Source organism: Myotis daubentonii, chromosome 9, assembly GCF_963259705.1.
Source record: "Myotis daubentonii chromosome 9, mMyoDau2.1, whole genome shotgun sequence".
Taxonomy (NCBI): domain Eukaryota; kingdom Metazoa; phylum Chordata; class Mammalia; order Chiroptera; family Vespertilionidae; genus Myotis; species Myotis daubentonii.
Window position 1 is genome coordinate 44,985,821 of NC_081848.1, and position 144,179 is coordinate 45,129,999.

At 38.6% G+C, this 144,179-nt stretch overlaps 11 protein-coding genes and 1 pseudogene across 11 annotated transcripts; 3 read left to right on the top strand and 9 right to left on the bottom strand.

Moving 5' to 3' along the window:
* Positions 1–9,852: 9,852 nt before the first annotated feature.
* LOC132242140 (olfactory receptor 51V1) lies at positions 9,853–10,815 on the bottom strand. The gene has a single exon (XM_059711057.1). The coding sequence runs from the start codon at positions 10,813–10,815 to the stop codon at positions 9,853–9,855; it is 963 nt and encodes a 320-aa protein (XP_059567040.1).
* A 10,037-nt stretch (positions 10,816–20,852) lies between these two features.
* Positions 20,853–22,485, bottom strand: LOC132240886 (hemoglobin subunit beta). The gene is made up of 3 exons (XM_059708696.1): positions 22,326–22,485; positions 22,006–22,228; positions 20,853–21,107 (listed from the first exon to the last, which is right to left on the bottom strand). The coding sequence occupies exons 1-3, from the start codon at positions 22,415–22,417 to the stop codon at positions 20,979–20,981; spliced, it is 444 nt and encodes a 147-aa protein (XP_059564679.1). The 5' UTR covers positions 22,418–22,485; the 3' UTR covers positions 20,853–20,978.
* Positions 22,486–26,506: 4,021 nt separating this feature from the next.
* On the bottom strand, positions 26,507–28,102 carry LOC132240887 (hemoglobin subunit beta). The gene is made up of 3 exons (XM_059708697.1): positions 27,943–28,102; positions 27,623–27,845; positions 26,507–26,761 (listed from the first exon to the last, which is right to left on the bottom strand). Exons 1-3 carry the CDS (start codon positions 28,032–28,034, stop codon positions 26,633–26,635), a joined length of 444 nt encoding a protein of 147 aa, XP_059564680.1. The 5' UTR covers positions 28,035–28,102; the 3' UTR covers positions 26,507–26,632.
* An 8,355-nt stretch (positions 28,103–36,457) lies between these two features.
* LOC132240888 (hemoglobin subunit epsilon-2) lies at positions 36,458–37,885 on the bottom strand. Its single transcript, XM_059708698.1, has 3 exons — positions 37,794–37,885; positions 37,460–37,682; positions 36,458–36,586 (listed from the first exon to the last, which is right to left on the bottom strand). Exons 1-3 carry the CDS (start codon positions 37,883–37,885, stop codon positions 36,458–36,460), a joined length of 444 nt encoding a protein of 147 aa, XP_059564681.1.
* Positions 37,886–45,925: 8,040 nt separating this feature from the next.
* On the bottom strand, positions 45,926–47,144 carry HBE1 (hemoglobin subunit epsilon 1). The gene is made up of 3 exons (XM_059711058.1): positions 47,053–47,144; positions 46,708–46,930; positions 45,926–46,054 (listed from the first exon to the last, which is right to left on the bottom strand). Exons 1-3 carry the CDS (start codon positions 47,142–47,144, stop codon positions 45,926–45,928), a joined length of 444 nt encoding a protein of 147 aa, XP_059567041.1.
* A 21,945-nt stretch (positions 47,145–69,089) lies between these two features.
* On the bottom strand, positions 69,090–70,025 carry LOC132242142 (olfactory receptor 51B4-like). The gene has a single exon (XM_059711059.1). The coding sequence runs from the start codon at positions 70,023–70,025 to the stop codon at positions 69,090–69,092; it is 936 nt and encodes a 311-aa protein (XP_059567042.1).
* A 12,937-nt stretch (positions 70,026–82,962) lies between these two features.
* LOC132242143 (olfactory receptor 51B2-like) lies at positions 82,963–83,901 on the bottom strand. Its single transcript, XM_059711060.1, has one exon. The coding sequence runs from the start codon at positions 83,899–83,901 to the stop codon at positions 82,963–82,965; it is 939 nt and encodes a 312-aa protein (XP_059567043.1).
* Positions 83,902–89,305: 5,404 nt separating this feature from the next.
* LOC132242144 (olfactory receptor 51B2-like) lies at positions 89,306–90,238 on the bottom strand. Its single transcript, XM_059711061.1, has one exon. It carries the CDS (start codon positions 90,236–90,238, stop codon positions 89,306–89,308), a length of 933 nt encoding a protein of 310 aa, XP_059567044.1.
* Positions 90,239–100,559: 10,321 nt separating this feature from the next.
* LOC132241870 (olfactory receptor 51B5) lies at positions 100,560–101,498 on the bottom strand. The gene has a single exon (XM_059710830.1). The coding sequence runs from the start codon at positions 101,496–101,498 to the stop codon at positions 100,560–100,562; it is 939 nt and encodes a 312-aa protein (XP_059566813.1).
* An 11,797-nt stretch (positions 101,499–113,295) lies between these two features.
* On the top strand, positions 113,296–114,234 carry LOC132242145 (olfactory receptor 51B6). Its single transcript, XM_059711062.1, has one exon. The coding sequence runs from the start codon at positions 113,296–113,298 to the stop codon at positions 114,232–114,234; it is 939 nt and encodes a 312-aa protein (XP_059567045.1).
* Positions 114,235–124,395: 10,161 nt separating this feature from the next.
* On the top strand, positions 124,396–127,090 carry LOC132241871 (olfactory receptor 51M1-like; annotated as a pseudogene).
* A 10,974-nt stretch (positions 127,091–138,064) lies between these two features.
* Positions 138,065–139,000, top strand: LOC132242147 (olfactory receptor 51I1-like). Its single transcript, XM_059711064.1, has one exon. It carries the CDS (start codon positions 138,065–138,067, stop codon positions 138,998–139,000), a length of 936 nt encoding a protein of 311 aa, XP_059567047.1.
* Positions 139,001–144,179: the final 5,179 nt, after the last annotated feature.

Genomic DNA, 144,179 nt, shown 5'->3' on the forward strand with positions numbered 1-144,179 from the left:
GCAATTAGGGCACTAGCAAAATTACCATCATTAAGACTAAAAATTTCATTTTTTGGACTTTAGGCTTATGAGCCAGTATACAGAGACTGAACTGGTTTAGGATATCCACAAAAGCCATGGCTTATTTTCCCATAATGAGCACTTGGTACCAATTGATAATTTTTACCCAAAAACTATAATTTTACTTTTATAAGGTACAGGAAGTTTAACATACTGATAATGGACAGTTGGGCTTAGAAATAGAATATTCTTGCTCTATCACCAATGTAACATCTTTGTTATATAGAAAAGGGAGTTAAATATCTGAATTTCAGCTTTTTCTAGCCCAGTACCTGATGTATAATGAATATTCAGTAAATGAAAAAAAATCATGCATATATGTATGTACATGTATATATGTGTCCCAAAAATGTATATACATTTTAACAGCTGATAGCTGTTAAGTGAAAATGAAGTGTATTTTTAATAAACACTACTTTGTAATTATATTTATAGTGTATGTACATTTTTTAGGACACCTGTATATATCCTTTATCTCTAACTACTAAACTTGTTAAATAACTGAGCCTTGTTTTTAACTACTGGAATATAAGTTCAATGTATGCAAAGACTGCATTCAGATCTGCATGTCAAAGAAAAATGACCATTACATTAACATATTCTAAATGAAAAATACTTGTATTTGTGCTCTTTGCAGAGGTCCCATTTAATAAAAGAGCACAAAGAGATACTACAATTGCAGGTCAAGTTCAGAGTTAAAGTCATGTCCAATACATCTTAGGTCAGGGTTAAAGAAACTGCAAGATGATTCAGATCCAGAAAGAATAAGCAGCTTCTACAGTTTCCTGATTTTTTTCCCCTGGTGTCTTTAACTATATGTCTTCACTAAGCATAACTCAGTTTACTTACCTTTAGTTTCTAGGATCCTGAAAGTTGAGTGGAGAAAAAAATGAAAAGCAAGATTTTCACAACACAAATAGGAATCTGGAACTCTCTATTTATACCTCCGTTTAGGCATCTCTCAGGAGCAGCATCTTCAGTCCTCAGAGGATTGCATTTTTATTTTATTCCTCTTCTAGAAAAGAGATGGCCTCAAGCTGGTTCTGGTACATAGTCCTCAGGGAGAAGCAACCTTGCTTTCTCATCTTCTACAATTTATTCAGTTGCTCCTCTGGAGAGCATCCTCAGACACTCAAATTAACACATGCAACTAAATTCCAAGTTTCCTTTACACGTCAGAGACTAGTGCTACTGCAGTACATGGACACATTGGCAAATGCAAGCTGTCAGTGCCACCTGTGGAAGAATTGTATGCTCTTAGAAGGCTAAAACTGCATTCTGTCATCTTAGGTACTTTGAAATGTTTAAGCTGCTGAGCTTGGTCACATAGTCAGCATCAGAGGGGTTCAGAAATTCTACCAGCTACTATAAAGATCCCTTTCATCCTTTGAAACACATTTTAAAAGTTTTAATGTGGGTTACAGTTGGAGGAAAAAGGAGATAGATACAAGTTCCACTATACTAATGGGATTTAAAAAGATATATATATGTATATAAAACATCTGGTACAACAACATTTTTGTCTCTTCAGTGATTAATGTTGTTGTACTCTTCTGTTTTCTGTAGAGTGAATTAAAAGGAGCAATGATGAGTACAAAAATAAAATAAAATAAAATAAAAAATAAAACTGACTCCATGCAAATAAGATTTGTGGAAAAAGGAATGCTTCTCATTAACTTCTTTCAAATGGAGCCTCCCAAATAACCCTGATGTGCTCGTATTTAACAAAGACTTCCTGAAAGCTGCTTTCACCTATATTAGCATAGATTCCCTATAAATGTAATGACTGCCCATCAGCTGACCTCGATTGGATGATCAATATCAGACAAATGGCCAAATCGACCAGTCAGTTACCTAGACATGTTTGTAATTACTGGCTGAGAGAAGCTATATGTTATTACTCAAGTGTGAATATTGTCTGGAAAGAGAGCCACAAAATGTCCCCTACATTTCAAATGCTTTATATCCAAAGATATTGAAACTAAAAATGATGGTTTATTGAATAGCTTCTCCCAGTGGTTTTGGATGTAAAAAAGGACAAATACTTATTTTCCCATCTATCCTTGGAAAAGAAATTAAGGGAATCAAAGCATAGTAGAGGAAAAGAGACTGAGGAAGAAGAGTGAGAAATTAGGTGACAATAGAAATTGGTCTCTACATCTGATTTCCTGATGGTGACCAGAACGAAGAATGAGAGGCACAGGTTGAGGCTGTCGGCTCTACTCATTCTGATACTTTCCAGTCTGGGGACTCTGCAGCCATGGTTATCTCATCTCTGAAGATTTTTGTTTGTTTGTTTGTTTGTTTTTTATCAAAAGGGTTTGTAGATAATGATTTCAGATACATATTTTCTTCTGGATATAGTTATGCTTCTTGATAAATAAGTTTGGGTAGATAATATTTTAAATACCAGAGGGCTGTAAATTATTACTAGTTTAAAGCCCATTTCCAATAATATCCTATACAGATAGATTAATTATTGCTTAAGACCTTCCATACATTTAGTCTCTCTTATAGAGATGTCTCTGGACCATTAACTGAAATACTTGGGCCACATTTTTAGGAAAGTAATTTTCTAGATTTTAGAAAATGTACATGGTCATATTCTTGATATTAGGTAACAATATCATTGGGGTATTGATGAGTCCCTCATAGACAAATAGATTGATATTATTTCAACAAACATAGGATATTTAACTATGCAAATACCCTCACAACAGTTTATGTACGGTTTTGTCATTGCTTTAGGTCAGCTTGTGCAGCCAAAAGCTTCAGATTTCAAAGTTCCACAGATTTCAAAAGAATGAATAAGGGATTGTAACTCTGTAACTAAAATAATGGTAGAAATTTCATGGGCCTTGGTTTTCTTTTCTGTAAATTGAGGATGATGAAGTGGTTGGGATTTTTCCTTTAAATATACTTTAATATTTAAGTTTCTCTAAGATGACCTTCCATAGCTGTTTTATAGGCAAGAGAGATTCCTGAATGCTAGTACATCAGCCAAAAAGTGAGAGAGAGAAAGTCTAATGAAAGCCTTCACCTCACCATAGGACCTAAATAAGAAGAGACTAGAAAGGGATCCCCTGTGCTCCACCTCTTCATTCCTGCCTGCCTCCCTCCCTCTCCCTGAACCCCTGACCAACAATTGACCTTTACACTCTTATGATTTTGACTTTTCCAAAATGTTACATAGTTAAAATCTTGTAACTATATGTAGCCATCTCAGGATGTCTCCTTTCACTTAGCAATATGCACTCAAGGTTCTTCCACGTCTTTTCACAGCTTGATAGCTCAGTCTATAAACAAAGAATATTATACTGTATGAATGCACCACAATTTGTTTATCCAATCATTTTAGTTGCTTCAAATTTTTGCAATTATACATAAAGCTTCTATAAACATTCAAGTGCATATCTTTGTGTGGACATAAGTTTTCAACTCATTTGGGTAAAATATCTAGAAGTGAAACAGCTGGATCACATAAGGCTAAGTTTAGTTGTGTGTTTTTTAAAATATTTTATTGATTTTTTACAGAGAGGAAGGGAGAGGAATAGAGAGTTAGAAACATCGACGAGAGAGAAAGATCGATCAGCTGCCTCCTGCACACCTCCCAACGGAGAAGTGCCCACAACTAAGGTACATGCCCTTGACCGGAACCGAACCCTTCAGTCGGCAGGCCAATGCTCCATCCACTGAGCCAAACCAGTTAGGGCCTAAGTTTAGTTTTGTAATAAACTGTAAAACTCTTCTCCAAAGTGTCTGTACCATTTTGCATTTCCACCACCAATAAATGAGTGTCCTTATTGTTCTACATCCTCCCCAGGATTTGATGTTGTCAGTGTTTTGAATTTTAGCCATTATAATGGGTGTGTAGTAATATTTCTTGACTGTTTTAGTTTGCATTTTCCTACTAACAAATGATATTGAACATATTTTCATATGATTATTGCCATTTGTATATCCTCTTTGGTGATGTGTCCAGATCTTTTGATCACATTTCAACTTAGTTGTTTATTTTCTTATTGTTGAGTTTTAAGAGCTCTTTGTATATTTTGAATAAAAGTCTTTTATCAGATAAGTATTTTGCAAATATTTTATGCCAGCCTATAACTTGTCTTTTTATTTTCTTAACTTACTGTGAAATAATATATATTTTCTGGATACTTGGTGGATACTGTCAACTTTTACTGTGTCTATTGTTCCAGGAAAACTCTTATATAATTTTCAAATTCCTAATTTTAACCAATTTCTCTTTTATTTTTATTTTCCCTATATTCCTAGAACTTCTATTAATGAGTTTTTGGTGTTTTTGGATTGACCTAATATACTTTATTTCTCCAAGTTCCCACATTTAATATTAAATTATTTTGTTCTGCATTCTTAAATCTATCTCCTGAGACTTCTATTAATTTTTATTTCATCTCTCATATTGCTTAATTTCAAATAACCTTAGTGTTATCTAATTGCTTCTTATTAATAATACTCTATTCCTATATCAAGGATGTAATATGACTATTTCATTAAGAGTATTATTTATGGACTTGCCTTCATTTTTAAGTTTTATTTTCTGCTCTAAATAAAATTTTCTGCACTCAGTTAATTTTTAAAATTTGTTTTGGATATGTTATTTTTGTAATGATGTATTTAATCACAGCCCTGGTAATCCTTTGCTGTCCCTCCCTATTTTGTGGTGAAGGACCAAGAATTTAGTAGGGATTTCTATGAACTTGGTGGGATTTGTTATCTGGTCAGTCACTTTGTAGGTTGCTGAGAAAGGAGCCTCCCCAATACTCAAATGCCAGTATCTGTTTGTCTTTTCTTTTGAGACAGTTTTTACTGAAAATAATCCCAAAACTCTTTAATTGTGGAATATCAGTTTGATTAGTATTTTAGGAGATAAATAGGAAAGTGTTTTACATGAACTTCAGCATTCAATATGTATTATTTTACATAATTCCTCTATTTAATATATATAACACCTTAGTCCTTGTATCCTTTGTACCTAATTCCATAAATATGAATCATATTTATCTCATTTATTATTATTTTTTGCTAGTCTGAAAAAGAAGTGGGTATCTGGATACTTTTGTTAGGAAATCTCACACTGACATTCACCTTTTCTACCATGCTCAGTCCCACACTGAGTTTTCCCAGGGTTGTTCTATGCAGATCATTTTTCTTCTCATTAGCATTCCCTCCTGTAAATGCCTGGAATTCATATTTACCTATCTTGTTTTGTCTTTTGAGAATACTATGTAAGATTTCTATCTCTATAAAATTTGTTTTAATAAACACCACTACCATTTCCTCTCAGTGTATCTGCATGTACAACTACAAGTTTATTGGATTATAGAAAGTAGCAGAAATAAAATTTTTCAATCTTCCAAGTTTACATGTAAATTGACACTTTAATATTCCTTAAATTTGTATTGTATTACTAAATTAAGCAAAGAAATGTGCATAAATAATGATACAGATTGATGAATTGGCACACAATCAACAAAAGCATATGAGCAACACTCTGAACAAGAAAGAGAACACCACCAGCATCCCAAAACTAGCATAGATTCCGATTCAGTAGGGCTGGACTGGAGCTTGAGATTCTGCATTTCTTTTTTTTTTTTTTTAATATATTTTATTAAATTTTTACAGAAAGGAAGGGAGAGGGATAGAGAGTTAGAAACATCGATGAGAGAGAAACATCAATCAGCTGTCTCCTGCACACCCCCTACTGGGGATGTGCCCGCAACCAAGGTACATGCCTTTGACCAGAATCGAACCTGGAACCCTTCAGTCAGCAGGCCAACGCTCTATCCACTGAGCCAACCCGGTTAGGGCAAGAGATGCTGCATTTCTTTAAGCTACTGATGTGCTGAGGGTACAGAACCAGAAATCACACTTTTAGTAGGAGAGCTTTAGGACACCAGTTGCCACTGCAAAGGCGTTCTTGACTGGGTTGTTTTGTTTGTTTGTTTGTTTGTTTTCAATTTCCAATGGAGTTGTTCTAGAAAATGGATGTATTTTGGTCTCTATTTATTACTCTAGCACCGTGGTTGGCAAACTGCGGCTCGCGAGCCACATGCGGCTCTTTGGCCCCTTGAGTGTGGCTCTTCCCAAGCCTTAGGAGTACCCTAATAAGTTAATAACAATGTACCTACCTATATAGTTTAAGTTTAAAAAATTTGGCTCTCAAAAGAAATTTCAATCATTGTACTGTTGATATTTGGCTCTGTTGACTAATGAGTTTGCAGACCACTGGTCTAGCAGATTCTCCCCTTTTCAAATAGTGGTCACAAATATCCTGGGGAACAAACACACGGCCTCAGGTATAAAATCTTCTGAGTCTATTTAACGCTAAAATTTTGATTGACCTAGGAAAATTAGTCAGTATAGTGTACCATGAGCATCTTCTGGTGGATTTATTATGAGCAGATTATTTTTACTATAAGCTTGTTTCCTCACTTCCAAGAATCACTGATCTTTCCCATCCTGGCCCTTAGCTTTTTGATGTGGGGGTAAATCCAATGGAGGCTAGACTTGCTGATTTCCTGCATCCTACTGTCACCTCACCCCAGCCTATATTCTTTTGAAGGAGAATATAGGGGGCAACCTGAGGGGCGGGGGTAGCCATCTGAATCTGTGCCAGTAACCAGTATCCTAATGCACGTGATTGTTAGCCTATAATTAAGTCACTGTCCCTTCCTTAGGCAATAATCTGTTTTCCTAAATACTCCCAGTTTACAAGGGCCACAAACGAAGAATTTAACAGTTTAGCCAGAAGAGAGGGAGGTCACTGGCACCACCCAGGCCAGGACTTAGCTATAATCTTACTTCTCATTCTAACTAACTTAAGTAGGACTGCAAAAGCCCACCACAAAAGCCCAGAAGTTAGGAAACAAAGAATTTTAGGAATATATATATAAAGAGTAATCTCATGTATAAGGAGGTTCAGGCTTTGGATCTTCAAATCCTGAGCCAGCAGCGCTTTGAATAAAGGTTTCTTTTTTTTCCTGAATCTCTGAGCACTCATTGTGTATTTTCTGGTCACCTGGTAAATTCTGCAACACTTTGGCATTCTCCTTATTAGTTCTGACTTTATTTAAAGGAGCAGTGCACAATGGCATGACAGTTTTCCTATAACAAAACCAAAAGGAGGAGAATGTGTATTTCCCTAAACTCACTGTTCCTTTAGTAGTGTTTCCCACTCAAGCTGGACTGTAGCCTTTCAGGTCTCATAATGAAGTCTGGTCAACTCCTACAAGGTTACTGTTTCTCACCGGCTCTCCAGGCCACTACTTTGACAACAGTGTCAGGACTTAATTCATGAATGAAAGGTTTCCTATTTCATAAATTTGGCTTTCTGGAATCTATGGAAGAATGTTTCTGCCTCATTTCTCAAAAGACTGCAAAGTGCTAGATGGTGCTTTTAACACCTGTGATACGTCTATCTATTCTCACGGTCAGGACCTGAGTGGATGACTCTGAAATGGTGTTTCCTCCCTAGGAAGAAGTGTAGTTATTTTACCAGTTAGCTCCCCATGATAGAAGCCTCCAGAAAACAATTAAAAATAAAAACTTTATAAACCTCTTCCTTTCTGTGTAAAACCTAGTAATCATAGGAAATTTACTTTCTTCAGCTTTCTTTACTCATCTTCCTTCCTTTGGTTGACCTTCCATTTTGCCATGAATTTTAAACATTCTGAAGCACTTCATAAATCTCATCATCATACTAAAACTATATAGTTCTAAATTAAACTATGATTTCTGAGAATACACCAGATATCTTCATGCTTATTTTTCACAGCCATTATTTCCAACTATGTTGGTTTTATAAATTGCCATTAATCTAAGGTACAGATACTCATAGTGTAAAATTCTCAGATGAACCCTCATACTCACCATATTAAACATGACTCTCAGACCAACCACTCAGGTGTGTTGGATATATAACTCTATTCCTTTAACTCAGCATAAGTTCATGTTGGTACTTCCATCATGCCTGGCAGGTGGAAAATATATCCTGCTATTGCAGAGGTCCCTGCCTCCCCAAGATTGAGTCAGCTCTGAGGAGAGGTCATTCTATAGTATCAAGGCATTGAAGGGAACTTGTCTGGTTATTGAGCAACATGTGCCCAAAGATTATCTGTGAGACACCTACATGACCTTTACAGCTTCCATAGCTAACTGCTACTTTCATTCTAAAATTGATCCATACAAATCTTATGAAACTGGCCATGTTTCAGTCTGTTGATCTGGCCCATGCAGGTATCCATCATCATTAGGGCACTAGTACAATACCTGACATTCATATTAACCATATTAATTACAGTACAGTTATTTTGGTTCTGTAGCAAGAGGATAAATCCCATTCAATTAGCAATTAGAGTACAGTTATTTTTCATCCCCATGTTAGACACTATTTTAACTCTGGTATCTTTGGCTAACTCCTCGTTGATTTCAGAAAATTTGCTCTCTTCTCCTTCAAATTAACTCCCTGTTCTAACCCCGGAGTCCTAATTTATTACCCTGTGGATAATTTTCCATTTTTATTTCTGGCAAAGATACTTTAGTCTGTTCAGGAAATGTAGTCTGTTCTGGAAATTAAGCCAATATTTTTCTTTTTGAGACAGAGTTAATAAACAGAGATGAATTAATTGAATGAAATACAGAAAGGAGAAAAAGGCATAAACATAGATTATTTTAAATAAAAGTTTCAAATACATATGTTAGATTTATATGTAAAAATATTAAGATATACTTGCTTTCTTGGTGTAAAATTAATGCATTAATCTGTTGAGTGTTAATATTTTCCACCTTATGTATCTAAGAGATTATAGGAAGATAAAACCAATTACTTCTCTTTATCCCTATAGACTATTAACTGATTCCTTTTTTTTTTTTTCCATAAACTCAGGGTCAGTCATAAGCACACAGTTTCATCTGTTTAGGACATTGTTTGGGATTTAAAAGCAAAGGATTCAGAGAAAAACCCACTTCCAGATACATATTACATATAACAAAACATAAGGCTCTCAATTTAGAGTAGATGTGGTAAAAGTTAAATTGCAAGTCGTATTTGATTGTATCTTCTTTTTATATTCTATACCTGCACTGCCTAATACAGTGGTCCTTTAATATTTAAATATAAATTAACTACAGTTAACCAGAATTTGAAAAGGATTTGCACAGTTGTACTATGTATATTCCAAGTGCTCAATAGCCATATGTAGCTATTGATCTACTTATTCTATATTATAGAACATTCCCATCACTTTAGAAAAATTCTGGTTGGACAATTCTGGTCCAGATAGTAACCACAATATTCCTGTGAGTTTGGAACTTTTTTCATTTTGAAGATTAATTAACTATATCTCAGAGAATTAAAGAAGCTGCAGGTTATACACTTTTGAAACTATAAGACCTAGGATTTGAATTTGCTGCAAAGAAAATACTTGAAAATATATTTTGGGACACTTAACTACTTTCATACTTTCTTGAATGTTATTGTACTTGTGGAATAACTTACATATGTTTTGTTTTGCACAAAGCAACGGTTGATAGGGTTTTTGAAATGTTTCAGATGGAGTCACCCACCTCCAATGCCAAGAACAACTCATTTCCAGGTCATAGATAAAAATGGAACCTGTTTGTAGTTCATCCTCTGACTACATGTACAGTATGTTTTAAAATCAAGAACCATGGACTCAGGATGAAAGCTCTAATGCTAATAAAATTTATTTTTGTGTACTTACTATTGTTGTCTCTTTTTATTTCTTAAAAAAACTGAGTATCTCAATGGATTTTCAGAGAAAAAAGTCTGAGCATTCTGCTACGAATCTGTTGCGTCTTGACACTGTAGATGATGGGGTTCATCAAAGGTGGGAAAAGGATGTAGATGTTGCCCATGAGGACATGGACCATGGGGGAGAGATGCTTGCCAAAGCGGTGCACCATTGTTAGGCCAATGATAGGGATGTAGAACACCAGGACAGCACAGATGTGGGAGATGCAGGTCTGAAAGGACTTACGCCGCTCCTCCTGAGAGGCGATTGCCAGGACTGATTTAAGAATCATGACATAGGAGAAAAGGATAAGAACAGCATCCAACAATAGTGTGCAAATGACCAACATCAGGGCATAGTAGCTATTGAATCGGATGTCTGAGCAAGCTAGATGGAGAAGGTCCTGGTGCAGGCAGAAAGAGTGAGAGAGAATGTGGGGATGGCAGTAATTTAAGAACTTTAGGCGAACGATGGCCGGAGGTATGAGTAGTGTACTCCTACATAAGATTGCCACCCCAATTTTTATGATTTTGTCATTAGTTAGGATGGAGGAGTAGTGTAGTGGGTGGCAAATGGCGAGGTAGCGGTCAAAAGCCATAGCGAGGAGGACTGAGGACTCCATGAAGGACAGACCATGGATGAAATAGGACTGGGCAATACAGGCATCCAGGCTGACTTCCTGGCTGAGCCCCCACAGGATCCCCAGCACCGTGTGCACTGTGGACAGCCCCATGCACAGGTCAGTGAGGGCCAGCATGGCTAGGAAGTAGAACATGGGCTGGTGCAGGCTGGGCTCAGTCCGGATCACATGCAGCACCATGCAGTTGCCCAGAAGTACCATGGCATAGATGACAGAGAAGGGGATGGAGATCCATGGATATTGCTGCTCCAGGCCAGAAAATCCAGTGAGATGGAAGGAGGAGAAATTCATAGTAGGGCTTATTGAAGCAATCACTCTGGAACTGAAATACATCTTCCAGGCAGCAAGAATGTTTATTTCAAAGGAAATGATTCAACTTCAGGTGAGTTAGATAGAATTTTGAAGTAAACTGTGCTATGCTAAGTCAACTGACTTGACAAAACATAGCCAAGCGACTCTGTTTTAGAGGCATATTACCTGCTGTGTGGAAGGGAGGGGTCTTTTTTTGGATGTCATTTAAGAGTCATTTTTCATCCACTGGCAGGGCTCAGAGCTGTCCTTAGAAGCCACATGTAAGAACAAATTGTTTACAGTAGAAAACTAATTTTCAGAAAAGATATGGTGCCTGGGACATTTTCCCAAGGATGCTGGTGAGATGCTATAACTGTGAAACTGGAAGCTGAGGTTCTCAAAATAATTCTCCCCCTCCTCCCTCCAGTTCATCAAGCATTTAAGAATAATCCTGGAGCTTTAATATTATAAGTGCATTTAAATAGTCATTTCATACCCATCGTTTCCTTCATTGTGCTGCCTCCAAATGCATTTTTCCTCCATATAGTATTTAATGAAGGTGTTTCTGTTTTATTCCACTTCAGATGACGTAGCCAACAATTACTTTTTCTTCCTTGGTGATAGATAGGGAAGAATATTTATACACAAGACCTTTGGTGAATGATTTCCCACAGGAGCGCTGTCCCTCTGAGATGTTAGACTCATCTGTGCCTTTGGGGCACAGAGACTTAGGTTGTAGATCCACACCCTCTGGCATTAGTCCATTGTATTCTGTGAACTCATTCATTCATTCAATCGGTCCATTGAGTGTTCATTTAATATGCTTTTATGGAAGAGATTGAGCAATTGTTTTTTCTTCCTTAGAATTTGCCATTTTATAGACCAGAAGGTTAATGTCAAGTAGCTGTCTAGAATTTTAAAAGCCTCATTGCAGTAGAATTGGTTGGCTTCTCCTTCACATAATTTTCCTGCCTTAAGTTCTGGCCCTGAAAGTCTTCGCAAAAGATTTAAAGGCTGCTGTAAAGTAGATAGGTGCTTAAAAGTTCATACTGGCTTTCCTGTTTGATTTAGTTATTTCAATGTGTTAAAGTAGCATCAGATTCTGGCTTGCTTTTGTGACCTATTCCTCATCTTTATTATTATAGCTCACCAGGCAGCTCCTCAGGTCAATCTTCTTCTGAATGTACCTTTTGTCCCTGTCAACATTAGATAACTTAGCTCACTATTTTAATACATTTCCTCCATCAAATGAAATTTCTTTGTCCTTTAAAGAAAAATTGGTCAGCTTTTAAAAATTTATTTTTCAAAATTACCATTTCCCTTCTTTTATGAGACTTTTCTACCGATGTTCTCTGCCTAAGATGGTTTTTCACAAGGAGGAGACGGGTTGAGGTGAAGTTCCTCAACCTCTGCTTCCTCTTGTAAAACAGTCTTCCCTCACCCTACGCATCTCCTCTAGTTGGTTGTTCCTGGGTTTTATCTTTTATAATAAATTCATAATAGTAAGCTAAAAAAAAAATCAGTCTTAAATTTAAACCCTCTGCATCTCAACCATCACTTTTCAGGAAGCCCCTTATATGTTCCCATATATTTTATTATTTTGATAACACATATTTATATTTCTAAACATTGCACAATTATAGAGGTACAAAAATAAGATAAGCCCTAGTTGGTTTGGCTCAGTGGAAAGAGCATCGGCCTGTAGACTGAAAGGTCCCAGGTTCGATTCAGGTCAAGGGCACATGCCCAGGTTGTGGGCCCGACCCCCAGTAGGGGGCGTGCAGGAGGCAGCCGATCAATGGTTCTTTCTCATCATTGATGTTTCTACCTCTCTTTCCCTCTCCCTTCTTCTCTGAAATCAATAAGAATATATTTTTTAAAAAATAAGATAAATATAAATACATTGTAAAAATGCCACATGCATCCTATTGTCACATGCAATCAGTCTTGTGTCATTGAATATAAGGTTTAGATGACATATAAAACAGACGCTGCCCTAGGAATCCTTGCTGACCTTGGGTACAACATTCAGAATTCAAATAAGATTCCTACAATTCTGACCCAGTCATATAGACAAATCCCTGGGATTGAGGACAAAGGAATCAAAGGATGTAGGCATACATTTAAAGCACATACGCTCATTCAGGATTCTTCAAACTAACCACAAATTTTTATGGTGCCTCCACAGAGAGTATCAGCCTTTTAGCAATAGAAGATCAATAGATGTTGGAATTTTATTGAAGTTCTATTTTAAGATGTAGATGGGAGTCAGAAGAGGATAGTGTTGATGAGACCAATCAATGAAGATTTCAAGAGGAAAGTGTTCAGATATGTCAGATGCACCATATGCTCCACCTGCACTAAAAAAGAGAGAACAAAAAGACCAACATTTCCCCAAACATCATGCTGTGTTATGCCACCTCAAAGTCATGGTGCATAATAATTCTTTTTAATTTGTAGCAACCAGAACAATGCCTGGCATAAAATAAATAACTAAACAGAATAAGCAGCCATGAATTTGAGTCTGGGGAAGTGATAGGATTCTGGTACTCCCTCTGTGTGCTTTGTCTAGAATTCTGGAATGTTCATTTAGAAAGCACACATGTGATCAAATTAAACACATCATATTTTCAGGGGACTTTTTTCTTATTCTTTTCAATTCAAAGTGACCCAAATGTTCAGGCATCTGTACTTTTATTTCTCTCATTGAAAATAATACCCTATGTTACTACTTTTCAAATTAGATAGGTTAATGACCAATAGTCTTTGCTTACCCTAAAGGCATAGAGCAAGAATGTTGGGTCTAAAAATCACTGTCTTTATAATTATATTGAATAGAAAACACTGTTGTTGTTTTTTAAGACAGTCCAGGTTTTTGTTTATTCTTCAGTATAATTATTTAATGACACCCACACAGGAATTGCTTTGAACAATTAATTATATTGCCACTCTTTGAGAGATAATTTCTCTAATGGTCCCATCTGTCCACCAGCAGGGGGCAGAAGTAATCCATTGACTCTTCTCCTTCCTCCAACCCCCCCCTCCCCCCCTCCCTGCCCCTGCCCCGGTTTCTTCAAAGAAGCATAACGCAGGTTTGTTTTAAACCTGGTTAAGCATAAGTGAGGCCAAGCATCTTAGCTCTTAGCATGGCTAAAGAACTAAGAACCTTCTGTAAGGCAAAGAATGTGTGTTCAGAGGTTCTGATATGCTAACACTGGAGATAATTTATTCACCACAAACCCAGAGTAAACTTGAAATTTCAGTTTACATGAAGTGTTATGATTATTAATTTTTTGAATGAACTCTTTATTATATATTATTTCTTTGCTTATATATTTTTATCATATATTTATACTTTTCTATTTATATTGTGTAAGTTATTTATAAATGTATTATTATCATGATTAAAATATTGAAACATTATTATCCATAATTTAGAAGCATGATAAATATTATATTATATGGTACATATGTTTAACTGTTGCCATCTGTGTATTTAATACATTTTCCTTAGGATTTGTGTGATTTGATTAAAGTATGACATAAATATAGGGAGTTTACCTGTTTTATTTTAATATTTTCCTATATATAAGAAAATGTGAGACAATTTAAATAAAAAACAGATATAATAAAATGACAAACACATCAGCCGAGGGGTCCCAGATTAGAGAGGGTGCAGGCCGGGCTGAGGTACACCCCCTCCCCATGCATGAATTTTATGCACTGGTCCACTAGTAAATATATAAAGTATTATACATATTTAAAATTGTCCCCAGTGAATTGTAGAATAGGTCAATAAAATCTAATTCTGGCCAATAAAATCTAACTATAGAATAGGCCAGTAAAATATAATCTAATGAAATGTTATCTCATTTTCAAGATAAAGAAATTTGTAAAGATTTTCTAAGAAATTAAATACCAAAACCCAGGTAGGGGAAGTTTTCTGTCATTATTTGTTCAAATAGGTTTTCCATTTCTTGCTCTCTCTCTTCTTCTTCTGGCACCCCCATTATACAAAGGTTGGCATGATTAAAGTTGTTCCAAAAACTCCTTACACCATTATCATTTTTTCCCCTTTTTTTGTTGTGCTGATTGGGTGTTTTTTGCTTCTTTATGTTCCAATGATTTGACTATCTGTTTCAGCTACTCTACTGTTGAATTCCTGTAATGTATTCTTCATTTCAGTTAGTGTGTTCTTCATTTCTGTCTGGTTCTTTGTTATGTCTCCTATGTATTTGTTGGAGTATTTACTAAGTTCATCTACTCTTCCCCTAAATTCATTGAGCATCTTTATAACCAGTATTTTCAACTCTGCATCTGGTAGAATACTTGTCTCTATTTTGTTTAGTTCTTTTTCTGGAATTAAACATTTGGGACATTTTGTTTTTGTGTTAGGATTTTGTCTCCTCAGTTTGTCAGCCTTCCTGTGTGTGTTTCTATGTGTTAGGTAAAACTGCTAAGTCTCCCGGGCTTGGTAAAGTAGCTTTTTGTAGTAGAGGTCCTATAGGGCACAGCGGTGCAGCCTCCCCAGTCACCTGAGCTGGGCACTTCAGGTCCACCTCACATGTGAGCTTTGTGAACCCTCTTATTGTAGTTGAGCCTTGATTGCATTTGCCACGTCAATGGCAGGGATTTACTACCATGGTGATAGGCTACTACCATGGAAGATGTGCTGTGCAGGGGCTGACCCCATGGAACAGAATACAATTCAGTGGAGCTCAGGTACTCACCTTGTCCACCCCTTTAGTGTGTTGCTCAGGGAGGTAATTGGGTGGTGCTTCCACATTATCTGAAGCCATTCACCAGGTGTGCTGACTCTGGGGCCTCCCAGGAAGTGCAGGCCAAGATCAGCAGCTGCCTGTGCCCTTCTTGAGGCCACCTTGCATGAGCTACAAAGTGATCTGTAGATGGCTGCTACTTGTGCTGGATTTGGGAAAGGCCAAGCTCTGAACCAAGGCTGGCGGTTGCTAGTGCAGGCAATGGGGTCACTTAGGGAGAGGTATGGGGCACACAGAGGCCAGATTCTGCTTGTTTGAGAGATTTTTAGGAAAGTTGGCTGCATGAGCCAAGACAGGCCTTTGGGCTCACAAGTTGGGTGGGGTTTCAAGGAATCACCAGGGCAGGGTGAACAGTGTTAGCCATGTTGATTTAGACTAAGCCATGTCATCTGCCTCCCTACTTTGTGGTGGGAGGGCTCAGCAAAGGAACAGTGGCTTCTGCCAGCACTTCTACCTGGAAAAAAAGGTGCCCCTCCATACCCCACCCTGATGCCAGAAAATTTATTTCCTCCCCATGTGTCCCTGGTGCCTTTAAAGCTGCTGCCCCAGTGCTGGAGTGAGTGGATCACAATAAATTAGTGCATTGACCCTTTAAGAGGAATGTCTGGGGCTCCAGAAGCCCTCCTTCTCACTCAGCCACAATCCCCATTGGTGTCTACATCCAGAAGTTATCAGGACTTCTCTTCCCAACACTGGAACCCTGGGCTGGGGGTTCTGGTGTGCGGCTGAAGCTTCTCACTCCTAAAGGGAACCTCCAGCCCCAATTTTTAACCAATGCATATGGGAGTAGAACCAGCCAATTTTGTATCTCTGCCCCTCTTACCAGTCTTCGTGTAGTTTCTTCCTCATATTCTTAGTTATAGGATTTCTGTTCAGCTAGATTTCAGGTGGTTCAGAATGATGGCTGTTCTGTAGTTTGGTTGTAATGTTGATGTGGTTGTAGGAAGTTCCCAATACTGCATTTATCTATACTGCCATCTTGACTGGAACTGTACATCATTTTTACTAAGGTGTGATCTGTTAAATTCTTTGGCCGCTGAATAGTTCTTAAGTACAGAAAAAAGGGATAGCAATGTAAGGATGCAGGATAAAATGGGAAAATAGAAGAAAATAAAACTTTTCTGGAGTGGTGTTGAAAATTTGCTATGCAGTGAAAAGTATAATGAACCCAACTGTGTGCTTGAAATTCAGAATTATCATCACCATGGTCTTTATTGAAACAAAACCAAAAAGGGGGTAGTAATCCAAATAATCTTTCTGTTTCTATATGGGAATGCAAACAAGATTTCTCTTCTTTGCCCAGCATCTGAACAAGTTGGATAAAGTCTATCAAATGTATACAGAGGAAAAACAATCCAAACAGTGGTAAGTCTGCCCTACTGCTGTTGTTGATTTCATAAGCCTCTATATATTGCTTTATTGTTTGCTAGTTCCAATATTTTTTTTATCCTTTGCACTTTACCGACAAGCACCTACCGCATGCAAGGGTGTCAGTTATCAATAGATTGCCTCTCAATTATAAATCTACACTTAATGGGCTCTTCTATGATAATGGAGATAGACACTTAAAAATTCCAGTGGACACAATGATAAATTGTGCTGGTGAGGCCCTAGGGCAGGGGTGGGCAAACTTTTTGACTCACCACAATGGGTTCTTAAACTGGACCGGCCGAACAAAAGCATGGATGGAGTGTTTGTGTGAACTAATATAAATTCAAAGTAAACATCATTACATAAAAGGGTATGGTCTTTTTTTTTTTTTTTAGTTTTATTCATTTCAAACGGCTGGATCCTGCCATGGGCCGTAGTTTGCCCATGGATGCCCTAGGGGATTCTCTTCCTAGTTCTATTGTGATCCTTTAGTCAGGATCCTGCAAAAATCTCTGTCTCTGCAGCACCAGACTGTGGCAGGGCATTCAGCCTCTTTGGTGCCAGCCTCTAGCTGTACACATGGCTTTTCAGCAGAACATTTCAGGCTAGCACCTCCTGTGAGTGGCTCCCCTTTTTATACCCCATGGATGGCTTTGCAGTAAAGTGTTATTCTTCTGGAATTTTCCCATGACTCACTTCTTCAACCCTCAGTTTTATAGAAAGATCTGGGGTTCAGTTAATTTACATGGGTGGCTTCCACTGACACCCCAGGGAGCAGGTTCTCAATAAATGCTTCTGGCAGGGCACCTCCCAATGGGTGGCTACTTATGCATCTTCCTTTAGGCAACTTTGCAGCCTCAAAAATTGTTTAACCTGTTGAGCCTCAGGCATGCTCTCTCTCAAGAGCTTTGTTTATCAGTCCCAGGAGAAAAACCTCCCCCAGATTGTTTCTTAATTGATTGCTCTATATAAGAACTAGGAGCAGTGACGGCTCCCTATGTCTTCTCTTATATTTTTAGGATCCTCTTTACTCCTTATTGACTAATCTTTAATTTCTCCAATCTCTGGTTATAGTTAATAATTCCTTATCATTAAATGTCTCTTTTCAAATTTCAATGTGGTTTTTGGCCTCCTAATTGAAGCTGATACACTGGGCTGTTCAATAATGAAAAAATCACACAGATTCCTGAATATAAGAGATTGGGGGATATGAATGGTGCTAGGTAAGCAATAATATTTCTTGCTCTGGTTTTTCTCTTTCATGAGACAGCTTTTTTAGGCATCATAACGAATATTAAGTAATGACACCACTTCTACTCTTATTGTCCACAATAATGTTAATAAAACATTATTAGATTACATTTCCTAAGACATGTATCAGGCACTGTTAAGTGTCAGATGTTGCAATTGTTGCAGAATACCCCAGAAAAACCAAGTGACGCTTTGAAGAAGTGGAAAGACACTGTTTTAATTACACTGGCGGACTCCCGGAAATAATTTCCAGATCAGAGTGAAGTAGCACATGGAAGGCTTCACTTTTTATAACCTTCTGGATCTTTGTTCTGCAGATATGCTCCCCCCCCCTTCATGGCCCTGCAGGAAGACCCCCGGTATTGATGATCTGTCCTGGCGCCAGTGATAATGGCTCCCCCCACCTCCCCCAGGTAAGTTCATTGTTCCTGACACGCCTTACAAGACCAGTTTCCTCCTCACAATAAACTTTTTGTATGCTTTATCTCATTTAATCCTTATAGTCACACCATAAGAAAGACATAGATCATTTTGGATATTTTATAGGAAAGAAAAAAGAGGTTCAGGCAGCATGTGTGAAGTGGTAATGTATTTAATCCAGGCTGCTTGACTTCAAAGCTTATGTTCTAAACTGCTATACCATTTTATCTCACTTGTCAATTCACTGTATAAACATCTCATATGCAGAATGGTTAGATTGCATTCTTTTGTTTATAAATTTCTAATTTTAAATGTGTCCTCTACAGTGTTCACCAAAGTTTATATTCATATTTTATTTTATCCTGCCCTGTCCTTCCTTATCCTATCTACCAGGTGCAGTTTTTCTTCAATTGTCTTTCCTTCTTACTTGAAATTATCAGAATACCAAACATGTTGCTGATAGGGGCAGAAATGGAATGTTGGGGAACCAGCTTGAATTGTTAGAAATACTAAACATGCTTTTTAACTGTTATTGTTTTATTCTGATTAAAGAAGGCACATTCTAACTTGGTGGGCAGCTTCACTCTGGACCTGGGAGCTCACCTGGAAATTCAGCCCATACTCCTCATCTATTATCATGGAAAGATTAACAACTTTGCTGCAGAAACCAGAATTTCCAGCCCTTTGAAGACCTTTGCCCTTTTTGCATATCACTAGGCCCTTTGAAGAGCCCCAGCCCTCTGCTTACCTGTTAACTGCCCATTTGGCATACCCTTGGGATAGTTCCTCATGTAATCTTTGTCCGCCTTTTACCCTATATAAGCAGCTAGCTTATGATGGGGTACAGAGTAGATTTTTGTGGATGACCTGCTATTTTCCCATACTGCTGGCAATATTGGAATAAACATGCATATATGATTCAACCCTATCTCTGTTTAACTGGCTCAAGTAGTGACAGGCAACAGGAACCCATTGATTGTCCTATTACATTACTACTGTATTTGTCAATGGTTTGGTACATACCATTCACCCTTTCCATTTTTTTTCTCCTTCTATTTCTGACCAGCATCTACTCATCCTTATCACTCATTTCACCCCCTGATCTCATTAAACCCTGTACACACTGATTTATAGTCACTTGTTAGATGCCTTACTTTCAATACTTTCCAAATTAGATTACTATTTGGGGTACAGAGGAGACATGAACCATTTCAAATTCTTTATTTCAAGCAGCCAGCACCCATCTAAGGGGCTATTGAATGAGGAAATAACATAGGGTGTGCTGCTGATGATAACACTATGCTAATGACTACACAGGTAGAGCAGCCATCAGCAGTAGGATAAGGAAGAGAAGGGACCTCCAGTCAATTCTTGAATATGAATGCAAAAGCATCCTGAAGAGACTGGGATTCCTTTGGTGTAAGCCTGTGACAGGATTTAGGGAATATCAAGCCACAAAAAGTCCCTCAGTCCTATCTTTTTCGCAGTATTAGCAGGCCCCTCTCCCAAATACAGACTGTGAAAGGCTCCAGGGCAGAGGCAGTGAAATGCCCTCCCCCAGCTTCCTGTCCCGCAAGCAGATCTGTATAAGGTGATGAGGGAACTAGCATAACAGTGATGGGGAGGAAGAGCAATGGGAACAGCAAAACATGTAAAAAAAAATTAGAGGAACAGGAGTATCTCTAGGCAGAAGAATTTAGTGGATTTGGGCTGTGACATTCTGGGCAACTGAAGACATTTATAAGCAAGGCTAAAAAATAATATAAATAAAACAGCAAAATTCTGACCCCCAAATTAATCTTCTACTAGAATGCTTTTCTGAATCAAAATGAAAAAAAAAACACACAAAAAACAAAAAAACAACAGCAGGGTCTGCTTCCCACATATTAACTATTTTATTATTTTTTAATCTTTATTGTTGAAAGTATTACATAGGTCCTCCTTTTCCCCCCATTAACCTCTTCCAGCCCACTTCCATCCCCCATCACCCCCCAGACCTTCACCACCCCATTGTCTTTGTCCTTGGGTTATGCATACATGCATACAAGTTCATTGGTTGATCTCTTCCCACCCATCCTCCCCTGCCTTTCCTCTGAGGACACATATTAACTGTTTACAACCTCTCTTTTCATGGAATCCAGGATATAGACATACTTTCCTGACCTCTGACCTAGCCCTTCATTTCTTTATGTTTTAAATGCCGTGCCCTCCCATGTGCCCATCTGAGTGAGAGAGGCAGACATAATTAAAAAACACCAGTTTAATGAGAATAAATGCTTTTTATTAGGCAGAAGCCAGATGCTCAAAGCCCTTCATAGAATTCCCATGTGCAGCTGTTGGGCTCTGGGGCGAAAGGCACCTTTTCCAGAAAACAGGAAAAGGAGCTCAGTGGTATTTGTGAGCCAGGGCAGTGGCCACACCCAGTGCCAGCTTCTGGAAGGCACCCTGCACCTGGGGGGTGAATTCCTTGCCAAAGTGGCGAGCCAGCACAACCACCAGCACGTTGCCCAGGAGCTGTGAGGAAGACACAAGAGGCATGGTCATGGTTAGCAGACGGACCAGATTGGACTTAGAATATTCCAGCCTCTTTCCAAGCTGTGTTTTTCAAATATAAGCAGAAAGATAGTAGGATCTCTGATGTTACTATTGATGCAAATCCATCCGCATCAGGCTGAATTTTTACTTGATAACATTCTTCCCTTTCTGTCTTACCCCAGAACTTAAGTTATCACTTTTATTCTTTTTAAATATATTTTTATTGATTTCAGAGAGGGAGAGAGAGAGGAGAGAGAGAGAGAGAGAGAGAGAGAGAGAGAGAGAGAGAGAGAGAGAGAGAGAGAGAACAATGATGATAGAGAACCATCCATTGGCTGCCTCCTGCACGCCTCCCACAGGGGGTCAAGCCCACAACCCAGGCATGTGCCCTTGACCAGAATCAAACCCAGGACCCTTCAGTCTGCAGGCCAATGATCTATCACTGAGCCAAACTGGCCAGGACACTATTATTCTTTAGAACCATTCAAAGAAGTAGTAACACATTTGAAAAGAAGACATAAAGGAGAGAGAGTATAGGTTATTTTAAGTGGGCTGAAAAAGACTTTTGTAAAAATTTAACACTCAAAATAAACAGTTTATTTCAAAAATGAAGAGAAGACATTGCAGAAAATGAAAAGAAAAGAAAAAAGAGACAGAATAAATAAGAGAAAACAATGGTTGTGAGCAAAGAAGGCACAAGAAATTAAATGGTTCTGTGTAGCCCTTAGTGACATATATAAAACTATATACATTTTGAAAGGCATTAAATAATGAAATATGGTAAGGTTAAAAGGAACCTGGAAGAACGGGTAGGTGAAGAACCAAAGAGAAAGCCTAGAAAGTGAAAAGCAAAAAGTAGAACATCTCCTAGACTCACCCTGAAGTTCTCAGGATCCACGTGCAGCTTGTCACAATGCAGTTCACTCAGGCTAGCAAAGGTGCCCTTAAGGTTGTCGACATTCTTCAGACCCTCGCCGAAGGAGTTCAGCACTTTCTTGCCATGGGCCTTCACCTTACTATTGCTCATCACAGCAGCGGCATTGGACAGGTCCCCAAAGGAGGTGAAGAACCTCTGAGTCCAGGGGTAGACCACCAGCAGCCTGAGGGGTGAATGCAGCACAGAAGACAGAGGGAGTCAGTGCCTGTCAGAAACTCACACACCCAGCTTCCACTCTCTCCTTATGCCTGGATACCTACCTGCCCAGGGCCTCACCACCAACTTCATCCACATTCACCTTGCCCCACAGGCCAGAGACAGCGGCCTTCTCATCAGCAGTCAGATGCACCATGGTGGCTGTTTGTGTAGTTGCTAGTGAACACGGTTGTGTCAGAAGCAAGTGTAAGCACCAGCTAACCCTGCTCTTCTTTTATGTCCTGCCCTGGCCCCTGCCCTCCCAGCACCTGTGAGCAGATTGGCCCAGGCCAGGGTGTGGTTCTGCAGAGTGAGGACTCAATGATGACAGTTATGCCTGTCCTTGCCAGTTCTGGCACTGGCTTGAGAGTCTGACTTTAGACCCTCAGCCTTCTGTAGGCATCTCAAGGTCCCATCCAGGAGTACAAATTGCTACTTAAAATCACCCTCCTTAAAAAATTTGCTTATATGATTCTTAGAATCACAGCCTGGTAATGTCTTAGAGTTCGCCTCCTCACTTTTCTTATTTGAAAAATGAAGAATCTGAGGTCCAGAAAATTCAACTTAAGGGTATATGGATGGTTCACTCCTGTCTTCAGAGTAAACATATTTATAAGGACAGCATGGATGATACCTTTGCCCTAGTTCTAAGTATATCTTTCTTTACTTGGTTTGGATCATATCCTCCTGGTAAGAAAATATCTACTTCATTCATTTAAAGAAACTCATATAACCAAATAAAAATGATGATTAAAAAGTAGGATAAATATAAATCAGGAATGTTCTGTGAAATAGTTGCCCTATTAGATTTGGGGATCCACAGATAGAAACTTAGAGGTCTCTCAATGTTGTAAGACATACGGATAAGTAAAAAATCAATTACAACCCCAAATTGTCAGTAGCACTGAAGGGAACAATGTGTTAAATACTAACCAGGGACACTTAGATTTTTTCTTCCAGGGCTGATCTGGGAAAGAAAATACCAGAATCTGAGCGAATAGAGAAGTGTTCTGTAACTTAAAAGAAGGGGTGGGAAAGTGGAAAGGCATTCCTGCCTTAGTGCCTGTTATGTTTTCCTTAGGCCACTAAGCATTCCGTGTGTATTATCATTTCTCTGATGCAAATTCATCACCCATGTTCCCATTTTCTCTATATGTTTTATTTGTTTAAACCTTCTTTTACTAAAATTTACTCTTTTATCTCTACAGCTTTTCTAATACCCATGCCCTGCCCCACCCATATAACCCCTGGAGCTCCTTTTTCTCATGTAATAAATTCTGTTAACTTCTCAGGCTAAGAAAGAAAGTGTAAATTTTTTCTACTTGTTATTAAAAGATACAATGAAAAGGCCTAAATTAGCAAGTAGTTCTGAGCTGGGTACAGGACCTTTGGGTTCCCCCGAGGGCCTCATAATTATTTTCCCTAATTTTAATCATCACTACTTCCTATGTCCATGTGTCTCCTACCTTAGATTCTTCTGATTCAGGTGCCCTGAGGTCTAGAATCACCTTTCTCTCTCCTTTGCGATCACTGGCAACAAATATGTAACAGAAGTCTTCTTTCTTAAATATTCTTTGGCCATAAATGATCTAATGATCACTCTTGTACCGGCAGTGGCTGCAGCCACTGTCTTCCTGGTTTCAGGACAGAAGTTGCTGCTTTCTCTCACTGTTTCTACTTCATATGACTGAAGAGTGAAACAGACTTTTCCTTTTATTACCCAAAACCCTGCAAGGACAAGGCTGCAAGTTATAATAAGACATCAAAAGCTCAGGGACATACCAGACAAAATTGAGAATGTATAAATAATAAATGTGGCTATGTTCAAAGCCTCGGGCTCAAATACAGATCAGCATTGAAAGGTTCTGGGAAGCTTCTTAGCCCCATTGTCACTGTTGTGAGCTTCAGTCTATCCTGGGAAGAGTTACCTCAGGCTGTCTGCTTTACTTCGACTCCACACTCACTGAGCACTAACCACACACACACACACACACACACACACACACACACACACACACACACACAAACACACACACACACACACACCTCCAAAACAGAAGCTTTTTTCCTTTACTCCATTCTGTCAAGTTAACCTAATTCCTAATGTTTTGTACCAGAATGGGCCTAGTCTGAGTATGACTAAGAGGGTAAGTATTAACTTCCTTCAAGAGAATCATGACAGCCGAAACCGGTTTGGCTCAGTGGATAGAGCGTCGGCCTGCGGACTGAAAGGTCCCAGGTTCGATTCCGGTCAAGGGCATGTACCTGAGTTGCGGGCACTTCCCCAGTGGGGGATGTGCAGGAGGCAGCTGATCGATGTTTCTAACTCTCTATCTCTCTCCCTTCCTCTCTGTAAAAAATCAATAAAATATATTTAAAAAAAAAAAAAGAGAATCATGACACTCATCCAGAGGTGCATGGGTGTTTTTTCCATTTGTTTAAAAAATTACACTCAACTAGAACATTTTGTGCATGCTCTAGTGTTCAATTCTAAATTCCCCAAGAAGACCATCTCGACAATCTAATCTCTATTTTCCTCAGACAAGCACAGTTATTTTTTGCTTTTTTCTCCCACATGCACAATCTCTTGGTTACTTCTGTTTGGCATCCTCTCAAAAATGAAATGAAGTGAAAATACTGGTACTCGGGAAAGAGCACAATTCATAGAAACAAAGAACATAAACACAGAATAGTTTAGGAATATGGCAGTTTAACTCATTTTTAAGACACATTTTTAATTTCAGTATTGGGACTTTTAGGTCCAATCTCTTGTCTTGATTCATTGGTTAGTTCCAGAGGTGAAGGAACAAAGAGAGTATAGTAAGCCTTTTTGTATTTTTGTTCTTTTCATAATCATTTGGAGGAAAAAAGGATACTTTCTTTACTCCTTTCGAGACTATGACACCCACAATTTCTCTTACTCTTTTTCAATTTCTCTGAAAGTCTCTTTCTCTTGGCATATCTGATTCTTAGAAGAACTTTTCTGTGATGAAGAATGTGGAAATAATCTCCCTAGAACCTTCTGGGTGTCTCTGAGTCCATGGTTGTTAAACATCCCATGCAGATATAAACAGTTCTAAGTGTCTATGTACAATGACCTGAGAAGAAAAATAAAAAATATAAAAACTTTTGCCCTCAGGCAATTCAAAATATAGTGGTAAAACCATAAACTGTAATGTGTTGTCTATATCCTGATAATATACCCAGAGTAATTATGAAAACACTTTCATACAAAAGGAAGCAACAGGGTCTATTTCAGGTAGTCAAGTCTAAAATTAATTAACAAGAAATTATATAGAATTAAGGAAATGTGTACAAGTTAGAAGATTCTAGAAATCCTTCAGAGATATCTTACTAGCTATGATTAGAAAACAAATGTCTGATCAGTGCTTTACTTTCCCAAGTGCTTCCGCATTATATATTGTATCATTAACACCCAAGGAACTCTGCACATTGGTCTATTGTTCTATTGGTCCCAGGAGTTCTAACACAAGGAATAATTACCTACTCATTGATTTATTTCATTTAATAAATATTTCTTCACCGCCTATAGAGGAACTTTCAGCACAGTACTCATGAGGGATAGTAGTAAATAGGCAGAAATATTTATGCAGCATAGAGAATTAGTGTGATGGATAAGAAATGTGAAAAATGTGGAGGGGGTTGAAAAGATTCCCTTAGGCAATTTTATAAAGTTCATTGAAGCCAGTGTCAAAAATGGTCACAAGTGATATCCAAGCATTAAACTGTGTCTGAAGGAGGTGTGGGGACTAGTTTTGGAAGTGTTCTGAGACAAGTGAAAGAAGTCGGTTATTTCTTAGAACAAGAACACCTGATGGAGTCTAGTGTTAGGGGCTACAATGTGCAGGCAAGGAACGTAGAAAAAAAGAAAACTTAAGTGTCTTGAGCAAGCATTATGTCTCTAATTGAGCACATCATATTTTGAGTATTTGTAGGAAATGGATCAGAGCATTAGCCTAAGGCCATGTCTTAGGTTTGAGGTCCCCCCTAGAGCCTCTGTAATGCTGGAATCTTCTCCATATTTCAGAACTCTTTGGAAAGACCTATGCTTTGGAGGTAGAAGTGTCAGCTTTTAATGATTGTGTGTGGTCCCCTTCCTTTTCTCACTTCCCTTGACCTCCTTGTATAAGACACAAGAGCTCCCTATACATAGATCCTCATGGATGTCCCTATACCCCCAGAGGAGAAAATAATAATAATAAAATAAGTGAAATGAATCAAGAAGTTGAGCTGAAAGTTCTTTATTAGGCAGAAGCCAGACCCTTGAGAATGGGCATTACTTCCCCAAGTTAAGAAGTCGGAATCTGGAGAAAGAGGGTTTTCCAAAGGTCACCAGGACACAGGCCAGGACTCAGTGGTACTTGTGAGCCAGGGCAGTGGCCACACCAAGTGCGAGCTTCTGGAAGGCACCCTGCACCTGGGGGGTGAATTCCTTGCCAAAGTGGCGAGCCAGCACAACCACCAGCACGTTGCCCAGGAGCTGTGGGGAAGACATATACAATGATTAGTAGCTTGGCTTTGGGGAAAGTGGGCCTACAATAATTTTTTCCTGCCTACACTTAAGCCCAAGTTGATCCTCAGGCTATCTTCACCTGCGCTAGGCTGCTGATCAACTGAACGCTATCTCCGTGTCATTCCTTCTTCGCCAACTCTGTCCACACCTTTGGGGACCCCTGGACCTGCTGGGGTTGGACCCCAGCATTCACCAACATAAATGAGTAAGTATTTGCATGTCTATTTATAAATAAATGCATATATATTTATTATAAATATTATATACCTTAATAACTGATTAGTGAGATGATGTACTGTCTGCAGCAATTATGCTGCCCTACTTCCTACTTCTGGTCTTTTCATCCTAAAATATTGACTTTCTTTTCCTTTCCATTGAGTATGGATGCTGTAAAGTTCAGACTATTTTTCAATTTTAAAGTTATTTATTTATAGCCTCTAGAATAACAGTAAAAGTCATCTCTCCACTTTGAGGAGAGATAAGTCTTTTCATCCCCCTTATGGAGGAATTTTCTAAATGTAGAGGCAGCAGGTGAAAGTTAATATATATAATTTGAGTACTGGCTAGGGAGAAGGAAATAGGGGTGGGAAAAAAGAAAGAGGTGAAAAAATAAGACATTAGAGAAGCAGCTTGATAAAAAAAAAAGTTTGTGAGACAGAAAACAGTATTATATTGAAAGAAAAAAATATAAAACTATATACATTTTGAAAAGCATTAAATAATGAAATATGGTAAGGTTAAAAGGAACCTGGAAGAATGGGTAGGTGAAGAACCAAAGAGAAAGCCTAGAAAGTGAAAAGCAAAAAGTAGAACATCTCCTAGACTCACCCTGAAGTTCTCAGGATCCACGTGCAGCTTGTCACAATGCAGTTCACTCAGGCTAGCAAAGGTGCCCTTAAGGTTGTCGACATTCTTCAGACCCTCGCCGAAGGAGTTCAGCACTTTCTTGCCATGGGCCTTCACCTTACTATTGCTCATCACAGCAGCGGCATTGGACAGGTCCCCAAAGGAGGTGAAGAACCTCTGAGTCCAGGGGTAGACCACCAGCAGCCTGAGGGGTGAATGCAGCACAGAAGACAGAGGGAGTCAGTGCCTGTCAGAAACTCACACACCCAGCTTCCACTCTCTCCTTATGCCTGGATACCTACCTGCCCAGGGCCTCACCACCAACTTCATCCACATTCACCTTGCCCCACAGGCCAGAGACAGCGGCCTTCTCATCAGCAGTCAGATGCACCATGGTGGCTGTTTGTGTAGTTGCTAGTGAACACGGTTGTGTCAGAAGCAAGTGTAAGCACCAGCTAACCCTGCTCTTCTTTTATGTCCTGCCCTGGCCCCTGCCTTCCCAGCTCCTGTGAGCAGATTGGCCCAGGCCAGGGTGTGGTTCTGCAGAGTGAGGACTCAATGATGACAGTTAGGCCTGTCCTTGCCAGTTCTGGCACTGGCTTGAGAGTCTGACTTTAGACCCTCAGCCCTTTCTCTAGGCATCTCCCAGCTCCTTTGAGCATATTAGTCCAGGATACTCAGACTTTCATTGGTTTGTGAGAATATGTGGGAATATCCATTCTCAATTCCCTTCACCTGGCCTTCTAGGTCTTTTGTATCTTGACTCTTACCCTATACTCATCTCCTGACCTCGTTTCCTTTGGCAGTTAGTTCTACAAATATACTCCTCATTCATGAATAAACGTTTTAATCTGATATGGTGGGGTATATCTTAGTGTTTATTTCATCCAGTTATTTCATTTTGTAGGTAAGAAAATTAAGTCCTAGAAAGCAAAAATTTAATCAAGTAGACTCTTTATGGAGCTTTTCTTTGTCTCTAGAGATAATTTTAATTTGCCTTTTTTCTGTTACTTAGGTAAATACAGTTAAAACACTCTTTTTTCCATTTCTTCCTTAAAATGAATGCCCATTAGAATAATGAAAAAGAATAAACATTGTTTCTTTACCAACTACTAAAATAGATTTGGGAGCATAAATGATAATGGAGGAAATCTGATAAAGAAAAATATCTGATATCTAGAACATAATTGTTTAAACTGATGATCTGCCAGCTGGCTTGGCTAAGTGGTTGAGCATCAACCTATGAACCAGGAGGTCACAGTTTGATTCTCTGTCAGGGCACATGCCTGGGTTGTAGGTTCCATCCCCAGTGAAGGGCATATAGGAGGCATCCAATCAATAATTCTCTCTCATCATTGATGTTTCTATCTCTCTCTCCCTCTCCCTTCTTCTCTGAAATCAATAAAAATATACATTTTAAAAATACTTATGATCTGACTAAAGTAAGAATGCAGATAAATTGAAAAGAAAGGAAAGGAAAGGAAAGGAAAGGAAAGGAAAGGAAAGGAAAGGAAAGGAAAGGAAAGGAAAGGAAAGGAAAGGAAAGGAAAGATTTACCTTATTCAGCCAGATTAAGCCTGAAGCCTGATAGGGGTCAGGGAAAGAAATTCCAGTGGAGAAATTTCTCCAGCTATGCTCTCAAAGAAAAATAAAATGGAAAGAAGGTAGAAAGGAGGAAGGAGGAAACCAAATCAAAGGAAGAGAATGAAATTAATTGTAAAAAGAAGAGAAAATAATATAAAGTCTGGATGGAGTATCTCAATGGTTGAACATTGACCTATGAACCAAGAGGTCACAGTTCAATTCCCAGTCAGGGCACATGCCTGGGTTGTGGGCTCAGTCCCCTGTAGGGGCTGTGGAGGAGGGAGCTGGTCAATGAGTCTCTCTCTTCATTGATATTTCTATCTCTCTCCCCCTTTCCTCTGAAATCAATAAAAAAAATATATTTTTAAAAATGTTTAAAAGTAACCACACAATAATTCAAACTACATGATTTTTATATAAAAATGTGAACAGTGTGACTATAATTCAGATCATAAGGAGAGGGGATTATATGATAGAAGGGTACAGAGGAGCCATAAATGATCTTTAAATTCAGTTACAGAATATTTTTCTTTAACCTTAAGCTGGGAAAAAAAAGTTTGAAAATTTCAAGGAAGGGGGTGTCATGATTTGATTTGTATTTTTTAAGAATAACTCCGGCCATGTGGGTGTGGCTCAGTTGGTTAGAGCATCATCCCATTCATATGAGGGATCAGGTGTTTGATTCCAGTCAGGGCACATGCCCAGGTTGTAGGTTCTGTCCCTGGTCAGAGCAAGTATGGGAGGCAATCAATCTATGTTTCTCTCTCCCTCTCTCTCCATCTTTCTCTCTCTCTCTCTCTCTCTCTCTCTCTCTCTCTCTCTCTCTCTCTCTCATCAATGCAAAACATATCCTCAGGTGAGGATTACAAACAAAACAAAACAAAACAAATGTTCTGGCTTCAGTGTATAAATGGATTTTAGGGGTAGAATAAGTAAGAGACAAAAAGTATGGTATTGTAGTAAAGGAGGGAAGTAAAAAATGCCATCTGTATGTTTAAGCTTAAGCAATGAATGATGTATTAGTTGCTGAAGTGAGGAACGGAAGAAGAAGGCTAAGTTAGCAGGAATAAGTCAGCAGAGATCAGGGGTTCAGCCTTGGGCATACTATAGTTGATGTGCTCCGGAACAATCCAAAATTGGATGTGAAGCGCATAGTTAGATTTATGGGTCTTGAGCTCAGATAAAATACAACCAGGTTAAGAATACACAGTGAAACAGGGCACAGAGGCACACATCATAATGCATGGTATAAATAAGGGGTGGGGAGCTTTTTTTCCTGCCAAGGGCCATTTGGGTAGTTATAACACCATTTGTGGGCCAAACAAAATTACTAACTTAAAAATTAGCCTGCTATATTGGGTCAAACATTTATTTAACTTGCCCCTAATGTTTGGCAGGGCCAGACCAAATGATTTCTGGGGCCTTATATGGCCTGCAGGCCAGATGTTCCCCACTCCTGGTATAAACCATCACCACTACCTTTCAAAAATGACAGACAATGCAGCCTATAAATAGCTCCTTGAGAACTTGGAATGTATTTGTGAAATTAGAATCATGATCACATTTTACAAACCAAGAATTTTTAAATAATACTTTGCAAGTCAATGGGGATGTAATTTGATCTTTATTCATTATACCCAAAAGCCCTGACTCTTCACTTCTAGCCAAGGACCTGGGTACAGGAATTTTTAAATTAAAAAAAAAAATGTTTTTACTCCCCAGTGACCAGACATTATATAACTTAACTAGAGGCCCGGTGCACAAAAATTTGTGCACTGGCGGGGGGGGGGTTGTCCCTCAGCCCCACTTGTGCCCTCTCACAGTCTGGGACCCCAGTGAGATAACAACCTGCTGGCTTAGGCCTGCTTCCGGGTGGCAGAGGGCAGGCCCAATCCCTAGGTGCCTGCCCCGCAGCCCCTGGTCGGGCTCAGAGCAGGGCCGATTGGGGAGTTGGGGCGCCGCCCCCTGTCATGCACAGAGCAGGGCGGATCGGGAGGTTGCGATGCCACCCCCAGTCATGCTCAGGGTAGGTCTGATTGCAGGGTTGGGGCCCCGCCCCCTGTCATACTCAAGGCAGGGCCGATGGGGAGGTTGCAGCACCACCCCCTGTCATGCACAGAGCAGGGCGGATCAGGGGGTTATGGTGCCACCCCTGTCACATACAGAGTCGGCCGATCAGGGGGTTGGGACGCTGCCCCCTGTCACACATAGAGCAGGGCCCATGACAGGGTTGGGGAGCTCCCCGCTGTCATGCACAGAGCAGGGCCAATCAGGGGGTTGGGGAGCTCCCCCTTATCAGTTACAGAACAGAGCCGATCAGGGGGTTGGGGCGCCTTCCCCTGTCACGAACAGAGCAGGGCAGATAGGGAGGTTGTGGCCCCGCTCCCTGTCACACACAGAGCCACAGGGCGATCAGGGGGTTTGGGCGCTGCCCCCTGTCACACCAGGGGACAGGAGGCCTTGCGGCTCCGCTGATCCCAGTGCTGGGAAGCCTTGCAGCTCCACTGATCCCGGTGCTGGGAGGCCTCGCGGCTCTGCTGATCCCAGTGCTGAGAGGCATATTACCCTTTGACTATATAGGATAGAGGCCTGGTGCATGGGTGGGGGCTGGCTGGTTTGCCCTGAAGGGTGTCCCGGATCAGGGTGGGGGTCCTCCTGGGGGGCCTGACCAGCCTGGATGAGGGATGATGGCTGTTTGCAGCTGGTCACACCCCCTTCAGAGTGGGAGTCCAATGGAGTGCCTGGCCAGTCTGGGTGAGGGGTTGAGGGCCTTTTTCAGGCTGGCGGGCGAGTGAAGCTCCCAACCTCTCCTTTTTTTCTGTTTTTTTTTTTTTTTTTTTTATTCTGGGATTTATTTACCTTCTATGGCTGTCACTGGAACTGAGAGCCGGCTTTAGCTCTGAGACCTCTGCTGCTGAAAGCAGGTATCTTGGTTTGTTTGGCTTCTATAATTGCAACATTGTTTCTTACACTGCAGCTCAGAAACCAGCAGCGGCAGGCGGGGAATGTTGGCTTCCTCCTTCACTGGAGCAAGCAAGCCTCCTGTTCACTTCAGCTGCCTGGCTGCTGGCCGCCATCTTGGTTAGCAGTTAATTTGCATATCGCCCTGATTAGCCAATGGGAAGGGTAGTGAAGTTATGGTTAATTACCATGTTTGTCTATTATTAGGTAGGATATGCGATCATCCCAATAAATCCCACACCCATCCAACACCATGCCTAGTTATTAGAATATTATTGACTATATATCCTATGCTATACTTTGCATCCCCATAACTATTCTGTAACAACCAATTTCTTCTTCTTCTTCTTCTTCTTCTTCTTCTTCTTCTTCTTCTTCTTCTTCTTCTTCTTCTTCTTCTTCTTCTTCTTCTTTTCTTTAATCCTTATTGTTGAGATTATTACAGATGTCTCTCTTCCCCCCCCATAGCTCCCATCTACCCAGTTTCCACCCCACCCCAGGCCCTTACCACCCTATTGTTTGTATCCATAGGTAATGCATACATGTATATAAGATCTTTGTCTAATCTCTTCTTGCATCCCCCCCGACACTCCTTCGCTCTGAGATTCATTAGTCTGTTTCATTTCCATACCCCTGATTCTATTCCATTCACCAGTTTATTCTGTTCATCAGATTTTTTATTCATTGGATTTTTAGATTCACTTGTTGATAGATATGTATTTGTCGTCACTTTATTGTTCATAATTTTTTATCTTTTTTTTTTAAAAATATATTTTATTGATTTTTTTACAGAGAGGAAGGGAGAGAGATAGAGAGTTAGAAACATCGATGAGAGAGAAACATCGATCAGCTGCCTCCTGCACATATCCCACTGGGGATATGCCCGCAACCCAGGTACATGCCCTTGACCGGGATCGAACCTGGGACCTTTCAGTCCGCAGGCCGACGCTCTATCCACTGAGCCAAACCGGTTTAGGCTAATTTTTTATCTTTACCTTTTTCTTCTTCTTCCTCTTCTTAAAGAATACCCTTCAGCTTTTTATATAATACCGGTTTGGTGGTGATGAACTCCTTTAGCTTTTTCTTCTCTGTGAAGCTCTTTATCTTACCTTCAATTCTAAATGATAGCTTTTCTGCATAGAGTAATCTTGGTTGTAGGTTCTTGCTATTCATCACTTTGACATGTTTCTTTGTCTCCAAATTTTGGCTGCTTCCCTGTGTTTGTTTCTATGTATTGGGTAGCTGCTAAGTCTCCTTGAGTTGATAGAGACTGTGTAGTAGGTGTCCTTTAGGGCCCAGTGGTTCAGCCTCCCCAGTCACCAGAGGTGAACACTCTTGGTGCACCCCTTTGTGAGCTGTGTGCACAGTTTTGTTGTAGTTGAGCCTTGATTGCTGTTGGTGTCACTGGGAGGAATTGACCTCCAGGCCAATTGGCTGTGGAGACCAGCTCCACTGCAGTGGGAGAGCTGCTGTGCAGGAGACACCCTTACAGAGCAGAACTGCTTCAGTGGGGCTTTGGTGCTCACTGAGTCTGCCCCTTGAGTGTGTCACTTATGGATCTGAGGAGTTGAAATCTGGCATGGTCTCACACTGACCACTGGGTACACTGGCTCTTGGGTTTCCAGGGAGGTGCAAAGTCAGCCACTGCCTGGGGCCACCCAGCAGGAGCTACAGAGAGATCTGCAGATCCCTCCTCTTTGTATCAGGTTTGGAAGTGCCCAGAAGAGGCCCATCTGTGAAGCAAGGCAGGCTGGTGCTGGTGCTGGCCTTGGGCCTTTTATTCATAGGTTTGGTGATCCCTGACCCAGCTGCAACTTGTTTGACAGGTTTTAAACTGAGAAAGGATAGGTCATTCATATGCAAAAGCCACCGTGCACAGCTTGGGTGGGGGTGTAACTTGGGTGGGGCAGGGTCTCAGGGAATCACCAGAGCAGAGCAAACAGAAATGGCTACCAGTCAGCCCAGCACCAGGAAGGTCCCAGCATGGGAACAATGACCTCTGGGAGCACCTCTGTCTGGAAGGAAGCTGCCCCTGAGTTCCTGCCCCAATGCCAGACAGTCCAGTTTCTCCTGTATGTGTCTGGGTCCCCCAGAGCCTTGTCTGGCACTAGAGCTGAGAGCAAGCAGAAGCTTATAAATTCAGTTCATGGTGCTAGCCTTTTAAGAGGAACAGCTGGGTCTCCAGCAGCCTGTGTGTCACTGAGCCCCAATCGGAACTGGTTTTTACAGTCTGTATTTCTTGTTGCCTGTAGGGCCTTCTTTCCCCAGCTCTAGGACCCTGGGCTGGGCATTTGGTGTAGGGCAGGTACCCCTCACTCCTCCTGGCAGCCTCCACAGAGGTGATCTCCCTTGAGATTAAAAAAGCAGCACACCTGGGTGCCAGACCAGCCCGTTCTGCGCCTCTGCACCTCCTACCAGTCTCAGTGTGCTTTCTTCTTTACCTCTCTAGTTGTAGTACTTCCACTCAGCCACATTTCCCGTGGTTCTGGATGATAGTTGTTCTATATTTTAGTTGTAATTTTGATGTGGTTGTGGGAGGCAGAAAGTACAGGCGCTCACCTATGCAGCCATCTTGGTTCTTCTCTCCAATTTGTACTTCTTAATCCCTTCACCTTTTATAGGCCCCCAATCTCCCTTCTATTTAGCAGCCAACAAAAATTTCTCTGTATCTATTTTGCTTGCTCATTTTGTTTGATTCAATCGTTGATAGATATGTATTGATTGCCATTTTATTGTTCATGTTTTTGATTTCTTCTTCTTCTTCTTCTTCTTCTTCTTCTTCTTCTTCTTCTTCTTCTTCTTCTTCTTCTTCTTCTTCTTCTTCTTCTTCTTCTGTTCAATAAGACCCTTTAGCATTTCATGTACTTTTTGTTTGATGGAGATGAACTCCTTTAGGGTACAGGAATTTGAAGTGATTTCGACAAAAGTTGTTGTGCTCAGAGCCATATCCAACCAAGAGACTTCTAGGCATTTTCTGTTTTGTCAATAGATTTTCTTCTTTTCATTCACCAGACAGGAAACCTGGCTTTCATTTGTGACTTCTCCATTCTCTATTTTACTGTGTATTAAGTTCTATGGAATATTTGCTACAATGTTCCTTACTTATTTTTTCTTAGTTTCATTGTGTCTGCAAGTTCAGTCCTTTACCTATCACATTACTATAATCACAGCAAACCCCGATGGCTATGCTCAAGATAGGTGCTATGTTTTAAATTATATAACCACATGTGGATCAGTTTCCCACAAATTCCCTATTTTTATGTCCCTCTCCTTTATAACATGGCCCTTGACTGGGTCTGTGGGAAGCTCCAACTTCACTGCATTACAACTGATAAAAATATTTCTTATGTTAAATGGAAATGAACTATAGCTTAAAACGAGTTTATTATAAATTTAGACAAATAACTAGAGGTCTGGTGCATGAAATTTGCCCCTAACTGCCCCCCTCCCCCCAGGTCCGGTTGCCCCTTACTGCCCCACCTGCCAGCCTGGTCATCCCTAACTGCCCCCCTTTGTCAGCCTGTTTCCCCCAACTGCCCCCCTCTGCCAGCCTTGTCACCCCTAATTTCCTCCTGTTACTGACCTGGTTGGCCCTCATTGCCCCCCCCCCCCCCCCTGCAGACCTGGTCACTCCCAACTGCCCTCTGCCAGCCTGGTTGCCCCCAACTGGCCCCCCTGACAGCCTGGTGGCCCCACTCAGCCTGCTGTTCAGTTGTTTGGTCGTCCCTTACTAAACCCCCTGCCGGCCTGGTTGCCCCACACAGTCTGCTGTTGGGTCGTCCATCTGGTTGTTTTAGTCATGACAGCCCCTGGCTTTTTATATATTAGGATAACATACATGGGACTCATACTAAGTCCTAGCATGCCCTACTCACAATCAACTATTGCATTGTATGTCTTAAGAGTACCTTTATTACCTCCCTTTTTCTAAAGACATTGTCCAGTTCAAGAACCTACTTTCACTCCTAGAAGTAATTGCTCCATTGGAGCCACTCTTATCTTATAGAGTCTCACAAGAGTTTCTTCTCTATCATCCCCAAACTACCAATCTAATACTCTCATTATCATAAGAGTGCTTTATTTTAGCTGAATCAACATAAAAGACAAACAGAAAGAGAAGACAAGGATATTCTTTATAAGGCATAATTTTTATTTTATTTTTATCATGTAGGAGTTAAGTCTAGAGGCAAAGGCATTGGTCCCATTGTTCAGGAAGTGGACTCTTGGAATATAGGACCTTCTGGTAGGCACTCACAGAGTTGGACAGGTGACTCAGTGGTACTTGTAGGCCAGAGCATTAGCCACAGCAGTTGTCAGCTTCTGCCAGGCAGCCTGCATCTGGGGGGTAAACTCCCTGCCGAACTGTGTTGCCAAGACAATCAATATCATATTGCCTAGGAGCTGGGGAGAGATTGGGGATAAAAAGAAATTAGCATATCATAAACAGAAGACCAAAATATGGACAGTACCCATTTCCTTTCTGATAAGAGTTTGAACAACTTTAAGGGTCATGATCCCACACAAGTGCATCATTATGGGCTTGATGTTGGCTTCAGTTCCCAATTGTGTACTGCTATTGGGTTCAATGCTTCTCTTATTTGTCCTGCCAGTTCATCACCCTAGAACATTGCTATGATATTGCTACGAAATGCTTCTTTCCTTCAGAGTATCTTTCTTTTTTATTAAAGTATGCTTATAGTGCTGCAAGGTGTCTCAATATGAGCAATCTAAGTCCCCAGATATTACATATATGTAAATTATTTGCATACTTACATGACAAAGAATGCTGTGCTATGTATACAACAGCATTTCATCACTGCTAATAGGGGAAGTTGGAAGGGACACAGCCATCCATTGAAAAGATTGCTCTTACTTTGCCCTACTTAGTTCTGGTTCTATCATCAAGAACCATGCAGCGATATAATCATCCATATTTATAGAAAATTTAAATTAACCAAGGCAAGATGCTTTCCACCTGGCTCAATTTGTATTTTCTAAGCCAAAAACATTTAGCTCAGTTTTGGCCACTGCTTTTCACAACAATGCAATGTTTTTTTTGAAATATCAGACCAGTGGTCTTTCCTAGTCATAGTCATTACTCTATTTGGTCTTACATTTGAAACTACTTAACTACCAAAATCTAGCTCTTTCCTAAAATATTTATTTCTACAATTACCTATATAGGATAAGACTTAAATGCCTATGTTTCCTAACATATGCATGACACAAATAACTAGGACAAAAGAACAAAATACAAGCATGCTCAGAACTCACCTTGAAGTTCTCAGGATCCACATGCAGTCTGTCACAGTGCAGCTCACTCAGCTGAGAATAGGTGCTCTTGAGGTCATCCATATGCTTAACAGCATTTCCGAAGGAGGTCAGCACCTTCTTGCCATGGGCCTTGACCTTGGGGTTGCCCATTATTGCAGTTTCAGAGGATAAGTTGCCAAAAGTGTCAAAGAACCTCTGAGTCCAGGGGTAGACAACTAGAAGCCTATGGGATGAACACAGTCATAGATGAGATGGGAAGTCAGAATATTTAAGAGACCTGATCAATTTCTCTTTCAGAAACACTTTCTGCCTCTTTTATCTTTCCAGTACTTACCTTCCCAGGACCTCACCTCCAGCCACCTCTACATTCACCTTGGCCCAAAGGCTAGCAACAGCAGCCTTCTCCTCAGCAGTAAAATGCACCATGGTGTCTTGGAGCTTTCTATTGATCACAGATGAGCCAGAAGCAAATCCGTACTGCTGCTTCTCTGTCTGGCCTTTTATTCCTCATCTTTGGCCCCCAGCCCCTTGATTCTTCCAATGAAATGAGACTATTGGTCAAGGGTGCATTGTCACCACCAGGGGTGGGGACAAGGGAAGGTGGACATTTGTGTCACTGATAGTGTTAGGTCACTCTATCAGAGGAATTCTGCTGTTCTTTCTCCTGCTTCTACTATGCAACTCATATCTCAAGCTCCCCACCACCACTATCTCTGGTGACCTCTAGGCTGACCACGAGGCATGACTAAAATTAGGAAGGGCAAGAATTAGAAATCTGTTGGACATTGTGTCAGGTGTTTGCAAGACATTCTGTTGTCCACCTAGGGTATGGAATAAGCCACAGTTCAACTAGGTTACCAATTTTTCTAAAGCTTAGATAAGGCTCATATTTTTATAGTTCTTGTAAACAGAACAGCCCTAATCCAGCATCAGTTTGGAAACAGGACAGGTCAGAACTGGATAATTTAGAGAGGAATTGAACATTTTCCTATTGTTGTTTGGTTCTATTAATAATATATGCACTTGTCTGTGCAAATTTATTTCACTCTGATTCTATGGACAAGTGTATCTGGTCTATACCGTGTATCTACTCATTTGTGTCAGAACATACACAATCAAGTTTTGGGGGTTATGGAGGCTCCTGTGTTCAAAGAATAGAGCATTAGAGGACTCCATGGAAGTGGCAATGGATTAAGGGATTTGCCCCTAGCATATGCTGGGATCCACACTCCTTTGTGTGTTTAACTTTTTCTCATATCAATCAGGCAGAGGTAATCTTCAATGACAGTATGCCACACATTACTGCCGCCATGATATAAGGTACTTTGTTCTCATGTATGTCAAACAAGCATTTTTGGGTCTTCCAGTGGGAGAGGCAAAGGCTTATTTTGTTGTTTTTCTTTCAGAGTTTATTGCTCACACATTTTGAGTTCTAGGCTTGTTTCTTTTTCTCCAATATTAATCTTACAAACAAACAAAGGAAACCTATACATGTGTTTTTACAGAGTTATTTTAAAATTTAAAGAGTTCAACCCAATATATTAGCGCTGAGGTTTTGTTTTTACAATAGAAATCCTTTCTGTCCACTTGATAGTAATAGACTTTCATCACTTCAGCTCGGAAAAGACTCAGTGTGAAATGTGGAAAAGAATTACTAAGGGCAAAAGCTAGTTTACCATGACAACCTTGGTTATCTGTGATCTCTCAGTGCCAAGCTCTATTGATGTGAGTACTTTGGAACCGAGATATAAAGAAAAGAGTTTGAATCAATCCCCAAAAGATTTGCTTCAAGAGAAGAGGCAAATGAAAAGAAAGAAATAAAAACTTTTACCACTGCAAGGAATTTTACTTTTACGTAGTTGTGGGCTTGGGCCAAAGGCCTGGCTCAGGGTATTTGCTCTCTACTGGTGCTAATGCTCACCTCCAACAGTATATGTGCACTGAAATCCCTCAGACTCGGGGGCACCTGCAACTCTGAATGCTGGTGAATACCTCCTCCTGTCTTTCCAGAAAACCAGACAGTGATTCTGGCAGTTACCTCTAACTCCTGCTTTTCTTTCACCACTTTAGACAATCACTTACACAGACTTTTTGATTCTTTCTTGCTCATTGCTGTTCCACACTTCCAATATATTCCCATCTCCCCGTTCCATCTGTCATCTAAATGTTTGTCACATCAATGCTATATCATCATCACAAACACCTAATATTTTCCAATCACTCATCTTTTATTTAAAAAATCAAATATTTATTGAGGTTTAATCACGCTAGGTGTTGTTTTCAACACTGGAAATCTTGGGAGAACAAAACAGTTGGTCAAGTCCCAGGATACTCATATTCTAGTGGGCAGAGAAGACTGACACTAATAATTAAACAAGTAAATGAATAAAGAATTTCAGATGGTGTTTTATGACAGGCAAAAAAGGCATTTGATGGCATGGTAGCAAGTGACTACAGAAAAATAATATAAGGAAAGATGTCCTAAACTTATATCCAAAGTGAGTCCTTAATGACAAGATTAAGCCAGGTGTAAGTAGTTTAGAGAAACAAGTTCCTGGGAGCAGGAAAAGCAAGTGAAAATCTCTGAGGCTGGAGAGAAAAAAAAATGAATGAAAGAAGTAAGGAAAAAAAAACAGAAAAGAAAGAAAAAAAACTTGGAATTTCATTTAGAGAAAGGCATTACAAGGTCGGAGTAAAATACATTGAGGGAAGAGTTGGAGGAAGCAAAGATGGAGAGATGGGCACAGGTTAGAGTGGATATTACACACTAAGGCAGTGGTTCTCAACCTTGGCTGCACATTAGAATCACCTGGGAATCTTTTTAAAATCCTGATTTCTGGGCCTCATCCTCCGGAAATTCTGTTTCTTTGTTACTAATGTTATGCTCCCCCGCCCCCATAACAAAGAAACAGAATTTCTGGAGGATGAGGCCCAGAAATCAGGATTTTAAAAAGATCCCCAGGTGATTCTAATGTGCAGCCAAGGTTGAGAACCACTGCTCAAAGGCATGAGAAATTGGTAGAGATTTGTAAACCTGATATTAGTATGGTCTCTAATCTACCCAGCACAGCCAGACTCATCTTTCTAACTTTCCTGTCCACCACTTCGCACTATTGCCTATAACAGGTATTAACATCTAGTTATACAAATACCCCTGAGATCGGTCCTTTCTAACTATTCTGTGCAATTTCTTTCCTTTTCCTTTTGCTCTCACAGTGTTTATCTGTTGCTCTGAGCTGGATTCTGAGCTCCTTCTATTTCATTTCCCCACATAAATCCCCAATCCCCATCTCTATGAACAGTTTATAAGGACCTCTCTTCCTCGTAATGCTACAGCCAATGTACACACTTGGACCCTGTCTCTCTCCTGGTGGCAATGCAATCAGTTTATCGAGGCAGCTCTCACCACTTACACCATAAAGTTTTTAATAAAGCCCAGGAGCAGTTCTTTGGAGTTGACTTTGAAAAGAGTCATCCCTTCCTCTGACCTCCAACCCCTCCCGTTCTAATCTATCCTCATAAGGGCTTGTAACAAACCAGTGGCTTTTAGAAAATGTGTTTCCATAGCAGAAGGGAATTAGAAATATATCCTGGACCTTTCCATCTTAAAACCTCAGTTAATTTTTTTCTTCCAGATCCCCACATTGGTAATCTGCCTCTATCCAGATCCCTTGCCTACCCTGCAATCTTTATTCGGGCCCATATAATTGTTTGGTTCTGAGGAGTTCTTGCCCCTCCTACCCATTTCTCCCATCAGAACTCTCCTATATCTTTAGAATTCCCAAGTGTATGTTCTTTCTAAATGTATGACCCAAATGTATATTTATTTTATGGCCCTGCTATTTTTTTCTTTTTAAAATAACACACACACACACACACACACACACACGCACGCACACTTTCACAGCTCAACATATAATCCCTGGGATTCTCACACTTAATAGCTCCTGATTAAAATAGAACTGAAGACAATCACAGAAGAATTCTTAGCAGAACACTCCTTATTATTATTATAATTATTGTCATCACTACTACTACTATCACTGTTATCATTTGTTGTTTCTTGCTTAGTCCACTTTTCAACTGGTCTTAGATTAAGAACTAACACCAGGAAGCACCTCTTTGCTTTCTCCTGTGTGCATGCCAAACAGCTCTAAAGAAACAGAGGTTCTTTTTTCTTTGGCTAGTAGCCCACACAGTCATACCAGAGACATCACTGCACTTTAAATAAGTTTATCTCTGATTCACTGCAGTTTTTGAAAGGACACACTTACAATGTGACAGAGTTGGAGTTTCTACTAATTTTCCTCCCCTCTGTGAGTGGTGTATAATCTCAGATGTTATCTGATCAGGGTTCTGAAGCTTTGGAAATCTAACTTATTTGCCCCTGAAACAAAGAACTGCAGATCAAATAAAATGCAAATTATGAAGTTGCATGATGGAGTCTTTAGAGCTTCTTTATATAAAGAATTATGTAATCTGCAGAAAGTAACACTTGTACTTCATTCCCAATTTGGGTGCCTTTTATTTATTTCTCTTGCCTGACTGCTCTAGCTAGGATTTCCAGGACTATGTTGAGTAAGAGTGGTGAAAGCAGGTATCTCTGTCTTGTTCCTGATCTCAGAGGAAGAGCTTTCAGTTTTTCACCATTAAGTCTGACATTAGTTAAAAGTTTGTCACATATGATCTTTATTGTGTTGCATTCCTTTCCTTTTATACCCATTTTGGTAAATTTTAAAAATCATAAATGTATGTGGTATCTTAGCAAATGCTTTTTCTGCATCTTTTAAGATCATCTCATTTTTAGCCTTTATTTTGTGTGGTAAATTCATGGCTTCAACAAAAACTATTAGAAACAGTAAACAAACACTTCCAATGGAAGAGGAACTGGTTCATTTGATATTTTCCTTCAGAGTCTGTTACACCTGTATTTAGAGCTCCAGAAAGCTGCTTCGTTTGTTTTTCTCTGAAATAAATCCTTTACAAAATAACCCTTAAAAAATCTACTTCCATGTGTATTTAGAGAGTGCTCTAAAATTTTAAGCTCAACCCAATACATTAGAGCTGAATTTCTGCTATTAGAGAAGTAATCCTGTCAGTCTACTTGACATAGTTGTGAGACTGTTATCTGTCCTCGGGGAAATGGGGAAGACTTCATGTGAAAGACAGATAAGAATTTGAGGCAAAACCGAGAGGATTCTCTTTAAGATCAGGGATCAGTGAAGTGGAGGAAAAAAAGAGACAACCTTGAGCACAGCGAGGAAATCCACTGATCCCTTGCTAAAGCCTGGTGCCTGAAGCTTTGGAAATCTGGCTTGATTATTTGCCCCTGTGGCCAGACCTGATAATTATATGAAAGAGCAGATTAAAAAGTTACCTGTGAATTTTTAATGCAGGGTACCTCCAGCTTCATATTAGTCTATCCTCTAACTTATCAGGTAGTGTGAATCTTACTTACTCCTCCTCAAACTAATGAATTTTTAAAAACCCTAATGTCTGCAAACAATCTCCCCATTTCCCCAGAAACCCAATGAATCAAAAATCATCTGTAACTCTTGCTTTTACCTTATATTTTTGAGGCAATACCTTCCAAAATGTCTTTTTGTCTATAGCTCTCTGATCCTCCCATTTTCTCCATGTCATTGCTTCTGACATTGCATAAGTCCTCACCTTATAAGTTATTTCTTTACAGGAGACATCCATGATTTTTCAAACATTCATTCTCATGTATTCTCAAGCATTCATCCAATAACTATTTGTTGAATAAGTGCACATCATAATTGGTCCAAATACTGGGGACTTAAGATAAATGAGGAAGAGAAAATAACTTTTCTTTAAGATTAATAATTTGTAGATGGACGATATAGAAAATGGATAAATAAGCCATTAACAAAATTATTTCAAACATTATTTGCTCTGAAGAAAATTAAGATTGGATTTAATGAGAGAGGGGCATAATTACATCATGAATAGTCTCTCTAAGGAGGTAGTATTTGAACTGGGGCCAGACTATTTTAAAAAAAAAGGAATCTACCATGGAAAAATATTGGGATAGAAAGTCTGAAAGTTGGAATAGTAAATCCAAACCTCTGAGGAAGGCAAACAAACCTGTGATGTGCAAAAGATATAAATAATGGGCACATGTGGTTGATATGTACATAGTAAAGGTGAGACTGGCCTGAAGCATTGTGACAGAGAAAGCATAAACCAAATAATGTAGAACTTGTCTTCAGTGGTAGGGAGTGAAAAGCCATTATGGAATTTTAATCCTGGTAATGACATATTCTGAAAACCCTCTGCATTCTTTGCTAGTTTAATATTCCAAGAATATTCTGTTCATCATAACATTATTTTGCTCAGGTGTATTTTATTGCCTACCAACAATGAGTAGTCATCCTTTCATCTATTAAAGAGCTGAGTTATCCAGCCCTGCCTGTATGCAGCTGTGTGTGTCCATATGTATTAATTATAAAGCTGTTTTCAATTATGTTAAACTGACAAAATCTAGATCTAAATCCAGGCCCCTAAGGGATAAAGAATGTATCATCAACCCACCACTCCATCATCAACATCCTTGAGCCCTATTATTCAGGTTCAGAATAATAGATCAGGGGTAAGAAAGATAAGAGGTTGATTGATTGAAAATGTACATAGCCCTCATTAGTTGACTGACTGGGTAAAAAGGTCTAGTGCCATGAATAGCCTCTGTTTACTCTGTTTAGGGGCATAATGAAAGGCCATAGAGCTTAGAAGGACCAGTGCTGTTGACAGCCTTTAGCTACAATAAATCACTGGTCTCTCATCCTTATTGTGGAGACATAAGGTGAGATTAGAAGGTAATTCATAGGGAAAGTTCTGATCACTGTGTGGAGACAAGAGTTAAATTCGCCAAGAAATGACACTCAAACTTATAGAGTGTGAAGGTTCTCAAGCCTTTATCTGAGAATTTGACTCAAGGACTGAAGGTCAAGTCTTCTTAAGCAAACCAGCAGTAACTCCTCCAAAAGTGATTCCATTAATGCCACTCCTACCCAAGGATCCACAGGTGAGTGCATGGCCTCTTCTTGTTAGATTTACAGGGCTGGAGGCTTTCAGTCATCTACCATTACCTCCTTCCTTTCCATCCACCCCAGTCAACCAGATACCATGCCTCCTCACTCTATCTTTGTTCATTCTTTACTTTTTGCAGACCTCACTGCTCTTCTTGGGTTTAGCCCACTAGAATCCATGTCCATTCTCTGCAATTTTGAATTTACATTTGTGTGCATTAATCATCTCCCTTCCCAGTATTATTACTTGAGTCATTTAAAATTCTAAAAAGATTTATTGTTTACTCTTGTGGATAGCAATAGTAAAAAAAAAAAAAGAAATAGAAAAGCAAATTATTTATTTATTTATTTATTTATTTATTTATTTATTTATTTATTTATTTATGGCCTCCCATTACTTAGTCTTTCCTAATACTCTACCTATGTGTACTCTCTCCTCTAGTTTCAGATAGACATTTTCATGCAAGTCACCAAACCCTAGCTTGCTGATTTAGACTCTGAGCCTTTGTTATTATCGTATCTCCTACATGAAGTCTTGGCCATTATTTCCCCTTAAAATTTACATAATATCTAAATTCTAACTTATTTTTCTGTATGTTATATTCAACCAGATGATAATGCACAATGCTTTCATGTGTCTTAGCGTTGGCTCCCAGTAAGAAAGTGGAACCCTTCAAGAAAGTGCAGGCTATTGTTGATTAATAGAGAATTTTTCTGGAATGCTCCCAGTCATTCCTCAACCCATCTTTTATCTCCAATTTTATCTCATCAGACATATGACAAGTTAAGTGATTTAAAATTCACGTTAGAGTGAGTTGAAATAGTAACCCAAGCCTACACCTGGATCCCTACAACATTTTTTTTTTCTTTTTAATTTTTATTAAATGTATTGGAGTGACATTAGTTGATAAGATTATATATGTTTCAAGTACACAATTCTATAATACATTGTCTGCATATTTCATTGTGTGCCCATCACCCAAAGTCTGAACTCTGACATGTACCACAAATCTACTTTGTTTTTTTCTTAGGCACTGCTTACCACCTCCTTCTTTCCCCTATACATAAGATTTTGTCACACTGCACTGTAAGTGCATGCTCACGTAATTATCCATTTCCCCACCCCAGAAAACTTTTACCCATCTTGCCATCCTCCCAGACATTCTAGAATCCTCCCACAATGCACACTTCTCAAAAGAGCTGTTTCTTCTTATGTCTCTCCCCACCTCTTAGCCAATGAACCTTTGCTCCTCTAACACAAGAGTAAAAGATAGAAAAGATACAATATAATTCTGATTATGGAATAGAATGTGCTTTATTAAACAGAAGTTGTGCTGTCAAGACAAAACCCGAGTTCCCATTTGCAGAAAGAAGGTAATGGGGACACAAATGGGCACTGGTGAACTGGAAAGAGGACTCAGTGGTACTTGTGGGCCATGGCATTGGCAACACCAGCCACCAGCTTCTGCCAAGCAGCCTGCACATCAGGGGTGAATTCTTTGCCAAACTGAGAAGCCAGAATAATCACCATCACATTGCCCAGGAGCTGTTAGATAAAAGACAAAATGACAAAGAAGCATGTTGAGTAGAAGTTTCCAACACAAGTTGTAGAAAAAAGAATGGCTTAATAGCAAAACTCCCTGCCAACACTGAACATTAAACTCCTTATGCATGGGCTTTCAGAGTGAGTTTAGTTAAAGTTTCCAACCATTGCCAGAACAAGCCTCCACTTGGTCACAATACCAACAAGTAACGGAACATATTTAGATGACTTGTATTTTTGAGACATTCTGTCTAAAAATCTTTCTCCAAAATCTCTTCCTAAATTTCAATCATCAGAGACCACAGAAAATAATGCATTTCTTCTTCCCTGAGGTAGGACTTTACCTACCAAAAGCTAAGTTCCTTTCCTCCTTAAACAAGTTTGCTGTTCTTTGACATTATTCCCTAAGATAAACACAGTTCTGACAAGAGTTTCTGAAAAGTTTTAAGCAAACTCAGGCTATTCATCACTCTTTAGTGTCACTAGTTCTGAATCAAGGTGGCCTTGGTTATGCCCACTGGAGGGCTGCCCTCCTAACTCCATGACCCATAATTTATGAGATCTTCGTTAGTTTTCCCAAACAAAGACTCAATTTCCATTATTATCCCAAAAGTTAAATAAGAAAAAAAAAGCACATGAATATTCTCTGAACTCACCCTGAAATTCTCAGGATCCACATGCAGCTTGTCGCAATGCAGCTCACTCAGCTTAGCAAAAGCACTCTTGAGGTTGTCCATGTTCTTAATAGCATCTCCAAAGGAAGTCAACACCTTCTTGCCATGAGCTTTGACCTTGGGGTTGCCCATTATGGCAGAAGAAGAGGACAGGTTGCCAAAGTTGTCAAAGAACCTCTGGGTCCAGGGGTAGACGACCAAGAGCCTATAGGATGGAACCATAGCATATGGGCAATCAAAGACTCAAAAATCTTAAGCAATTTTCCTGATCAATTTTCAAGGCTCATATTCACCATCCTCACCCATGCACTGAATCCCAGTTCCTACCTGCCCAGCACTTCGCCTCCAGCCTCTTCCACATTTACTTTGCTCCACACATTAGTGACAGCAGTCTTCTCCTCACCGGTAAAATGCACCATGATGCCGGTCTGAGAGCTTATGGAGATCACAGAGGTGTCCAAAGCACGTATGTCTGCTGCTGGAAGGGGTAGCCTTTTATTCTTTACTGCTCAGCCCCTGGCCCTTTGTTTTCCCTAGTACTTGGAACTGATTGGTTAAGGCTGAGCTGTTCCTTGAGGGTGGAGTCAGGCCAGAAAAGGGTCAGCAATGAAGAGTGCACTCTGGTTTATAACGTGGTTCCTGGGATATCTTCTTTTGTCGGCTTCCTTTTCATTCTCAGCACAATTTTTTATCCATTTCCCCTTTTGTCTCCTCATGTCATTTTCCAGGATGACGTTTATTTCTCCCATTCTCCTTCTCCAGGTAAGATGCAGAGAGAGGAGCTAAATCCAAGATAGGGAGAAAGTTCCAACCAAAACACCTTAAGATTTGTGTTAAGGATAATGACAAAGACAAAAACAGGGTCTCAAAAAAAATACAGTTATGACTGGGTAGCTCAGTTCATTGGAGCATTGTCCCAGACATCAAAAAGTTGTGGGTTTGATTCTAGGTCAGGGTACATGCTATGGAACTATAGCAGATGGGAAATCAAAGACTCAAAAATCTTAAACAACCTTCCTGATCAAATGTCAAAGTTCATATTCACCATCCTCGCCCATGCATTGAATCCCAGTTCCTACCTGCCCAGCTTGACCTTCAGCTTCTTCCACATTTACTTTGCTCCACACATTAGTGATAGCAGCCTTCTCACAAAAGAAGGAAAGCTCAGGAATCAAACCCACAACAAAACGTGAGTTTGATTCCAGGTCATGTTTTGAGTTTGTTTCCCCATTGGAAGCAACCAATCAGTGTTTCTCTCTCTCTCTCTCTCTCTCTCTCTCTCTCTCTCTCTCTCTCTCTCTCTCTCAAATCAATAAAAACATATTCTCAGGTAAGTATTAAAAAATATAACTGACACAGAATCTCAGCCAGTTCTATCTTCCTTAAGAAGTAATTTCAAACTCTCTGCATCTTAGTTTTCCAAGTGAGACAAAACACATATATGGTTACTTCAGAAAGTAGTAAGGGATCCACAATAGGACTAGTACCTTAATCCCAAAGTACAATAACTGAGGGTGATTTCACCGAGAAGAATGACAGAATACACTTCCATCTCATGCTTCCCAGGAACTCCCTCTCTATTTCTCTACGACTATAGAAGAAACTGGCTACTTTGGGAATATTACTCTGAGCTCTCTTCTTGATTTTCTGTCCTACTTATACTCTTTTTACAACTTATTTTAAACCAGCATTTGTGATCAAACTAAGGAATAGATTCATCGATGTTAATCAGACTAGGAGTTGGAGAACGGTTTAATGTTTGTTGTAGCCATAGATGTCAGAGACTTTAAATTTTTTTAGTGTCCTTATTGTTGTTTTGATGCTCTTGTTGTCTTGGGCTTCCCTAAGAATTCATCTTGAAACATTGTCTGGACCTGTCACCTTTTTCAATTACCATTCACTGTTGTTATACTCAAATCTAGTTGATATGGTGGTGAGGAAAGGTAGAGAAGCACATTATGTGTATAATTAAATCTCAGTCTTTTGTGGATCAATTTTCCCGGGCTGTCACCTTCACATGTGTTATGTAGTTTTTTCTCCCTTAATAAATTTAGGAAAGACTCCTCCCTGGATTAGACTACATAACCTAGCATGACAGGATTCTTGGATGAGGAAGAAGATATTTGATCACTGAAGTAGAAGAGCAATGAATAAACAAGAAACAGTTGGCTACTCGGTAAAGAATAACCTTTGGTTTAATAAAAGGTGTTTTTTTTTGTTTGTTGTTGTTGTTTGTTTTTAATCCATAGAGATAGAACTCTAGGTTTCCAAAGACATTTTTTTATAGATCCACAGTGTGAGGAAAATGACTTTTCTCTAGACCTTGGGCATGAGGGTCAGACATTGCCAAAGCCCAAGGAACAAGAACCAAGTCTCTCAAAATCAAGAGCTTGGGAAACAAATCTCTCTCCGAAACAGATCCTATGAGTATATCCCATTCTCCTTTCAATTCAGGGTGTGAGCACCAGTCTTCTCTTGGCTTCAGAGTATGGTGTTGATCCTCATCCTCCACCTTCACACCCATTACAAAGCCCATAACTCCTCTACTAGAGGCTTTAGGGACCAGAGCTGGCTGGCCTCCAGGGATCTGTCTCATCCTTTGCTCTCTTATCACTAAAGGTTGTGGGAAAAGACTTTAAGGAAAGGTTATAAGGTTGAATGGCAGCATATTTGTAGCTCAGTAAGAGGCTTATGAATTCTGATTCTGAAGTCAGCTGAGTGTAGTTTCATTAGGGGTTTGTTGATTCAAGCTAAATTATCTCAGATGCGCATTTCGAAGTATTTTATGGATTTCTCCTGTGGAATATAATGATTAGTTTCTTCCTTTCTTGAATGAAATACCCGAAGTGTAGAGAGATAAGTGACATAGTTATCCAGGATAGATCAGAAAGATTAAATGGTCAGAAAAGAATAGTAATTTATTACTTATAAAATGGAAAATTAATAAAATAGTAGAATTATATCTCAAGGTACTTAAACAAAAAGACTTTTAAAAAGAAACTCTGATAGGAACTATCTGTAATACTATCAATAATAAAAAATATATTTAAAAAAAGCAAAAAGCAATGACCTACTAATACTAAATAATGCTAAGCCAAATAAATGAAATAATAAATATGTAAGAATTACTAATTAAATTAACAAAGAGTAATATGGAATATACAAAAGCATATACATATAAATTTATTATAAAATGTTTTTTACAGGTATAAAAATAGATCAATAGAATTCAGGACTTGAAAACAGTAACTGCAGTTTGACTTGAAATTTGTACTTTTTCTATCATTAATAAAGTTATGGCTTCTTGTGGATGAAAAAATAAACTCTGAAATTTGTTAAGGATTAATTCCTGTCTTCAGGGTATCCAGTAGTAGCATTTATATGTTTATAAGTGCTATGCAGGATTTTAATAAATGGAAGATGCCTGTTTTTAATAGGAATAAATCAAATATTTTCTTAAATCTTGCTAGCTAATATATGGCATGTGTACTAATCCTAGGTGTCAAATATTGTATTATCTCTAGGTGTTCTTAATGTGGAGAATTGTATAAAGTACATTGTTGTTATGTAAAACAGGTCTTTAACCCTACTGCACCTTTCATACTATTATCTAAGAAAAATACTTCAAATGTTATTCTTCATCACAAAAGAGTTCTTTTATTTTTAAAATAGAAAAATTACAGATAGGGTTTATAAATCACTGAAAGTACAAAAAAACTGCTTAGATTTTTAAAAGTTCTTTATTGTTTAAAGTTTTATGTAAGTCTCCTTTTCTCCCATTGACCTCTTCTTGGCTGCCCCCACCCCCCAGCACATGCCCTCACTCCCCTACTGTCTGTGTTCATTGGTTGTGCTCATATACATGCATATAAATCCTTTGGTGGATCTCTTACCCCTCACCCCCAACCTTCCCTCATAGGTTGGACAATCTGTTCAATGCTTCTATGACTCTGGTTCTATTTTTGTTCATCAGTTTATGTTGTTCATTATATTCCACAAATGAGAGGAAGATACTTATATTTCTCTGAGTGGCTTTCAATTATCATAATGCTCTCCAGTTCCATCCATGTTGTTGCAAATGGTAAGAATTCCTTTTTTTAAGCAGCGTACTATTCCATTATGTAGATGTACCACAGGTTTTAATCCACTCACCTGCTGATGGGGACTTAGGCTGTTACCAAATCTTAGTTATTGTAAATTGTGCTGCTATGAATATAAGGGTGCATATATCCTTTCCAATTGGTGTTTCTGTTTTCTTGGGATATTCCTAGAAGTGGGATTACTGGGTCAAATGAAAGCTCCATTTTTAATTTTTTGAGGAAATGCTATCCTGTTTTCCACAGTGGCTTCACCAGTCTGCATTCCCACCAGCAGTGCACGAGGGTTCCTATTTCTCTGCATCCTCTCCAGCACTTGTCTTTTGTTGATGATAACTATTCTGACAGGTGTGAGATGGTACCTCATTGTTGTTTTGATTTGCATTTCTCAGATGATTAGTGACTTTGAGCATGTTTTCATATGTCTCTTGGCCTTTTGGATGTCCTCTTTCAAAAAGTGTCTATATAGGTCCTTTGCCCATTTTTTGATTGGATTGTTTATCTTCCTTTTGTTAAATTGTATGAGTTCCCTATAAATTTTGGAGATTAAACTCATATAGGAGATAACATTGGCAAATATGTTCTCCCATGTAGTAGGCTTTCTTGTTGTTTTGTTGATGGTTTCTTTTACTGTGCAGAAACTTTTTATTTTGATGTAGTCCTATTTGTTTATTTTTTTCCTTAGTTTCCATTGCCCTAGGAGCTGTATCGGTAAAGATATTGCTATGACAAATGTCTGCTATTTTGCTGCCTATATCTTCTTCTAATATTTTTATGGTTTTTCCATCTTACATTTAATTCCTTTATCCATTTTGAGTTTATTTTTGTGGATGGTATAAGTTGGTGGTCTAGTTTCATTTTTTTTGCATGTATCTGTAGAATTTTCCCAGCACCATTTATTGAAGAGACTGTCTGACTCCATTGTATGCTCTTGCCTCTTTTGTCAAATATTAATTGAGCATAATGGCTTGGGTTGATTTCTGGGTTTTCTGTTCTGTTCCATTGGTCTATGTATCTGCTCTTGTGCCAGGACCATTCAGTTTTGAGAACAGTGGCTTTGTAGTATAGCTGGTATTGTGATCCCTTAATTAGAAAGAATGTCAGTTCTTCTGCTTCCATTATACATCTGAATTTATGTTCTTACAATAGAAATAGGTGGGATCAAAAGTCCTATTAGGTGTTGCATTAGCCCAAAATAAATTGGAAAAAAAAATTCTGGTAGTTGCCATGAAGGAACCAATAAACATTTTCTAGTATGATTGCACAGAATGAGAAAATAGACCCTAACCTGTGGTTAGGCAGCACTACTGCTTTCTAATCACAGTCCAATCACTGAGGTGCACACCTGAAATTAATAAAATAATGTATGTCAACTGTGATTGAAAAAATAAAAATAATTTAAAAATGAAAAAAAATATAAACACTGTGTTTCTGCATCTTCTCTCACAAAGGTTGTAGGTGATGTTGAACCAGAGCTGGGTCTCATTCTGAGTGGCATCTTTTGGTTGGAGCCTTACAACATGGACATTGATAGTTTGACAGACCTCTGTGTGCACTGTGCCACGGTGTAGCCAGTCTCATATACATGTTAATTAAATAGACTGAATCTTCACTGGGGGGTGAGGGAAAAAAGGCCAGAACAAACCAGTTATTTAACAGTTTCTATATGATGGACCTTGAAGTGTAAATCGTGAACCTAGCAACTTAGAAAGTTACACATTTCTCATCCTCCTCTGAAATGTAACTTTACTCTTTTGGTTTCCTTGATGCTTTTTGACCTTAAGTAAAATTATGTTCACTTATTTTCATGATTAAAATTATGGGAACTAGTGATGTTTCTGTTTACCTTAAATAGTTTCTGTTTACCTTAATTAGTAGTCTATGAACTAAGAATAGAAAAACAAATATCTCTGGAAGAGTCAGAATTAGAACCAGTGCTTTCTAATTTTTCTATTGCTAAGTTTATTGCACAAGCTTAGGTCATTGGTCCATATCTTATGGCTCTTACCCAAGACCCAAGTCAAGTAGAAATTTATGAACTTTGTTCAAATGTAGTGTCTATGAATTATACATAACTTCACTATTTAAATTTCTACTTAGGGTTGACTCAAGAGGACTCTTCTAGGTATAGGGCTTAGAATTCAGTATCCAGAAATGAAAGAAATATATTAATTCTTTGCTAAGACCCCATCGCACTTCTGGAGGTTTAGAAATCTTTGACTTGGTGACTTTTAAATCCTCAAAGATGTTAATGACTTTTTTTTTTAACCTCAGCATGCTATTTTAGTACTTTATTTGGGCTTTCAGTATTGAAGCTATAGCATAACATGCCCAACCCCCCCCCCCCCCCCAAAAAAAAAAAATCTGCCATCTCCCTGGAAAAGGGTAAATTTTGGGTTTGGTAAGTAAGCCAAATATAGATGAAAGCAGCAATGACTGTGGTTAGACTCCATCCATTAACAAGATAATTCACCATGAGGAATTATGAGAAAACAGAACCCTTAGTTTGTATGACTCAGTGGGACAGTTAATGATTGCTCCATCCACAAACCCCTTTTGGCCCTTGCTAATTTTAGCCCTAAAAGGGTTCTTCCTGAAATCAAATTCCTACAACTCCTGCCTTCTGGAGTTTGAGGCATATGGGAAGGAAAGGAACACCTCATAGTTTTCTAGACTAAGAAGCTACTGTAGCTCTTCTCTGTACAAGAGCCTCATTCAGACTCCAATGTCACTAGTTTTTTCCTGTGCCTGTATTTTGTTGTTGTTGTTGTTTTTCTTTCTTTCTTTGTTTTGTTTCTTCTTCTTTAGTTTATTTACACACTTGTTTTCTGAGAGTTTGGAGGCATTTATTTTGTTTGTTTTTATTTAACAGAGGCAAGCAGATCTAGTGTTTTTCTCCTTCTGGGGACGTGGGCTGGTGATAGGTGGGTGGAGTCAGAAACTGGGGGCACAGATAAGGGCTCAGGAATACAGAGATGTGGCAAGGGAGGGGAGTAGCTAAAGACAGTGATGGCGAGAGAGCTTCTCTTCCTACTTTCAAAGACTCCATCCATGGCTCCTATCAAGTAGATAATGGAAGCTCTCGAGGGTCCTGCATGATTAACTCCTCAGAAATGCCTAATAAATATGCTCTAATAATAATATACCAGTGTGTGTTTAGAAGTTTGTGACTATTGTCAAAACATGAAGGCTACAGTGACTAGTTAACAAGCAAGCCTCAGGAAGCCAGTAGAATAAACTGCATTCTTTAAATTTAGTTCAAATTAAAAACAAATTAAATGACAAATGAGAGAGACTCAGTCTCCTGAAAGAGACAGAATGACTCCCAGGCCAGAAGCTCTTAGCTATAATCTTATGGAATGTTCTGATATATAAAGAGAAGTGTTGTAATCTTTAGAGAATTGGCCAACAAAAAAAAAAACATTGTATAGAGGGAAAAATCAAGGAGAGTATAGGAAAAAATGTTGCTCTGTTGGCTTAGAGTCTAGATATGTTTTGAACCTCACATAACATTTACATTTAGGCCAAGGCTATCCTTGAAGATGGATGAATAGGCCATATCTGACCCCCTTGGCAAGATGATTACTTAGCATGTTTGCATCCAGCTACCTGCCTTCACAGTTTATTTCCTCTACATTTACCTGGTTTATGTAAGGAAAGAATTTATTGGTCACATAGACATGAATCTCCATGTAAATTAATAAGTACTCTGGTTTCCATTTTGGTCTTGTGTGCCTTTCCTTTGGCCAAAATAAGCCTTCAAGAGCCAATCCCAACCTACAAAACAAATGGGACACATCCTGTAACTCAATAATGTGATCAAAAGCCCTGCTAATTGAGATCTAACTAGCTCTATTTGGCCTTACCTCTTCCAACATTACTCTACAGATTTCTTTCTATGTATATAGCAGTTAAATGTATGTACATATGTCTTTTAATTTACAGTTGTGTCTGTGTCTAGCTATGCATTCATTCATTGAACACTGCAAAAGTACTAAGAGTACAAAAGAGTGAAAAAACAAAGCCTCTGTTTTCATGGAGTTGATAGTGGTAGGAATCAGACAAAAAGTAAACAAACAAGTAAGTATATGGTATATGCCAAATGATGTTAAGTCCTATGAAGAAAGACATTGGATTGAGGACAGAGTGTGACGAGACAACTGTGAAAGGGTATTGCTGCTTTGAATAGTGGGCAGGGATTTCCTCACTATAAGGGGACACTTGAGAAGCTGCTGGTAGATGATGAACCACTTCACAAAGAACTGAGATTAAGTGTAAAAGGCATGGGGAATTTCAAATATAAATATCCTAACATGAGAGTGAAACCAAATGTGTGTTTGGGTCTGAGTTTGTTGTTTCCTTTTTTATCTCCTCAAGAGGATGCTTAGAATTTCCAAGAAAGGGCAATAGTAGGAGCAGATTAAGTGATGGAGAGAACAGAAGATGTGATCTTAGAAGTGCTAATCTATAAAATGTGGAACAATAATAATACCCATATCATAGAGTTGTAAGAAAACACATATACATATATGTCTCTCTCTCTCTATATATATACATATATATATACTTAGACACATAGATGTATGCATATATAACACACATATAATTGTATCTGCATATATACATACATATATATGTATGTTATATATATAATATGTATGTGCCAACATAAGAAGTTTAATGCAGTAAATGAATCTAATGAACATCCATTTCAAAATTCCTGTGGTTCAGTTGAACTAATCTACCTGCCCTCTTTTAATTTTTTTTTCTTTTTTTAAATGAAAAAAATGTATTGAACTTATTGGTTTGACATTTATTAATACAATTCTATAGGTTTCAGGTGTACAATTCTATAATACATCATCAGTCTACAATATTGTAGGTTCACCAAACAAAGTCAAGTCTCCTTCCTTCACCATTCATCCCCCTTTACCTTCTACCACTTTCCCCCAACCCCCTTTTATTTATTTTTCTTAAATTTATAATTCCTTAAGCCATTTCCCATTTCTGAAACATCTTTTGCCAACATTAACTTCTAGCAAAGCCTACGTCAATGTAGTTCTTCTGGGGGCCTTCTCTGATCCCTCAACCTCCTGGTTTTCCCCCCCTGGGCACTGTGTCATGGTAGTTAGGCCTTTGTAGTCCTAGGCAGCTACTGACACATGGGGACACTGTTGGCTCGCTTCAGGGAGTGTTTCTTTTCTATAGGATTTGAGTTGTCTACATTTTCCCAATTAGATAGGTAGCACCAAGACTGTCCTGAGACTTTTTTAAATTGTGGGTTTCTAAGTGACCTCCCCAGTCAGAGCTGACCCAGCATGTGAGCCTGTGCCCTCTCCGAGCTCAGGCCCTGTGTCACCTGAATGTCTGGAAGTTCACTGAAATGGTGAATAATAATGTCTTTTTTTTCTGTTTCATGCCTTTCTCTTTTATACTCATATCTCTGTCCACATCTACAAAATTCTGTTCAAGGTGGCTGTCCAGTATGCGCACTGTTAGAAAGGTGAGAGCTGGGGAATACCTTTAGCCACCCAGTCCTGCCACATCTTTATATAGAAGAAGAAACTAAGGTTCTGCCTTGGTTTATGAGAAAGGGTCAGGGAGCTCACTGGCAAAGGTCTTATGTTTCAAGTTATTCTGATAGCATTAGATTATGAACTAAAGATCCATACACATCCAGACAAGAGAGATTTTTCTGCTCCTATGCATATGATACAACCTGCAAAAATGAATATCTGATAAACACTGACTGATAATTCTATGCCACCTATTGGGACAAGCAGAAATAACCTTTTAAATTAGAAGAGAATATAGTCTAAAACGTTAAATTCTGCCTCAGGGATCCCTTTCTCTTCACGATGCTGGTTGGGGTGGAGTTGGTCTTGCAGTCAACTTCTTCTTTTCTTGCCATCTGTCCTCTAAGCCTCCTGCTGGGGACCCAGATAGCTGTCATCACTCAAGGCTGAAAACATCTGGCCACACACTCTAAGCGTCAGCATGACTCAGCATGATTCAGCATGGCTGTCCTGGGGCCAGAGCCTTGCCTAGAAGCATATGCAGATCATGAAGATAGAGAACGTGGCACTGACTCAGACTGGGGCCCAGGCAGAAATGTCTATGCTGGGACTATAGGAAGGCAGCAATGGAGGATTAGGCAAAAATGGAACACGAAGCTTATTTAGTCAGAGCTGAGGAGGCTGGAGAGGATAGAGAGCGCTGGGCTTAAAGAAAGTACAGTCATCTATCAAATGTTCCCAGAGTACCTTCTATGTGCCAGACACTAATTTTAGTGCTTGAATCATAAATAAGAATAAGACATGTAACGTCTCTTGCCTTCCAGGAGTCCTAGTCAAAACAATAGTTAATGATAATCCAGTATTACAGTATTTTTCATACTTAATAAAGATTTATATAGGCGGTCAAAGATATGATTCTCTAGGTTCTTTCTAGGGAGTAAAGAATGGGCCAAAATATTTTACAGAATTGAGAAAGCTTAAGGTTGGCTTAGACAGATGAAAATAATTTTTCATAATGGATCATTTCTTCAGGCAAGGTATAAGGAACTAGCTAAAATACAGTGAGACAGGATGGCTTGGTCTAAGAGAGGTACCATTGTTTCATGGTCAGAAAAGAAACTTTCACTATTCATCACAATTCTTCCTTCCTCCTCTCTTCATCATCAGAGGTTTCTAAAGTAAGCCCTCTAGGGTCAGGAAAATCACATAAAGGAATAAAGTATCAGGTAGAGTCTGCAATAAATATAAGCCCAAACCTAATAAAATAAGGCAGACAATGCTTTAACCAAATGATGCCATAGGACATAGGGAGTGACCCCAACACTACCTAGTTCTTAATGTAACCTTGGACAAGTTGCTTAATGTCTCCATGTCTCTGAACTATAGGATGAAATTATGACTTAATTCACAGATTTGTTATGAGGAATAATTTCACTTACTGCATAAAGAAATAGGTACACAGTATATGCTCACTAAGTGTTATCTGTTGTCATAATATTATAAGTGTATACTTATAAATAAAGGGACACACCTTATTTTCAAAAAATGACTGGGATTAGAAATATTTTGAGGCATTTCTTTATCCCTCTTTTTTTTTTTTTGATGGGAAGAAAACAAAATTTATTGGGGGAAACAAAGCTTGAGGGAGGGAATACACCGACTAGGGGGCCCCAAATGGGTTACCCTATTTTCCTATATATTTAAATAAATATTACATATGTTCAAGGTGTACAACATGATGGTGTGAGATACATATAAATTGTGAAATGTATTACTACCCTCAATAATTAACATATCTTTTTCTGAAAGTTATCATTTTGTGTATGTGATGACAGTAACTGAGATCTACTCTCCTGGCAAAAAAAAATTCATATTGTATCACTTACTATAGCCATCATGCTTTGCATTAGATCTCCAGATTTATTCAACTTACATAACTACAACTTTGTACCCTTTGACTAACACCTCCCTATTTCCCCCTCCTCCCCGCACCAGAAACCACTCTTCTACTCTCTGCTTCTATGTATTAAACTTTGTATTCCACATATAAGTAAGCTCATGCAACTTTTTTCTTCTCTCATTCTTTTGTTTTAAACGTTGGCAGCAGATTCCATTTATTTTGAAACACCATTCAGGCCTTCCAAAATAATTCTATGAGAGATACTTAGAATGGGCCATCATGTTGCGGCTTTTGGTCTACCTTCTCTCTCACCCTCACATTGGCCTTTTCCCTTTACTCACTGCCCCTGTCATTGTGCCTTTCTGCTAGTCTTCCTTTGACCAGTGAGTGTTTTCTGAGGCAATCTAAGACCTTACATTCTGGTTTAGAAGGAAAAACATCAACGGCTGATTTTTGAGAGTGAGGAATTAGGACAGCTCAGCCCAACACAGATGATATAGGATCTTCTATAAAATTGAAAATAAAAAAGTCAGTGTGATGCCCAAGCTGGTTTGGAGAAGTTAACACATAGAGAAGTCTAGCAGTGGTAATATTTGGGAGGACTCTTATTGTAGGCTCTGAAAAGGGAGGTGCAAGGAACTTGTAGACTTTCTTCATATTTTTGTATTTCTAACTTATCACACAGCACTGCCCCTAGCATGGTGTCTTGGCCCTAGTTAGTATGTCACACAGACTGAAATAGACAGATAGGTGTATGTTTTGGGTGCAATGAGTTTCTAATCACAGCTGGGTAAACAGAGATGCAGTGGGTTAGCCCTAAGTAGTAACTGAAGACTATAATATATGAATGTTCTCTTCCTTAATCAAATGTGCAGCTTGGCCTGGGGGTCAAGAGGTCATTTGGGCAGGTATGGCCTCCAGTGGTATCCAGGCCTACCTATAACCTATAATTCAACAATCTCTGTAATCCAAGATAGAGCCTCTTTCTATTCGGAACTTGTTTCTAGTTTGTTTGTTTGTTTTTTACTTCTTTACCTCTCAGCTTTCCTAAGGAGATGCAACCATGTTGAGGAAGTATATCTGCAAATGTGGTTTGAACTCTGATCTCCAATCTCCAAGGGAAGTGGGCGGTAGAGGGTAAGGGTAGCTACTTCTGTTTCTTGGGTCCACAGTGGATGTCTGTGTGGGTGTTTTGTTTTGGAAAAAGCACAGTCTCTGCAGCAGCAGAACTGAGCCCCCATCCCAGCCTCACTACCTCAGTGGGCTTAAATAGGTTATTCCATCGCTTTGACCAGGCAGGTAGTAGGAGAGCCCAGAACACCTGGGTTCAAGTCACTAATTGGCTACTTCTTAGGTATACGGCTTCAATACATTTTCTTGTATTTTTCTGTGCCTCGGTTTCCTCCTCAGTAAGAAACATTAATCTACTTCTGAATATTAGTATGAGGATAAACTAAAATAGTTCATATGATGCACTTTATGTATATCCTAGCATATACTAAATAATAAACAAAATATTACTTATCACAAGCATGAATTACAAAACGTTCAATACATATAACTCAGAGGTTATTTAAATACCCTACAATGGCATCAGGCATTTTGAAAAATTTCGATACTAATTCCCATCCCCCTTTCTTTTTCCTCTGGTTTAAATCCCTCTATTTCTTAAAGTCTATTCTCTGTTCACAACTTCCTTAATCACCCTGTTTCCTGTTTAACTCCTGGTCAGATTCTTAGTGGACCTTTCATGCTTCAAAATCTTGGATGGTATATACTCCCAATAAAGTGATTTTTTTTAACTCCAAAATTGTTGTCAGCTGCCTTCGTCTGTGCCCAGTGACTTCAGAGGCTTCAACCCTTAAAGCTAAGCTCTGAACGTGGACCCTAGAACCTGGGAAGATGGTCTTCCTGGGAGCAAGGGAAAGTTCTGTTCCACAACATCTCAGGTCATTGCCAAAGTAAATATTGGACTTTGAGCGTGCCTCTACATTTAAACAGTAGTTGGTGTTATTTTCTAGAAACTCTCTGCTGCTTTGAGACCTCTGGTCATTAGGAAGCCTACATTCTGGCCCGAATTGTTGTCATTGGTTCAGAAACTATGTAGCTCTGGATGCTCATAGTAACCCCGTTAGATAGATACAACTACTATCCTTATTTCATAGCTAATGAGGCTGAGCTCAGAGGAGTTAAGGCATTGCCCCTTGTTGATGGTGAGTCTCATGTGATAGTAAAATGCTGCTGTGCTGTGCCTCCCTACCCTTTCCCATGCTCAGCCCTTAACTCACAATCTATCTCCCCTGAGACTCATGAGCTCCACCCAGAGCCACCAACCTGACCTGACCACCTATCTGAGCCTGCAGACCTATAGCTCTTCTGGGCCCTGATAGCTGGCAGCTACCCCCGCCCCTGCCCTCTCTGCAACTTCTGATAGACACATCTTACACACCAGCTCCCAAAGTCCCTATGGGTGCCTTGGGTTTGCTGAGTCAACATTTCCTGGGTCAAGCTATGAGAGACTCCTGCTCTCAAATCTACAATTACCAACTTATCCATTCCCACTTCCTTCATCTACAGCTCAATTTCCATGCTTTCCCAGCTCCATCCATCAAATGCTCCTCGGCAGTGCAGCAAGGGGCTATGAGCAGTGCATTCAGTGTCCGACTGGGTCCAGGCACTAGCATTGTCCCTTATATGTCTGACTTTAGGCAAAAGCCTCAGCTCCTCTGAGTTTAGTCCTGTCATCTAAATACAGGAATAATACTTGTATTTATCTTACAAAGTTAGTGTGAGAGATATGACACACGGTCTATAAAGAAGAATTGATTAGACTTTAAAATAAAATAAAAATTCTCAAGAAATAGTAGATTTTATCATCCATTAACCCTGTCCTTCTTCACCCACAACTCTCCTACTCACTCTTTATATTTTTATATGCTTTCATCCCTCCTATTCATTCTCTCTTCCTTATAGTGCTTCCCCTTAAAACTAGTGATGCCAGGTATAAGATGGGATTTGGAAATAGCCATTAAGAAGGGAGGTATTTCTTGAAGAGGCCATACTCACCGAATGGATCATCTCACACCTCAACAAGGTTCAGGGAGGAGGGAGAGGAAGGATTAAGGTCAGTGGATGGAGCCAAGGAAGGAACACCGGGAACTGGGCTCAGGGCCTCCTAGAATCAGAGAATAGGGTCTGGATGCTGGGAGGGTTTTCTCATGAGGAACTCCTTCAATGAAGAGGGTCACAGACTGTGGAAAACCAGTTTTTGGATGTAGGTGAGGCGATTCTGAGAGGACAGACAAGAGAGGTGCTCTGGAGGTTGGGGCAGGAGGCTTTCTGTCCCAGGAAGAAAACCTGCTCAGTGTAGACGCTTGTCTCTTCCCTCTTCATGTCAGATGGGCTCCCGAGGTTGGACCAGGCTGCACAAGGCCTTACATTTCCCTCCGCTGGAGCCCTGAATGTGGAGAGAGCATTGTGGTTTTCACTTCACTCAGAACTCTTTCTTGCTCTTCTTCCCCAGTACATCAGTTGATACTTTGATTAATCCAATCAATAAGTGTAGGGAAAGCCTTCTCTCCCATGTTCATATGTGTGTACATGATGGGGAACAGAGAATAACGTGTAATGCCATAGGTCTTCACAGAGCTATGTGAGTCTAGGAACTCAAGGTCAACCTTGCTTAGGGTAAAAACCCCTCTGAAACACCTGTGTCCTACTCATACAATCACGGTGATACACTTTCTTTCATGAGGACAATCCTATGGTTTTTCCACTGAGCCCTTGTCTTTGAGAGACAACTTGATTTTTACAAAGTTGTTACAGAAATAAAAATCCTTTTCTTCTGTGTCACATAGTATAACTCAAATCTCTGTTCCAGAAGACAGTCTTACCATATTAGAGCTTCATACGTTTGTTAAACCCAAACTGCATGCTTTATACCAAATGCTGCTGACAAAGCAGTGAAGCAGAGAGCCACAGTCCTTGTGTTCACAAAACCAACCATTCAAATGAAGGCAGTGACCAGAGCCACAGCCCCTTCTCCCTGACCATACCATAGAGAAATGAGTAAATGATATGGTATGCAAAATATTTACTACAGTGCCTGGCATAAGTCTGGTTAATTTTATTATTATTATAAATGAACTGATGTAAAGTGCAGCAAAAAATAACTTGTGAGTGTAGTGAAGATGATTGCCATTAAACACAATAAAATAGAAAATATTTCTAGCGTACGAAACATATACAAGTCACTACTTTAAACTCTTTGGATATATTAACTCACAGTTTTATGAGGATGTTTAAAACCCCATTTTACAGGTGAAAAACTGAGGCATACAACCAGTAAGAGGTGCTTAGTTGCCCTCCACTCGGGCAGTGTGGCTCCCGAGTCTGTGCTCTTAACCACTGCTGTTTACTTCTTATGACTTCCTGCAGCAAAAGGTTTGAGTCTCTGAAATGAATTAGTGGGGATGGCTGGGTGGGGAGGGTGTCAATTTCTTCCTAGTATGTGTGAGAATGGGAGAGAGAGGCAGCCTCGCTTCACACACCTAGTACCTACTGGGCCTGGCTGAAAAAGAGAATTTCATTGCTGGATAAAAGGACCTGGGGACATCTGCTAGTTCAGGGGTGTTGGGTTCAATGACATTCCCAGTTTAAGAGCTGAGGGAGCTGATGAAATTAACAGAAATTCCCTGTTGGGACAAGGTCCCTCGATTCCAGCCTATGTTTAGAGAAGAGGAAACTGAAGCTCAGAGAAGGGTAGGGATTTCCTCAGTATGACTTAATTTGTTACGGAAATGCCCAGACCAGAACTCAAAGCTCTTGACTTACTGTTCAGGTCACTTTCCCTGAGCCCCTTTGCCTCTAAATGCTCATTCTGAAAGAAGGAACAGAGGGCATCTGAAATACCGCAGGTCATTTTCATGCCACAGCCAAAGCTGGGCAGACTCCAGGTTATCTCTTTAAAAGTAAATATATCATTTAAATACACAAATAAGCAAACCCTGCTCAGGGTCTGGGAGGGAGAGGTTGCCCTCCTGGTTCCTGGCCCTGTAGATAGTGCTATCAGAGCCCTGCCAGGGCCCCTCCAATGCTGGGCCTTGGAGTGAGTCAGCCTCACACGGGCAGGACAGGCCATGTCATTCTGACCTGGAAACTGAGTGTGAGAGAAGAAAAAGGGCTCACGGTTACAACGTCAGGCTATGGCTATAATTTCTCCCTGAAAAAGGAACAACACTCAGAGTTCTATGTATACCCCGTGTTCCCTTTTGTGTGCACCTGAGCCCCAAAGAGCTCTCTGCTCTCAGAGTGAAGGCAAGGCCACTGCACTCTGTGCCGTCTCATCCAAACCCTGGTCTGGCTTCACACACCAGTCATGATCAATATCCCTCCTCCCAGGCCAACATGCTTGCATTTGCATAATAGTCAAGGAATCATTGAGAAAAGTACTCTTTTAATGTTTTCTATTTTTCTTGCTTTAATGGCTCAGTGAGAAAAAATGTGTTTTTTTTTTCTCATAAATTGACAATAGATTTAATTTAATAACAATGTTGTGTTTGTGTAAATTCTCAACAGTTTTTAATGGCTATGTCTGGGAAAGTTACTTTATGGTGAATAAAAAAGAAATCCATTATGAATGCAGAAAATAAAAGCTATCATCTCTAGGCCTCAGTTTTCTTATCAATAATATAAATATTATAAAAACTACCTATATTATTGTGATATGTATATATAGCACCTAGTTCTATGACTGACACATGGTAGAAAATCAGGGAAAGGCTTTAAAGAGTGTTTTAATGACTCGTTTATGACTCTATTTGATGGATAGTAGACAGTAAACAATACATAATTAATGTTCCAGAAATGTGACTAGGGTAGGGTTAAGATAGAGGTAAGAATTCAATATTTTATAACCAAAAACATCTTAAAACAAGAGCTTGAGTTTTTCCAACAGAATGGACTGGGGTCCTATGCTTCCTGTTTAGCTATCCTCGGATAGAAATCTCTTCAAAAATTAGTAGTCCCAAAAGGGCACTGTTTAAAGTAAATGTTGCCTCCAGAATGGCCATGTCCCCTTCCAAAAAAATACAGGCATTTTCTTCTTCTATTCCCTGAAGCCATCCGAGAGGTGACCTCTGCTTACCTTCAGGGTTAGAGAAGACTTAAGAAGCTTGAGTGTGCCCTTAGGGGTTGACATAATTTTCTTCTTTGTCTACCAAGTTCAATTCTCCTGTCTACCTCCAATGCCTGTGGCAGTCGGAGTGGGACTGGAAGTGTTGAGAAGCTGGGGATTCAGCTGAGGGAAAATAGGAGATATTAGTGTCCATTCCCTGTTAACAGGCTCTTAAATCATTTATGAAGCATGGGTTGTGGATTAGAAATTGTTTTTCAAATTTTTTGACTTCCTTTGACATCAGAATCTAACCTAGGCAAGTAGGATGAATTAAACAAGGCCAGGTATGTCAGATCTGGGACAGACACATGCCTGCTATCTTCCATTTATAGTTATGGAGTTGAATATTTGTCTTAAGTGCAGTACATTTGCTTATCTGTACTACAATTTATTTTGCTGGTTTGTTTTTTCCCCCTCTGCCAACAATACTTTTGGACCTAGTTGCTCAACAGTCATAACATTTTATAATGATGCCAGGAGGCTTGGGCAGGTTATCAGAGAAGCCATGGCTGTGAATGAAACAAGGGCCACGCTGAGAAGTCAGATATAGGGAGTGACCGGGGAGGATGTCTCATGAGGGAGCATTCGCAAGAAGAATAGAGAATAAACAAAGGAGGAGAATGATAAATATACTACAGACCCAAGTCCTGAGTGATTTCTATAAGGTTCATGAGTAAGAGAGATAGAAAGACAGGAGGGTCTAGCATTTAAAATTTGGATGTGGGAAATTTCTGGCTGAGGAAAATGTCTTTAGAAACAGGCATGGAAAGAATGGTCAAAATGTAATGTAAGTGGAGGCTAAGACTAACCAGGTGAAAATTACTGGGAAATTGCAGGAAAACCGTTAATATCTATGTATTAGAACTTCCATCTGAGAAATATTACTCAACACTTAAAGAGGAATGAACTATTGAAAAATTCAACAGTCTGGATGAATCTTAAAGGCATTATGCTGAGTGAAACTACTCTCAAAAAGTTACATACTATATGATTTTTGTTGTATAACACTCTTGAAAAGATAAACTACAGCGATAGAAAGCAGATCAGTGATTGCCCAAAGTTAAGAGTGGGATGGATATATGACTGTAAAAGGTAGTGTGGAGGAGTTGTTTTGGTGTGTTGGAACTGTTCTGCATCTTGAATAAGTCAATTTAATAGTATGCTAATTAAGAGGGAGAGAGAGAGAGAGAGAGAGAGAGAGAGAGAGAGAGAGAGAGAGAAGAGAGAGAGAGAAAGAACCAGGTCTAATACTCTTGTTTTACAGATGGAGAAACTGAAGACTGAGGTGAGTCCTGGAGAAGATCACATGGCCAGTGAGTGTTTCTGGAGCCATCCTTCCCCCCCACCCCCCACCCCACACACACGCATATACACACTTGCATGCAAAGCCATACCCATGTCCACCAACCACCCATGAAGGGGGGAAGGAGATAAGACCTAGAGAAAGGACTTCTTAGAGGCTTGGTTACATTTTAGTTAAATGTTTGGAAATGTGGAGGTAAACCTTTTTTTTTTTTTTTTTTTCCAGATTTCAGGTAAAAATAAAGAGAAACTTCACGATCTTCATTACCATTAAATTATTAAATGCCTAAAACGAACACCTCTCCTCCATAAGTCAGAATTGTTATATTATTGCCAAGCTCTGTGTCCTTAAACAGGATCTTTGAAAGCTGCATGCTGCTTAGATATTTTTGTCCCTTCTCAGGAACTGCTGAGTCGGCATAAACATGCAACAAATTGATCCATGTAAAGCTCTTGGACTAACCCCTGAACAGGATGCTTTCTCTGATTATGAAAAATTAACATCTTTCATGAATTAAATAAATCAACTCTAGCCACATCACACAAATAAAATTGTTTATTTGTATTTATTTATTTTGTTTACAGCTTTGGAGGTTTATAGAACGGCAGACAGTAATTCTTGGAAAGACCAGAAGCTGGTGAGGGAACATAATTACTGTCCTGGCTGCATTTGTACTATGATAGAGAGTACACTGCAAAGCATAGGCATGACTCCTGATTTGTGTCAGTACTGACTCAAGATGTTCTGTATGGGAGGCTCGTAGGTTTGGTGAACTGGGTAGCAGAGGTCAGAATGAGAACAGACTGAGACTTATCTGAAAGCTGCACTTATTTAGAAGGATTCTGTTTTTACTTAAATTCTCCTGTAAATATCCTTATATATGACTGGATTGGTAGATAAATATTGATCTATTAATTAAAAAAGATTTTTCAAAGGAAGTAATTATTCAAAAATGTTATGTGTTTTATTTAAAATTGAAATTTATACGTGTATATTTATTTTTAAAAATCATTATTTTCAATGTCCCATGTTTGTTTTGTCAATTTTTGACAATTTATACAGGCTATTTAAATATCAGTAGAGTGTAAAATTATATTATGGCATCCCTTGCTACCTTCCACATAAGTAAATTTGGGTTATTAACTCAATCCCATCACTTTTCCTTATTTACATTTAGGTTCCTCTATTCCTTTTACTGAATGGATGAGTTCTGTATCATACGTGATTTTATTTTTCAGCACCGTGCCTCTAAATTTGTACCACACATTTGTTACTGTAGGGCATCTTCCTGTAACAATCATGGGAGCAGTGTTGGAATCCTCTTCTCATGATTTCTTGGGAAATAAGTTAATGCATTTCATTTTTAATTTTTACCAAACTTTTTACATGTCTAAGTTTCAATGCCATCAAACCTTTTCCTTTTTACTTATTGCCATCCCTGCAGTGGTCCATAGAGATGCAGGTTCCCTCTGTGAAGTTCATGCTCTAAAATGGTGCTCATTGCAGACCACATGACAAAGGTAACTAGCAACCTATGTCCCTAAATGAAATGCACTTAATATGGCAACTTTAGAAAAATAAAATGGTATATAGAGAACAACAACCAAAATAACCATGAATAGAACCCTCAGGTCCAACTTTCCAAGAAGAATCACTAACCATTTGCACAATGACTGAATCCTTTAGAACAATTTTATTAGTTTTGAGCTGTCCTGTATCTATATACTAGCATCCCTCCTATTTTGAAGGAATTCATTACTTAGCACTTAGCTTTTTATTAATTCTGTCCCACCACAAAAGTTAAAAGATGAGAGTTTTTGCTCTCTCCAGACCCCAAATCCAGAGCACAGTCTTATCCAGACTCTGACATTTAGAGTCTATAACTTGGTTCAAGAATGCTAAAACAGTAAGTTGAAACCTGCAATTTGGTTCAAAAGTGATATTAAAAAATAAGGAATAAGCCCTAGCCAGTTTGCTCAATGGATAGAGTGTTGGCCTATGGACTGAAGGGTCCTGGGTTTGATTTCAGTCAAGGGCACATTCACAGGTTGTGGGCTCGATCCCCAGTAGGGGGCATGCAGGAGGCAGTGGATCAATGATTCTCTCTCATCATTGATGTTTCTATCTCTCTCTCCCTCTCCCTTACTCTCTGAATGATTTTTTTAAATAAATAAAAAATAAAGAATAAAATGTAAAGCCTAGAAGTTGTAACCATGGTGTCCTCAGCTCTAGGTTTTATACCTGTGGTAGAAAAAGCCATGTCTTATTTCTGCTAAAAAGAAATTGATGGAAACTTACTACTTGTTCCATGGGAAATGCTTTATTTCCTGACCTTTTGCAAATAATGTTGAATGTCACCCAATTATCCTGACAATAAGTGTCATTTATTAGTCTAAGAGAGTCAGAGTCTCTAACTTGAAAATTCTATTGCTTACAAATATTTCCAATAATACAGTAAATCTTATAAATGATATGTTTCACATTGGTTATTATCTGGATTTTCATTGCTAATGAAAATATATATTAGAATGTACACATAGTATATTGTATAGGTTATGATATATATTCTAATAAAACATTCTATAAATACTAGAAGCCAGGTGCACGGATTCATGCACATTGAAAGGAAATTAATTAGAAGAAATATTTTAGAGGCTCGGAAGGGACCATGGGAGATTGGCCAGCCAGGAGGTACTGCAGGAGGGTTCCAGGGTGTGTCTAGCCCAGCCTTGGGCAAACTACGGCCCGCAGGCCGCATCCGGCCCGTTTGAAATGAATAAAACTAAAAAAAAAAAAAGACTGTACCCTTTTATGTACTGATGTTTACTTTGAATTTATATTAGTTCACACAAACACTCCATCCATGCTTTTGTTCCGGCCCTCCGGTCCAGTTTAAGAACCCATTGTGGCCCTCGAGTCAAAAAGTTTGCCCACCCCTGGTCTAGCCCATCTCTTGCAGTCCTGATTGGCCAGACCCTAGCAGCAAGCTAACCTATGGGTCGGAATGCCTGCCCCCTGGTGGTCAGTGCATGCCATAGTGACTGGTCAAATGGTCGAACTTAGCATATTAGGCTTTTATTATATAGGTTATATTCTATTTTAATACATATATTCTAATACAGGCTTAATATTATATATATATATGTATATATATATAGATATATAGATATAGATATAGATATAGATATAGATATAGATATAGATATAGATATAGATATAGATATAGATATAGATATATATATTCAAGTAAACTTTTAGCTTTATGTAATAATTAAAATCTCATCAAACTCTGAAAAAAAAAAGAATATAAAACCCTTCCAATAATGGAAAAGGGCAAAAAATCCTACAGAGCTCAAGATTCTGAAATGAAGGCTCAAACCCTACTATGCCCAGAAAACAGACGAATGATGCTTCTCTGAATCTGCTTGGTCTTGACACTGTATATAATGGGGTTCATGAATGGAGGAAAGAGAAAGTAGACATAGCTCATAGTAACGTGGACCACATGTGGGGCATGTTTGCCAAACCTGTGGATGAAAGTCAGGCCAATCACAGTGATGTAAAAGACTAGGACACAACTAATATGGGAGACACAGGTGTTGAGGGCCTTAGCTCGCTCTTCTATAGAAGCAATGCCCAGAACTGTTTTAAGGATTAGGATATAAGAGAAGAGGATAATCATAGCATCTAGGAAGAAAGTCAAAGCAACCAGAATAACTGGGTATATACGATTAAATGTAATATCAGCACAGGCGAGTTTCATAACATCTTGGTGGAGGCAAAAGGCATGGGAAAGAACATGGGAACGGCAATATGGGAACCAATAGAGTGGCAGAATTGGGGGTACAATGGACACAAAACCCCTCATCAGTACCCCAAGTCCTATCTTCATCACCCGGGAATTGATGAGAATGGAGTTGTAACTCAGAGGATATCGGATAGCAATGAAACGATCATATGCCATAGCAAGCAAGACACCTGATTCTACAATGGCCAGGGAATGAATGAAATAGGATTGGGTAAAACAGGAATGCTGAGCAATTTCCCTCTGGTCCAACAACAGGACACTCAGGACTGTGGGCATTGTAGTTAGTGTCATCCCAAGGTCTGTACTTGCCAACATAGCCAGGAAGTAGTACATGGGCTCATGAAGATTGTGGTCACTCTGAATAAGGACAAGAAGTACGCCATTGCCAAAAAGAATGGAGAGGTAAATGATAAAGAAAGGGATAGAGATCCAGTGGTGAATTGCCTCTGAGCCCAGGAAGCCAGTCAGCAGGAAGGGAGCAGCACTGTTGTTGGACCACATGGTAGGTTTTACACGTGGAGAAGAGCTTTTTCAGGGGATCTGACCTTTAAATACTTAGCATAATTTTTTACTCTCCATCTTCTTGTAGCACATTGTCAGTTGATATTTCCCTTCCAAATGTACAAGATTTTGTGAATTATCTCACTCTTAATTATGTCTGTATTCACGAAAACTTTTCCTGGAAGAAGGAACAACAGTAATATTAATCACAGGAATGAATGTTAACAACTTACTCTTTAGCATCCAACATTTATTCTGTCATTCACATGATTTACATCTGTTTCTAGTCTCTACTTCTAGTCCCCAAAATAATTCCTTTGGCTCTATGTCACTGTCTTCAGTATCTTATTCCTTTTCTTATTATCTTTCCTACAGACAGTTGATGTATTTCTTTCCAATTTGAACCAATTTCTATTTTCTTTCTTGAAATCAATCAGATATTTGTTTCACTAAGGAAAAGAATTAATCAACCGAAATGAGTCCATCTCTAAAAATGTTTAAGAAATATTGTTATCGGTATGCCATCTCAAATGACTTGTGAGATTCCAGAGAAATCAGAACAAGTGGGCAGAGTTGATAAATTGATTTTAGAAGGGTGTGATTACTCAGTGGAATTGGGACTCAGGGTGTGAGACCTGCAGCACCAGAGGCAAAGTTTAAAACAGGAAAAGACAGAAGTTGAAAGCTCCTAAAACAAACAAACAAAAAAACCATTAAAATGAAGACAGACTCCTGAACAAAAGTCTCCTCAGATGCCAGAAACTTGAGATTTTAAGAAAAATGTATGATATCTGAAAGGCTAAAGCAATATCAGAATTTAATGATTGAATGCATATACTTTACACAAGCAGCTCTGGCAAGAAGATTAAGACTCAGATGTAAAACTACATTTCTGATGGAGACAATCATATGGGTATTCTAATATTCATGAATCTAGAAAGTCTTTATTTATTTATTTATTTATTTATTTATTTATTTATTTATTTATTTATTGTTTTATTGCTTAAAGTATTACAAAGAGTATTACATATGTCTCCTTTTCCCCCCGCCTTTGACATATATTTATAAACTTAAATTTGACTTTTATAGGGAACTTTAAAGTAAGACTTATTTGTAATTATGATCTTATCAAATCAAATGAGCATTATTTGCATATAACCAACAACTTTTGGCAAGTTGATTATGATAACAATTAAAAAGAACTACAAGAAAAACATTAGTTTCTTCCAAATTCAGTGGAATCTATATGTGTCCACAGTCTTTTAAATATTGTTTTCTCTCATAAGCATCACTACTGGCATCTTTGAAGAGGAATTCAGGAAGAATAAGGTGATAACAATCTTTGTACCACTTCCATTTAATAAAAATCTTTGAAAACAAGAATAAATTTTTTCTAGAGATTTGGCACATGGTATCATCTCTACTAATGAACAATGTGGTTGGTAGGAGAGATGGGTAGAGAAAAGATCAATATGTTTTGGAAATGACCACTACTTTAGGGGATATTGTCAATGACAAAAAGGTCAGTGTAGGCACTGAAGTAGCAAATACTCTGGGGGAACAGATGTCTGCCATCTGGCTAGATCCACTGAACCACAGCTGATATGGGGCTCAGCTTGACAACACTTGTCTACCTCTGCGCAGAAGTGATGTGTGTATCATCATAAATTGTAACCCCTACCTGCTAACATTGTAACCCTTAACCTTCTAACATTGCCTTTCCAATAAAACATGTGAAATGGAAAGATAGAGAATAGATACATGAATGCCACAATGTATTATATGGGACGGGGACAAATGACCTCTTTGGACCAGCTGTTGCCAGGAAGTGGACCAGATGGAGGAAGCAGGGGAAAATCCAGACTTGTTATTACTACATGCTGTTATAAAAGTCTCATCTATGGGTTTTGGAATTTGAGCTGAAGAGGGTTTAGGTATCAAAACTATGTGATAATCCCTTTGGCTAGAATTATTTTGATTCACTAATATTTTTGATTGATCTAAGTTAGAAAAGAGTATCCTATTTGCTATCTGCAGTCCCTAGCAGCAGCGACATTGACATTTGATTATGGCAATTTGTCAGTGCCAGGAACTGCCCACATATCCCAAATATGCCAGGGGGAATAGCTGCCCAGTTTTGAGAGTCTCTTAATATGTGGTGTGTGATATTAGTGACAGTAGAATTTCTCAACAGCATCCGGCAAGCCTAGGATGACAAGAATTTGGTATCCCCTCATCCCACTCTGAGGGTCTTATGTGGGCTGAATCTCAGAAAGCAGCTAGCCCTTAGTCCTCCATAGTTTCTGGGAGTCACACAAATACATCATTCAACTTGCCATGCTGACTAGAGGTGGAAAAACTATTCCAGAAACCAATTATAAATACATAAGAAGTTGAAGAATAAGGAAGAGGGAAGAGGGCACGTGAGGATCATGATGAGAAAACAGGACTATCTTCCCTTTACTTCTGGATAATCTATAAGCACTCCATAAATCAGTGTATCCTGCCCCACTCCATTCATACAATTACCTATTGCCTGAGAATGTGTGTGCCCTTAGGAAAAAATAAATCTGAAATACCGCAGCTTTTAAGTGATTGACATCAGTTGTGGTTCAGTGAATCCAGTCAGTTGACAGACATCAGTTCCCCCAGAGCAGTGGTCGGCAAACTGCGGCTCGGCAAATGGTGGCTCGCGAGCCACATGCGGCTCTTTGGCCCCTTGAGTGTGGCTCTTCCACAAAATACTGACTTCTGCACATGGGTCACGAAGTTTCAATCACACTGTACGTGCGCCCGCACGTGGTATTTTGTGGAAGAGCCACACTCCAGGGGCCAAAGAGCCACATGTGGCTCGCGAGCAGCCGTTTGCTGACCACTGCCCCAGAGTATTTGCTACTTCAGTGCTTACATTGACCTTTTTTGTCATTGACAATATCCCCTAAAGTGGTGGTCATTTCCAGAATATATTGATCTTTTCTCTACCCATCTCTCCTACCAACCACATTGTTCATTAGTAGAGATGATACCATGTGCCAAATCTCAGGAAAAATTTACTTAGGTATGAATTAAAATGAGAAAGTATATGTGGAGAGAAATGTTGTAAACCTAGGAAAACCTTCATTTTAGGACATAGGAAAAAAGGTATCAAAAGAGATGGACAAAGAAGTAGACAGAAATATAAGAGGACCATGAAGATGATCTATTATTACAAAGCCAGTGAAAAATATATTTTAAAAAATTAGGTAGTACTGTAGTTTAATAGTGAAAAGTAATGTCAGAATTGGCAAGTAAGATAAAAAATTAAATGTGTCCATTGTTTTTGGCAAATAGGTTTTTGGTGATCATAACAATTTCAGCAGAATGGCAGTAACAGATGCCTAATGATTGTGAAATGCAGTCAATAAATAAAAAGAAAGTGAAAACAATGTATTATTTACATTCTTCAGATGAGAAAATTTACCTTCAAGAGTTTAAATATTTGTCCAAGGTCACACAATTAAATTTGGCATACAGGAATTCAAATTCAGGTTAATGGGACCCCCAAGCTCATGTTCTCAACCTACATCCATTTAATATAAATTGAGTTCTGTCCAAGATTGCCTTTCCCTGAATTCTTCATCTCATTAAAAAAAAGGCTTAAGTGCTTTCTTATCCTTTACAGAAGAATCACATGCCATGTGGAAGAGTTACTCTTTTTCCATTTAAAAAAATTTTTCATTTACAGTTACCATTCAATATTATTTTAGTTTTAAGTGTACAGCACAGTAGTTAGACATTAATATAACTTATGAAGTGACCCCTCAATAAGTCTTGCACCCACCCGACACCATAAATAGTTATTACAATATTATCAACTATATTCCATAAGCTATACTTTACATCCCCTAGAAGAGTTACTCTTAAAGCATCCTTGCTGAATGTGAATCCCAGGATTTCCTTACCTAAGCCACAGCTTCCTTTTTGTGGTAAGCAGTCTGATGATTAGTCTGTTGCTGTAACCTCAGTATGTGTTCAGAGTCCTGATGAGAGGTATATTTATTAAAGAAACAACTCCCAAGGGAATATATCTAACTCATTTCCACATAACCTATTTGGGAATGCCAAAATAATCCTTTTTTCCCCTTCCATCTGAGAAAGATCTATGCCTCCATTTCTTCTCTGGATGGAGACTCTAAGAGAAGCTATCTTTAATGTCAGATAAAACAAGTTCTAAGGCACTCTCCAGTGTTTTATGGGTCATATAATTGAAAGATTGGTCAAATTTTCTTCTTAAATATTGGCCTTTAGGAAACAATATCCCATTCCTCTTCTTTAAAATTGTTCATGAATTATATTCCAACACACCATAGTATTTTTAGGAATAACAGTCTTAAAAATTGGAGAGGGTGCAGGCTGGGCTCTGGGACACCCACCTCCCCAACCCTGCGCATGAATTTTGTGCATCAGGCCTCTAGTATCATAATATAAAACAATAAAACAAATAAAATATAGTAGATGCTACTTTTGTTGTTTAAACTGATACTCTCATGCCAGCCAATGTTCTTTGATGTATAATCATTCATTATGAAAGTATACCACAATTTATTTATCTATTCTTCTGTTAGTAGGCATTTGAGAAGTTGGGAATAATTTTCAAAAATATTTCCTATGAAAACACTAAGTTGAAAAAAATCTGTACCTCCACGTTCATTGCAGCATTATTTAAAATAGCTAAGACATGGTAATGACTTAAGTGTCATTAATGAATAAATGGATAATTTATGATACATCCTCTCCCCCCCCCCCCCCTCTCTCTCTCTCTCTCTCTCTCTCTCTCTCACACACACACACACACACACATTGGAATATTATTCAGCCATAAAACAACAACAACACACAAACAAGTAAATCCTGCCAGTTGTAAAAACACAGATGAACCTTGAGAGTATTATGCCAAGTTAAATAAGCCAGATAAAGCCAAATACCATATAATCTCTTTTACATGGGGAAAATAAAACAAACAAACTCATGAAAAGATAAGATTTGTGGTTACCAGAGGCAAAGGTAAAGAGAGGGAAAATTAGAAGAAAGTGGTCAAATGTAGTAACTTCCAGTTACAAGATAAATAAATACTAGAGATGAAAACTATATTTAGCACTGCTGTACAAGTATGATATACTAGTATATGTGAGTTATTAGGAGAGTAAATCCTGAGAGTTCTCATCACAAAGAGAAGTATTGTTGGTTTTTTTGCTTTCTCTTTTTATTGTGTCTATATGAGATGATGGATGCTAACTAAATATATTATTGTAATCATTTCACAATATATGTAAGTCAAACCACTATGCTGTTTACCTTGAACTTACACAGTAAATGTATATAAGTTGAATCTCAATAAAATTGGAAACATATTTTCTCCAACAAAATATGATGGCACTTAGAAGAGAGCATTCAATCTCCATCCCAGAGTTTAGGGACAACCTCACCAATAAATCCACCTCTCTACAGTCTGCTTCTTCCATCTTGGAAACAATCCTGCTTATCCAGCAGTGAGCAGCCCTCTTCTACCTCTTTAGGAACAATAAAAGATGGTCATGTCATTTCCCCACCCACTGTGTGCCCAGCAAGCCTCCAGTGATGCAGCTTCACTGAAGCTTGACTCTCCTATTCCTCCCAGACATGATTTATAAATAAGGCCTTAAATTAAATAAATCAGGGCATTAACTAAATAAGGCCTTGAAGATCCATGCCAGGTAGCTGGGATCTTTCTCACTTAGCACGAGCAAATTAATAGAGTTTTTGTTCAATTATAGTGTACATTCAATCTTATTTATATTACTTTCAGGTGTATAGCATAGTGATTAGACAATCATATACTTTACAAAATGGACCCCTCGATATTTCATGTACCCACCTGGCACCATACATAATTATTACAATACTAGAGGCCCAGCGCTTGATATTGCGCCAGACCCAGAGGAGGGACCCAGACTGCCTCCTGACGATCAGGACGGGATGCGGGATCCAGAGTCAAGTCCCTACCCACCCAAACCTGCCTCGCCACGTACGCAGCCTGGTCCACCCACACATGCCTTGCCGCACATGCAGCCCTCCCACGCGCTTGAGCCTTGCTGTGCACGCAGCCTCTGGTCGTTATGGCGTGATGGTGTTAGGGCCAAGGGGTTTTTATAATAGAGACTATTGACTATATTCCCTATGCTGTACTTTCCATTCCTGGGACTATAGGTCAGATAGAGAAAGACAGATGCCACATGATTTCACTTATATGTGGAATCTAAAAATCAAAATAAGTGAACAAACAAAATAGAAACAGACTCATAGATACAGAGATAGAGTAGCCCCCTTCTACCTCTTTAGGAACTCTAAAGACGGTCATGTCATTTCCCAACCCACTGTGTGCCCAGCAAGCCTATGAGTCGGTTTCTATTTTATTTGTTCATTTATTTTGATTTTTAGGTTCCACATATAAGTGAAATCATGTGGGTTGGGGAGCTAGGTGAAAAAGGTGAAGGGATTAAGAACTACAAAGTCTTAGTCAAAATAGTTTTTACTTAAAGAGCTTTGACCAATTCATTGGGGTGTCTTCCATCAAATTTAACGTGGCAAAAGAGGCAGCCCACACCTATAAGTTACCTATCAGAATGAGATACAGTATCACAGTAATGGGCGGCCATTGCAGGAGTGATAGGTTTCCCACAGCTGCTATGCTTCAAACGTGACCTGCAAAGTCAGTCGTTCCCAGCCCTAAGAATCTCTGCACCAAGCTTATCGCATGAAATGGGAATAATCTGGGGTGAAATGTTCTGTTAAGATGCTTAGATGTGTTACAGGCCTCCCGGGCTAAGTATGAAAGGCAGAGGAAGATTTGGTAGGATACCAGATTTTAGGATTTGGGTTTACATTCTGTATCAATGGCTTTAGTATTTTACTCTGGGGTACATTTTCCCCCTTATGGAGGAATAATTCAGCTTCACAAGTAAATCAGCCTGAAAAAGCCATACAGAAAAGTTGTTTCAACCCCCAAATTTAAGCATTTCAGGGACTGGACTCTATCCTTCTCCATATTGTTCTGTCTTCCTAATATAGAGCACTGTATCAAGGATGCCAGAGGCAATACTGGTTGAAGAGAAATCACCAGTTCTTATCTTTCCACTTGGGGATGTACCTACAAAGTATAGATTTCTCATATTCTTAGTTCTCAAATTATTATATTTCATTTTCTCTATATAGTCCTGAAATTTATGTCCTGTCAAGTAGGACAAGGGAAACATTTATTTAACTCATCTGAGCAGAAAATGTACTTCCTCCAAGAAGCTTGTCTAGTTTTCTCCTTCAAGAATTTAGGCAACAGAATATTCAAAGTGCGAAGAGATGGAGAGTTACATATATATGTAGGATTTGGGCATTCTTAGATGAATGCATTGCAAATTGGAAAAACTCTTTAAATTCTCTATTTGTTAGCAACTTGTGACTTTGTTTAGAAAATATAAAATGCAAATCATGGCCCCAGAGAGCTTCCTGACCCAGGTTAGGGAGTAATTAAAAGGATATCAAGAGAAACTGATTTAAAACAAAACTTAAAGTACTCCGTTTTCACAGCGAGAGTAATGAAAATCTTTAATATTAGAACTTATTTTTAGAGAGTAATGATGATAAAATTATTTTTGTTGTTACACATGTGGCATTAGCATGTGTACACACACATACATGTACATTCACTCATTGATTCAAAGGTGTGTGTGTGTATTTTTTCTTAGATATGATTTGTTGGACTTGTTCTTAGAATTTGAGTAGAGAGGCTAATTTCCAGGTGCATTTGACCGAAGAAATTGAGTCTGAACGTTTCCAGTTCCATGGGATCTTCCTCAGAAATCTGTGACACAGCGTCTGTGAAGAAATGCTCAGCCCTGTGGTAAATTATTAAAGCTTTTGTGAAAGCAAAGCAAAGCAAAACAAACAAAAACACGTTATTTTCCAATGCTCTTTGCTTAGAGAGGAATCTAGGAGTTAGTTCTTTATTCTATCTTTGTATTTATATCTATATCTGATTCTCCATCTCTAACCAATTGCTGAATGTCATAATTTATGTATTATTTTGAGCATTTTGTTTAGACTATTCATTTAGAACTGGCTCATAGTTTTTCTCATACACACTGAGTGAAAGCAGTGGAAACTAATCTATCCTATTCTTTTCCTTGATAAGAATGCAGAGACTCATGTATTCTATCAGCTTTTTTTCCCCTAGTGTCAATGGCTCATTTCCCCCCTATTGTCTTGTACCCCATTATTTTTCAGCACATATTGACATAGACCTAGGTTTTACTATGTCAAAAAGATACACATACTAAAAATTATTTCAATATATGACTACTTGATGACTCTTAAAAGCTTAATGTTACAGCATAGAATATTTCCTTTGGTCATTTTAATAGGTCGTGACTTCATCCCTTGGACTTTTACTGATTTTCAAATTTTTAGAATATTTAAAAATATATTAAAATTTTTCTGTTTGATACATAGTCAGCAATCATTTTTGGGCTGATGACACTAATGCTCTTAAAAACAATCCAGAAATTTAATATTATATTATTTCTTCCAAAGTTTATATTCAGATACTTTTTCTAAAAATGCCTGCAAATCTCATGAATACTTTAAATAATTATTTTTATTTTAATTACAGTTGACATTATGTTACTTTCATATGTACAACCCAGTGATTAGATATTATATAACTTGCTAACTAATCACCCTGATAAATCTAGTACCCACCCACCTGGCACCATACTAGGGTATTGCAATATTATTAACCATATTCCCTGTGCTGTACTTTACATCCCCATGACTATTTTTAACTACAAATTTGTACTTCTTAACCCCGTCCCCTTTACCACTCATCCCCAAAACTACCATCCCATCTGCCAAATGTCAAAATGTTCTCTGTATCTATGAGTCTGTTTCTGTTCTTGTTCATTTATTTTGCTTGTTTGTTTTTTAGATTTCACATATAAGTGAAATCACCTAACATTTGTCTTAGTCTGACTGATTTCACTCAGTATAATATTCTCTAGGTCCATCTATGTTGTTGCAGATGGAAAGCTTTCATTCTTCTTTATGGCTGAGTCATATTCAACTGTATATATGCACCTCTTCTTTTTTAAAAAAATATATTTTATTGATTTTTTACAGAGAGGAAGGGAGAGGAATAGAGAGTTAGAAACATCGACGAGAGAGAAACATCGATCAGCTGCCTCCTGCAAACCCCCTACTGGGAATGTGCCCATAACCAAGGTACATGTCCTTGACCAGAATTAAACCTGGGACCCTTGAGTCCACAGGCCGACGCTCTATCCAATGAGCCAAACCAGTTAGGGCAACAGCTCTTCTTTTTTATCCATTAATCTATTGAAGGACACTTAGGTTGCTTCCATATTTTGGCTACCTATCTATATGTATAAAAGCCCAGCGACCAAACAGCAGAACATCCTGAACGACCAGAATGATGGATCATTATGATGTTCACTGCAGCAGCCAATCAGCCTGATCTGGGCCCCAATTGGTCCCCCAACCTCCTGTGGCCCCTCCCCCTGGCCAGCTCCACCCCCTATCTGCCCTCTCTCACCATGATTAGGGATGGGGCTGGCTGGCCAACCGCCTGAGGCCCCTCCCCCCGGCTGGCCAACCTCCCAGGGTCCCTTCCCCTGGCTGGCCCCCTGATAGGCCTTGACTGCCGACCAGGCCAAGGGACCTCACCCATGCATGAATTCATACACTGGACCTATAGTTGTAAATAATGCTACAATGAATATATGGATATATATATATTTGATTAGTGTTTTGAGTTTCTTGAGATAAATCCCTACAAGTGAAATTGCTGGATCCTTCTTTGTATTTTGTTATATAGCTTTTGTTTTAAACTTTATTTTGTCTGGTATAAGTATTGTTACCCTATCCTTTTTTATTTATTTCTATTTTAATGAAATACATTTTGCTATCCTTTTACTTTCACATCTGTGTGTGTCTATGGATCTGCAGTGAGTCTCTTGTAGATAGCATATGTAAGGGTCTTGTTTTGTTATCCATTCAGCTTTCATATGTCATTTGATTGGATCATTTAATTTATTTACACTTAAAGCAATTGTTGATAGATATGTATTTATAGTCATTTATTATTCATATTTTATCTTTTTGTACATTATTATTAAAGATACTCTTTAGCATATCTTGTAATACAGGTCTGGTGATGATAAACTTCTTTAGCTTTTTCTTGTCTGAAAAGCTCTTATCTGTCCTTCAACTCTAAATGATAGCTTTGCTGGGTAGAGTAATCTTGGTTGTAGGTCCTTGCTTTTTATCACTTTGAATATTTTGTGTCAATCCCTTTCTAGCCCGCAAAGTTTCTGTTGAGAAATCAGCTAATATTCTTATGGACGCTCTAGGTAACTAACTGCTTTTCTCCTGCTGCTTTTAAAACTCTCTCTTTGTCTTTAACCATTGCTGTACTTTACATCCCCTTAGGTGGGCCTCTTGGACTCATCTTGTTTGGAACTCTTGGACTTGTATCCTTATTTTCTTCACCAGATTAGGGAACTTTTCCATCATTATTTTTTTCAAATAGATTATCAATTCCTTGCTCTCTCTTTTCTCCTTTCTGCACCCCTGTGATGCAAATATTGTATGTTTGTTTCATGTTGTCCCAGAGGCTCCTTATACTATCCTCATTTTTTAAAAAATCTTTTTTTGTTCTCACTCTTCTGATTGGCTGTTTTCTGCTTTCTTATCTTCCAATCTCTTATTTGATCCTCTGTTTCATCTACTCTAATGTTAATTCTTTATAATGTATTCTTCATTTTAGTTAATATATTCTTAATTTCTGATTGCTTTTTTGTTTTCTATAGTCATTTAAAAAATAAATATATACATATATTGATTTCAGAGAGGAAGGGAGAGGGAGAGAGAGAGAGAAACATCTCAGTCCACAGGTCAATGCTCTATCTACCAAGCCAAACTGACTAGTGCTCTATATTTCTTTTTATGTTTCCTTTGTTTTTGTTAAAGTTCTCAGTAAGTCATCTATTCTTCCCCTAAATTTTTTGACTATTCTTGTAACCAGTATTTTGAACTCTGCATCTGATAGATTTCTTGTCATGAGCCTCTGGTACAACATGAAACAAACATACCAATATTTGCATCACAGGGGTGCAGGAAGAAGAAAAAGAGAGCAAGGAATTGATAATCTATTTGTCTGATAGATTTCACTTAGTTCTATTTCTGGAGTTTTTTCTGTCCTTTCATTTGGGATATTTTTATTTCCTCCTCATTTACCAATCTCCCTGGGTATGTTTTTATGTATTAGGCAGAGTTGCTATGTAACTTGGACTTGGTAGAGTAAACTTATGTAGTAGGTATCCTGTAGGGTCAGGTGGTTATGAATGATGGTTATTCTATAGTTTAGTTGTAATTTTGAGGTGTTTGCGGGAGAATTTGAGTGCCTTATTTACCTATGCTGCCATCTTGATCAGAACCCTACATCTCATTAATTTGATTTTAAATATATCTCTTATGTATTCACTAAATTCATTTTCACTTTAATAATTTTAGCTATGGGTATCTCTTTATGGAATTGCTGCACTCTCTCTTTATTTTCTTGTTCTTTGCTTGTATCACTTAAATCCACATGATATGTGAACTTATAATTGGCCAGTATCACTGAAATCATGTTACTCCTTTGCTTAGAACTATTCAATAGCTTCCCATGACCCTAGAATAGACATGAAGACCCCAGAAATGGCAAATAGAAAGCTATTGATTTAAACACCCTTTTTCTCCTCAACCTCTCCTTACAACTATCAGCCACATTTTAAAAAAGTTCTATGATTCAGTCCTCCTACAGCCTCCTTCATATTACCTCTGCTATAACATCATTATGTCTATTTTCACCAGTTAATTTCTAATCTACCCCCATATCTCAGTTCAAGGCACACTCTTCAGGGAACTTTTCTTTAATCAGTCTCAATGTGATTGTTTTTGAGACCCACATCCTCAAAGCAGTTTATTTTAATATTTTTATTGCTAGTCATGGGGATTATTTTAAATTTAGATTTATTTGAAATTTGATTCTCCAGTGGACTGTGATCTGCATAGACAATATCTTATATCTGTTTGTTTGCAGTTATAACATTTTTGTTTAGTGTTATTCCTGTCTCATACCTTAAAATAATGGCCAAGTGAATAGTGATACTACCTTGAGGACTGATTTCCTTTTCTCCAAATATTAACCTAATATAAAATAAAATATGTAAAATGTTGTTCAAAATATAAAACAATATGTAAGTAAACATGAAATTAAGGAAGCCTTTATCAAATGGCCCCCAAATCTTAATAACACAAGTATTGATAAAGTTATTTACACATAAAATTTAAATATATATATATGTATAGTGGACATTTTAATATCAATGACTCATGGGGTTTATTTATCATAATACACTCCCACAAATAAATTAGGAAAGCATGAACACGCTAATAGGAAAATAAACAAGAGATATGAGCAGAGAAGTTCAAAGACAGACATGTAAATTGATACATCAAACTGAAAAACTACTAAAATCTATGGTTTATAGCAATAATATTAACTAAATATTACAAAAACAGATTATACTTAATCTTCCAGATGTATCAGAAATATTTATTTTCTCTGCTTAACATTTAGAGAGAAGAACACAGGATAATGACAAACAAATCAATCCTTGAACCTAACAAATGCCAAATCTGTGAAGTCAAGAGCAAACCCCTGATGAGCCTAATAGATGTCATTGTATCATTTGAAGAAGTGGAGGCTGCTACAGAAAGTTTTGAGACCTTGTGAATTTCTTTTCTCTCAATTCAGAGAAATCTCTGATCCCCACGTTCTTTCCTGGGCAGTCACCCACATCAGAGTTTAACTTTCAATTGTATGTTTAGTTAAAAGGCGGCGAATGCCATATTGAATTTGCTTGGTCTTGATGCTGTAAATGATAGGATTCATTAAAGGAGGAAAGAGAAAGTATACATAGCTCATTATAATGTGGACCGCTTGTGGCACATTTTCCCCAAACCTATGAATAAATGACAGACCGATAACAGTGACATAGAAGATGAGGACACAACCGATGTGGGAGATACAGGTATTGAGGGCCTTGGCTCTCTCTTTACCAGAGGCTACGCCCATGACTGTCTTAAGAATTAGGATATAGGAGAAAAGGATGATCAAAGAGTCTAAGAAGATTGTTAAAAAAATCAGAATTACAGGGTACAGTCTATTGAAAGTTATGTCAGCACAGGCCAGTTTCATGATTTCTTGGTGAAGACAGAAAGCATGAGAGAGAACGTGAGAGTGACAATATGGAAATGAAAAAAGACGCACAATGACAGGCACAATGGATATAAAACCCCTCATAAAAGCTCCCATCCCTAACTTTACCACTCGAGTATTGGTGAGAATGGAAGTATATTTCAAGGGACTGCGAATGGCAATAAAATGGTCATAGGCCATGGCAAGCAAGATACCTGATTCTACAATGGAAAGAGAGTGAATACAGTAGGCCTGCAGGAAACAGGCTCCGTGGCTCATCTCCCGATGATTCAGCCATAATACACCCATTACAGTTGGCATCGTGGTCAATGTTACCATCAGATCTGTTCCCGCCAGCATGGCAAGGAAATAGTACATGGGTTCATGGAGAGTGTGGTCATTCTTGATTAGGTAGAGGAGAGTGCCATTGCCAAAATGCACAGAGACATAGACTGCAAAGAAGGGGATGGAGATCCAGTGATGAGCTGTTTCCAGGCCTGGGAAGCCAGTCAGCAGAAAGGGGGCAGCACTAATATTGGGCCACATAATATGTCTACAGGTGAGGAGCAGCTTTCTAGAAATCTTTAATCCAGGAAACCAGATTTTTCAGTAGTAATGTATCATGGCAGTATCAGTCACCGTCTTTGAACTTTGGAATAATTAAAATAACTCTGCAACTATTTCCCTGCAGGAGAGTAGAGACTTGCAGGTATTAGTTGAGATGAGGAATGTTGGTCTTTCCCTAATTAGAACAAAATGTTAGGTTAATGGTTAACATATTCTCAAATTAAAAAAAATTATTATTCTTAAAACATCAGTTCTTACTAGTATGTGTATCTTTAAATTTTTTTCAGCAACAGTGGTAACAATAACAAACAAGATAAATAAATACAAATGAGTAATAATCACACTTAGCTGCTTTCTTGCTCTGATTGCTAACTTTTAATACAACTTCATGATATTGATTTTTTTCACAATCATGAAAAACATATACACATATTATTTTTTTCAAACACTTCCTTGTTTTTGAAATTGAATGTCAGTGTTTTGGGAACACAACAAGCATCACTACCCCTTCCAATTGCTTTGTTGCTCCAACAATTACCCCTTTCTTGAGACTGGCTACCAGAACTATGGTCCACCAACCAGCGACAGCTAATGAGTGTGTGGATGTGTTAGACATGATGCCTTGACCTCCACTTCCAACTTCATGAATCAAAATTTGCATTTTATCACAATTCCCAGGTGATTTGAGTGCACAGTAATATCTGAGAAGCATTGCTCCAAACATATCCTATTTATTCCACCTTTGGAGATAGATGCTTTTTTATTTTTCTACCTGGTTGATTATCTCATTCCTTCTAAGTATTCTCATGCAATTGTTTTTATTGTTCCTTCACCATTCAATGGTTCTTGTTTCCAAAATCATTTCACATAATTATGTGTTCAGATTATTTCTCTATGTTTTCACTTAGCCCTATCTCCTTTTTCTCTAACACTTAACTCTTGAGGAGTTGTTGCTTATGTGATTGGTCATATTATAATGCTCCCACACCTTAAATATATCAGTCATCTCCACTATGTCCATATTCTTGGTTACCACAATCAAAAATTGAAGACATATTACCTTTTATGCTGCAGACTTATTTCATCAAACATTTGGAAGCTTCAAGGCATGTCTCCATACTCAGCAGGAAAATGCTTTCCTCCATCATAAGATGTCCTTAATAGCAGAAGTAGACCAGAATCAGGACAAATCAACTCTTGTGTTACAAAATACTCTGAAGTTACAGCTGCATTGACATGGTACTCACTGAGATAGAAATCACCAACACTGGGAGATTCCTAAAATTAAAGTACATTTAAGTCATGTAGAAATTTAAATTATAATTGTGCAAATATTGTTCTGTCCATGAAAGATTCTTTAGGCTTAAAAAGGTGGACCTTAAAATAAAATATTGAATTGTGAATCCATCTCAAATACCAAATAAATAAGTGGCCAGAGAAGATAGTGTGATACCTGTCCCCTCCACCCTTGTCTGCTCTTTATATACACTCCACCCTTCCTGAGTGGAATAGAGGAATGGCTCCCATAGGCACCAGGGTGATGGGCCAGAGCCAGCATCTCAGGATTTATCCTTGAGCCTCACTGATAATTACCAATGTCCTTTCTAAGAAAGCAGTTCCTTAAGTAAACACAATCTTCTGTTAGGTTCTAATAAAAACTATAATTTTCTAACCAGACAAATTAATAGGAGCACGTAATGTCACATTTAATTTAGGGCATTCACAGTTATCCTACTGCCAATCTAAGGGTCCAGATTAGAAAGTACAAATCCAATACAGTTTATTTAATACACTTATTGGAAAGAAAGAAAAAAATCTGGCGGTGGTGTTGCCCATATCAGCTGGGATCTTCACTCTATGCAAACCTCTGGAAAAACTTTTAGAATTGTTTTCCTTGATTGCATCTAACTTTAGAGGGGAAAGGAGTGAATTCATATTTCTGTCCCTCACATTCGTCAATTCAGGTCTTATTGTTGGAACAGGTACCCATTGCTGAACTATTTGAAGACTCAGTCCAGATGATTTCTTTGTGTAGCCTCCTCAAGAGGTCTCATTAGCAAGCTATGTATGTAGAAATCACCTCTCCAGAGTTACATCTTTATAGCCACTCAAGAGATTCTTTTATTTCTCTACCTTCTCTCTTCTCTCTAAACAAAGTGTTTCCCAAAAGATGTGTGAAGAAAACTGAAAACTCAAAGGCTAGCAGACATAGAAATGTCAGGACTTGGTTATGTGACATCTTCCCTACACCAAGAATCCTAGGCATTGGGATTTAAGAAATCAATGAATGTCCTTTTTGTTGTGTCCTTCAAATGTCAAACATGACTTAGTTTATCCCAGGGATCACTTGTACCATCTTCGTTCCTAGAACTTATAATTCCAATGGCATTTTCGTTTTTTCTGCTTCTTTGGGGGAAAATAAGTTCTGATACAGAAGAACATCAATAAATTCCTTAGTAGCCGTGTGCATGACAGTCAATTTTTTTCTCTTAAAATTATTTAATTTTTACATAATTGATCAGTTTGTGCAAGGTTCACAATGAACAATGTGGTCTCTTTTTTTCCACAGAATATAACACAATAGTGGGTATTAGAAAGAAAATATCGTAAGTTTTCATAGCACTGTTACTACACAGATGGTAGCATGCTAAGGGGAGCACATAAAAAATATTTTTGGGATTGGGGAAAACTTCCCAGGGACATTCATCTTCTCACATTAAAAAAATAAAAAGCCATGGGCTAATTATTGATTGAATATATTGGCATTTCATTTGCCAACATATTTTCTATAATTTTGCTTAATGTGCAAAATTCTTTCTAACCCTTCTTATCTCTTGATGAAATAATAACACATAGCCTTTCTTCATATACTGACAGATGTTGATCATGTTGACTTCTATCCTATCTAATAATAGACAAAAAGGGTAATTGACCATGCCTTCGCTACGCCTCCCATTGGTGAATCAGCACAATATGCAAATTAACCACCAACAAAGATGGTGGCTAATTTGCATACTGAAGGCAGGGCTGGCAGCGCACAATGCTGCCAGGGGGACCCGGGACCTGGACCCCTGACCCGGAGAGGCGGGGCCGGCAGCGGTCGAGGCTGCCCGTGGGACCAGGGACCCAGATCCGTGACCCAGTGAGGCAGGCAGCAGCGCACGCGAGGCTGCCCGCAGGACCCGGAACCCAGATCTGTGACCAGCAAGGCAGGACGGCAGCGCGCACAGGGGCAGAGCAGCCGGGTTTGGGCAGGACAGGATGCCTGGTTTCCACCCAGCCCCAATCACTCCGGGCAGGTGAGCAGCTCGCAGAGAGCCTCTGGACAGGGGATGCAGGCCAGCCTGTACTCCCCACATGGCTGCAGTGGCAGCCTTGAGCGCGACAAGCGAAGCCTGCAGGCTGAGCTGAAGTAGTGCCTGCCGGCTATCAGCACCTAGGAGTGGCTGGGCAAGTCCCACCTCCTGGCCCAGAAGGTGCAGGATTGCAGGGACAGCCACTGTGGCGGGCTAGATTGACGTCCTCCTGGCTGCACCATGGTGTTTTGCAGATCTGCAAAGCCACAGGCCTCCGGTGTGCACATCCTCTCCTCCCCCCTTGCCTGCGAACATCCTCCAGCACACTGTCACCCTCACGCCCCTGCAACAGTCGCAGACCAATGTGTGCACAAGTTCCCCCCGCCTCTCCACCACACTTCCATCAACCCCAGCATGCCTAACACCCCCACAGGATGTGCACATGTCCCCTCCGACATGCTTACTTCCTTTGCAGAGTGTCTGGGTGTTCTGGGTGCTGAGGGTGGGCGCCTGTGAGATGACAGTGAGAGGGCAGAGTGGTGACGCCCTGTTCCTGCAGGAGGCCAGATCACCTCTGTGGGGTTAATGCAGGTGCTGAGGCAGGAGCAGGTGCAGACAGACACACCTGGCAGGCGCAGGCGGCCCTCGCTGAGGTGGTTTCAGTCAGCGTTCAAGATCAAGAACCCAGAGGGGGAGAGGAATTCCGTCCTCTCAGTGAAACAGTGGGATGGTTGGGGCGACTGCAGAGAAGGAATGTGCACTTTGGGTGCCAGCACCTATGAGCGAAGGCTGCCCTAACTGAGCCTCGCTTGCTTGGGGCCTAGCGCACTCCTACCGGGCAGCTGGTGACAGGACATGCTTTTCTGAATTAATGAGAGAAAAGCTGCCCACGAAGGTGGAAAGTGAAGTGGGGAGACATGTGGGGAGTGAGCAAGGTTCCCTGTCTGGGGGTTCCAAATCTGCTGTTGGTTTCTTTCACTGCTGACTAGAGATATACAGGGTGTCTCCCCAAAATGTATACACACTTTGAATACCTACTAATTCCAATGGTTTTAAGCATAAGAAAGAAACAACAATGGAGCTGTTATCTGTTAAAAGTGTGGGCACAAACAGGACATTCCCTGAGGGGTCTCAGATTGGAGAGGGTACAGGCCAGACTGAGGGGCCCCTTTCCCCACCCCTACCCCAGTGCACGAATTTCGTGCTTCAGGCTACTAGTAAGGAATAAAATGCATGGAAGGCCCTACATTAACTTTGTGTTTCAAAACTATAAAATTATAATATTTCTTGAAGGCAGTTTATTACCAACCTCTCATTTCAGAAAAAAAAAGATGTTATTATTAGAATGTTTCCATTATTTGTATCTCTTTTTCGTATGTAGAAGTTATGAATTGCAGAACACAAAACAAAACCTTAAGGTGTTCAGGAAATGGAACTTTATTTTATTATACTAGTAGGTAATTTGCAGTCCTCAGCTCATTAGTTGGAAGACATCAGATATTATCAACTAAAGGTCTTCTCACAATTCTTTGTGGGCTGCTAACCACGTTGGCATCTGCTGAAATCCTTCTTGTTTGGCTTCTGGTTGTTATAACAGCAAGACCTCTCTTGGTCTGAATACCTTACCCTCATCTATTTCTGATCTACTCTAATGCCATGCAATACCGGTGGGGTGTGGGTGGGGGTGTGGGTTCTAAAACCAAAGGCACAGAAGGAAATATCTGAACTGTTTTTTCCACACAGTGCTGGAAACTCTATCAAGTTATCTCGTCCTCCTTTCTTTGTGTAGGCCCTGCAATCATTTCAAGTGTCATTGACCTCAAAACCATTAAGACTAATGATTCTTCCAGCATAGAAAATTAAAGAAAATAGCAAAGCAATCTACCAAGCAGTGCAACAAAACTAAAGCCAATGTCATTAGTGATGTGATGGGGCAAGGAGCTGATAATAAGAGCAATGGCTCCATGTCTTTTAAATGACAGGAATTCCAATGCTTTTAATTCTAAGACACATTGGCATCATATAGTTCATTCTGCCGAGAAACTCATCTTTCAATGGGGAGCATCCCCTAAGTAAGTAAATCAAGCTCAATTTCCATGGAAAGAGAGAAGGCGATTGATACCATTCTGAATCTGCTTGGTCTTAACACTATAGATTATTGGATTCATAAATGGGGGGAAGAGAAAGTAGATATAACTCATGATGATATGAACTACATGTGGCACATATTTCCCAAATCGATGAATGAGGGTCAGCCCAGTCACAGTGACATAAAAAACCAGTACACAGCTAATATGGGAAACACAGGTGTTTAGAGCTTTTGTCTGCTCCTTACCTGAAGCAATGCCCATAACAGTCTTAAGGATTAGGATATAAGAGATAAGGATAAGCATAGAGTCCAAGAAGCCAGTTAATGAGACCAGGGCTATAGGATAGAGTCTATTGAAAGTGATGTCAGCACAGGCCAGTTTGATCACATCTTGGTGCAAGCAGAAGGCATGGAAGAGGACATGGGACCTGCAGTAGGGGAATTCAGAGAGGGTGATGATTATGGGCATAATAAGTATAAATCCTCTCATTAGAACCCCTAGACCTATCTTCACCACCTTAGCATTGGTGAGAATGGAGGTGTATCTCAAAGGGTTGCAGATGGCAATAAAACGATCATAGGCCATAACAAGCAAGACTCCAGACTCCACAATTGAGAGTGAATGGATTAGATAGGCCTGGAAGTAGCAAGCTCCATGGCTAATCTCCCTGTGATCCAGCCACAGAACACCAAGCACAGTGGGCATTGTTGTAAAAGTCACTCCTAGATCTGTGGCTGACAACATAGCCAAAAAGTAGTACATAGGCTCATGAAGAGTGTGGTCTTCTCTGATAAGGAAGAGGAGAGTGCCATTGCCGAGGAGGATGGAGATATAGATGACAAAGAAGGCGATGGAAATCCAAGGATGAAATGTCTCCAGACCTGGGAAGCCAGTCAGTAGGAAAGGGGCAGCACTAGTGTTGGACCACATGTGGACGCCTGCATTGAAGCAAACAAATAAAAATAAAGTCTCTCTAAATTAGTCTTGTCCAGTAGAAATGTAATTTAAGTTACATATGTGATTTTAAATTTTCTAATAGGCATATTAAAAAGATTTCAAAAAGGGAAGACTGACAAATAGTTTCAATAATGTATTTTACTTAATTTGCTATATTCAAAATATTATCATTTCAAATATAAGCAGTATAAAATTCATGGATGAAATATTTTATATTTTATTGTACTAATGCTTCAAAATCCAATATTTAGTTTACACTTCCAGGAAATACTAACTCAAGTTAAGCATAGCCTACAGTATTGGATAGTACACCTTTAGACTATAAAATTAATTTTTTCCTATCATTAAAATAAGAAATCACATTCTTTGTATAGAATTCTGCTAACCTTGTATCCTACCTTTATAAATTTCTCATTCCAGTTCTCTAATTCCAATATTTTCTAACCTTTTATTATCTGGGTCAGAATCCTCAGCTAATGCTTATCCAAATGTCTAACCTGATCTCAACTGAAACCCAAGGTCCTTTGTCCAATCCTAGAAGACAGAAGTCTTCTAGTTTATTCTCATCTCTATTGTAAGCATATTTTACATTATAGGAAAGAATTTGATAGTTTCATTTTGGATTCACCATTCATTCATGTTATGTGTTCATTGATTTAATAAATAGAAATTGATGGTAACTACAAAAAGAACATTAAGGGCACAAACTTCATGATTTTGTGAGGAAAAAAAAAAAAGCTTTCTCTTGCTATCTTTACTTGAATTAACTCACAATTTTTTGTGGCTAAATTGTTATGCAAATCTACAGGACCACCGCATTTAGGGAGCCCCAAAGAAGGGTTCCTGAAGTCTTTTCAGGTATTATCTGAGTTCATGGGATTTTTATGTTACTAAATTTTATAGAGTTTTACAGTTTTCTGCTTTAAGGAAGTATTGTATTTGGCTTCAGAAGATAGAATGTGGAAACTTCCCCCCCCCCGCCCCCCAATTCCTAATGTTTAATTAAAGGCAAAATTAAAGGCAATCATATTTGTCTATATTATTCAGTCATCTGATATTTCTTGCTTCTTTAAATCTCATAGTTTTGTGCTCAATGCAGGGCATATAGTGGTAAAAAAAAAAAAAAAAGCAGATGTTTATACATTTAATAAAGTGGCCATAATCTGTATATCGACAACTACCAAGTACCGGCAAGGATATGAAACAACAAGAATTCTGATCCATTGCTGATGGGAATGCAAAATAATACAATCATTTGGAAATCAGTTTGGCAGCTACATACAAAACGAAACCTACTTTTACGTAAAAGGTAATCATTGCACTTCTTGGTATTTACCCAAAGGAGTTAAATTTTATGTCTACACATATTCTAAGAGGGAAGGTTGGACTGGCTGGGTGGGAAGAAATCAACCAAAGAAATCGACCATATATGCATAACTCATGGACACAGATAATAGGGTGGTGAAGGCCTGAGATGGGGGTTGGGGTGGGCTGGAAGGGGTTAATGGAGGAAAAAGGGGACATATATATTACTTTCAACAACAGATATTTTTTTTAAAAAAGCAACAACAACAAAACAAACAAACAAACAAAAACTTGGAAGCAAACAAGATGTCCTTCATTAGATCAGTGGATAAATTAACTGTGGTACATCCAAACAATGGAATATTATTCAGCACTGAAAGGAAATAAATCAATGGTTCTCAACCTGTGGGTCGCGACCCCTTTGGGGGCCGAACGACCCTTTCACAGGGGTCGCCTCAGACCATCAGAAAACACATATATAATTACATATTGTTTTTGTGATTAATCACTATGCTTTAATTATATTCAATTTGTAACAATGAAATTGGGGGTCACCACAACATGAGGAATTGTATTAAAGGGTCGCGGCGTTAGGAAGGTTGAGAACCACTGAAATAAATTATCACACCATAAAAAAGCATGAAGTAAACTTTTGTGCATCTTACTAAGTAAAAAAAAGCCAATGTGAAAACACTCCATATTGTATGATTTTATGACATTCTAGAAAAGGCAGGCACCTGAGACTTCTAGTGCCACAAGAAACTGAATTCTCCCAACAGTATGAATGAATTAGGAAATGGAATCTTCTCTAGACCCTTCAAGTAAGTGTCTGACACACTTGGATTTTGTCCTTAAGTTTCCATAACGAGAGAACCCAGTCAAGCCTGCTAAACTTCTGACCTACAGAACTGTGCTATTATAAATGAGTGTTGATTTAAACAGCACAGTTCGGGGCAATTTATTCCAAGCAATAGAAAACTTAGGCAGTAGGGATTTCTGTTATTCGTATCTTATCTATTAGTAAAAAGCAATATTTAGTTTAAGTTAATTATTATGTCAATTAGTTATTGACACATGGAAATGCCCTATACAATATTCACATTTGTTTTTCATTTATATGCATAGTTCATCTAATTTGGGGTGACCCTGGAAGATGCCTGATGATTTCTGTCTGTTTGGATCACACACCTAAGTTTTAGCTGGATGTCATCTCCATCCTGTCATTTGCCTGCTTCTTCCTTTTTATATCCCTTACACTCTTTTTGGTTTTATTACAATCTTATCCTTCACTTTGCCCCTCTTCCTCTAACTAAGTTCCAAATGTCTTTCCTGTATCACCAAGGCTTCAGCACAAAACTTAACACAAAATGTTTTGTCTTTTACATTTCTACTATCAGTCCCTCGGACTTAGTATCTCTAATTAAATCATTCTAATTAAAACATGGATGTACTTGCCTGGCCAGTGTGACTCAGTTGGTTGTGTGTTGTCTTGAGCACTGAAAGGTGGCCAGTTCAATTCTAGGATAGGACACAGGGCACATACCTGGGTTTTGGGTTCAATCCCTAGTCGGGCATTGATGTTTCTTTCTCACTTTCTCTCACAAATGTTTCTCTCTCTCTCTCCCTCTCTCTCTCTCTCTCTCTAAAAAAATCAATAAAAACATATTTAAAACATGGGTGCACTTTCAATCCAATACTAGCATTGTTTAATATTACTAACTGCTATATTAAACATCGATTCTCCTGGAAGAAATGGCCTGCTGACTTTGGCCTGCTGATCATGAAATGATTTCTAAAATTTTAATTATATTATTATTAACATGATGCACTGCCTAGCTGGTATGCTGATGGTTAAAATGATTTATGTAATGGCACTGACTTTCAAATAATACTGATACCATAATTGGCTAATGTGTAAGTTGTCTAATCCATACACTGTCTTTTCACAAATGTCCAAGTAAGAGATACCAATAACTCACCAACTACTTATATATGTGATACCATCAGGCCCTCCAGACTTTAATTTTCCCCCATTTGTGGGCATGATTGATTGATCAGTTCTGACTTGGTCTCAACCACTAGAGTTCTTATGCAATATTTATTTCTAATCCTTAATGGAACAGCATCTCTTAAAGATAGGAATTGTTTTGTTCTATAACTAAGAATTAGTCAAATCACTGAAGGCAAAAGGCACAAAGAAGAGGAAAGAGATAGCAGAAATGTCACAGAGAAAGATATGAGAGAAAGAATACTGAACACAGAGAACAGAACCTAGAGGAAGAGAAGACGCAGCATAGTCCTACATGTGTCATGATGATTCCGCTCTGCACATTCACTCTCAATATCAGTCTCTCTTCCCCTTCTTGCCTCTTCCAAAAAAAAAATTGTCTTCTGTAGGAAAAATATTCTTGATAGCTCTAGGCTAATAATCCATTTCACTGGACAGGTCAATAGAGACAAATAATAGCTTTCCTCGGTTTTCTATTTACCTTCTTGCAACACCTACATGAAGGAAGGGTAGTCCAAGAAGAGCAGTTATCTTTATTTCCCTTTCTGTTATCTCCATTCTGTTCTTCCATGACAATCAGAGCCTTACCTTGGGCACCAGGAATTAATGGGAGAAGGAATTGCTGGATCTTGAAGTAGAACGTGGTACGCATGTTACTTTGAAGACTGCTAACATTAATTGGTGAAGTTATCTGTACAGAAAAATGGTCCCTCAGGGTCCCTGCAGCTGTAGATAATTAGGCTTCTAGGATATCTTTTCCTGGCCTCTTTGGGAGAAAGAGTTGGGCCCCCAGAGCTGTGTCCTGCATTCTCACATTTTCATTGCAGACAGTAAACAAAATTGTAGCTTCATCTAAGAGATGAAAGTCTTGCTGTCAGATCATCGTGGTCCCTTCATATCCTCACCTCAAAAAGAGAAGATACCATCAAAACTACATTTGACTTTGTTATTTCTAAATTCTGGAGCAAGTAAACTCACTAAATTAAGATGAAGCTTGATCATTTCTTAACACTTTTCCTTGGTTTAAAATGAGATTACTCATTATAGTACTGGACATATGCATTCCTGAAGTTATATTTTCTCATATATGAGTGAAATTGCTAATAATTTCAAACAGTGAGCTTTTTATTTATCTCTTAGTCTTACCCAAGGTCATACATAGTTCTTGTTGCTAGATCGATGTAAGTCAAGTAAAAAATCTTTCACTTTAAGTATCTTGTAGTAAGATGATGCCATGGACATTGATGAAGGTGTTCTTACCATCCTTGAGTTTCTGTAATACTTTGTAATTGAGTAGGAAGGGTATATTCATATTCTGGCAGAGATACGGATCTGAGGAACTCTATTGCTTGAGCTTTGTCTTCTAAATTTATCCTGGATCCTAGCCCAACTGTGAGACTTTAAAAGGAAGGTGTATGCAATGTATTCAACCATGGTGGTCACATTTTGGCGTTCGACATTTCAGATTCAGTTAAATTCCTCCTGAACTCTCCTGTGCTCAAAAGCCTTTGTGAAACTTGGTTGGATTTGGAAAGTCATGATTAAGAGACAGTCTCCGAAAATGTCTGAAATGTCCCTATGCCTGAAAACTATTTGTATCCAGTACAGATTTAGGGGTGACGATACAGGATAGCCATAATTTGAACTCAAAATGAGATGAAAGTAGTGAGCACCTGAGATAATCCACATAATGTCCAAGGTTATCTTTCACATATCGAAGATAGATTTACCCTCTCACCTATATAACTTTCTTACTCCTATGTACACCATTCCTGGAAATACACTTTCTCTAGAACAGCGGTTCTCAACCTGTGGGTCGCGACCCCTTTGGGGGTCGAACGACCCTTTCGCAGGGGTCGCCTAAGACCATAAGAAAACACATATATAATTACATACTGTTTTTGTGATTAATCACTATGCTTTAATTATGTTCAATTTGTAACAATGAAATTGGGGGTCATCACAACATGAGGAACTGTATTAAAGGGTCGCGGCATTAGGAAGGTTGAGAACCACTGCTCTAGAACAAATGGAAAGTCATTTGAGGCAAGATGCTCCAAGGTTAGGATAACTTTCTAGTGAGGCAGAGGACAAATCTCTGGAGAACAGGAACAGCTCAAAACTGCTAGGTTAAGGGGCCTGGGAGGAAGTGAGCAAAGCACCAATAGCGTCTATCTTTTTGTTAAGCAGCTATTCATGAACAGCTCTGTCATGCATGTTCCCAAAACCATTTTCATTTCCTACATATTCCCTGCTGTACTGCCTGTAAAATACAGAATCACTGCAACATAACCTCTCAGATTTGGAAGGACTTCTCATCTCATGAAATGAAAGCCTTTGATGTAGTGTTTCCTGATCAGAGTCATCAGTTAATGCCCATCTCTTTTTGGGCCACAGAGCTCAATTTTAATCAGACAATAGGTCTTAAATATCCAGGTAGTCACATTATTTAAAATATCTTACCTTTTAGAGTTTAAATATTTTCCCCAGGACTTACCATTCCTTAGCTCTGGATCTGGCTGTGGGGCCACACAGCTTAGGTCCCATTCCTGTTTCATATCACTTATGACATAGATGAAGGTTACAAAAAGGCATCTAAATACCTTCACTAATGACTCAGGGAAGTCTTTACCTTAGAGAGTTTGCAATTTGTGGAGCAAGCCTGTGTTGACATTTAACAGCCTCCTTTTTTTTTTTTTTATGGAGTTTGATTTTATTATGTTAGCCTTCAGCATTTCACATTAGTCTGTGCAGATGCAATCATTTAATTTATTCCCCTGGATGGATTCTTCACTATTCACTGCCACTACTACCTGTCAGCTTGGTGACACACAGGAGTGTCTAAGGCAGAGGTGGGCAAACTTTTTGACTCGAGGGCCACAGTGGGATCTTAAACTGGACCGGAGGGCTGGAACAAAACATGGATGGAGTGTTTGTGTGAACTAATATAAATTCAAAGTAAACATCATTACATAAAAGGGTATGGTCTTTTGTTTTTTTTTTTTAGTTTTATTCATTTCAAATGGGCCGGATCCAGCCCACGGGCCGTAGTTTGCCCACGGCTGGTCTAAGGACATAAACTCCTAAATATCCTATAAAAATGAATTCTGTTTATGAGCTTATTCATAATAATGATCCTGTCTGAGGATTTAGGCTACAAAATGAAAATTGATTTATGTTCTATAATTGCATAGAGAGATCCCTGGCCCTTTAAATGTTCCTAATCTAATACTCATAATGTTTAATAAGTATCATTAAAGATATCACCTTTAATTTACTCTATAAAAGTTTGTACTCCTAAGAAGGAACCCAAAAATTATTTATTAATTAGCTGAATAAAACTCATCTGCCCTTCACCTAGCATGATTTCATTTTGTATTTGAAGGAGAAATAACCTGCTAATTTGTAGGTGATATATGGATTTTCAGTGTATATCTAATATTTCTCACTCTCTGATCTTTTTATAAATTTTTTTTTTTAATTCACAGAAATGCACACTCAGGATTTTATTTCCTAACTCAAACTTAATATCCTTATGGAAATTATATTTTTAAATCCATGCTATATAATTATAATACTCTTTGAAGAGAGAGGCTGATACTGAAAAACATTTTCCTAGTATAAATTCTTATATACAATAGATCTCCTGTACTAAATGCTCTTTATTTACTTCAATAGGCCACGAGTGAATTTATTACTCACTTCTCCATACAAGTGTTTGTTTGGGCTTTTGTTTTTGTCTTCAATGATTATAAGCTAAACTAGAGGCCTGGTGTACAAAATCTGTGCACTGGCAGCGGGGAGGAAATGCCCCTCAGTCCAGCCTGCACCCTCACCAATCTGAGACTTCTCAGGGGATGTCTGACTACTGGTTTAGGCCTGATCCCACCAGCAGTTGGACATTCCTCTAATAATCTGGGACTGCTGGCTCCCAACTGCTCGCCTGCCTGCCTGCCTGATTGCCCCTAACTGCTTCTGCCTGCCAGCCTGATCACCCCCTAACTACTCCCCTACCAGCCTGATCGATGCCTAACTGCTCCCCTGCCATCCCGATTGCCCCCAACTGCCCTCCCATGCTGGCCCGGTCCCCCCAACTGCCCTCCCCTACTGGCCTGGTCACCCCTAACTACCCTCCCCTGTCAGCCTGGTCACCGCTAACTGCCCTCCCTGCTGGCCTGGGTGCCCACAACTGCCCTCCCCTGCCGGCCATCTTGTAGCTGTGAGTGTTACCATCTTTGATGGCAGGACAGCCAATTAGCATATTCCCTCCTTATTGGCTGTGGGTACCACCATCTTTGAGGGTGGGGCAGTCAATTAGCATATTCCCTCCTTATTGGCTGTGGGCACCCTATCTTTGTGATGGTGTGAAGGTCAATTAGCATATTCCCTCTTTATTAGATAAGATTACAGACTTCACAGATTGCTCTACATGAAGGAGATTCATTGATGTGTTGGTATGTTGGTCTAGTACAGTGGTTGGCAAACCGCAGCTTGCAAGCCACATGCGTCTCTTAGGCCCCTTGAGTGTGGCTCTTCCACAAAATACCACGTGCGGGCGTGCACGTACAGTGCAATTGAAACTTTGTGGCCCGTGCACAGAAGTTGGTTTTCGGCCTGGGCGAGTCTATTTTGAAGAAGTGGCATTAGAAGAAGTGGGGGGTGTCGGTCAGTCGAGCGACGGGAGACTTGGTGCAGGCGGGCCGCAGGATATGCAGCACAGGGGAGGTACATTGTTTTGAGGTACATTTGCTGAGGTCAACCCCTCCCAACTCTCCCATCCACACTCATCTATCTGAAACAAGTATACAAGACGAGTGTGGATGGGAGAGTTGGAAGAGGTCGACCTCAGCAAATGTACCTCAATCAGATTGAGGATGTTTTTAGCAAAGGCCAGCTTAGGAGCACCCTACTTAAGTTAATAACAATGTACCTACCTATATAGTTTAAGTTTAAAAAATTTGGCTCTCAAAAGAAATTTCAATCGTTGTACTGTTGATATTTGGCTCTGTTGACTAATGAGTTTGCTGACCACTGGTCTAGTGAACCACTCTGAAATCTACCCTGCTTACATATACAAAACCTATTTGTAGTTTTGCTTGGGAGACACTTTTGCAAAATGATTGCTAACAATACCTAGCATTTTACCACAGTAAGACTTATAGATAATTGAAAACAAGACAAAATTTACCATCATACTCACACTCATATTTGATATGTGGTATTCAGACAGTGTTACTTGGATGTCATAGAGGATAAATGGATTAAAATGAGTAAAATAATAGTTATTGTCTTGTTATAACCTTAGCCTTTTCACAATAACATTTATTGATGAAATGGGAAAAGAAATGTGAGTTGTAGGTTTCTTATGTTGCAATCCCTATAAGCAAAGCCTGAGACAGGAATTTAGATGCATGCAATTCATTAATGAATGCCCTCAGGAGACAGGACATGATGAAAAGTAGAGGATACAGGGAAGGAGATAAGTAAGGACATACAAACTCCAATCTGGAGTTGAACTTCAGAAGGCAAGATGGTCAGTATATGTCCACAGCCTTCTTCCTTGGCACCAGGGGCCATAATCTTGGTGAGGCAATTCTAATTGGGTTGAGAGTAAATAACTTGAAGAAAGCTGTAATGTGGACAATGAGAAGCCATCAATCACAGGAGCAAGGGGTAGGTGTACAGTTTTGCCAAGTGATCTGGACAAAGGACCAATGATGTCAATAATATCTTCTATCTAATTCCATTTTCTGGCTCACTTGGTTCTCTTCCTGCTCTGATTTAGATGTAATGAAGACATAAACTACACTTTTTGAGGATATTTTAACTTGGGTCACAGGTCCCTTCCTAAGCCTTCATAAAATTTTGATCAAATAAAAATAATATTTTAGCCCTGACTAGTTTGGCTCAGTGGATAAAGTGTCGGCCTGAGGACTGAGGGCTCCCAGGTTTGATTCTGGTCGAGGGCATATACCTTGGTTGCGGGCACATCCCCAGTGTGGGGTGTGCAGGAGGCAGCTGATCAATGTTTCTCTGTCATTGATGTTTCTAATTCTATCCCTCTCCCTTCCTCTCTGTAAACAAATCAATGAAATATATTTCAATAATAATAATAATATTTTATTTCTTGGGACATTCACACTTTATAAAATAAAGTCAGAATACATCTAGAAAATGACTATTTTTCCCAAAAGATTTGAAAACCTATTCCCTCAGTCCCTTAGGCCTTATTCATAGCAAAAGGAGAAATAAGGGAATTACCTCTTCTACTCAAACAGACTAGTCAGTCTCCGGTAAGTGTTCTGGAGATGGTACCAACATCAGAGCTAAAGATTGGCATAGTAGGATAGTAATGAGGACAAAGATAGAAAGTACAAGGACTAGGTCTATTTCTTCTCATTTATTCATGGTTTCTTTTATCATTTGATGGAGGGGGAAGGAACCAATCAGGTAGTTGATATGACAATTATAACACTATTTAAGAAAGAATTCATACTTTTTTCTCAGGGAAATTCTGGGCTTCAGTGACCAAGCATAAAGGTCCCCATAGTTGGTATGGATATCTGTGGGGGAATCTGTGGGAGTTTGAGATTGAATTGGGTATTAACATGCAAAACTTTACTCTATTTTACCCAAACCAACTCATAATTTTATAACTCTGTTCCTATTGGCCACCATTCTAACTCCAAAGAAATACATGATAGTTACATTATAGACACAACTATAAACACCTAAATTAGTATTATTAAAAGAATTGAGTGTCAAACAGAGATATTTAGTATACAGTTGTTGTTGTTTTTTTATTGTACAAACTACATTAGGTCTAAGACCTGAGCTTAAAGAGCTATCTTAGAATAATTTGTAGCTCTACTTTTATAATTATTTTACCAAGAAATATGATCATGGATGGTTGATATGAAACTTCTTTGTTCCCATGTCACAAATCAGAGTTCTCAAATGAAGGGCTGTGATGGCCAGAGATCAGGGCCTAACTTTATGGGTAGTAAAAAGGTGAAGAATACCACTCTGGATCTGCTTGGTCTTGACACTGTAGATTATAGGATTCATTAGTGGAGGAAACAGAAAATAGACATAGCTCATAATGAGGTGGACAATATGTGGAACCTCCTTCCCAAACCGATGAATTAGAGACAATCCAATCACTGTGATGTAGAAAACCAGGACACAGCAGATATGGGAGACACAGGTGTTGAGGGCCTTGGCCCGCTCATCTCTGGAGGCAATGCTCAGGACACTCTTGAGTATCAACACATAGGAGATGAGGATAATCAGAGAATCCAGTACAAATATAAGGACTACAAGCACAACTGGGTACAGCCGATTGAAGGTGGTATCAGCACAGGCCAGTTTAATGACATCCTGATGAAGGCAGAATGCATGGGAAAGGACATGGGAATGGCAATATGGGAAAAAGTAGAGGGGTGAAATTGGAGGAACAACAGATACAAAGCCCCTCATCAGTACTACCAGCCCAATTTTCACTACTTGAGTATTAGTGAGTATAGAGTTATATCTAAGGGGGTTGCATATGGCAATAAAACAATCATAGGCCATAGCCAGCAAAACACCAGACTCTACATAAGAAAGTGAATGTATAAAGTAGGTTTGAGAAAAACAGGCTACATGTCCAATCTCCCTATGGTCCAACCAAAGGACACCCAGCACCGTGGGCATTGTGGTTAAGGTCAGCCCCAGGTCTGTGGCTGCTAGCATAGCCAGGAAATAGTACATAGGCTCATGAAGATTGTGATCTTCCTTAGTGAGAAGGAGGAGGGTGCCATTGCCAAAAAGGACAGAGATGTAGACAAAAAAGAAGGGTATAGAAATCCAGTGGTGAGCTGCCTCCAAACCTGGAAAACCAGTCAACAGGAAGGAACTGAAGCTGCTGTTGGGCCACATGTTGGGTTTATCCAGAAGAAATGTTCTTTTTTTTCCTCAGTTATTCAGCTACCACAGAAATGTAGCTCTATGTTCAAAGTAGCACTCCAGATATGTCGTCCCAGAATTCTTACTTAAAGATAATAATAACATCAGTATAATCCATTGTTTCTCAAAACATATTCTTAGGACAATCTTGTGTTCTTAACTCATATTCCAGGGACCATAATATTCTTGGAGTTTTATAGGATTATCTGCATTTTAACAAGCTTCCCAGGAAAGTTTGATGTTACAACTTATAAACCATTCCCATCAACTATGCAGACTTCACAGAAGAATCTATACATGAGGGATTTCCAGGAACCGAACCCTTACCTTACTCCATTCTACTACCCAAAGCTATGATTGACTTCACAGTAGTGATTCCTAACCTACATTATCCTGCATATGCATGATTCCTTTGTATTCTCAACAAAAGATCCAGGAGTCTATGAGAAAAGTGGGGGAAGAGAAGCTGTGTCCCTAGCACTTTTGTTAAGGAGAAGAGAGATATGAAAAAGAAATATTTTGCTTCCCAATTCCATAGGTTAATGATGGAAAGACAAAACAAAAATGTTTACATTGTGTTTGTTAGCTTATTCCTGGACATGGCAGAACTACTTAGTCCTTACTACAATAGCCCAGAGTAATTGGAAGTTAGATGGTCATAGACACTTGAACTGAAATAAATGATTAGGTCAGACAAGGATAGCACTCATAATAGTTTCTCCTTCAATTTGAAAAAATATTTTTTTTCTATAGAGCTTCTTTCTCTTCCCCCATTATTTTTCTGTGGTCCACTACAGTATATCCCCAGAACCTGATTTCTTCCTTTATAATTCTCCATTTGTATTTAAACAACCACTGTCCTGATGTCCTTCCTTTTATATCCAGCCATAGCTTCCTGAACCTGTCATGTCCAATACTAAATGAGATCTCTGTTGCTACTAACAGAAAGTTGTCTGTTAGTAGAGGAAAGAATTTAAGAAGGTTTAACATCTCTTTTGCCACTAGGTTATGAGTTTCTTTCATATAGAAACCACATTTTATTTGCCTTGCTCAATGCCTAGCAAAGTATCTAACATATGATACTATATATACACATACTACATATACATATCTATTATGCATATATACATGTGCATATATACCTAGATAAACACATACAGACACATACACACACATATATGTGTATATATAAGTACACATATATACATTACTTTACCCAATATTTTTTGAGCACCCACTGTGTAGGCATGACATTTTAAGCAGTGGAATTAAATTATAAGACAAAGTTTCTGATTTTGTCAAGCATAAATTAAATTAGAAAATAAATTTTAAAAATTTAGATAAATATAAGTGCAATTAAAAAATAGCACTATTTAATGGAGATTGATTGGGGTGGTATTGCATACGTTCAGTATAATAATTTGGATGATCTGGGACTGCATCTCTGAGGATTTGACTTTTGACCTGAAACCTGAATAACAAAGAAGGACTGGCCATATGAAGACCTAGAGAAGAGTATTTCAGTGAGAGGGGGAAATTAGCATGTTTGGAGCTGGTGAGCAGACTGTAGTAGGGCAATAGGTAATGTCAGAGAACCTGGCAGTACTCTCATAGGCCTAATAGATAACACCAGGAACTTTGTTTTTACTATAAATGTGATGAGAAGATATTAAAAAGTTTAAAATCACAATGGAGGAGAGAATGATGACATTCCGATTTGCATTTTTAAGTTGTCACTGGGACTGCTATGTAAAGAATAGATAATTAAACAAGATAAAAGCAAGGGAAGTAGTTGGAAAGTTATTGCAATACTTCACCTGAGGAATGATCCTAATTTGACTAGGAGAGTAGCAGTGGAGATGATGACAATGTAAACAGAAAATAATGCATATGTGGTAGTTCCAAGGCTTGCTGATACATTGGAAGTAGGAATGAGAGAATTACTAAATGAGATTGACTCTAAATTTCTGGTTTGAGAAAATTCGAGAATGGTTAAGTCATTTACTCAATAGGGGAAGTCTGAGAGAAATATATTTACTTGGGAGAAAATTGTCATCAGTCAATACTGCTGAATTAGAACAAATGCATGTCCTATTTTTTTTTTTTTGGTCATATACCAGAAGAGTCTCCTAAGCTGTTCCCCCGCCCCCCCCCAAATTAAAGTCTTTCAAATATCCAAATATAATTTTTGAAGTTATCTGTACCTGTAGAGATGGGATCCAGCTGCAAGTTTTCAACAGTGCTGAGGTGCCAGACATCTGGGCATGAGGCAATGATTCAGCACTTTTAGCCTGACCCTAAGGGATAAAAAATTGACAGAATCACTTCTAATTTTTCATATTCTATTCCTAGGAGTGAGAAACATAAACCAAAGTTTAGTGCTTACTGAAAATATGAAGTTTATTCTTTAGTCACTAGATGCAAAGATAATCCCAGATAGCTGCTCCACTTCCTACGTTCATCAAGTACTACTTCACTCTCCTTACTTCTCTGACCTGTCAGCAATGATCTTTAATCTAAACTCTTACTGCAATTTTGTGAACATTTTTCTCTAATAAAAGAATGTGTAGCACAAGCAGTAAATTACTGCAGAAAAAGCTACCCAAAGTGGAAGGGACCAATTCCATTTTGCCAATAACCTTCAACTCAGTTTTCTCTTTACTATTCCTAAGAATTCCATGCAAATTTACCTGTCTTTCATGCTCTGGGAAATTCACATGTCTTCAACTAGCAGCTTCTCTTGATTTTTAAGAAGAACCTTTATAGAGGAGAAAATAAGCTGAGAAAATACCATAAGAAAAGAAAGAGGTTATTGTGTATATATAGTTGAATATGTAAAAATTCAAGTAACTTTCTAACATTTACAGTTATAACCTCTCTCTGCCTCATTTAAATGTTTTATAGAATAGAAGCTGCCTCTGTATTTATCCTCTAAAAAGCATAGGAGGCATATGGGAGGACCAACCATATTCATACCACAATGCATTGCAGATCTTCTGTATTCAACCCCAAATCTCTTCCCAAGTGTTCCCAACTTCAGACTGAGATCTGTTCACTCATTGAGAGCTATAAACTATAGAGATCCTTCCCTTTTTCTTCTCCTATCTTCTCTCTCTAGACAGTTTGTATAAGAGTCTCCTAATCATACTTTCTGTATTTCTGGATGTTTCCTCATACTCACATGCAGCAGAACTTGGTTTTTAGGCATGAGGAGCAAAGATCTTGGCTCTGAAAAATCAGATCATATGGCTTTTTCTCAAAGTCAGTGAGGTTATTAAATGAAGAAAGCCAATTGAAGTCTTGAGTATTTTCTCCATCTGAATCCCTCCTGTGAAGAAAATGGAACACTAAATTAATCTTCCCCAAGGTATTAAAGCATTTTCTCCAAGTAAGGTATGAAGCTAATAGAGCCTCAGATGGCAGCTTTGTGTGTGAGGACTCAGAGCTCTTGTCTTTATGGCCCCAGGAGACCCTGGTGAACCTATGGGAGGCCATTTATTCTCCACATTTCCTTCAAAGGTCAATTATTTCCAGTTGCTCTCATGAGGATATTTAAACATCTTTTTGTAAGAAGTCATTTGAATTCTATTTTCTCCCAGGCTTATCTCAAAGTTAGTTGATGAGTGGGAAGTGAAATGACCTAGAGTCGATATAGTAAATGCATGTCCTCCTCCCCCAGTACCATACATGAACCCACAATCTGAAGCCCACACTATTTCTTTTTGAGTTCATCTTGCCAGGATTTTTCTTGTTTTTCTAGAAGTGCAGTCAACATACTGATAGCACGGTGCTTGAGGTAATCACACCACATCTCTTTAGTGCCAGGCATGATAGCATCTATAGTTTTCCCTCCACTCCTGATAGGAACTACACTGCCTTTAACCGGTTTTAGGTGACTGAGGAGAGGTTTCAATATTCTGGCCATTTCAATCCCAACATGGAGTAAGACTTTTGAGTATACTTGCTGCAGAGCTTTCTGGTAGCTTGGATGAGGCTTTGTCAGCCTGTATCTCAGTCTGATTTCTACCTCCGCCAAATTCTGCTTTATTCTTTTTTTTTTTCCAAAGGCTTTAACCTCAAATAAAAACCTTTCACCCAAAATTCGGTCTCAGTACCTGATTCTGGAGGACCAGCCTATGACAAGAGCATAGTCATTAGGTAGCTTGAAAGCATATATAAAAGCTTAAATTGCCTTGCTTGTCATTCCACTGGTGATATTATGACTGTTTCTGCTAACAAGATGATGTTGGAACTATATGAAAAGGTGCAAGAGGGTGCATCTGACCATGGTTATAATCTCCAGGGTCCTTACTCGATCAGAATATAATGTAGGCTAATCAAAGACACAAAATTAATCTGGACACAAAAATGATTCTTGATATCAACATCATACCATGGACAAAATTAAATTTGTGGTAGAGTTATTAAAAGCGTAAAGCTATTGTAATATAACACAGGGATTTTTATTCATTGTTTTTATATTTAATATCTCTTAAATATTTTAAAAAATCCAAAACCATAAATAAGTTTGCATTAAACATAACTTATTGCCATGAAAAAATAATTAAGAAAATAAGGAAGACAACTATAAAGTAATAAAGATATTTGTCTTATATATCTGACCTAAGACTCATATAAATAACTTATAAATAATATCTAAAAATCAATAAGAAAATATCAGACAACCTAATTTTTTAATGGGCAAAAGACAAGAACAGGTTCTTCCAGAGAAGAGGTAAGTAACTAAATCTTATATAATAAAAGGCTAATATGCAAATCGACTGCAAGGCAGAATGACCAGTCACTATCAGACTTAAGCCAGCAGTTGGATATCCCCTGAGGGGTCCTGGACTGTGAGAGGGTGCAGACTGGGCTGAGGGATTCCCCCTCCCAAGTGCATGAATGTCTTGCACCAGCCCTCTAGTAAATATATAAAAATATATACAACAACATTATTACTCATAAGGGAAATGCAATTCAAAATGGCAAGATACTACTACATACTCAACTTTTTTTTAAAAAAAAGCTGCAAATAGCTAGTGTTGTCAAGGATGTGAACCATTTGAGCTTTATTAATTACTAGAGGCCCGGTGTACGAATTTGTGCGCTGGTGGGGTCCCTTGGCCTGGCTGGCAGAGATCGGGCCAAAACCAGCTCTCTGACATCCCCCAAGGGATCCCAGATTGTGAGAGGGCACAGGCCAGGCCAAGTGACCCCACCAATGCATGATCAGGGCCAAGGAGGGACTGTGGGAAGGTTCCAGTGCCTGTCCGGCCTTTCTCACCCAGTCCCAATTGGCCGGAACCCAGCAGCAAGCTAACCTACCAGTCGGAGCGTCTGCTCCCTGGTGGTCAGTGCATGTCATAGCAACTGGTCAAAAGATCGAACAAATGGTTGGACACTTAGCATATTAAGCTTTTATTATATAGGATTATTAAACTATAAAATTGTGTAATCACTTTAGAAAATATTTGTCAGTATCTACTATAAATAAATATGTACCTGTCCAAGGAATTATATTCCTATGCTTAGGCCCAACAGAAATTTATACCTACATACACAAAACAAACAGTAAAATAAATATGTACCTTAATGATGAGCAGCACTTTTGCCATAGTTGCAACTATTACTATCAAGAATCAAAAAATAAATATAGGGTATATTTATACAATGGGATACTGTATAGAAATGAAAATGAACAAACTACTGCTACATGCAAACACATGGATATTTCTCACAAACTTAATGATGAATATTGATGCCAGACAAAAAAGAACACATAAAGTATGATTCTACTTTATAAAGGTTACAACTATGTAAAACCCATCTTGGAGGTGTACTGGATAGGGCCACAAAAGGGATTTTGCTGAGCTGATGAAATTCTATTTCTTGTTTATAGTGGTTGGTACAATGGAGAACTTATTTTTGCAACAAATTCATTGAGCTAAACCTTTATAATTCGTTCACATGTCCTTATGTAAATTTATAAATTTTTTACTAAAGAAATGCTCACTTGCAGCCATTTCTGATTGTCAGTTCAGGTTTACTTAAATACATTTTCTGAATCTTGTTTTCATCCTCATTTTGTCAATAATTAATTAATTAAATTTAATTTAATTCATAGTTAAGTTGAATCTCATCATTTCCTTCATGAATAAAGAAATATATCTGAGTGTTTATGTTATCCTCTATACATATTTCTATGACTAATATCTAATGTAGTAGACTTTTAAAAATTTTTTGCTAAGTAGAATAGTGCTCATGAGTTTGTGACTTTAATTCAACAATGAAAATTGCTCTCCATCAATCAGAGACATATCATTAACTTGCCTGTGAAATCATCTACCTCCAATAGTAGAAATTAGAGACCCTTACATTGATTCTATAGTTTAATCCTTTAGATATCTACGTGCCATAAAATTGTAAAAAATGGAGTCTATTTCTCAAATAGTTGAATGTTGAATGGGGAAAGACACTCCAAAATACAAAATATAAATACAAATCATTAAAATAAGTGTCATTGATTATAACAGAATAATAGATAACATTAACTAACTGCTTATTACATGCCACCAAAGAGGGAGAAAACCTTCCATCTTGTTCTGTCTTCTCAGGGGATGGAGGATGTAGAGAGACAAATCAGGGGAAATCAGCCACTGGAAAGGTGTTCTCTCTTTTTCATGAAGCAAGGCTCTCAGCTCCAGTGGCTGCAGCCAGAAATCAAAACTATAGTGGAAAAAGGTGGATGGGAAGAAATTTTTTAACCCCCACCAGAGGATATGTTTCTATTGATTTGTTTAGAGAGAGAGGGAGAGAGAGAAAGAAAAACAACAACAACATCAACATGAGAGAGAACATCCACCAATTATTTCCTGTATGGACCACACCATGGGATCGAATCCACAACCTAGGTATGTTCCCTGAACACTTTTGGTGTACTGGGACAATGCTCCAACCAGCTGAGCCACCTAGCCAGGGTAGAGGGATTCTTTTACTTCACCAAAACTAATGCCTTGCTCTACATTTTCTTCCATATACTGATGGATATAATTTATCACTCTCTTAATAATAGGACTTACGGAAAAGCAAGGACACAGCTGGAGACCTTGGGGACTGCTGTTCAAAGCCCCAGATCTCCAAAGCCAAAGCTGCAAATAAGGATGAAAATGATGCAAGGCAGGAGGCATCAAGGGAGGAAGGACAAAGAGGGAGGGGCAATGAGTGGCCTAAATTAGGAATGGACCCTGGAGAGGTGATCCTAAAATAAATGTTCCTACAAGCCAGAAATTTGTGCAGGTTATGAAAAAGATGGTGTTATGACTAGATCCTTGATAAGGCTAAGGAGTCCAGACTCAAGATGATGGAACTGAAGAAGGAAGAGAACCAAAATTCAGGTCAGTGGGGGTATCTAATGAATCTTCTCTCTCAGGTCTCACTGAAAGCACCAGGATAGAGAGGGCAAGATAGGGAACTGGCTTCTCAACAAAAGAAAAATGATAGTATTATCTGTCAAGAGCATGTGCAGAAAAGGCACAGGTCCTTAAGATTCTCCAGCACCTCTAAAATTTGTTGTATTTAAAGATTACATATTAAGATGTAGAAAATAAGGTCACAGATAAATTCTGGAACCTTGAAGCAAAGAAGAGTTGTGGGAGTAAACCAGATGATGGGTATAGACTCAGTGATAAAATATGTTTCTACTTCTTGTTCTCTTTGTGTCCAAACTTTCCACTTCTCTGGCCTCCTTCTAACCTTGTGATTTCCTGTGACTTCCCCTAGAAGTCCAGATGAGCACTAAGGATAGAGTCTCTTCTAAAACTATAAGAAGAGGCAGCTCTGTAATCATCAGAGGTTCAGACAGTTTCTGGAGAGAAGTCACTATCTGACCATCATCCAAGATAATAAGCCAAGTCAAAATTAACCTTGGATGGAGCCTGGGCTGCAGGGGCCTTTAGATCAGAAATGGAGATTTGCATAGCTGTGTATCTTTTACCACTTGGAAAAACACACAGAGCACAATGGGCATTCAATAATACTCCCTGGAACTGCTCAACATCAGGCCCTTAAGAGGCTCAAAAATCAATTTGTTTGTGTAGGTGAAACAACCATTCAGTGGCTAAAAATGAACACAAATATTGAGCTAGGCATTGTGTGAAGAGTTCAATATTGAGAATGAAGCCATGGAAAGCCCTGCAGATAGAATAAACACCAGAATGGATTATAAATGTGAACTATACAAAAAGGAATGATAGGGATAAAAGTTAGGAGATAAAACAAAGGAAGAGACCAGGGATAGAAGAATTAAGTATTTGAGATAGGAAAAGAAGTGTCAGAAAAAGTGAAGGAAAGAGCCTGAGGGGAAGGGGAGGGAACATATGAAAGGAAAGTCTAAGCAGCTGTATCTGCATGGGCCCACAGTTTATGTTTGAGAGTTTGATTAGCTTCTCATCAATGAAAAACCAAGTCCACCCTAAGAAAGGGACTGGGAATGACGAATGGCTTCAGGGAAAAGGAAAAGCCGAGGATTTTTAACCACCCCAAAACTCACAAATAACCTCATGTACCACAAAGACAATTCCCAGTAAATCAAATACAAATGTCCAGTTTTAACATTAAGTATAATGCTCGTATTGATTTTTCACATATGATTTATTATGTGTGAGTAGTTTCCTTTATTTTTATTTTGTTGAGTGTTTTTATTATGAAAGGCTTTGAATTTTGTCAAAGCTCTTTCTGCATCCATCGAGATGATTATGTGGTTGTTTTCAATTCATTTTGTTGAGGTGGTGTATTATGTTGGTCAATTTTCCATTGATGTACATAAAGGATGTTAGTCTATAATTTTCTTTATTTTTTATTTAAAATTTTCATTAAAGTATAATTGGAATACAATATTATATTAATTTCAAGAGTAAAACAAAGTGGTTTGACATTTATATACCTTATGATTTGATCACCTCGATAATCTAGTTAACCATTAGAGGTGTAAACTCCCAGTTATAAAATACTTAATGGGAAAAGACTGGTAGCTTTTCCAGTGTAATAACTGATCTCTCTATAGGACAACAGCTCAATATTATTGGTGAGATTTATAAAGTCTAGCAAGTCTTTAAAAAAGGGAACACGTGCAAAAGACAAGAGCAATGGTAGGAAAAATCTGTTAACTCATGAAGAATTGAGGGAGTTTATGAATGTCTTACCAAGCTGCTAAGCTAGCAACTTCTAAAAGTTATATGTAAAATAAATAACAGCATGTAAGCGAGATTGATTTTTAATAATAAATAGCAAGAATGCCAAGGTACATCAATTCTATTATTATAACATAACAATGATGATTAAATCACTTTTATCTTTTAAAAAAAAGTTGTCTTTCAATATGGAAACAAAAAAGAGAAAAATCAAGTTCGGTTGTCCTTCTTAACACTACAAAGATTTCACTCATTCCTGAGATTTCTCTAAGCCACAGTGCATAAAAAGGACTCTGTCATTTGATTAATGTATCTAAGACCCTGGATGAGTAAGTAGTATGATTCTATGGAATGGAGGAAATAGGCTATTGTAACATTTCTACAAAGATAATGAGCCACAGGTAATGTTTTAGTGTCATGACAGATAATGGAACTGAACAATCATTTGTTTCTCACATTTGCTTTTAAAAAAATTATATTTTTATTGATTTCAGAGAGGAAAGGAGAGGGAGAGATAGAAATGATGAGAGAATCACTGATTGGCTGCCTCCTGCATGCCCCACACTGGGGATTGAGCCTGCAACTGGATATGTGCCCTGACCAAGAAATGAACCTCAACCTTCTGGATCATAGGTTGAGGCTCAAATGCCGCAGGTGGGGGGCATTTGCTTTTTAGTTCTATCTGTCTCGCTGGTGCCCCCCATTCCTGCTTCTTTAGTTCTGAATAAGCTGAGTATTTTCTTTGCCTTTTACTTTCAGGAGGACTCAGTTATTCCTCCTCTTTTTACCCCTCTTAACAGAGGGTGGTTTTCCCCTCAATCTGCTCCAAGCCCAGTGCTCCACTCTCGATGACATCAGTAGCTACCATCAGAAGTTCCTACACTCACCATTCTCCTTCTCCCCTTTCCATTTCTGCTCAAACATATCATCGTTTATCCAGTGTTCAGATGGTTTCTAGTTTAATACTTTTACTTACAGTGAAATCTAGCTTCCTCAAAACTCCATTATCTTATATCTGTTCCCCAGGCTTCTTAATAAATTTGACACATCTCAGGATCAATGACTAATCCTGCTACATACACACTAGGTAGGGAGTGGGGAGGCTCTTCTAAGTAATAACAACCAAATTTCAAAAGTCAAGAATAGCTCTCTTCCCAAAGCACTTCCCCATTTGCAATTCTATTCCATCCTCACACCCTGGGTCAAGAGCATGACTGGGCAGAAACTGCTCGTACCATTTCAAGATAATGAAACCAAAGCTTAAGTTTGAGTGACTTTCTCAATATCGTTATTGTTACACAGTAGTAGAACTAGAACTTCGGCCAGAGTATTCTGAAGTAAAAGCCCGTTAATTTTGCAGACATTTTTCCATGGACAAAAAGGAGTTCGTGGGTCAAGCATTCAATGTACACCAAGATGTTTCTTTTCAGTCCATACCAACCATAATAGAAGGTGGCTCCGTTTTTCTACAGCTGATGCCAGAGGCACCAATTCATGTTCTTTTTGCTCTCAGAGACTGGCTGTCTGCCCCAGAGGATACCTTAAAACTTAAATGTCACAGAGCCTTCTCACTTTTGTTAAATCTCACCATACTCCATAATTTAAAAAAAAAAACACATTTCCCTCAAACCTGCTTAAATAACTAATTTCTATCTTAGTATCTGCGAATAAGTGACATGCCACGAGTAGTCAGCTTATTCAGAACTATTAATAAATAGTGCTCTCAAATGCTTATAAACTGTTAATAAATAGTGCTCTCAAATGCTTATAATAAAATCCACCTTGTATTGCTTACTTTTGTATCTATGTTACAGAATTTTGAATTCTTTGAAACACAGTACAATAACAACTGAAGTATTTTGCTTCTGGGCAACATGGATTTTGAGGTCTATGTATTTTGAAAATAAACACAAATAATTAAATTGTATCATTTTTACAGTCTCCCAAAGTCTCTAGAACTTTGTCAACTGAATTTTGCCCCCAGATATATTTAGCCTTAGCCATTCCCTCAAAACAATGAGTCTATTTCATTTACTTGCTTATTTATTGTTTATTAGTTTTGCCCTAGGATGTATGTACTTACACTTTCAACACTGCTCAGGACCAACTTTCTACTGGTCTTTTAGGTTTCATGCATTCTGGAAAACCTTCATATCCTCCCTGATACCACCAGTCAAGATGAGGGGCACCATAAAAAACACCTTGTAAGTTGCAACATGATTATGGCACTCTTCAAATATAGTGATTTCTTCTTTCATTTTGTCTTTATTTTCTAGGTTATGTAATTTGTAAGTATATCAACCAGGTCTGTTCTGCATACATTGCCATATCCCTGGCATATTGTTCAATAACCTTACATATAGGCAATCCTCAATAATTTGTAGAATTGGTTTTTATACATTCTATTTCCCAATGCCTAAAAACCTCTAGGGGATGACTAAATTGTCGTCCTTGCTATCCCTGGAAGTTAAAACTAATACATATATTATAAACAGGTAGCACATTCAAGGGGCAAACTTCTAAAGAACTGGAGCTTCTATTGCATTATCTAAAGGACTTATTTTCGTCTTTCAAGGCCTGCAATGTGGCTTAATACCACTACTTCCTCATTTCTGCTTACTGGCTTCCCAGGCATGGAGAAGGCACATCACTGGATCTCCATTCCATTATTGGCAGTTTACATCTCCATACTTCTTGGTAATGGCACCCTTCTCTTTCTCATCAGGGATGATCATAACCTTCATGAGCCCATGTACTATTTCTTAGCTATGCTGGCAGCTACAGACCTCGGAGTGACATTGACCACAATGCCCACAGTTCTGGGAGTCCTGTGGTTGAATCACAGAAAGATTGGCCATGGGGCCTGCTTCTCTCAGGCCTACCTTATCCATACACTTTCTATTGTGGAGTCTGGTGTTTTGCTTGCGATGGCCTATGACCGTTTCATTGCCATCCGCAACCCCTTGAGATATACTTCCATCCTTACAAACACTAGAGTAATGAAGATTGGGGTGGGGGTATTTACAAGGGCCAGTCTGTCAATTATGCCAATAATTATTCGCCTTCACTGGTTTCCCTATTGTCGATCCCATGTACTCTCCCATGCTTTCTGTCTACACCAAGATGTCATCAAGTTAGCCTGTGCTGACATCACCTTCAATCGTCTCTATCCAGTCGTGGTTGTATTTGCAATGGTCTTGTTGGACTTTTTCATTATCTGTTTTTCTTACATTTTTATTCTCAAGACTGTCACGGGCATTGCTTCTGGAGAAGAAAGGGCCAAGGCCCTCAACACATGTGTCTCCCACATCTGCTGTATCCTGGTCTTCTATGTCACTGTAGTTGGTCTAACATTTATCCACAGGTTTGGAAAACATGCTCCTCACGTGGTCCACATCACAATGAGCTACATTTACTTTCTTTTCCCCCCTTTTATGAACCCTGTCATCTATAGCATTAAGACTAAGCAGATCCAGAGGGGAATAATTCGCTTATTCTCTCCGCCTCACACGAGAGCATAACTTTAACTCATTGTTCTGCTTACATAGAAACATAGTAAAGCTAACAGCTTGTTTGCAGGAGCAATTAGGGAAAGGCATGTCAATGGAAACCAACCTCTGCTATTTAGAACATAATTTTTCCCTGCCTATTTATTGCTGAGTTGTATACGATATAACATATGTACAGTGCTAAGCATGTATGTCAAGTTCCCAACTAATTTACTGTTTTCCCAGGTAACTCACCCTATTTGGTGAGCCTATGTTTGGATCTATGGTGCCCATACCCAGCATTTGAGTCAAATTCCATTGTTATCCCATATGTCCTTCATGTATTGGCTCTGATATACCTAGTAATTACATTCTTCACCTCAAATATTCATCTGGTTTTTTCACTTGCATAGAGCTGGTTGCTATCTACAGAAATGCACTAAGTAAAGCAATGAGCCTTACCTTGTCCTCAATTTAATATGCCAACTCTAGGGCAAGTATATCCAAGTCTATTGAGTTAAATTTTTGCTGAACACTTTTAAATATTATTTGTGTTAATAATATGTGTAAATAATATAACAGAGATATAACTATATAAAAATAAAAAGAGATGTGTCCTGGCTGGTATAGCTCAGTTGGTTGAGCATTTCCCCATGCACTGAGAGTTCACTGGTTCAATTCCAGGTCAGGGCACATGCTTGATCCCCAGTAGGGATTGTGCTGCAGGCAGCTGATCAATGTATCAATGTTTCTCTCTCTCATCAGTGTTTCTGTTTTTCTCTCCCTCTCCCTTCCTCTCTCTAAAATTAATTTAAAAATCATATATTGATTTTTTTAAGTTATAATTTCTAATTTAGATGGCCATTGTCTTTATAAGTCAGTCCCAGATACTGAGAACAAATATATGTATTTTCAGATAGTAAAGTGGTATGAAAGTCCAGTTTGGAAACATGTCATAGGTAAAGCTAAATGAGTGTTTCTAAAATGTGCAAAATACCAGAGATGAGAATGATTTGGTCATATTTGTGAGTGGGGAGAAATGGAGTCAGTGCTTGTGACTAGAAGAAACAAATGATCTTTTCTGGCTCCAAATATCTATTAAGGTTGATTTTGTTCACAGTCTATTCAGGGTTGGAGGCGTTTGCAGTTCTACGGCCCACTGAAGAGCCAGTGCCCATGAGTCAAGTGACAGGTTTTAAAGTGAATCAAAGAGATAGCCTTATAAAGATAAGATAGAGTATAAAATGTTAGGATTACACAAGGGACCATGAGTGACTAGTAACTTCCCTTCATATAGTAGACCTTGTCTCTGGGAAGTCAACAGGCATTGAAAGTGATCTCTGACTCCTATACCTACTCTTAGTCACAGAAAAGTGAAAAATTTCCAGAAAGGTGAGATTTGTGAGTAACATGAGAAAACAAACATGAAACTAGATCTTTAGAGAAGCTTCCAGCCTGGTAAATGATTTTGTCAGATCGGTTGAAGGAACTGTTTGTTTATATATTAATTTATTTGTTTTTACTCAACTTGGCTTTGTATCTGTTTGTAATTATGTGTGAAATTTGTGTTTCTCCTTTTGTAGCTTCTAGACTGTGTGCTCCAGGAGTATAATGATATCATATGTCTTTTGATATACTGTATTATAGTATCATAAAAAATCTTTAATAAAATATAAGTATTTTATTAAAATGAATGAAACTTGAATATTTCTCTGTGTCTATTGGTTCTTCTATTTATGTCTCTGTTATTATGCCCTATAATATTTGGGAACCATAAATTATATTTTCATCTAATACCCTAAAATATCCAAGGTCACAACTCTTTGTCAGAGTTAACTTTGTCCTTGTGATCTTGAGAATGACTTAAGGGTTATTTAAGTCATATCAAAGGAAATCTTTTTTTCTTTTTCTCTTTCTTTTCTTTTTTTCTTTTTTTTTTCCTTTTTCTTTTTTTCCCTTTACTTTCTCTCTAGGTTCAATGATCCTGGGGCATGCCATAGAAGACTAAAATAAAGGGTGTTAGGATAAGAATATGTTTTATGAAGGCTTCATATGGGCACATTTGATTGACACCCTCAAAAGTTTTTCTCTTCCCTTTTTGTTCTTCCTTATTTTGCAGAGATGGGATAAAGAGATAAAAGAAAGAACTTACAAGAAATGAAAGATTTGGATTAACCAAAGAATTTATATGCATATATGCATAACCCATGGATATAGACAATAGTGTGGTGAAGGCCTGGGGGAGAGGGAGGGGGCATGTTGGATGGGGTCACGGGGGGTGAGGAGAGGAAGGGACGTCTGTAATACTTTCAACAATAATAAAGATAAATTAAAAAAAATAAAGGACTGGGAACTTCAGTTTCTCTTGGATGGAGTGTGTCCTATGAAATATAGCAGAACTCTGAGATCATGATGGCCTCTACTGAACATCTCAAGTGTAGGATCAAGGGAAGCAGGGTGGGGAATCTTCTCTGATAGATAAATTTAATACCCTGCCCTGAATCTTATACTCTCATATGCTTCAATATAAACAATGTTCTGGGAGTTTAAAAAAAAAGGCAAATGTAAAGTTGTTTAAGTAAATATCAGGGTAGAGTTGCTCCATGAGAAGACACCTAAGAGAAGAGAGATCCAGAGTATCTTCTTGAAGCCTCCAAGTTTCTGGAACAGAATGATTAGTTTAGGGAAATTGTTTTTCTTCAATAGGAGATCTCAAGGGCTCCCTGGGGATGGACCCCTACCTTATACATTGATGGATCTACTTTTCAAGGTCATGAGGCAACAGTCTTAGAATTATGGGTCTTTGCAAAGTTAAAAAATGATTTATGGAGACAATTTAGGTGACATAAACATTATTAAACACTTCATTACATGGACACTCTCCACTTGCAGAACTGCTAAGTGGAGCAGAAGGCAGAAAGCTTTCATAGGATAAAGAATAAAGAACAAGGAAGAGTCCTAGCTGGTTTGGCTCAGTGGATAGAGTGTTGACCTGTGGACTGAAAGATCCTGGGTTGCATTCCAGTCAAAGGTACATGCCCAGGTTGCGGGCTTGATCCCCAGTAGGGGGAATGCAGGAGGCAGTCAATCAATGATTTTCTCTCATCATTGATGTTTCTATCTCTCTCTCCCTATTCCTTCCTCTCTGAAATCAATAAAATATATTTAAAAAAAAAGAACAAGGAAGAGAAAAATTGAAAATATGATAGGCTGGGGCCACATTGTCAACCTTATTTGCTATGAACACACTCATAGTTGTCCACACTGTTGACCTTATTTGTGATGAGAACACCCGATTGGCTTAGCAGATATACTGTGTTTCTGGTGGAGCAGAGCTTTTACCAGGACACCAAAATTGTCTAAGTTTTGGGTTGCTGATATGGCATCCCAGTATCAGTTATTAATATGGAGAAAGTATGATTTTTGGGGGCATTCTATTAAAAAGTAGGGCACATATGCAACATACCCAGACCATGCTTGTTGCATAATATGAAACAATTTTGCTCTCTAGCTCTGCCTTCCTGCCTTCCTCAGCATGGCATAAAAAATAGTACTGACTGGAGTTGTGAAAATAGCAACTCAGACTTATCCTTGTCAAAAAAGTTTCCTTTTTTTCTTATTTTATTTTGCTGTTTTTTTACATTCTGCTGCTCCTTTTCTGAACTCTACAAAAGCAAAGTCGGTCCCTCCCTCACTCCCATAAGAAGTCCAATGCTTCAGGATTCAACTGGTCTAGTCTGTACTTAACAACATACTCCTCCCATTTTATCATCCCTTCCCCAATCCACTCATAACACCAGTAACCTTTCACTAGATTCAAGCCCTTTTTAAAACATCCTCACCAGAGGATTAAATATATTTTTATTGATTTTAGAGAAAGAAAAAGAGAGAAACATCAAGAGGTTACCTCTTGTACACATCTCAACAGGTGCTTGAACCGCAACACAGGTATGTGCTCTGACTGGGAATCGAATCTGCAATGTTTTGGTGTACAAGAGGATGCTCCAACCAACTGAGCTACTTGGCCAGGCACTCCAAGACTTCTTAAAAGAAGATCTTCTACATCTTCTCCAAACATTTTGAGCAATTTGGAATGATTCAACATATTTGAGTGTGAATGGTACTGGTCTGCTTCTGCCAAACAGAATTAAAATGGCCCTTTACAAGAAATGTAATAACAATAACAACAAAACCTCACTATGCATAGTATCTCACCATTTACAATCCACTCCCAAGTGATATTGCAGTCCTCACAGGTCATGACAAAGCTACCTAGTGTCAATTACTTTCAAATGAGGCTCAGAGATTGAAAGAGTCCAAGGGGTTAGAACAAAATTAAATGGTTATAAATTAGAGAAGCTGGAACTCCAATTAAGGAGTTGTTTAAAGTGAAAGTCTAGAGGTCTTGGAGGTTTGGTAGATATGTTATGAACTCTAGAATATCCTTCTTAATGCCCGGGGTAATATATTGTTATTTCTCCATGTCCTAGAATCTCCATGTCCTTTCCAACACAGATGGTGTTTTCACACCTTCCCTGTGGTATGGGGGCTACCATGCTAGACCTCTTGCATGTTTTTTTTTTGAAGCAATAAAACCTCTACATCAAACCATTTGTTACTGTCATCTTGATTTCTCTAACTGTATTGAGTATCAATTATTTCTTCAAACCTATTCTTGCCTTAGAAATTTCTATTCTCTTCCTCAGAACAAAATTTTTCCTCCTTTATATTTGACTGATTTTCACACATCTGTCAGATATTACATACTCTGGCAAATTTTCCATGGACATGTATATATCTTGCCAGATTTAATAGAGTAAATAGCCTACATGCTCCCAGAATCCTGTAAATTCTCTATCACATTTTAAAAATATTACTGTTATTCCTTCCTCTTTCATTCTTTAAATCTATTTGATGCTTTAAAGTCCACAAGAACAAGAATTAACTTTATTTTGCACACTTACTACTATATGCTCCTTGCTCAGTACATTGTCTGGCACATGTATTAGACACTGAAGTTTTACTTGTTATTCATACTTTTTCCTATTTCTAAGGTTCTCCAAAGAATGAATGCTTTATTTCTTTGGTGGTAGTTAGAGGGAGACAAAATCAACCACCTGTAGAGAAGTCTGTTTGTGGTTTACTTGGTAACACAAGAGCTCATATGGACCATGCATTGTTTGTCAAGCTTCCTGCTAAAGATTAGGTGACTTAGAGTTCAAGTGTCAAGATAAGAAACAGTGAGTGAGGAGGAGAGAACAAGACTTAAGTGGGAAGTTAAAATTCAGTGAAATAGAGGGAATGAAAATGAGAGGAAGGAAATATAGAAGAAAAGCAGAGAGAGCCAGGGAGGCAGGAGTGATGATCAGAAAAAGAGCCCAAGGGTTACTCTCTCTGTGGGTAGAATGTTAAAGGAAGACGAGAAATCAAGGTGTTCCCCTGGGATCCAATGTCTCTGGGATAACATTTTAAATTCAGGAAAATAATTATTCATCAGTGACTAACTCATGGGAGTTTCTGTGCATGCAGGGTTGGGAGGGCTATGGTGAGGTGCTATCTGAGTCATGAGATAGCAGGCCCAAACTTTCAGCCCCTCCCAGGACCTGAAGTCTTATCTCTTGGGCACAGCTTTATGGTCTCCAGCCATTTCCCTCCCAAGTTTTGCAAATACTGCCACCTCCCTTTGCAGTGAATGGTCCAGGATAAGGCACACTTGGCACTGGGCCTAGACAGTCTCTCAGTGTGGTTCAGGTGGAAGAGAAGCTCTGCCGCACATGGGCATATGACCTTGCAAAGTCACTTAACCGCGGAGTTTTAGTTATTTCACCGTTAACTAAAAGAAAATCATTCTTAACAGAGGTTTTTGAAGTTAAACTGAAAATGATGCTTCTGATGTGCTGGTGCATTAGAAGAGAGACATGAGCTCATTTTATGCATTCAAATGTATGCATTCAAATGTCCACTTTCACTTTATGCATTCTTCCTAAATCTAGTTTTGTGATCAGTGCCTCATGACAAAATTGCAACCAAGACTAAACATTCCTGGGCCTTGCTCACCACTTAGTAAGGAGTCAAATGTTCCTCAAAGTTTTACTTCTACCAAGGCAGAGCTACACCTCTTCCAATTACACCTCACAAGTAACCCAAGCTTCACTTGGCTTTTTGCTCCTATGGGGCCCCCAACTTACTAAAATTTGTTGTAACTTCAATCAATTACTTAACTGGGCCAGCACAGGTAATCCAGCTATGACCTCTATAGCTTTCTAAAGACCCACTGTGACAGCTTCTCAATACACAATCTACTGCAGTACTTTAGGAATCAAACAGTCTGATTTAAGATGCCAGCTGCCACTTACGAGCTGTACTCTTTGGCAAATCATGTCACCTTTCTGTGTTTTGATCTGTTCAACTATAAATGGGGATACTAACAGTATTCACATTATTAGATTATTTTAATGATTAAATGTATTAATACATGTCATGCACTTAATCGTTCCTGGACCATAGTAAATACTGTAGGATTTTTAGTTGTTGTTGTTATTGTTGTTAGACATTTTGTGAAAATGGGATCATTTGACATTCAGGGTGGGAAGGGTTTGGCCTGCTAAAGAAAGTGAGGACTCTGTGAAATCTTCCATATAAGCACAACACTTGTTAATGGAAAGACTTGCATTCCATTCTCGCATAGACCCTGTGAGAAAGCAGAAAATGGTGGAGGTTTTAGTTCAACTTTTCAAAGAAGATTTTGAGATTCTCAGAGACAGTGACTTAAGGTGCTATGTTTAGCACCTGGAGGAGCCAAATATATAGAGCTGGTGGTGGCTTTCCTCTGTAGGCCAACTGTTCCTGGGAGTAGAACACGGGACTTACTCATTCTCATGAGGATTCAGAGGCAATTTCTTTTGAAGATGTTTGAAGCTTCTACTCAGAAACTGTTCCCTTCCTCATGACCCTCTCAAATCTGGCCTAGACTGCAAAGAAGCCTAAATTGTGTCAGTCATGTGGACCAGATGTGTTTTTTTAATCCTTCCGAAAGTGGACATTGATACACAAACAGTGCCTGTGAAGCAGAATCTGTCCTAGAGTGTTTGGGATATCAAAATATTTATGGCCATATGACTAGGATCTAAGATTAGACATATGGAGAGGACAAAGTCTTTTAAAGTAAGCATTCATTGATTCACAAACATAATCTGAGTGCCGACTGGTTCCTAGAACTTCATGGGGCCAAGGTGATAGAAGATGTGTATGTGCTTGTGTGCAGGGAGGTAGACACTAAATGATGGTCTAACAAATATTAAATGAAATTGTTATTAATAGTAGAAATCAATTAGCAGTAGTATTTTAACAGCCACTATCTGCCAAATGCAGCACTATTAGATTTATATTCATTATCACTCAGTAAAACTCCATGAAATAGATTTTTATCTTATTTTTACTAATAAAAATAAAATATAATAATTTGAGAAAATTTTCAAAATCATGTAACTAGTAAAGACTTATATTTAAATTTTTTTCATGAAGTATCTTAAACATGTCTATGAAATAAATATAAAATATTAACTATATTTTATATTTTAAGTATAAAGTGGAAAGACTACTCACCTCTATCTTCCTATCTTCCTTCGAGAGATAATCCCTTTTCGTAAAATAGTGTGTATCCCACCGTGCCTTTTTCTACACATTTACATACATACATATGAAAATGTTTAAATACATTCTTATTGCTTGATGGCAGGGACTGTTTGTGGCATGGCTATTTCATACTACATTAAAAACATTGCTGTCTTGTGCACATTCTTGGGTTAGAGTGACTATAGACTAAGACTCCATGTAAACCAATGGTTTTTAAAACTGATGACCTTGTTGGCTTTACTGTTGACAATAGAGAGGAAAAGGGAAGACATTTTGTCAGCATTTCCACTTGGGAAAAGGAAGTGGGGATGAGATCTTGGTTTCCTGCCCCCCCCTCCCCCCTCGCCTTCTTTGGAATCAAGTTCTTTAGACATGCTCCCTCTGGGTGGCCCCCAATGAGTCAGTTGTTCCAGAAACCTCTCCTGCCATCTTGTGGCTTGTACAGCATCTACAGGCTGCTTCTGGAGAAAGAAAATGAGGATTAAAAAAAATGCTAGGGTCTACCAAATAGTGAATGAAAGAGTACTAGTGATAAGAGTGATTATTCATGTAGTTATTAGTTATTATCCCTATTATTGACAATTTCAGCCTTTTACAGTGGATACTGAAGCTCAGAGTTTGGATTATTAATCTAGGATAGGTGAAAGAGATATATATCTTATGCTGACTAGCCCAGACTGGAGCCACTACAGTAAAGTAAGTCAAACATTTACAAATAGTATCTGCATAGAGAAAACTAAAGTGGCAATATTTTCAGGTCACAGTCATTTGTAGAGAAAATTAAATTCAACCCCAGACAAGCACACATGTCTGGGCATTGAGATTTAACAACAGAAAATACCTATTCTACTTTATTTTATTTAGTTAGTTAATGATAAATTATATTTAGTTAGTTAATTATTTAATAAAAAGCCCTTATATTTTGATAATTAGTAGGTATAATTACTGGGTACCAAGGATATATTGGTGTGACTATTTCCTGACTCTATGATGCTTATATTTTAATAAGGAAGAAAAATAATAGGAAAAACACAATGACAAACAGTTACAGCTTTATAGAACTGCTGTGAAGGAAACAAAAAGGTTGATGCCATCGAGGGAGAATAACTAAAAAGACTTGCATAAGCTGGTGTGACAAATGAGGGCTCTCAAAGGAGGTAATAATTAAGTGGGACCAGAGGGATGGGGAAGTAGAAAAAGCTTTACAGTACTCTTGGTTCTGGAGCTCTAGTTCAATGAGCAGAGAGGGAAAGAGTCATAGAATAATATTTCAGAAAGGACTCCCTCTTCCTGAGGGCTCAGTCTCTGTGTGATCAGAATAGGGATTGAGCCCTTGCTTCTGTTGGCCCAGTTATGGACCATCGTGAACAGTGAAGTTAGAACCTTGTTCTGGACTCACTCCCCACATTTCTAGTACACACAGGGGCACTAGAACATGACTATAAAATTCACACCACATTCTGATGTTTATATTCCAGTCCTCATAGATCTCTCTCAGCAAACAAGGTCTTTTACATTTAGCTTTTTTAAAAATCAAATACATACATTTAAAAAACGTTAGAACATACAATTTTCACTCTCTGTGGCCCATAATTTTTCAGTAGAGAAATTGACCAAATTGTAAAAACCTGAGTTGTAGCATAGAGATATAAAATTCCATCTTAAAGAATTACCAGAGTGACTAGAGGTGGAGGTACTTTAGGAGATGGTGGTAATAGGATCTAAAGAGTGCTGAGATCCTAATTAAATAAAAAAGTATATCTAATTATATCCAAGGGGGATATTAGTGTTAAGAGTAAAAAGTACAATGGCAAGTAATAAACAACTAGGGAATCCAAATTTGATTTGTTTTAGATAAAAGCCTTAAAGAGCTAGAAACAAAGTCTCCTCTCTCTCTCTCTCTCTCTCTCTCTCTCTCTCTCTCTCTCTCCCTCTCTCTCTCCCTCGCCACAGGCACATGCACGCATGCACACACACACACACACACACACACACACAGATGTACATATGCAAATAGTATTATATTCCCTATAAACCACTAGCACATAGACAAATAGGTATACTCTTGCACTGATGCTTTAAGTAATAGATTTAGAGATTTAATAATAGATTCTAATACATTCAAAGTTAAGGCCTGAATGACTCACAGCAACATATTGATACTCCACCTCCCTAACTGTCATATACCCACATTCATTTCACTTTATATCCACAAGATTCTAACATTGCCCTCTGGCACAGAGATGGTGTCAAAGATTGTTCCTTCATTGTTCCCTGCTGCCAGCCTTCAGAAACCAATTCTGCCTCTCTAGCCTGGGATAGTCACACTGTTTGGTGAGCTCTGTTTAGCAATATATTTTCTTTACTAAATGTGAACTTCATAAAGGCAAGTCTATTTCATGTTTATCTGGGTACCAGCAAGTTGCTGCTCGGAGTTTTTCAGAACAGGCCCATGATAGATGAGCAGTGAATGAAAACTGATAAAATGTATTTCATGCAATCCCAGTCTTCTTTCAAAGAAGACTATTTTGTAAAATGATAAAAATAATTGTACAGATCATGTGGGGGAATGAAAAAGCAAAAACAGGTAAGAGTGCTTTGCATTGCTAATAAATGACTATTTCTTGGACACTAGTACTTAAATTATATATAATTCAGAGAAGCAGAGTAGAAAGATGTTATATAGATGCAAATATATGTAATAAAGCAGATATCACAAGTATCTTGATATGTGGTAGTTTAATCCATTACATAATATTGTTTAACTATGGGAAAAGCTATTAGTTAAATATCTTCACTTCACTCCATGAACCAAAAAACATATGTCTCCAATACAGACTTAAATTCTTCCTGCAGATTGCCAACAATGTACTCTACAAAAAAATATGAGGTCCTTGCTTGCTTTCTTTAACCCAATCATCAAAATGTGTTCAGTCTTTGACATACATATAAACCCTTGTAGAGTCCGTCCCTATCCACGACTGCTATTGTCTCATGCCTCTCTTGAATTTCATATTTGAGTATTGGAAAATGTTTTAGTTCTCAATAAACTTTTCCTCACCTTGATGCCCTAGCTTATGCTATTCCCTCTTCCTGGAAATCCTTTCTATAAAATTCCATCTCGTGGTTAATTCTTAGTCTTCATAGCACAGTTTTTTAAAAATATATTTTTATTAATTTCAGAGAAGAAGGAGAGGGGGAGAGATATAGACATATCAATGATGAGAGAGAATTATTGATCGATTGCCTCCTGCATTGCCCCACACTGGGGATTGAGCCTGACCAGGAATCGAACATTGACCTCCTGGTTCATAGGTTGATGCTCAACTACTGAGCCACACCAGCCCTGCTATAGTTCAGTTTGAGTGTCTCCCCTGGGTCTCTAAGTTGGACTTGTTACCACCCACCAAAACTCACATAATAGCTACTATGTGCATTTCTGTGGTCGCACTTAGGATAATTATTGTACCATCTTATATGACAGATGCTCCCAAATAATAGCAGTCATTGTTGATGGCAATAAAAACAGTGTTGTTGCTGCCTTCCTACCCCTGTACTGTCTTTAACTAGACTTTCTCTAGGACATGGCCAAAATTATGATCTCAATAAAAGCAGGATTTTCTCAAAAGTTTTTGGTAGAAGTTTTCTCTTTTATAAGCCTAAATGAGGATGTTCCATTTTTTCCTCTTGTACCCAAGCCAGACCAGTTCTCAATTCATGCTTCTTGTCCAAAATCACTAAGTGTAGCCCCATGTTCTGCCTCATCAGCTTTCCTGGATTGGAAGCCATTGAACATTGGATTTTCATACCCTTTTTTCTTATGTACCTGGTGGCCATCCCAGGAAATTCTTTCATTCTGATAATTATTAAGATCAACCCTCATCAGCACATACCCATGTACTATTTACTATCCTTTGTGGCTGTCATAGACTGGGACTGTCACTATTCACCTTGCCTAGTAGTGTGGGAATCTTTTGGTTGAACTCCCATGGTATCTACTTTGAAGCTTGCCAAATCCAGATGTTCTGCATCCACTCATGCTTTGTTATGGAGTCCTCAGTGCTCCCTGTCATGTTCATTGACTGCTTTGTTTCCATCTGTCACCCCCTGAGGTACTCGGTCATTGTCAGTGGCCAGTGAGTAGTCAGAGCAGACCTGGCTGGCATCCTCAAGGGACCTGCAGCCCTTGCTCCCATTATCTTACTTTTGAAGGCTTTTCCCTATTGTGGGCCCTAAGTCCTCTCTCATTCTTTCTGTTTACATCAGGAGGCCATATACTTGGCCTTCATAGACAGCACTTTCAACACTGGGCTGACACTGGCGGTGTTCACTATGATGCTGGACCTAGTACCCACTGCACTGTCCTGTGGAGTCATCTACACTCAGTGCAAGACTAGCCTCTCCAGGGGAATGTCAGTGAGCCTTGCAAACATGTACCTCACACCTCTGTGCTGGTCTTCTTTGTGCCCATGGTGTGGCTGTCCCTGGTGCACTGCATTGGGAAGGTTGCCCCATCTTCTGTCCACCATTTTTATAGCCAATATCTACCTCTTTGTGCCTCCCATGCTTCTCCCACTTGCATACAGTATTAAGACCAAGGAGATACACCATGCTATCAACAATTCCTGGGTCTCAGAAAGGTCAGTGTGAGTTCTGGGGCTAAAAATGCCCCTGAGTGCCCAAAGGAAGGGCCTCAATTAGACCAAAGATTGACAGCATTGAGTACTTGTTATTTCATTCCAACTTTCCCAAGATCTTTCCCATTAAACTATGTAAAATATGTGTTAATTTCTTTCTTGAATATGGGTTAAGAATGCTGACCTGCTCTTGCTTAAATTATACTGCCTCTTCCCATATGAGACCTAGCATTTTGTGTAGTATCAAAAGCTGCCCAGGGGAAGACTTTGTAGAGGGTCATAATCAATATGCAAAAACTGAAACTAAAATGAAACTAAAAAAACAAAACACACACACACAAAACAACCTGAAAAAGGAACAATACCTTTAAAAGCACTCTGAACAGAACCTGGCAAAAAACTGATAAACCCTAGTTGTAATTAACTTTAGGAAATGTACCTCTTCCCATGGTTTCTTATGACTGCTTCCTACATCTCTGCCTGGTCAAGGTCATTCTCTTTGGTTTTCATTCTAGCTAACAATATCCTTTGGACTCTTGACTCATATTAGAAGAATCAGAACTTCTACACTCTTCCCTAACGGCAGATTCAGGCAGAACTCCTCCAAATCTTTCTGAGGATATGTTACTTTCTGGCCCCGTCATCTAGTAGAAAGCATTGACCCCACCTCTAACTCTTCTCATTTCTGATTTTATTTTTCCTGTGAACTCCTGAATCCCATAACCTAATGTATAACATTAAGCTGAAGTCAGTATTTGTTTCTCAGCACTGTTAGTTATGAGATCTTGCACATGACATGGAATGCAACAAAGCTTCAATGAAGAAAACTGCCACAAGCATGTCTAAGTCATAATCTAATTACTCAGAATATTGTAAACCTAAATTACCAGAGCAAATTGCCCCTACCACTGACTAACTGGAATTCATGTGGGATCTCAGCATTGAGATTACTTCTTCAAGAACACTTTTTTCCTGACAGGGCCCCTCTCCAATACCAGAGCAGAGGCTTTATCAGTCGGCTCCTATGGAACCCTACATTTCCCATTGTTACATTTAGTGTACTATTAGTCTTAGTACATATTAGTGTACTATTTTGTCTTTCAGTTTAGTTTCTTTTTCCCCTCTCCAGAATATATTATTAAACTAAACTCTTTGGAGTTTAGAATTTCCTGGACCCTAAAAAATACAATATTTTATCAAAGGCAATGTGTTTTATTAATCTTTACATCCAAGTATGTGGCCAAAAGCTTATAGTGTCCACATATTTGCTGAATAATTGAGTGTGAATAACTACCTGGTAGTAAGAAGAATTGCAAAGATATAACTGGGAAAAAGAGAGGATCCCAGAAAGAAGGACTAAGGGCCAACCAATAAATTTCTCCTAATTACAGCAGCTAGTGGGAGAAGAAAATGAAACATAATCTGATCTGCTGAAAAATCTCATGGTGGTGTTTATGGGTCACTAAGTTTCCTTGGAAGATAACTGGGGTTTGAAAAAAACACACCACAAAACTAAGTTCTGGAAAAAATTGATCCACCTTTGATGTTTGCCAAGTCATCATCCTACATCCATCTAAGGAGTTTCCTCTAAGGGCCTAAGACACAAGGGAGAAGGACAGGAAAGATAGCTTGATAATGGCCTGAGGTGCAGCGGATCCTGAGTCAATCAGAAGAGGCTGGGAGAGGAGTGAAAAGTGCTGCAGAGGTCAGGAAAGAAGATCCCAAAAACAAGGGATCAGTAAGTCATTGAAGACCTTTTGGATTGTGGATAGAGGCAGCCAATCCAATCTCCTCTCCTATACTTTATATCTAGCAGGTGTATAAGTAGGGTTATAAGGTAAAGCAGTTTCCAGGATGATGACTGGTTAGAGCTACCGTTCTATTATATCTCACCATGATGTTTTTGGTTGGAAAGAGAGACCAGAGGTTGTTATTGGTCTGGGTTTTGGAGTGAAGTGATACAAGATTGTGTCAGGTAAAACATAATCTCAACAATTCCAACCTGACTGATATAGCTTCCAACACTTCAGAGCACATCTTTCCACAGTTCCATATTAAACCAAATCGTTTCCCTGGAAAAGAAGCAGGGAACGTGTGGAATAGTCCATCACAGACTAAAGCTAAGGTGTAGAGGGATTCAGTCACTTTACCAAAGTCATGTGGCTGGCTTGTCCAAAAACCGCTTAAGAGCCAGAACTCCAAACCCTGAATTTCTTACTCTTTGTTGTTGCTAGGTCACTTGCTAACTTTCCCTTAGAGCCCATTGCAGACACAAAGGGAAAAGTTGTAGCTGTCAGATGGTAGGTAATGATTGTGGAGACCTTTCAATAAGAAGGTAGTCTTGGAAACCACAAATAATAATAATCTATATCCATTGATTATATGGTTCTAATTGCACCACAGTAGATGAGCAGATAAGAAAGCTATGGCAAATTTACACAATGAAACACTACTAGGCCATAAAAAAGGAGGAAATTTTGCCCTTTGTGACAGCATAGATGGACCTAGAGAACATTATGCTAAGTGAAATAAATCAGTCAGAGAAAAACAAGTACCATAGTATTTGACTCATATGTGGAATCTAATGAACAAAATTAACTAACAAGCAAAATAGAAACAGACTCATAGAGAGCAAGCTGACAGCTATCAGGAGGTGAGGGTGGGGAGAGACAGGGACAGGCTGGGTGAAAAAGGTGAAGGTATTAAGCAAAGTATTAAACAATAACTCATAGACACAGACAACAGTGTGGTGATTAAAGGGGGGGGGAGGGAAAGGTAGAAGAAGGTAAAAGAGGGATAAATGGTGATGGAAGCAGATTTGACTTGGAGTGATGAACACACAATACAATATACAGATGATTTATTATAGAATTGTACACCTGAAACCTAGATAATTTTATCAATCAATGCCACTCCAATAAATTCAATAGAATTAAAAAAAAATTCCTGACAGAGCACAAAATAAGAAACTTCTCTGTTCCTGCAACTTTCTGATCTCTGCCAATGGTTCCCACTGATAAAACTTACTAGGAAGAGGATTATGAGAAATGCAGTTTGTAGCTTATCTTTGCTCACCAGTTCTAAGCAGACCATGGAAGGGCAGGATGGGACTCAATGCCTACAAATAGAAAGCATATCATATTTTAGGCCTGGTTGATGAGTACACAATAAAGTATGCAGATAATGTTCTAGTGAGTTGTACACTTGAAATGTGTATGGTTTTATTAACCAATGTTATTCCAATAAATTTAATTTAAAAATTTTAGCTAGCCCTGGCCTGGTAGTTCAGTTGGTTAGAATGTTGTCCAGATATGCCAAGGTTGTGGGTTTGATCTCTGGGCATATATAAAGAGCAACCAATGAATACATAAATAAGCAGAACAACAAATTGATTTTTTTCTCTCTCTCTAATCAGTAATTAAAAATCACTTTAAAAATTTAACGCTAAAATGGCTTATTGATTCCAAGATGATTTTAGATCTGCCTACTGTATTTCCTTGTGTGTGCTATTATTCTCCTACTAAAATCTTTAGCAAAATGGATCACAATTGCTTGATTTGTGCTTGTTGTGCTCACTGGACCATTAGCTTCATGAGGGCAGGAATCACTATCTTGCTTTCCATTGTGATTTGTTTGTGCTCAGCACAGGATCTAGTCTATAAAGTGGAATTAAAACTGCATTTCACATGTTGACCAGCAGATCCATAGAAAATAAGCCAAAATTTGGGGCCACGTATAAAGGTGATCTTCAGTACACTGCCACCTGTCAGAATTTTACACCTCCCATGGATATTAGTTGAACTATGAAAAGTTGCCCTTGGAAATGGTGATTCAATATGGCTTGCTCTTGAAGGGCAAAGTTCTCTAATGGTTAAGTTTTGAGCTTAGAAATGTAACTTTGTGAGTCATCAGCATATAGCTGGTATTTAAGTTCATGAAAATGGAAATAGCATGTAGGGAAAGTAAGTAAAAAAAAAAAGGTGAGATGCTCTCAAACAGAGTGCTAAAAGACCGTAGAATTTACAGTTCAGTTAGAAGAGGGAAATTTAGCCAAGAAGATTAGAGTAGAGGTGGATGAAATAAAAAAAAATGGAATAAGAATATTAGGTCTTCAAACCCATGTGAGGACAGTATTTATAAAGGAAAAGAGGGTTTCTGGTTTTTATTTCACATGCAAAGAGCTTGAAAGTTGTCACTTCACTCTAACAAGTAAGTAACTGGACAGACTAAAGAAAATGAACAACTCTTCCAGTAACAGAAAAGAGGATCTAATGCTGCCCCCAAGATTAGAGAGCTAGACCAGTGAATGCAGAGCGTCACAGCTTACGAAAATAGAGACTCTTGAGACCAGAATAACATAACCCAATATTGTTAATTGCTTCAATTTTTATTTCAACATGTAATTAATGCAATAGCAATACATTAATAGTTTAATTATAATTTTTATTACCATTGTCAGAATAAGATAGCATGGTTTTAAATTGGCTAATCCCAAGACCCAGGTTCTTTATCCACAAAATCAGGATATCTACAAAGCACAAAACACCTTAATAGCATTGGCAAATATTTTTAAGAACTTTCACTTAAATAAGCATTGTTAAGAATATGGAAATAACAGCTAAGCCCCTGAAATATGATGATTGGAAAGCAGCCAGAGAACTAAAATAAGTTCAAAGAACTTGCTATTATGAAATGTTTGCTTCAGCTCTTAACCTAGTCTTTCATCCATGACATTATTATCCTCTTTTGATTTCCATTTATAAAACATGTGTTCTAATTCTTGTTTACATAAAGTAGGAAGATGTACTCAGGACAGGACTCTAAGCTGCAGCTAAAGCATAAATGGTGCACACATATAAGCTGTTATTAAACAGAGACCACTTAATCACTGTTTAATTTCAGGGAAAATAGAATGGAATCTTTCTCAGGGGAACAGGAAACCTTACCTCTAAACATGTGTTGGAAAACCTGAGTGCTGAGAGCACGTATTTAATGTAGTTGCTAAGTTATCACCTTTACATAAATGACACACAGAAATAAAGGCAATGAGAAGTATGATTCTTCCCTAACCTAAATGAATCTAGGTTGCTGAAATACAGGGACATTTCCCATGGCAACCAGACTAGGTTAGGGATCCTACTCATGAGCCTTTAGAATGGGACATGATCAGGACATTGCCATGAGTGTCCTACAGTGTTAGACTTTTAATTCTTTAGTGATAATTCAGAACACATGAGCAATTGAGAAGCTAAAAATGAGAGACTTGCTGTGGCAACTCTGGCTGCAAAAACCTGGCTGGTCTGGATATGGAGATTCTACCTCAAGGGAGGCTGGGCAAAATCACCATCTATGGAGAATGCAGTTGGGACTAGACTGATGCAGTCAGTGCCACGTCCAAAAAAAAAAAAAAAAAATCAAAGGTGGTTTCCAGGGACAAACAAGAGTTAAAGGCCAAGGGTTAATATTAAAGGAAACTGGAAATGATTTATTTGGCAGTGGGATTCTGTTTGTGATGAAGAAGTACACCTGGATAATATTTTGAGTGGCTACTATTTAAAAAATTTTTCTAATTAAGTTCTCTTATTAAGTTATTTGCCCTTTGAAGCAAGTACAATTATTCTGATTTTTAAGGAGAGAAAACAAGTTGAGAGGCCATTTACACATTCATGGTGAACAAGTAAAATTAAAGAGAAGAAAAGGCAGTGAAATCAGATGCCTTGACTTTAAGTTCTGTGGGTAATTCAGGAAAAGTCAATGCAGGGTGCAACATGACCCGCACTCTGAGCTGTGGTGACACAGTGAATGAGGTCCCTGCTTTCTCAGAGCCCAAACATCAGGAAAAACTTAGTCAGGAGAAACATAAATCTAGATTATAACCACAACAAGGAATATTGAGATTTCGAATGTGTCAAATCTCAAATATTGATATTGAGGTGATATGACAGAAATATGCCCTTGAGTCACTAACCAAAGTAAAGGACATCGAGATTTGGGTAAAAGGTCCAGATTCAAGGGGTCGCACTTTCTCAGTTACAGCACAAGGCAATTTCTGCCTGTGTCCATAGGACACAAATGTCCCTGACCAATAAGTTTATGAGATAAAACTGTCCTCAGAGTATTTTAGAAGGATCTTCAAACATATAATATTATACAAATACATATATGTATAGATAAAAATAGTATGAGCATGAACATATACAGAAATGGATTGCACCTTTTACTCAGATCCAGGAATTCTTTCCTTATGTTAGCAACTCAAGAACATTACCCCATCATATCACCATCTACATGAATATACATTCAATGGCAAATGTATCTGTGGGAAGATATGCATGCTCATACATTCATGCAAACTTGCAAACAAAATTCTACATAAAGAAGCCTGGTTCTGCATTTACCTGCACACACATGTATGCGTATGCATGTGTTATGTGTACAACTGCATATGTTTACATACTTGTATATGCACATAAAAAGATACATAGACATACCTATACTAATGTACATGTGTCATCTTATTCTGTATTTTCTCAGAATTTGACTTAAGGGTTTCACAAAGAGCATCTCCTGGGATCTGTTCTTGGTCCATTTATTCCTGCAGGCCCAGAGGCAGCATGTTTTTCTGGGGCTGGTTTGCCTGTGTTTCTCAGGAGACTAATCATCAAAATTGGAGGGAGGAAGGGACTAGTTCTGGAGTCATGATAAATAACAAGTCAACTCCTACCTTCAGGTGGCAAGCTGGAGACCAGGACCAAATACTGGCAGGTGGGTTTTCATAGAGGAGAAGTGGAGCTTGCCCAGAGTTCAGTCTATGGGACCAGGAGGTTGGGAAATTGTTCAGGTGAGTGAACCAGGGGCTTTTGTTCTGAGATACAGCTCATTTCCAGCACTCTTTTGATTTTCTCCTTCTCTTGTCATTAAAGACTCCTCCCTGAGGACATAGACTTCTGTCTAGAAAGGCTTACTGTGGCAGAGGAACACTTGGTCTGCTTTACTCATCCCCTCTGTTCATTCAGGAAACCTGGGGCAGGGAAACCATCATTTGTCCCCAAATCCAGTTCTTCTTAAACTGGATATTTAATTTAGTTTTAAAATTTATCTTCATTTCATAGGCCTATTTACCCTTCTCTCCTTTGCCTTCTATACCGGTAAGTCTTGTCCCCTCCATCCCATGATGGGGGTTATATTATCTCTAGGACCTCATCACTTTTAAACCCAACTCCTCGATGACCTATGCTCTTCACTTGTCCCTCATTTCTCTCTCTGGCTAGCCCAGCATGGCTTCTGTTCAGGCTTCCTTTCTCTCCTAACTTTGAGTTGCCACTGGACTTTGCATGTCATTTGGGGTGTCAGTTTCTCACTCTCCCAAGTTGTCAAATGGGAATGATCAGGTCATTTTGAGTATTTTGAGGATACATAAGATGACATGTACAATGATACATGCACATGGCACCCTTTCAGAATGCCTGATACATAGTACTAAATCAATGCATTTTCTTTTCTCATCAGAATTTAACTTCTTACATTTCCCACTTATCTCTCACATCTTATTCATTAGAAACAATCCCAGTTTCCTACAATAACAGCTCCTTGTGTAAATAAATAAAAAGGATTTACATTATTTTTTGTCCTCAAAGAAGCTCTTGTTTGATTAAAGAAGACAGGTGCAGGTAAATTCCTCCTCAAATGCCCAGCCTATAATAATAACACTATATATTAGAGCCCACCTTCTTTCCTGTCACTCCTGACCCCTTTCTCCCTTCCTATTTATTAAACCTTAGTGTTATGCTTAAAATATAGGATCCAGGTCTTCTTTGGAGGAGCTTGCAGAGATCTGAGAAAAGTAACAAACAGCTAGAATGAAGGGAAGTACTGTGAGAGGCTATTATAGAAAGTAACTATGAGTGAGCAAAGACATCACAGAGTTTACATCTGAACCAGATGTTATAAAACAATGGTGGACATTATATTTGTTTCAGAATGTAATTTCAAATGCCAACATTTTTATGAAAGAAAAGGAAAAAAAAATACCAAAGCAAACAATTATAAAAACAAAGCACAGGAATGACCAGAAGGAAAAAGGCAAGTTAGGGTGTGTCAGAAATTATAAAGGACTCAAGTTAAGGTACTAAATCTTCTTGGAGTTTAATAGACATTAAGAAGTGTGCCATTTAAAGAGGATATGGGATTATATTATAAAGAAGATATGGATTATAAAGAGGATATGGATTATAAAGAAGATATTTTCATCTTATCAGTAGTACAGGGAAAAAAATTACTGCCCCTTATTAATTCAAACCAAAGGATGATGTTCACATGCTACTAATTTCCTCTCCACCAGACCATTTTGCAGTGCCAAGAGATAGTATGTATTTTAGAATCAATTTTCTTCACTTTTTTATGGTGTTTGCAAAATTTACACACTAATCAATAGATCATGAAGATGACAAATGCAAAGTTTAGGCTCAATCGTAGACCACTTTTCTCTCCCACAGCTTGCCTCATGGACAGATATGTTCTCTCTCAAACTTCACCAGCTTTCATTTACATGCCAGGTGATACTCAGTACTGAGAGTTTTACACAATGATTAATTTCCTGTGGAAATGATTTTTTTTAATGATCAGAAGAACTTGTGGAAAACAGCAGACTTTTAAATATGTGTGAGATTCAGTGTCCATCATGAATCAGAAATAGGGTCAAATGATTTCTTAGAAACATTCCAGATATTTGTAATGGCTCAATATTTTTAAAAAAATGCAAACTTGGTATCTTCAAATTACAAATTTTTAAGCAATTAAAAATGGCTTAATTGCAAAAAGATGAATATTATCTATAAGGATGGGGAGAGAAAAGTCTGAATGAAAAATAATTAGATAAAAACAAAATGCCTGACTTATATTGATGATTCATTTGTTATCACTTTTATTATTTCACCAATATTATAATATATTGAAAATATATTGTTTGCTCCCTGCTCCATATACACATTAACTTGTTTAAACCTCAAAATAAGGCTATGGAGCTACATGTTAAGAGTCATCTCTGCTTTACAGATGGAAAAATGAAGAACAAGACTGAAAGTAACTGAGCCATGATTCCAACTGTGGCAATCCGACCCCAGTCTGCAGTCCTATCATTCATGCACAGTGATCTGAAATTCCAAAATTCATAATATGAAATCCAGGATCAATAAATAAGGTACATATTTATATATTAATAGTGCACTTTAAGTAACCCAAGGAAACTGCTAAAGATCTATTAAAATCTTAAGCACTAAGAACAGGTAGTAAATGGCTTAGATTATTGATATGCTGAATTGAAACATAGAAAGATTGATTGAAAGTAAAAAATACCCCAAATATAAATTAGAAAGGAGATAAGGCTCAGAATATCAGCATCACATATCGTTCCTTTTCAAGGAGCCCTTCTGCTATCACTAATGTTCATCCCTCAGTGAGAAGTGGGTCTTCACTGAAGACCTAATATCTCCCACAAAGACCAATAATACTTTCTTATAGCTGGTGATTACTGCAGAGTTTATAAGACTATTTGTAGACATTATTATATTTATAATCTACACTAATAAAAGAGAAAAATGGTAATTGGCATATGACGATACCCTTTTCATTGGCTAATCAGGGCTATATGCAAATTAACTGCCAACTAAGATTGGCAGTTAACTGCCAACAAGATGGCGGTTAATTTGCATATGTAGGCACAATGCAGGGAGGCGAAAGGGAAAGCAGGAAGAAGCCCCCTGCCACTGACAGTGATCAGAAACCCAGGGGGGAGCTAAGAGCTGGGGGGCAGGGCAAAGGCGGCCCTGGGGCCGCCTTTGCCCTGCCCCCCAGCCATGATCGGAGAATCAGGCGCCTTTGCCGCCCTGGCCAGTGATAGCAGGAAGTAGGGGTGGAGCCAGTGATGGGAGATGGGCATGGTCGAGGCTGGCAGTCCCAGGAGCTAGGGGTCCCTTGCCTGGGCCTAAAGCGAAGCCCATGATCGCGGGGCCGCTGCAGCTGTGGGTCCCCGCTGCCCGGGCCGGACGCCTCAGCCAGAGGAGTCAGGCCTGGGCAAGGGGCCGATCCTGCGATTGGAGGGTGATGGGGGTAAACGCATGAGGGCTCCCAGTATGTGAGAGGGGGCAGGCTGGGCTGAGGGATACTCCCCCCCACACGCACCCAGTGCATGAATTTCGTGCACCGGGCCCCTAGTATATAATATAATTATATTATTAATATCATGATATTATATTATATTTATTTGCAAATATAAAAATCAAGCTCAAAGAATACCCAATAGAAATTAGCAATCAAGTGTTTAAAATCATGTTTTCAGATTCAGCTATAATCCCACCTTCCAGTACCTCCAGCTTCCTCATCTCTAATACATTTTCTCCTAGATTATGTGTTTTGTTTCAAATGTTGAGTAAGATCTGTTCTCTTTACCTAATAAGTGGGAGACTTTTTTTTTCCTCTTTCACATTTTTTCTAATGCAGAGAATTTGATTGACCTATCCTGATGTATAGAGGTTCCTTCATAGATGCATCTTCTTGGTGTGCAGATGTCTCTTCTTCTCGATATATTTTTCTTAGATTATATAAAAAGATTAGGGTTGCCTTTCCAGGCAGGGTTTCAGAAGGCATCATTAATGCTGAGGTGGGGCATCCTAGATAAAAAATTTTGTCATTATTTCTGCAGTTTCAGAAATATGGTCTGAAGAACCATACCCTAGGACTCTTGCCCTTTGTACTCATGCCCTCAGTAAGCTTTGATTAACCACACTGAAACATGTGGATTGACAAGACAGACATTTTCAAATGGGAAGAATACGTCTTTCCATTAATAAAAATTCCAGTGGGCAAGATACTTATCTTCATTAACTTTTATAACAGTGGCATTGTTTTTACACTATGCTTCTGCACCTCCAACATATGTAAAAACCAAAGTGATCATCTAGAAGGTTGTGGAATGAACATAGATAATTAAGCCCATTTTAAGATGATTTATCCAGGTAAAGCTTTATAATTCAGTGCCTCCAATGGAGAGCAACCTTTGATCTTACTTGGAGTGGCAGGGATGGAGTTTAGAATCTTTATCTCCTGAGAAATTCTATGCTAACTTTGAATTTTATTCTTAACCTTTGTGCCCATCAGTTACTTAAAACCCAACATGCTTTACCAGGGGACTTATGGAATGTCTGATAGATTACAGCTTTCTTTACATCAGTGTCTTCTGTAAACTAAAAAATACCATCTCTTCATAGAGACATGAGAAACATTCAGTTCCTACCAAATAGACACAGTGAAATCAGTACAGGGCTTAGTTTGAATTATAAAAGATGAACTATTCTGCCAGATTCCCTTATTCTGGAAATATACCTTTTTACAAGTCATGATTCCACATTTCTATTTAATATTAAAGACCAAATGGAACAGGTCATGAATGGGAGGAAGGTTATAAGTTGTAGATAGTAGTAAACAGGGGAATTTGTGGGTCCTTCTCAGCGTCCAATAACCTTTGTGTGTCTCATTCTAGGTTGCATCCCTGGCACCTGCCTAGATCAACATCCCCAGACTCCAGACATAGGAAAATGTTCAACAGAAGTCAATTTACCCCAGAATATTTTCTGCTGACTGGCCTTCCTGGTTTGGAGGCCCTGTACCCTTGGTTTATCTTCCCATTCTGCTCCACATATGTTGTGGCCCTTGTGGGCAATAGTCTGATTCTGACAGTGATCCAGAAAAACACCTCTCTGCACCAGCCGATGTACCTATTCCTTGCTATGCTGGCCTTTGCAGAGCTTGGTGTCTCTGTTTCTACACTGCCCACTGTGCTGGGCATCTTCCTTTTTGGTGCCAGTGAGATCTACTTTGAAGCCTGCCTTTTACAGATGTTCTCCATACATTCATTTTCCATCATGGAATCCGGAGTTCTGCTGCTCATGTCTGTGGACCGCTTTGTGGCCATCTACAACCCATTGCGGTACACTGCTATCCTGACCCTGCCCCGTATTGTTGGTACTGGTGTTGCACTTGGACTGAAGAGTGTGATGCTCATGTTCCCACTACCCTTTCTCCTGAAGCGTCTGCCCTTCTGTGGCCACAATGTCCTCTCCCACTCCTATTGTCTTCACTCAGATCTAATCCAGCTGCCCTGTGGGAACACTCGGCCCAATAGCATTCTGGGGCTCTGCATCGTTACTTCCACTTTTGGTCTCGACTCACTGCTCATCGTGATCTCTTATGTGCTGATCCTCCACACAGTGCTGGGCATTACGTCTGGGGAGGGACGGCGGAAGGCCCTGAACACATGTGTATCGCATATCTGTGCAGTCCTTGTGTACTATGTGCCCATGATCAGCGTGGCTCTGGTGCACCGCTTCATGAAGCACGCTGCGCCTGCTGTCCGTCTATTCCTGGCCAATGTCTATCTTCTGGTACCTCCTGTGCTCAATCCCATCATCTATAGTGTTAAAACCAAGCAGATTCGCCAGGGACTAATCCAACTCTTTCTCCAAAGAAAATAATAATGCGGTCAGTGGCGATGAGATGATTACCCTAAAACCAGTTATTGTCCTCACCAGAGGAGGTCTAGAGAAGGAGAGAGTGCACATCACCTTGTCCAAGTTAGAAAGCTTGATAAGTGTGTAGGGAATGCACATTTTTATACTCTTTGTGTTGTAACCTAAATTAGAATTGTATAGTATTTTGTCAGCTATTTTGTTGTGTCAACTCAAAATACACATGCTTTTTAATGCAGAAATTCTAATTTTTAGCACTTCCCTAGATTCATGCTCTGAATGTTTGCTCATGAATATAGAGACTTGAATAAGAATTTTTATAACAGTGATGTTTGAAATAAAATTTTAAAAAGAAAGTGGCCATTGAAAGGTAAATAGTTAAATGAGTTAGGATTTGTTCATATTATGGAATATTGTGCAGTTAAAAAGAAAGTCCCAGATGATAGGTGCTCAAGACTTAAGCAAGAAATAGAAAATTTTATATGTACACACACACACACACACACACACACACACACACACACACACGTATATTTAATAAAACTTTTGTAAAATAATTTAATCACAAAAAAATCAATTAGTTTATGTGTATAAAAACACGTGGTAAATTGATAACAATAATAGCTCTTTTGGAGGAGTCTGTGCTAGTGAACAAAGGAAGCAAAATAATTCTCGTTTCATTCATATTGTTTAAGAATAATGCACTCACTGAGATAAAGACAATTTTCCCAAATTACTCACTGTGCCAGATAACTTTCTCTTCAGCATACTAAGATCAGTAGATATATATGTATTTCTTCTAGGAGTTCTTTAGATACTCTTGACCCACATCTGAGCGTGTGCTCTAAGGGGAGGAAGAATGAGCTACTCTAACCTTCTTTTATAATTCTGCTGATGCAGAGATAATTGAGAGTGATGACATCTATATAACTTCATCATTTTATCGATCTAAGTTGAAATGGCAGATTTCTCTGTCCTCCAAGAATGAACCTAAATTTGTGGGCTTTTAAAGACATACTTTACATTATAAGAAACACTCATGCAAAATGTTAATGACTTGCCAAAATAGGTTTAAAGTGTTTTAAGAAATTGGAGGTGGGGGGATTTATACTAACACAAATTTCTGAAATACAATAAAAAATTCATAAGTTTTTCATGTGCAGAAATAATCTACTAAACAAAAAATGTCACATGCCTAGAAATTAATTTGGGGGGTGCTTTTTTAGTTTTAGGTGTTTTTTTTCTTTGACCTATCTCACATTAAGTCCACAGGCCCAATGTTATGAAAGACCCAGTTTCCCTTTTAAGAGAGTGAGATATCTCACTGCAGTCCCACTGCTGAAATTTTCATTGTGTCAAAAAGTAAAACAACTAAGACTTAAAAAAAACACACAAGAAAAATAAAACAACATTTTATCCTAAAGAACCTTCTATCTTAAAACAGGATAGATATTATTTTTACTAAACTAGGGGAAAAAAAGCATGACTGCATGTTTATTTTAAAATGCATAAAATTTATGTAAAATTAAATTTTATATTCATAGTGCACATGCATTTATGATAGAATAAAATGTGTGTTGTGTGTGTTTACATATGTGGGGTATTGAGATTTTGTAGTTTTCCATTTATTATGGAAGCACTTCATGTGAAATGCCAAATATATATTCTGTTTGATACTCCAAAATTCCCAGTGTTTCTTAAAATATGAATTATATAATCCCTATTTTTTGTTGCAGAAAAAGTAAAGCCTCCATTTAAAAAAAATAGTTGATAAAACACAATTACAATAAGCACAATTATAATAAATACAATAGCAATAAATTGCAAATACATTATAATAAACAAAAACTCTAATTTTCATATATTTGTCAAGAGAGAGATGTGATTAAAAAATGTAGAATGAGTGCTAAAAATGCTGAAAACTTATAAAGGAAAATTTGACCAACAATACCCCAGAACACAATCCTAGATTATAATGGAAAGTGACAATCTCCTGTTTGTGTCTATTTTTGCTGAATGTTTAAAATGGGAACTGACATCTGGGGGAAAATATGTTAACATTCCAAATTCAGCTCAGTGTCCACATACATCACTCATGGTCTTACATCACAGCTTCTGTTCCAAGGAAGTTTAATTCAATTCTGTTCTGTCCTCTCTCATTTTGTGACCATATCCTGGATCTAGTTATGAGTCAGAGTATTTCTCTTCCATTATTAATGTCCATAGACAATTTTATGTTCACAGATATTTATCTCCTAAATTCCCTCATTGGCTTGTTCAACTAGTATTGTTTGACTTTATTATGATCATGTCTCACTAAATCCCTCCATTTTTCCAAGTCTCTCAGCTACTCTTGACTTTACATATATCTGAATCTATTATATCCACATAACCTTCTTTTAAAACATCTCCTCACAGATTACACAGAGCCCTCTTTCTCTTGTTAAACCAGCAGCACAAAAAATATATTTTTAGAAAATCTTTAAAAGTCCTGTAAATGTGTCATGGTGGATTTTTTTTTTTCTTCTTGTCAATCAGAAAATTGGCCAAAAAAAAAGGACAAAGCAAAACACAACAACAACACAATACAGCCATCTACAAATAATCAAAACTTATTAGTTCAGCAATTTTAAATTCTCTTTAACATTGGGTTCTGCAAGTGTTCACTTTCTGCTCTCTCTAGTCACCTTATACTAGGAAGCCTATTTATCATGCTTTTATGAACAATCTGCCCCCAACCCAATCTGGAACTTTTACTCACAATTGTTTTACCCTTGGATTCTGTCACCTCCTGATATTAAACACCCTTAATGTGCTCTAGATACCAACAATGTTGTGCCCTGCTCATTACTTGTTAAATGCATGTTTATAAAAGGCATAAAATTCAAAGTTGAGACTATAGTAGATCAATCCTATATAATAAAAGCCTAATATGCTAAGTGTCCGGTCATCCATTCAACCAATCAAAACATAATATATTAATGATATGCTAAGGCTGCTCAACCGCTCGCTATGACATGCACTGACCACCAGGGGGCAGATGCTCTGACCAGTAGGTCAGCTTGCTGCTTGGGTCCGGCCAATCAGGACTGAGTGAGACAGGCTGGACATGCCCTAGAGCCCTCCCATGGTCCCTCCCCAGCTGGCCAACATCCCACGTCCCTCCCCAGCCCCATTCGTGCATTGGTGGGGTCCTTTGGCCTGGCCTCTGCCCTCTTGCAATCCAGGACCCCTCAGGGGATATCAGAGAGGCAGTTTCGGCCTGATCCCGCAGGCCAGGCCAAGAGACCCCGCTGGCATATGAATTTGTGCACTGGGCCTCTAGTGTATAATAATATAATTGATCTACTATAATAATAATTATAGTATTAGCTAACACTTATGGTGAACTTTATACGAGCTAAACACTTTTTAAAGCAATTTACATATATCAATTCTTTGATTCTCCTAGTAGATGAAGATCGTTACTATAAATCATTTCACAGAGGTAATGACTCTATACCCTTGCTGTTTTCCTTAGGCCCCCTGGACATTGAGAAGAGGTGATATAGTTAACTGGATAATTGCTCCTCAGGAGACTGAAGGACCTTTCCATTCCTTCACTCCCATAGCTAATCAGTTTGCAAGGAAGGGAGAAGCACTCCAGCCCCAGGACCAGAGAGATGTTAATGCCATTGTGGCAGAGACTTGCTGAAGTGAGCTTCCCCCTTCCCACTTGATGCTCAGAGGTCAGCTCTGCTTATGGTGAGTGTCTGAGGCCATACTTTCCCAGCCCTGCCAGCAGCTTCCAGGAGTCCCAACTCTACTCCATAATTAGCTCTCTAGGCTTTTCTATAATCATTAGCCAGCTCCCTAGCTTCCTGAATCTGTGTGATAGAGCAGGAGGAAGCTTTCCTCAAACTTGATTGTAGGTAAAGAACAAAAGGAACAAACCAGAGAATACCATGGATTCTAGAAATAGTTTCGCCGTCATAATATCTTCGGTGAGTTAAGCAATGCATCTATCTTCTTTATATGATCATCCGTAAGTTGTGTTCTTGTTTTTCCCTCAGAAATATGGTCTGAGTGTCAGTGAGGCAATGATAAGGAAAGATCATTATTAGCAGAAATTTGGGGGTAGTTGGTCTTTGATTGATTCCTTCTGAGAATTCCTGAGAGAGAGAGACAGGAAGAGTGGGGGTTACTAATATTAAATGGTTACTAAAAGCTCACATTAAGGTGATAAGTTGAGAGTGAAGGAACATTATCCTAGAGCAGGATGAACTAGTCTACAATGCTGTCTAATTTGACCTGAGAAAGAAATGTTGGGTTTAGTGTAGCATATGGGAAAGTACATTTGATATTATGGAAACTGGAGGCTTTATTTCAGCACTATTATTACCTGAGTTTGGACAAGGTTTTCAATTTGAAGAGGCTAGGTTATTCCATCTTTACAATAAGATAATAGAATAGATGACAGCTGCTTGGAGAGATTTTATGTAGCTCAAACATTTAAAAACTATTTCTTTAGTGCTTGTCGAATAGAGTCAACCATAAACATTATTTTTTTACATGATTAGGACATAATAAGAAAAACCTATAACTATAATTGATGATTTCTCTTTCCTTGACAACTCATAGGCATTTTAGCTTCCAAGGAATACTTTATTAGAGTTATCTGTATAGGTATAATCACCCACCTAAACTGAATTTAAAAAGTGGTGCTGGGGGAGAAAAAGTTTCCTACGGAAAAGATGCTGAGTGAATCAGTTTTTAATGTGAGTGGGAAGAAATCTTTTAATGTAATTAAGAAGACAGTACTTTGTGTGGAACATTCTGCTACAGCTTTATTTGGCCCATTTTCTAATTTTAAAATGGAAAACATATTAAAAATGAAATGAATGCACCATAGTACATGCCCTATGACAGTTAGAATGATGGATGGACTCTAAGAAGGAATAACCAATAAAAAATAAATATATATATATATTTAAGTTGCAGAGAAGTTCTCTGAGTAGGGCCAGAATTCTGTGTTGCCAGGACCCTGTATGGTACATGGCATAAAGGAGTGCTGATTGGTTACAGATGTGCAGAGCGAAGAACTGAATAACTGGCATGTGATAGTGACATCCCTGTAAGTGCAGCAGCAGCTGGGCTGAATGAAGAATTCACATCAGAGAAAATGCACGCAGGATTTTAGCAAGTG

What these genes read in the sequence shown, in the direction of transcription:
- LOC132242140 (XM_059711057.1), bottom strand. Translation starts at nt 10,815, where the DNA reads ATGTATTTCAGTTCCAGAGTGATTGCTTCAATAAGCCCTACTATGAAT.
- LOC132240886 (XM_059708696.1), bottom strand. Translation starts at nt 22,417, where the DNA reads ATGGTGCATCTGACTGCTGATGAGAAGGCCGCTGTCTCTGGCCTGTGG. An exon ending in GGTGGTGAGGCCCTGGGCAG is followed by an intron (nt 22,229 to 22,325) that starts GTAGGTATCCAG and finishes TTCACCCCTCAG; the next exon opens with GCTGCTGGTGGTCTACCCCT. An exon ending in TGGATCCTGAGAACTTCAGG is followed by an intron (nt 21,108 to 22,005) that starts GTGAGTCTAGGA and finishes TCTTCCTCACAG; the next exon opens with CTCCTGGGCAACGTGCTGGT.
- LOC132240887 (XM_059708697.1), bottom strand. Translation starts at nt 28,034, where the DNA reads ATGGTGCATCTGACTGCTGATGAGAAGGCCGCTGTCTCTGGCCTGTGG. An exon ending in GGTGGTGAGGCCCTGGGCAG is followed by an intron (nt 27,846 to 27,942) that starts GTAGGTATCCAG and finishes TTCACCCCTCAG; the next exon opens with GCTGCTGGTGGTCTACCCCT. An exon ending in TGGATCCTGAGAACTTCAGG is followed by an intron (nt 26,762 to 27,622) that starts GTGAGTCTAGGA and finishes TCTTCCCCACAG; the next exon opens with CTCCTGGGCAACGTGCTGGT.
- LOC132240888 (XM_059708698.1), bottom strand. Translation starts at nt 37,885, where the DNA reads ATGGTGCATTTTACTGCTGAGGAGAAGGCTGCTGTTGCTAGCCTTTGG. An exon ending in GGAGGTGAGGTCCTGGGAAG is followed by an intron (nt 37,683 to 37,793) that starts GTAAGTACTGGA and finishes TTCATCCCATAG; the next exon opens with GCTTCTAGTTGTCTACCCCT. An exon ending in TGGATCCTGAGAACTTCAAG is followed by an intron (nt 36,587 to 37,459) that starts GTGAGTTCTGAG and finishes ATCTCTCCCCAG; the next exon opens with CTCCTAGGCAATATGATATT.
- HBE1 (XM_059711058.1), bottom strand. Translation starts at nt 47,144, where the DNA reads ATGGTGCATTTTACCGGTGAGGAGAAGACTGCTGTCACTAATGTGTGG. An exon ending in GGAGGCGAAGTGCTGGGCAG is followed by an intron (nt 46,931 to 47,052) that starts GTAGGAACTGGG and finishes TCCATCCTATAG; the next exon opens with GCTCTTGGTCGTCTACCCCT. An exon ending in TGGATCCTGAGAATTTCAGG is followed by an intron (nt 46,055 to 46,707) that starts GTGAGTTCAGAG and finishes TTTATCTAACAG; the next exon opens with CTCCTGGGCAATGTGATGGT.
- LOC132242142 (XM_059711059.1), bottom strand. Translation starts at nt 70,025, where the DNA reads ATGTGGTCCAACAACAGTGCTGCTCCCTTCCTGCTGACTGGCTTCCTG.
- LOC132242143 (XM_059711060.1), bottom strand. Translation starts at nt 83,901, where the DNA reads ATGTGGCCCAATATTAGTGCTGCCCCCTTTCTGCTGACTGGCTTCCCA.
- LOC132242144 (XM_059711061.1), bottom strand. Translation starts at nt 90,238, where the DNA reads ATGTGGTCCAACACTAGTGCTGCCCCTTTCCTACTGACTGGCTTCCCA.
- LOC132241870 (XM_059710830.1), bottom strand. Translation starts at nt 101,498, where the DNA reads ATGTGGCCCAACAGCAGCTTCAGTTCCTTCCTGTTGACTGGTTTTCCA.
- LOC132242145 (XM_059711062.1), top strand. Translation starts at nt 113,296, where the DNA reads ATGTGGCTTAATACCACTACTTCCTCATTTCTGCTTACTGGCTTCCCA.
- LOC132242147 (XM_059711064.1), top strand. Translation starts at nt 138,065, where the DNA reads ATGTTCAACAGAAGTCAATTTACCCCAGAATATTTTCTGCTGACTGGC.